The 123,333-nt window shown below is 41.5% G+C and overlaps 8 protein-coding genes across 16 annotated transcripts; 6 read left to right on the top strand and 2 right to left on the bottom strand.

Moving 5' to 3' along the window:
• Window positions 1-2,862: 2,862 nt before the first annotated feature.
• On the bottom strand, window positions 2,863-31,569 carry trip12 (thyroid hormone receptor interactor 12). 6 transcript variants are annotated; one of them, XM_085479422.1, is made up of 42 exons: window positions 31,504-31,569; window positions 27,820-27,966; window positions 27,281-27,406; window positions 26,308-27,092; window positions 21,132-21,237; window positions 18,989-19,125; window positions 18,156-18,239; window positions 17,977-18,072; window positions 17,735-17,886; window positions 17,486-17,521; window positions 17,281-17,376; window positions 17,094-17,186; window positions 16,836-16,997; window positions 16,626-16,694; window positions 16,336-16,501; window positions 15,684-15,801; window positions 15,196-15,352; window positions 14,799-14,952; window positions 13,849-14,077; window positions 13,568-13,686; window positions 12,913-13,120; window positions 12,452-12,552; window positions 10,577-10,751; window positions 10,314-10,455; window positions 9,924-10,115; window positions 9,587-9,738; window positions 9,328-9,485; window positions 9,097-9,170; window positions 8,789-8,988; window positions 8,036-8,163; window positions 7,622-7,773; window positions 7,287-7,429; window positions 7,020-7,176; window positions 6,802-6,900; window positions 6,601-6,715; window positions 6,146-6,300; window positions 5,869-6,033; window positions 5,488-5,652; window positions 5,292-5,405; window positions 4,958-5,052; window positions 4,579-4,682; window positions 2,863-4,449 (listed from the first exon to the last, which is right to left on the bottom strand). In XM_085479422.1, the coding sequence occupies exons 2-42, from the start codon at window positions 27,915-27,917 to the stop codon at window positions 4,253-4,255; spliced, it is 6,174 nt and encodes a 2,057-aa protein (XP_085335548.1). In that variant the 5' UTR covers window positions 27,918-27,966; window positions 31,504-31,569; the 3' UTR covers window positions 2,863-4,252. The 6 variants fall into 6 exon arrangements, with proteins under 6 accessions (XP_085335548.1, XP_085335549.1, XP_085335547.1 ...); XM_085479423.1 differs by lacking the exon at window positions 31,504-31,569 and adding an exon at window positions 31,052-31,475; XM_085479421.1 differs by lacking the exon at window positions 31,504-31,569 and adding an exon at window positions 31,073-31,475.
• Window positions 31,570-31,578: 9 nt separating this feature from the next.
• On the top strand, window positions 31,579-32,985 carry fbxo36a (F-box protein 36a). Of its 2 annotated transcripts, none has more exons than XM_085479432.1 (4): window positions 31,579-31,700; window positions 31,996-32,104; window positions 32,244-32,416; window positions 32,553-32,985. In XM_085479432.1, the coding sequence occupies exons 1-4, from the start codon at window positions 31,581-31,583 to the stop codon at window positions 32,697-32,699; spliced, it is 549 nt and encodes a 182-aa protein (XP_085335558.1). In that variant the 5' UTR covers window positions 31,579-31,580; the 3' UTR covers window positions 32,700-32,985. The 2 variants fall into 2 exon arrangements, with proteins under 2 accessions (XP_085335558.1, XP_085335557.1); XM_085479431.1 differs by having other exon boundaries at window positions 32,244-32,428.
• Window positions 32,986-33,065: 80 nt separating this feature from the next.
• Window positions 33,066-44,886, top strand: zbtb38 (zinc finger and BTB domain containing 38). Of its 2 annotated transcripts, XM_085479429.1 has the most exons (3): window positions 33,066-33,462; window positions 34,010-34,275; window positions 40,528-44,886. In XM_085479429.1, exon 3 carries the CDS (start codon window positions 40,528-40,530, stop codon window positions 44,182-44,184), a length of 3,657 nt encoding a protein of 1,218 aa, XP_085335555.1. In that variant the 5' UTR covers window positions 33,066-33,462; window positions 34,010-34,275; the 3' UTR covers window positions 44,185-44,886. The 2 variants fall into 2 exon arrangements, with proteins under 2 accessions (XP_085335555.1, XP_085335553.1); XM_085479427.1 differs by lacking the exons at window positions 33,066-33,462; window positions 34,010-34,275 and adding an exon at window positions 36,309-37,863.
• Window positions 44,887-46,823: 1,937 nt separating this feature from the next.
• rasa2 (RAS p21 protein activator 2) lies at window positions 46,824-78,801 on the top strand. Its single transcript, XM_085479430.1, has 24 exons — window positions 46,824-47,133; window positions 49,968-50,091; window positions 57,359-57,462; window positions 57,566-57,660; window positions 59,499-59,575; window positions 61,373-61,456; window positions 63,060-63,132; window positions 63,232-63,302; window positions 63,885-63,986; window positions 67,797-67,950; window positions 68,070-68,218; window positions 68,522-68,636; window positions 69,236-69,310; window positions 69,476-69,599; window positions 70,046-70,152; window positions 70,259-70,342; window positions 70,482-70,559; window positions 70,644-70,717; window positions 70,973-71,079; window positions 71,771-71,853; window positions 72,136-72,344; window positions 72,995-73,098; window positions 74,466-74,643; window positions 75,323-78,801. Exons 1-24 carry the CDS (start codon window positions 47,076-47,078, stop codon window positions 75,351-75,353), a joined length of 2,460 nt encoding a protein of 819 aa, XP_085335556.1. The 5' UTR covers window positions 46,824-47,075; the 3' UTR covers window positions 75,354-78,801.
• A 1,303-nt stretch (window positions 78,802-80,104) lies between these two features.
• On the bottom strand, window positions 80,105-104,453 carry LOC146693701 (transmembrane protein 255B). 2 transcript variants are annotated; one of them, XM_085479417.1, is made up of 11 exons: window positions 104,064-104,453; window positions 92,079-92,181; window positions 91,124-91,263; window positions 90,761-90,823; window positions 88,938-89,027; window positions 88,617-88,697; window positions 88,386-88,471; window positions 87,549-87,708; window positions 83,064-83,144; window positions 82,792-82,902; window positions 80,105-80,540 (listed from the first exon to the last, which is right to left on the bottom strand). In XM_085479417.1, exons 1-11 carry the CDS (start codon window positions 104,133-104,135, stop codon window positions 80,439-80,441), a joined length of 1,089 nt encoding a protein of 362 aa, XP_085335543.1. In that variant the 5' UTR covers window positions 104,136-104,453; the 3' UTR covers window positions 80,105-80,438. The 2 variants fall into 2 exon arrangements, with proteins under 2 accessions (XP_085335543.1, XP_085335545.1); XM_085479419.1 differs by lacking the exon at window positions 83,064-83,144.
• On the top strand, window positions 95,535-102,394 carry LOC146693702 (uncharacterized). Its single transcript, XM_085429633.1, has 3 exons — window positions 95,535-97,016; window positions 100,985-101,364; window positions 102,376-102,394. Exons 1-3 carry the CDS (start codon window positions 95,988-95,990, stop codon window positions 102,392-102,394), a joined length of 1,428 nt encoding a protein of 475 aa, XP_085285759.1. The 5' UTR covers window positions 95,535-95,987.
• A 4,542-nt stretch (window positions 104,454-108,995) lies between the features above and the next one.
• Window positions 108,996-110,315, top strand: rnf7 (ring finger protein 7). Its single transcript, XM_085479420.1, has 3 exons — window positions 108,996-109,285; window positions 109,387-109,434; window positions 109,810-110,315. Exons 1-3 carry the CDS (start codon window positions 109,120-109,122, stop codon window positions 109,926-109,928), a joined length of 333 nt encoding a protein of 110 aa, XP_085335546.1. The 5' UTR covers window positions 108,996-109,119; the 3' UTR covers window positions 109,929-110,315.
• Window positions 110,316-111,478: 1,163 nt separating this feature from the next.
• On the top strand, window positions 111,479-119,193 carry LOC146693699 (rhodopsin kinase grk7-b-like). Its single transcript, XM_085479416.1, has 4 exons — window positions 111,479-112,078; window positions 112,554-112,991; window positions 115,595-115,866; window positions 117,383-119,193. The coding sequence occupies exons 1-4, from the start codon at window positions 111,479-111,481 to the stop codon at window positions 117,708-117,710; spliced, it is 1,638 nt and encodes a 545-aa protein (XP_085335542.1). The 3' UTR covers window positions 117,711-119,193.
• The last annotated feature ends 4,140 nt before the right edge of the window (window positions 119,194-123,333 follow it).

Below are 123,333 nucleotides of genomic sequence, written 5' to 3'. Positions count from 1 at the left end.
AAGAGGAGCACTGCACCTTCCTCATTTAGAGTCTCATCATCCATATCCTCTTCTTGGAGTTTGGCCTCCAAGGAGGCAGGGAGGAGGGAAAGCAGAGAAGGAGGGGTTGGTGAGAAAACTCATCAGCTTTGCCAAAAGATTGGCTGCTTTCGAGTGATAACATTACCATAAGGGAGATAATGCACTCTGGGCTTGAATACTGCAAAATCATGCTGATCGAGTTTGGCTGGTATGCTCCGAAAACTTAATCCATAAAGTTCTATAACAAAAAAGTGTGCATAGATAAAACTGAAAGTAAGGGTTATTTAGGCCTCCCAAATCACAACAGCACAGACATGTTTAGAGCTGTTTTAAAATGAGTTCAAATCCCTTGCTTTTTAGCTTTAAGAGCATCAGTGAACTGTGCCAAGAAATGTGTTTAAAATGTTGCCATCAGTTCTCTTTTGGGGTAGATTTTTCTTTGAGCAGACATATGATGTAGTTCTTTGTTGTTCAAAATCCTGCAGTAGGTGATTACAGTTGATCATGTTCATGTAGCGGTCGATGTCAAAGCCAATATATTGATTACAGGAAGTATGACAACCTGACAGCTGTGGACATAACGAAAAGACAGACATAGACTGTAAATAAAAAACGGACAGCACCTCAATGACATCACAGTCCAGCTGTTTCCATCTCTTTGAAGACAGAGATCAGCAGGTCTCACCGAGACCATTCGTTTCACTTTAAATTAAATTATAAATCGCAGAATCTGAAGCACCTGCTTTAAAAATAAGACTTCAAACGTAAACTCGAAAAAAGGAAAAGTTTACTGAGGTCATAAATCACGTGGAAGCGAGGCGGTCTTCAATTCAGTGTCCCGAATACCTCTCAATTGGCTCAGGTCCAGTCAAGGTTTACAGGACATGGGGAGCTGCAGTTTCTTATGAGGCCAAAATAAGAGACTGCAGTCTTCAGAGACAATAGCTGACTGCGACCACAAGATGGCAATAATCTACAGGATGGACGCTGCGTGCTTAGAGTTAGTGTGCTGTTAGAAGATGAACGTTTGCCCCAGTCCAGAGGTCGAGAGTGCTCAAGGTTATCATCAAGGATGTCTCTGTATAATATTGCATTCATCTTTCCCTCGACCCAGTCTAGTCTCTCGGTTTCTCTGCCATCACCATGCCACACTGTAGGGATGGTAATGGTCAGGTGATGATTGGTGCCTGGTTTCCTCCAGACCTGACGCTTGGCATTCACGCTAAAGAGTTGTTGTTTCTAATGGTCTGAGAGTCCTTCAGGTACCTTTTGGTAAACTCCCTGCAGGCTGCCATGTGGCGGCTTCTGTTTGAAGAGTCCTGGTGGTTACAGAAACTTTAATTTATGGATGATGTTGCCACCGTGCTTATCGGCACCTTCAGTGGTGCAAAAACTTTTCTGTACTCTTCCCCAGATCTGTGCCTCGGCACAATCCTGTCTCTGAGGTTTACACACAATTCATTGGTGCTCTTGTGCTCTTATGGGGATGCTCCAGAGATCCATTTTGAGTGTCGTGACAAAGGCTGTGAATCCTTATGTACATGTTATATATTTTTATAAATTTGCAAGAATGTTAAGCAAACGTCTTTCTACTGTGTTATTACGGGCTCAAGTGTCAAAGTTTGAAGTGAAAAACAAGTTTCATCTATTTTGGAGTAACATGACAGAATATGGAACAAATGAAGCATTGATGCACTGTACATCCAAAACTTTAGTATGAGGAACAAGAGATCGATACCTGCCTTTATCATGTACTCAAACTCTAGACCTTACCAGTGGTGGGCAACTCCAGGCCTCGAGGGCCGGTGTCCCTGCAGGTTTTAGATGTGTCCTTGAACCAACACAGCTGATCTAAATGGCTAAATTAGCTCATCAACATGCCCTGAAGTTCTCCAGAGGCCTGGTAACGAACTAATCATGTGATTCAGGTGTGTTGACCCAAGGTGAGATCTAAAAACCTGAAGGACACCGGCCCTTGGGGCCTGGAATTGCCCACCCCTGCAACTATACTGGCAACTCAAGTAAGGCTTTGAAAGAGACAAATATCCTAAGTGTCAGGGTTACCTTTGAATTTGAGCAGATCTTTTATTTATTACAAATATAATTTTTTTTTAGTCATCAAAACTAATAACATGGAAAGTGTAATTCAGGAGAAATATTAAAGCACACATCCGTTTCCTATGCCGTGAAATCAAAAGTTGTAACAGTCCTTGACCTTGTCCATAATGTAAGATTGATGCCGTCAGTCATTTAAAACAGCTGCAGGTTGTTGCAGCATGCTCAATGTGATCAATACAAAACCTTTCTGCTGTCTATGTCATCCTGGCCTCAACCTTCCCCATTTCCATAATGAATGTCCACTGGTGCCACTTGGTGCATTGTGAGGTGAAAATGTTCACCTCACAATGCACCAAGTGGCTCTGAACACTGGCATTACTGCAGGCACAGCTCGTGAAGAGAGGTTGACGTTTAAACATCAGTCCACGGAGATGTTTGTCAGATGAAACCAACATGTTTTGTTTTTACATTTTTAATCAATGAAACCATTTTCTACAAACAGACGTCCAAAATGGAAAATGGCTTTGTGTTCCAAACACATCTTATGCGACGTTAAATCTAAAGCTAAGCTCTTTTGTTGTCAAACCATGCCCAATAAATGGTTACCGTCTCCACAGCAAATCATTTCCACCAGGAAACCGTGGAGTCCTGTGATCCAGAATGACAGGTGTTGAAAAACATTGAGCTTTGGGGGAACCTCTGAAAACTGTTCAAGAACTATGAAATAACCCAGCTGGTTCCAACATGCCAAAGCAATGGCAAAGAGCATTAGTCAAACAGTAATATGAGTCAAACAGTTACTTTATTTATGTTCAGGTAAAAACATGAACCTGATGCAGTAAATTATTGCAGATCTTAGAAACCAGCACATGAACGTTGGGGCCAGGAGAGCATACAGTGGCGCCCTCCCCTGGCAACAGACTGCAGGTGCACACCACAGTTTGTTCCAAGCCAGCAGTGCAAAGAAAAAAAAAAAAAAAACAAAAAAAAAAAAAAACACTACAGCAAGAAATAAAGACAATATAGAAAAAAAAAAAAAAAAGAAAAAAAAAAAAAAAAAAAAAAAAAAAGAGGTAAAGCAGACATTCCCACTTCAAACGGGGTGTGAAACTGCATATATATTTTATTCCAGAAAATGAACTTGAAATGCTAATCTGGCTATGAAACGATAAAAATGAGACCAGCCAAACTTTGTGCCCAGCTACATTATGTGTTGAGGGTTGCTCAGAGCTTGGTCTACCAAGATAACCCTACGCGTCCGGTAGGATCCAACAGAAAGACGCCAACTCTATTAAAATAAGAGCAAAAAAAATTTACCTGGTCAACACATTAGTTACAACTCTTCATTTGAGCTGAAGCTCTCGGAAATGAGGCCAGAACACAATCTCAGAAGGAGCAGAGGGAGAGAGAGCGAGGGGGAGGAAAAAAAAAAAAAAAAAAAAGATAATATGAGCTCATCACTACCCGCATTCAACCAACTGCAACTTTCATTTCCACAACTTGAAGCAAAGACACACTGGGGGGAGGGGGAAGCCGAACCAAATCAAAATAAAAAATTATAATAACAATGCAACACACGAACTGGGGGCGAATATAATACAGAACAGAACGCGAACAGTCGAACTGAGGGGGAGACGTGAAAACAAAGAGCTATTCTATCAAATGTGTAGAATGAGCAAAGTCTGCAAATTTGTCTGTACAAATGATCTTTGGAGCTAAAGTAAACCTAGCTTGCTCAATGGAACCCGCCCTCCCCGCTCCCCTTCCTCCCCCGTCACCCAGTGATGCTGTCCACCACTCTGGAGAGGAGACATCCCTTTTTTTTTTTGTCTTTTTTGTCTTGTTTAAATATCACATAGCAATTTAAAATGTCACCCAGATGTTTTCATCTTTTTTAACATTACTCAACTACTGATATAAGATTTTACTCTCTTTATATTTTAAGTTCTGCGTCATGGAACACCCTTCCATTTTTCTTTTTTTTCCCCTCCTTTTTTTGAGAGACGGGGGCAGCAAATATATATTTAGAGTCTTAATTTTTCTGCAAGCTGCTTTCTCTAACAAGAAGGCTGTACATGTAGCCTTAATGTGTGTGATTACAAAAAAACTAAGGAGGAAGTCATGATTTCATCGGCTGCTGTAGAAGGCATTTTAATGTTGAGATGTGGCGAGATCAGGAAAGGTGGAAAGACTGCTGGCCCTCGCGAGCCGCAATCAACAGTTTCTCTCGCATGATCTCTATGCTGGAGTAGTCAGGCAGCTTCAGGTAGTTGACGCAGGTCATGACTGAGGGGAGGAAGTCGTCTGGATTCTCCGTCGACTCAAACGTCTTCCTCACAATTGTCAGAGGTGGGTTCAGGCTCCGGAAACCTGCCGTGCAAGGGCAACAGCGGGTGAGCGCGGGGCAGACTTGCAGTACAAACACATCCGAGTTTATTTGATTAAGAGTCACATGTCAGGCTCATTAAATGGTGTGCGTGTGTGTATGATGCGCCTCACCTCCGACAGGCAGTCTTGGGCTTCCTGTGACAAACTGCAGAAAGAGTCTTTGCTGTTCGGCATCGAAGCTGCTCAACACCTCAAACAGGAATCGAACTGCACGGCTGCAAAAACGGGATGAAATGGTTGAGAAAAGTTACTGTGTTACTAAAATGATCAAAAATACTCCTCTGCTTTGCAATGATGGTAAAACTGGTGCAACTAGCTGACTGCACTGTGGGTTCTGTTTACTAGAAACGAGAGTCACGATATTTCCAGTAAGAGCCAGGAATGTGGAATTGATCATGCTTTGCCACCATCAGCCAAATTCTTCGCATAAATACTGAAGAACGCTGAGATTTACAACGATCTAAAACTTAAGAGCCACAGACTGTCTCACCTGTCATGTGTGTATCCGTGATCCGGTCGACAACACTCCATCAGCGTCTTGACATCCCACGTCTCCGATTTACTGCCACACAGCAACTGGTCAAGCTAAATGTTAAAGTGAGAACGGAATGAGAAAATCCAAACTATGAGCACAGGATTTACTTTACCAAAAGTGTAAACAACTCGTGTCTATATTTGACCCATTTTTGTCTACCCTGCATTCCTAAAAACACACCGAGTGCGGCTGTAAGCAATGCTGACACACTGTTGAAAACTGCTGAATTTCATCATTACAGATAGATTTAAAATGACTACCACGCAGTAAACAAAACAAAGTTTCTTACCTCCTCTGGGTAGAAATACTGCAGGTGATGTAACGGGAAGACCGACTCAAACCCTTCCCTAAAAGACTCAAATTGTCTGGACACTCCTTCATTTAGAGTCCAGTACACCACCAACTACAGGGACAAAGCAAAACATTAAGAACAGTGGGGACGGGGGGATTGATAAAAGCGTGGGTTGTTAGAAAAACTCAAATACCCTGAGGTACTCCTCCAGGTTGTAGATTGTGACTGGGACGTCTTTGCCGCCCTTTTTCAGCTCAATATTTGGGAATCCTGGAAGGGTGAAGTCCAAACCCAGGTCCTCCACTGAGCAGCCATTCATGTTCAGGCTCTCGAGAGCCTGCTGTAGCGTCTCCCTCGTCTGATGGAAACAAACGAGGACAAACAGGTTAGCAGAGAAAAGTGAGGGAGAACTGCTCTGGGTATAAAGTATGATCTAAAGGTAAGAGACACCAAAATATGTACAAAGAAGGGGGAGCACTACCAACAGCAGTATCTCTAAGTAAGTCTAGAGGCATCGTTCCACAGAACAATACTCTGGGCTAATTTCATTAAACACAAGCTCTCTGCGCTCTACCTGTGATCGGTCTTGCTCCAGCCTCTTCTTTTGGCGGATAATATCCTCCAAGTGTTGGATTGACTTGGCAACACCGGGATCAATGTTCACCAGGTCGTGGGAGCTTATAGACATCTCATGCCGTAGCATCCACTTATAAAATGGCAGCCCCAAGGGCAGATCCAGCTAAAGACGAGGAGGAGGACAGGATCAGGTCAGAAAGTTTGTTTTAACATGTAAATGTTTACAGCCTCCGCATGCTAAACGGTGTGCAAGAGATGAAAATGGAGGCCGTTACCAGTCTGAAGTCCATTATGGCTTTAGCCATTAGCTTTCCTAAGAAACGGAACTTCATTTTGATTTTGGCTATGTGCGCTGGTTTGGTCGTCCTGCCGAAGGGAACAGCAAACAGTCCTCTGGAGCTGAACATGTACTTGGTTCCCTCTTGGTTTCCTGCAAAACAAGAAGGCGGTCACTGAAAGTTAATACAAGATACTGTAACATTAAATATGAATAAAAATGCATTTCTCGCTTCCAGTCATATCTTCTTGGGAAAACTGATCAATTAAAATCAGTGGCCCCTAAATAACGACATCCTTCAAAAACCAAACTTAAGCACTTTCATTAACGCCTGACTAATGAGATGAAGACTACCTCGATAATGAGTTTTGTATTAACAGACTCGCGTCATTTAACAACACTTTTCATCATTTCCCGCACGTCTGTTCACAGTTGCAGGATATAAGCTGGTACCTTTTGGATTGGCCAGAGTAACCTCTTCGCCTCTCCAAAGACCAAGATCGGCGCGCTGAAGCTCCTGAGACACCAGAGCGTAGAACTCCTGAGTGGGACCGAGACCTGTGCCCACCTGAAAAGGAGAGGGAAAACAAAGTCCAAACTTTCCTCCTATTTTCTTTCAGAGTTTGAGTATTCAGATACGAGAAACTTAAATACCTCATTCTCATACTGAATCTCGAGCATTGCCCTGGAGCTGCCGAGATCCTGCATCACAGACTCTGCCTGTTTTAGGAGCTCGTCGCGGTTTATCGTCCTCTGAAAACACAGCATAACAGAGGGAATCACGTGATCACATTTAGCAGGTCACACGACACAAGATGTGGATTCTAAGGTAGAAAAAGTACAGCACAATGCTTCGAAGTAACACACTGCACCTTTTTCCTGTCCAGACGTGGTGCAACTCTGCTGTCCTGAGAATCTGACTGGTTGATCTCCGGGTTTGTGTCCAACAAGCGCTGCATTGCTCTGTCACGGTCAAAGGCGGTTACATAGAATAACATCTGCCGAGTGTCAAAGGGGAAGAAGAAGGGGCTGCAGAGGAAAAGAGAGAGAAAAGTGTGTTACTACAGCCAGGCAACAACCCCAACAAATGTAATCTTGGCGTTGCAAAACAGATCACAGACTATTCTTGTGAAACTTACCAGGACTTCCCAAGCTCAATGAGCCACGTGGGGATGTTCCCAGTCATGATGACCAGAGGGTCTTGCAGCTGACGATTGGCTTTGGCTGTCAGTTTACTGTTAATGAACTCATTGGTAGAGATAATTTCCTTACACGCAGCGTTCTGTACAACAAAATAAAATATTAAAGTCAATGTTACTGGAATATTTTATGTCCCAACACAATGAACAATCCTAATTGTGTAAAGGCATGTGAAAACATTTTCTTAAGGACGATATTTGGTGTTCAAAACTCTATCAGAAACAAACACACACTAAGTTCCTCACTGTCAGAATCCTGTCCAAAGGAGACTTACATCATACAGGTAGAACCAGTATCTACTGATGGAGTGCAGGACCCTCAGCAGCAGGATGACCTCTAAAGAAGGGTCATCAAAAGTTATGGTCTCTGGTGGCTCCGAAGTGAGGTATGTCTCTAAGGGATTGATGACGCTGGGACATACACCATCTGGGAGCAATGGGAATAGTTTTAATCAAAACATACACATTTAGATTCAGTAGAAACTGAACAATAAGACCACAGATCCGCTCACTTGCTTTTTGATTTCACAGTTAAACTTTGCAAAGGTGACATCAAATGTCAGATGTACAAGTCTGTGTGGCCTGCTTGACATTTCAATGTCAGTGACATCAAGTATTTCATAGCCAGCAGGTGAGGTTTTAATGTAAAACGAACAAAGCCTTACTCCTGAGATATCCAAAATTCTCACCATGCCACAGCTCATCCTGCTTCTTGGCGTTGCGGGGTGAGGTTTTGGTGGGAGCAGTCTGGGCTCGGCCTCTCTTGCCACCCACAGCATCTTTGCTTCCATCCTCGTCCTCCCTCACAGGCTTATACCTGTTTACAGGATAAAAGAGAAAATGGTCTCCATGCTTTAAGAAAAAAAAAAAAAAAAAAAAAACCATGTACAGTCCCAGTTTTACTTCTAAAAGGCCACAGAGAAGAATACGTCTTTGAAAAGCGGGGCATCCTGGTGTGTTGCAAGCCTCTGTAAAGGATCTTCACTGGTTTTAAGTGGCTGTTTCATGCCTTTTCCCTGTCACTCTGACCTAGAGCAACTAAAGCAGTAAACTCCAATATTTTAAACAACAAACAATGGATTGGATTTATATAGCGCTTTTTAAGGCACCCAAAGCGCTTTACAATGCCACTATTCATTCATTCTCACATTCACACACTGGTGGAGGAGAGCTACAGTTGCCCTGGGGCAGACTGACAGAAGCGAGGCTGCCATATCGCACCATCGGCCCATCTGGCCAACACCAGTAGGCGGTAGGGTAAAGTGTCTTGCCCAAGGACACAACGACCAGGACAGAGCCCGGGTATCGAACCGGTGACCTTCCGGTTACAGATGCACTTCCCAACCCCCTGAGCCACGGTCACCCCCCACAAACCCTTTAAGAGACTTTGAATCTTGATTGTCATGAGATATTTAGTTGGTATAAAAAGTGGTTATTTATACCATATTGTGTGTGTTTTGGTCCAGATGCCAGCTCGGCCAAGTGGGTTTGCCTCATCATCTGTTGACTCCCGTTCTTCTTCTGCCTGCAGACTGTACTGCCGCACAGCCTGGTACACCGTCATGTTGTACGGTAGCAGGTGGTCACCAATGTAGAACTGCAGTCTGTGACGTACGCTGCCTGAATTCAAAAACTGAGCCGCCTGAGTAATCAAGAAATCACATAGGAGGGATTAAAAAGATGCATATCTACAGAGGATTATATAGAAGCACACGCACAACCATTATTTGGCATGAATGGAATCGCATACCAGTGATTCGTCTATTTCATCATCTGAGCCATCATCATCACTGTCTTCGTCTTCTTCCCTGATTCGGCCGTATCCTGTGGAGACAAGATTTTAAATTTACAATGCAACGTAACAGCGAGTTCTGAAAAATGGCTAACAGCTGAAAAACGTTTGGTCTCTTGGACAATGCAAAGTGCCCTGCAGTGGGGTTGAAGCACAAGTTGACATAAACATTCTGCAAATGTCTCTCACCTCTGACAACAAGATACCGCTCAATGGCTTGCACCAGAGCCAGAGGGTCGATCTTTACAGGTCCCCCTTTCCACTGTTTAACATTAGTGCAATCTGGGTGTCTCTGCAGCTGACACTTAAGCTGATGTGTGTTGAAGAACTTGAGTGCCTGAGACCCCCTGAGGAGAGAGTGGGAGATTCATATCAATTAAAAAAAAAAAAAAAAAAAACCAAAATGTGCACAAACAGCTGGAAACAAAATGTACGTAAAGCCACAGACCTGCTGCCATTGCCGTTGCCACTGGGAAAATCGTGCACCTTGACAGGAAATTGCTCCATTTGGCTCAGACAGCTGTTCATCTTGTGCACCATGGCCAAGTAAGGTGCATTCTCAGCTAGATCCAGGCGACCTATGGGCTCCATTCCTGGAGGCTGAGACAAAATGAGGGAATTTAAAAATAAAAAGTTAGAAACAAACCCAGCAAACATGCTTCCACCATCTTCCTGTAAAACACATTTATTAGAGGAAACCGTTGATTCTAAAAACAGATCACTGCAGAACTTTCAGACTTGAGCAGAATAAGATAATTTAACAATAATATATGTTTTAGTCTCACCGGACAGCCACCGAACACATGGAGGAACCTTTTGAGCCGCACATCACGACTCAGCAATTCTCTGTCTGTGTTGGCGGTCAGGTAGACCAACAGCTGCTTCACCAGCCCACTGTGCTGGATCTCAAAAGACGACACATCAGATTCTGACACAATACTGGAGATCTCCACTAAGCACTCCATACCACCGTCCACCTGTGAAATGCATCAGATGATAAAATATTTCAGGTATGGGGTTTAACTATTGATAGTTACTTTGTACTCAACAAGTACAACTACCATCTTCTTCTTGGAATACATCTTATAACTTTAAAACCTCAAACAAACCAACCCTGTACAAGGTGTTGCTAGCTGTTCAATAACTTCTTTTTCGAGGTAGCGCTCATGTTTTACCTGGAGGTTGAGTTGCTCGGTGGCTGTGCAAAGTCTCTGGAGGACATTCAGTGCAGGGTTGCTGCCATCCACATTTTCAGAGTTGAAGTAGCGCTCCACAAACTTAGTCGCTTGGTCTTTGATCCAGGCCTTAATTTTGTCTCTACAAATGACAAAATAAATAATTCACTTGTTAAGGACGATGGTTTAGCCCACGACGGGAGATTTGGATAATATAGGAGTAAAGACAAAGCTAAGCTGTCTTCGTTAACTCACAACCGTACCGGTTATTTGAAATTGAGTCCTTGGGAGGGGCCCTTGCGAGGCCACTCACTCCTGCTGTGCGCGAGGGCTCAGAGTTGGCATTGTTGGTCTGAGCACCCAGCTTGCCCCATGTCTTGGGATTGAGACTGGCCAAGAAGGATGATTTGGGTGACTGAGTACTGGTAGGGCTCTTAGCTAAAAGGAAGAACAGGAGAATTATCAACTAATAACATAAAAAATATTTGATTATTATAGATTTAGCTCATTTGGGGTTGGTTTTGGGTTTTTTTTTTTAATAATACAAAAAAAAAAAAAAAAAAAAAAAAAAAAGGATTATGACTAAACAATTCAGTGTACCAAAAGTTACTGTACACCAACAGGTTCTGATCAACACTGTAAATATTAGCCGGCAGGTATTACTTTAACACAGGGATGTCAAATGTACAGCCCTACAATTATATCCGACCCGCTAGATAATTTCATGTGTCAGTTATTAATGGTACGTTTGTACATAGGAGCCGAAACTTCAGCCCTGCTGAGAATCCATGCAGGCAGGGGGTGGGACTTTATTTTGATGGGCAATCCAACCAATCAAATGCAAAGACAGACTGGGATCATCCCATTGTGTGAAAAGGAGGAAGGGAGGTAGATGTTCCCAAGACAGCATGTGTAGTGGTGCAGACCAGCTACACAGAGAGACAGTCAGGAAATGAAGAAACGAGCACAGGCTACATGACATTAGGAGCTGGATAAAGTGATACATGCTTTTATTTTCAGCCATTTTCCATTGTGGAGGACAAAAAGTATTACATTCACAGTTCAGTGTTAAGTATTACATAAAATAAATTATATAAAGCGTCTTTGAATGGAAGAGATGCAGAAATGTCTGCATGTGGCACAGAGCCATGGCTCAGTGTTTAAATGAGTCTCACAGCTAAGGAAGTCATTTATAAATCTTAACTTCTTTGATCTGCTGCTCACCACAAGCAAGCACAAGCAGAAGTTCTAGACTTGACTGTATTTTCAAAAGTTTTACAACTTTTCCTACTAATAAAAAACCTCCCTCATGGCTATTCATACTATACAAAGTAATTGAGCAATAAACAATTAACCTGTTGAACCCCAATGCCCCCAGAGGTGAAAGGGAGAACATCTGGTTTTACTCCCAGATCTGTAATTTAATACAGATCTCAGAATCTCAGATAAAAGCCCACAAAACGGATTCAAAACCACTAAACCGCTAAAAAAAACCAAATGACCAAAGAGCAGGTAAACAGATTCCGCAAAAAGATGCAAACACAAAGTGGGCTTGTTTACCCGACGGCGCGTACACAGATGTGCCCCCAGGAGCTGAAAACCGACATTTCAGAGATTCTGAAACCGCAAGTTTCGCACCCTCTGACAAAAATTCACTGAACCAGCAGCAAAAGAAGACGTTTGAAAAAACATTGTCATGAATTTTATCTTACCCTTGTATTAACAGGGAAAAAACAAAAACAACCAACCAAAACAAACAAAAGAAAAATCCACACCACACTTCCTGCACAGCTCTCTTGCTCTCAGTGTGCTTCCAGATCACTTTTCCATCAAAAATAGATGATGATATTTTTCTGCCTATTTTGCTTGCTTGTTACGCGCCATTCTGCATTGTGTACAGTGTTGACAGCACCTAAGATCAAAGTGAGCTGCATGTGGCCTGCAAATGTTTGACACCCCTGCTTTAACATATGCATCAAAACAGTAACAAATGTGCAAAAAACACGTTCAAATAATATTGTCAATCTGTATAATATAATTACTCTCATACTGATCTGAGTTCAAGAGTATGGTTCAGAACTTTTTCAACAAAATTATTGTAACATATTTGTGTCTCAAAGTGTGTCTGGGACACTCACCCTGATTGTCTACTTTATCATCATCTCTTGGTGGCGAGTACTTGGGCCTTCTAGGTCCTCTTTTAGGTAGTCGTTTCCTTTTTAAGACATCACTTAACCGCCTATGTGCAAGAGAAAGTTATTTATTTCATGCTCTTGTGGTTATTTATAAAGATATTTGCTCTTCCATTAACTACAGACATACATACATACATACCCTATAATGCTTTGATAAATAGTAACATGTATTAATTGCAGACAATATACATTATCTGTGCTCTGTTTACATTTTTAAGTAGTTGAGCAACTATTTGACAACAATATTTGCTCTTAATGACTTAATTACTTTGTGTTTATGAGCTTTTCTTCCAAATACACACTGGATGTTTGGCTTTGCTTAAAAAAAAAAAAAAAAAAAAAAAAAAAATCTATATCGTTTCCTTAGATAGCCAAACCAAAGCCACATATGGCCTCAAACTCACCCTTGAGGGCTGAGGTCCAGCGAGTCGTCCATGCTGTGCTGGAAGCTGGGTGAGCCCAGGTCAGGAGTTGTATTATTAGCAGATGTGGTGGATGCAGTGCTGATGGTGGTAGTGCAGAGACTGGCGGTGCCACTAGGGCAAGCCTTTGGAGGACTAGTGACCAAAAAGCTCTCAGACTCTGCCAAATTCTTCACTTGGTGCATGACACCTTGAAGACAAAAAGAAAGTATTGCAAAAAAAAAAAAAAAAAAAGCCTTAAAAGAAGCACAATACAGAGCTCCACGCCAGCATAGAGCTCTGGCTGAGGACTGGGACTCAATTCACATTTCAGGTAATTCAGGGAATAATGCATCAGGGGAAAAAATGCAAAGGAAACCATTAGCATCAATGCACCATTGCCACACTTGCAATATAGTAAGGTTTTAGGTAAAGTCAGCCTTAACTGTCACATTTTACTATCTTATTTAAAAAAAATCTTTGCATTTAAAGCTTTAACAATTTGCATCCACAAACATTAATTTAGCTATGACATCATACAAAAAACTAACACAAAGTGACAGCTTCAGAGCATACTTCTTTTACAAAACGCTTATACTGTCTTATTGGTGTGATGAACAGATAAGAAACCACAGTTCTCCATGGGATCATACACTACCTTCTCTTCTGAAATAAACACTGAAAACATCTGGGAGCTTCTGCATGAGGATCTCAGCCATCTGCAGTGAACCCACTACAATCTTCAAGTCCTGACTAGATAGCATGGAGGCAATGTGACTGTAGAAATAAACACAAGACAAAGGTCAATTTAATTTAAAATCCCAACACTGGCCCTGTTGTTTCTTTAAAATTCTTCCTTTCCAACATCTTTAGCCTACTGTAAGACCACAACCAGATTTAATATCAGTGCTAACAGGAGCCAGTAGCCTAGACTCTTACCTGGACACAGCATGGTTCCTCAGCACATCCTTCAGCAGCTCTGCATCAGCAAAGTAGATGATCCTGAGGATGGCTCTAAGGCACTTGTGTCTGACAGCTGGGCCAGCTGATGAGCTGTACACCTCATACAAGACCCCGAACAGAGTTTTGATAAAGCACTTTGCCAGCTCAGGGTCCTCCTTCATCAACTGGGCTCGTGCATCTTCACGACGGACCTCTTGGTGGCTGCCTAATGATAGACATGGAACGGGTCAGATTAATGCCATTAACCATATGCACTCAATAACTGCATAATGATAAAATGAAATATTTCAGGGGTCTGTAGTAGAGTATAGTAGTTGTTTAGTATATACCTCACTGTTTGGGTCATAGTTTAGTTCTCTTTTTGCTGTGGCCAATTAGGAAGCTGTAAAGCCCCCCCCACACACACACACACTATCCTTAAGCTATAATAACAGCAGTAGCTACAAAATTTAAGTTTAGCTAATGTGTCCGACCATACTAGCACTAGCTGAACTATTGTTATTGCCATTTTTCTGAGTAACTGTTAAGCTTACAGTGTGTACTGAAGCAAACAAATTCAATTTCAATGAAGCATACCAAACAATCTGGGGCAAATGCTCGTGCTGCTGCACCACTAAAACATTGCATTTAACAACGAAGGAATTGTTTCAGGGAATTTTTTTTGCTTTTATTTTTTGGGCCGTTAACCTGTCACTGTTAGAAATATAGCTGTGCGACTCCAAGCTGATTATAGCTACCACCCTCACAAGACAAAAAATAAATAAATCTTCATTCATTAGGCACTGAGAGCTTATTTAGATTTTCAAAGGACTTTTCCTTTTACGAGCCTAAAATAAGTCAACCCAAGGAGTTTGTTCCCATTCTATTCTCTGCTAAAATACACTCGTCTTCACGCATATCTTCGTCACATATCATTAGTAAAATACCTGTGTTGGGGTTAGCAAGAGGGTTAGGTTTCCTCTGGATACCACGTGCTGTTCCTGTGTCTTCATTGATCTGCTGCATAGAGTTGAAGTCAATTGTGTATACGCGGCCGAGGGTTGACAAGCTGATCTCATCTTCCCCGTTCTGGTGGGCTGTCTGCAGAGCAAGACAACCACACCCAATATCAGTGAGAGATATACAGATCTATACCCACACATGATCCTAACACATTAAATATTCTGACACAAGGTTTAAAAGTCGACCCATTATTCATTCTTTAGTTATCCTTTATTGTAGCATCCTACTAAATCATTATAATATATTACAAAATAAATAAAATTTCAACAATGACTAAACTGATATGACATAACATAATAATAACAACACAGTAATGTGTACCTCAATAATGCGGCTGTCAATGCGGTTGTAAGGATGCCACAGTCCCCGGTCATCCCTCCACTGCCAGATTGCTCCCTCTGTTGTCTGGACACTGCCCTTCTTAAGCATTACATCAACTGCAAAGATGCCTTCTCTGGGCAAGCAGGGCATCAGCTCACTGAAAGGGAAAATACAGAGGTTACCCAATGCAACAAAAATGTTATAGACAAAAATGCCACAAAGTAATAAGCTGTTGTTTTAAGGAAGATTCCTTAAATTACATGAGAAAGATATGCACACTTACACACACACACACACACACACACACACACACACACACACACACACACACACACACACACACACAGAGAGTGGTAAAACACACTGACGCCCATAGTTTTGATAAACTACCGTATGTGCAGCAAACAAAATAAAAACATTGCTCAGGTGTCTGTATGTCTGCTAGTCTTTAATTTTTGCCACACTGCCCAGTGTGACCTTAACAATACCATATGAGTGAGGTCAGCTCGTAGAGCTCCTGGGGGCTCCGGGGTACCAGTTCAATCTGTTCCTGGCAGCTGCCATTTGACGCTCCACACAAAAGGAAACGCAGAGTTTCTGCTATGTCTAATTAGAAGAGAAAAAAAGATAAAAACAAACATTTTCTCTGTTAAGTGTTATGTTTCAAGTTCATACACACCATAATAACACTACTGATAAAAATAAATCAATGGGTTGCGCAATGAATAAAATAAATTAATTTCAAGACATGGCAATTCTTTTTAAATCATTTACAAAGAGCCATAGGACTGCAAACGTTCACAAAAATAGCATTAAGTACATGTTTAGTGTCACATCTGTTTGGTTTGCTGGCAAATAAAGACTGCAAGTTCACAAGATGAGAAACAGAAAATGAAAAGCTTTATCATGTAGGTTGATGTAGCTGTTAGCAGGACCACTATTGACAGGCAGTCATAATTTGGATTTCAGTAATTTTGTGGGGGGAAACAAGTTACCAAACTGTATCTAGTAACTAGCACGTCTTAAATCTATTAAAAATATCCTATCCCGTAAAGTAAATACACTGTAAAACCAAAAAGGAAAAAGCCAATACTGTCAGGGGGCCTACTAATGTGTGGCCTATGTGCAAATGTTACTCACTCTGTTTCATAAGCTGGACTGCCAGGCATGGACAGTTGGAGCACATAAGTGAAAACATGCGCACAACCATGATGAACATCCCCGAGCTGAGCACAGGAGGAGTCACTACCAACAGCTGCTGGATGTTTGTCAACAGGTCCCTTGATGCCACCTCCTGCAACAGGTTCTGTTGATTTGAACGGAGATGCATAAATGTACATTAAGAGGGCATGTGGACTACAAATCTCTAAATGGCAAGAAACAACTGAAACAGCAAACATGGTCTACCAAAAACAAACTGAGGTACAGACCTCTTCATGCTGAAAGTTGTCCACCAGTCTGGCGAAACAGAGACAAGTACTTTCAACTGACTTCTTATCCTAAAAAAGGCAAGAGAATAAATGGTGGATAAGTAAAAGATTTACCACATTAAATAAATGACCTCACTGCTTGACCCAAATCAGACGTAATGTACCGTCGTTGCTAATGTCAGATCAGTATCCTTTATATGAAAACTGTACCTGATGAGTAAGTCTCTGAGTCAACAGTGGCAGAGAGTCAGCAACAAAGTGGAACTCATCTGGAGTAATGCTCTGGCAGCAGTTGGCTGCAATAGCCAAGGCATTCCTCTGAGCATTAATGCTAAAGAACTCCAGGTACAGGAGGCAGTCAGCAAGCCCACCCTATAAGGGATGACAGGTGAGGATCATTACGACTAAATGCGGCTAGCAGAGAAAAGACAAATTAATGGCACAACAAAAAGACAGCGTAACACTTACGGCCTGCAAAATGGCTTTGCTGTGTCGCCTTGACAACATCTCCAAGGCAGTCAGGGCCTGCTCTGCTACGTCAATGAACTGAATCACCTGAAGCTGCAGACAAGAAAGTCGAACAATCCATTAGCATATGAGAAGGTCACTGTTATGAATTAACAAGTGATTACTGACAGAAAGTGCCATGCTTTACCTTCTCCAGGAAGACAGGAATGGCATCGACCACCACAGCAGAAGATCGAGGGAGGGCCTCCATCATGTAAGTGAGTGCACGCGAGGCATGGTTCATCTGAATGCACAGAGCAATGATGTGAAGATAATCAGTTGCATGACCCCCCCCCAAACAAAAAGTAAATAAACCAACGACATTTACAATAACAGAAGCCAGTCATACTCACAATATCAAAGTTATGCTCCATTTGTAACAGTGTAATCTGCGAAAGAGCAAGCAGTTACATGGAATTAAATAGCATACATGTGAAAAAATAAAAAGTAACTGATTTTCTGTCAACCAATATTTACATTACACATAACTGTGGGAGGAATTTTTCCCTGTAAAACAATGAATAGGTGAGACACTGCTTCAAAACCAGGAAACAGGGCTGTGGAGTACAGGAAGCTAAACAGCCAAAGAAAATAGGACTTACCAAGGCAGGAACGACACTTTTCACAGGAAATCCACCAAGTGTTTCCTCATTGCCCATCACAAGCAACTGGCACATTTCTATTGCGGCTTGGAGTTGCTGAGACTCGTCACCTGTGGCCTGGAGGCCTTGCAGAAGCTGTTGAGCCTTGGAACCTGAAAACAAGGGAGCGATTTTTTTTTTTTTATTAAAATATTTTGAGTGCAACAAGAACGCTGATGTCAATGTTAGAAGACATTACTCACTGGCTCCACTGCCTATGGTCCTGTGAAAGAGTTGAGACATGCGGGGTCCCAGGGGCCCAAAAAGATGTGGAGGGAGACCTCTGGCCTCTAGTAGAGCTAAAGGACATACAAAGCTTTATGTATTAAAAGGTCAAATATTTTTTGTAATATGAGAAATCTCTAAGGTGGTTTTAACATACCTTGAAGCCTTCCCATTTCAGAATCATCAGACTCACTCTCACCAGAGGTGGTCATGCCCACTGCTCCAGCAACCGAGCTTGACGCTGGAAATAAACCGTAAAAATTCATATTTTAATTTTTTTTTATTGAAGTGAAAACAATGTATTAAATGGCCATAATTGTGTTAAGTTTTCATCTTCACATAAATGAATGGAAATCTGAATCATCTTAAGATAAGATAGAACTTTATTAATCCCTCGGGTGGGTTCCTCTGGGAAATTCGATTTCCAAAAAGCACAGCACCGACAGAAGTTACAGAATACAGAGACAAATATAAATAAAATATACGAAGGGGATAAATAGAATAAATAGGAATAAAAATACAAGTGAATTGCACATTTCAAGTATTTAGGTCTATTGCACCATTGACTATTTACAAAAAGTATTGCACAAGGTATTGTACAGTGAGGTGAAGAGGCACTACAGCTTAGTCGTTCCCCCCTCCTTTGTCCTCCTGTTTCTCCTCCCTCTCCCCTCCAGAGAGGAGTTAAACAGTTTGATGGCGTGTGGGACAAAGGAGTTTTTAAGTCTTAAGCTTAATTGAATAATGAAGTGAATAATTAACTGACATTTTCAAACTGCAATGTGAGTTATTATAAAAACATGGTGTTAGTTAGTCCGACTTTTCTAGTCTATAATTATGAGAAAGATCGGAGCAGAAATCTTAGTAGTTCACCTTTTACTTTAGAAAAACCTCTTAGTACATGTTCAGCTACACCCCAATCACACATCATTCCAACATTTGAGTTATTTCTGGTTGCAATAAGTAATCTTAATTTGTTAGCGAAAGTACCTGAAGCCCCTTGTGATGCATCATCAGTGCGAGCGGCTGATGAGTTGGCCCCATCTTGGTTGTTGTCGGAGTCGGCCATTTTCTCCTGTCGGCGAGCGTCGGCTGCCCCGCGCTTGCCCAGGCCTGAGCCCCGCCGACTGTTACATGCGTACAAAGAGACTCTGATTATTATACTTTTATAGTGTCAAACTCCAATGCATTCTGTATCATACGAATACATAGCAGTGGTTCCCTTGGCTAGTGATTCTACTATGGTAAATTTGGATCATGCAACTGAAACAGAGGCTTCCATGCATAGTTATTGCCCTTTTATCAAATGCACGTTAGAAGTTTTCATGTTAAACTCATGGGCATACTGCCAACCATGTACATTGTGCAGGATTGTTGTGCCACCTCATGTTGTAAAGGGTGGTAAAATAAATTGGGGTCAGTTGGTCTGATCTATAAACACAATGAAATACCAGTTTGTACCTTCTGTGATGGAGACATTTTTCCCCAAAATGCCAATTTGCAGACCTAAATATTGATTATTTAAGGCCACTCAGCTGATACAAGCTGCTAACCCGTTCAGCTTAAATGAACTCTAAACAAACACAATGACAGCATTTGCACAAAATCGTTTCAGCCTTGATGTTTGTTGTTTTTTTGTTTTTTTACTGAAATCGTAACAACAGACTTTGAGTAGTTTTTTTCTGTTTTGATGAGAAGTGGCTTCACATCCAGTTCAGTCTGGGTGGAGCTCTGCTACTGACAGACACTGGAGCTGATGAGGCGTGTGCTTTAAAATAAAATATCATTAGACCAAGCAGATTTTAAAATGGCAACATTGGTGTAACATCATGAAATAAAGCAAGGGATCTTTAAGTTTTCATCTTTTGTTATTCAAAAGTTTTAATATGCAAACTGATAAAAAGTTTAAACTCAACCCTTTGGCCACCCATCTGAATAAAGCAGTCACACTAGCAAAAAAGGCATCAGTTAGGTCCCAGTAGACTACAACCAAGAGTTTAATATATGTAAGCTAAGGTGTTTGGGTGAGTTGAGTCCAATGAATGAAAAAAAAAAGAAAAAAAAAAGTTTAGCAACTACTTACCATGATTAGTCATTACCGTAATATAGTAAACATTCCAACCTTAAAGAGGACATGAAACACTACATATATAAAGGCTAATTTACATCATGGAGCCCTGCTCTCAAAAACTGAAATAGATACAATGTAGACTTAGATATAACATAACATAGATACACTGTCTGTGAACTGATTGCATCATCTAGGGGCTGTACAAGTGATTTTTTTTTTTTAGTTTTAGTGTCCTTATTCTCACGAAGGTTTCTGTCTCTGGTTAGCTAACATAAACTAATAGAAGTCTATTAGCCGCAAACCAGCCGACCAACCACATGACCCAGCGTTCTGTCCTGACAGAACATGGCACTACACATGTTCTCAAATCTTTAAGCGCTTATTTCTTAAATTCAGCTTCACAGACAGCATCACATTTGTCAATTTTTGAGAGCAGGACTCCAGGATGTAAATTATCTTTTATATTTTTAAGAGTTTAATGTCCTATTGGGGAAATAGAAAAGAAACAGAGGCGGTAGAAGAAATGGCATAAACTAGCAGATGTGTGTTTTGTTTTTTTTAGTAAAGCCTATTCTGAAATGCCAACTACTGTTGGCGTTTGGCACCTTAGCCTCTGTGAGAGTTCTGCAGGTGCAGACAGAGGCACAAAGAGGTCCAAGCAGCACAATCCTTGGTCTGCTTTGGGCGATCTACAGGAAGAACTTTGTAGGACAAAAGGTACCAACCAACACTTGACCATAAGTGGACCAGGTGAGGGACCCTCAGAGACAAAGGCACAGAAAGGCCACCACTAATGATCTGTCTGCAGATAACCTTTATAGACCAACTTCTAGACAGATATTCCTGACCAAAAGGCTCTTTTCATCATTCTGGCTTAAGAGAAAAGACTGACAGCACAGCACTAGGTCTCATCATTAAAATTAGACTGCAATCATTTTAGATGCTGAATAAATCATGAATATGCATTTCTTAACTTTAGTATAGCTTCAATGATGTGCACATTCCTTAAAAATAAATATCCAGAAGTAACATGCATTTTTGTTTTTTGTCACTGTAGTGTACCTGGTGCTGGCACAGGAGCCCGTGGTCTTCTGGCGTGTGCTCCGCCGAAAGTTGGGGAGCTCTGCTGGAGGAGACTCGCTGCGCTTCTTAGTGGATTTTCTCAAACCTAAAATAGAAAACAGTGATTATAACTTTTGGACTGGGCCCCAACAGTGGCATCAAATTCTTTCATTTAAAAACATCTTCTACAGGAGGTGAATCAAATTTTTTAATTAACCCTTTAAGACCTACCATAGAACCAAGTCCACCAGAGCTGATATTATATTTTTACATGCTGTAGTGCCATTTTGGGAGCATTTCAAGTTGATATACATCAATACAACCATTATAGCCCAGATTTTAATAATATGTCTGCATTAAGTGCATAGTAATTATATAAATTGCAAAAAAGTGCAATAACCTACAAAAAAATTGAAAATCATTTGTTTTTTTAAACATATATTTCTAGTTAGAGAAATTTAAGAGGCCTATCTCTAAAAATTGTAAATACAAAAAAGTTGCACAAAATAGATTCCCACCACAGGAAATTTATTTTGTGTCTTCATAGTTTTATTTTTACTGCAGGAAAAACGAAAATAAATATTATAATGCAAATTTGCAAAAAAGCAGCATATGCATCAAAATAAACTATTTCCAGCAGTGCAATATGAGTCCTAAGCATCCCAGAAACTACACAGAAAGTTATAAAGTCAAACATAACTTTTAAAAACACCAGTAAAGGCTCACGAGGCCCCGATGGTAAAAAACTACATTTCCGTGAAAATGACGTCACTTCCGGTTTCGGGCAGGTAATGGCGGACGTGAAAGTTCGCTCTGACGTCTATTCCAACGTAGGAAGTGTTATGAACAGCTGATCGGATTGGCAAAGCGTGTTTGTGGAATATTATGTTTTTGTTGCTGCAAGCGCTTTTTATGCACTTTTTGCAAAGCTATATGTGGAAGGAAACCGTGACTTAGGACAAGCTGATGGCATAAGATGTAAGTACAACTCCTCCGGTTTCATATGCAAAAAAAATTATTGCGCTAGCTCACGTGGTTGCAGTGCTACCGGGATTTAAAAATAGTTACGCAAAACAGAGCGTGCCCGCTCCGACCGGTTTTAAAGGGTTAATTATTCAATAGTAAAACATGTAAGAAGTTTGGGCTGTGGAAGAAAACAGAAAACATGCCACTACATTAGGTTTATGGTTAAAAATCTGTGAAAACACAGTCAACACATAAAAGCAAAGACTGATGCTATAGTAAAGGCCCACTGGTGTTGCCTGTGTAGAGCCCTGCACCACAGACCAGTGAGTATTAATAGCAACACCTATGGCACTATGACAAGACAACCTTCATGCTAGGTCTGTGACTCATAATTCAGTAGCATAAAAATAAATATTAACAGAGTTAAAACCAAACGAATTAAACATTAAAAATTGACTTCTGGACTTCATTTGACCTCATCTTCATGTCCCACTTGCTACTGATTTACAATATGTCAAACAAAAAGGTCCATCAGACTTATTTCAGTAAGTCTTCCAGGGGGGTAATTCACTAAAAGCACATACTTGTCCTATGACACAGGCTGCTGTAACGTGACTAATTTAATATGATCAAAATGTTCTTTCGCACTGAAAAGCACACAAAAACATGCTGCAGCACTGTACATGCTTACTCACCATTACAGCATAAAGTAACAGAATCTGTGTATTAAAAGGCAGAGGCGGACAGATATGGATATGGCAGGAGAGATGAATTACTTTCCTTTTGACAGAACCAGCTCATGATTCCTTCCCTGCCCTCAAACATAACTCTGGTCAGCTGGTGGGCCAACACACCAAAGCCTACGAAGGAGGGGTCTCTATTTGGGCCATAGCCCATGGAACAGAGCTGACTTCAGTTACTATCCTTTCACCCATCTAGAACAGACTGACCCCACACTGACCCCTCTGAGTTCAAACTCACTTCACCAGACATACCAGATTTTCACTAATACATTTGTGCAAATGGTCTATATAGGCTATCAGACAAGCTGGATACTAGAGCCAATGTCTTCCTAGAAGCAACTCTTGCAACTCTGTGGCCATTTTGGCAACACCTTGAGGCAGTTAAATGAAGTCCTTATGTAAATGATTGGAGAGAAAGCCTGAGTATAAATTTTGATGGTCACCGGGACACAAAAACTCACCAAATATAATTATTAGCTAAACCTCATTTAAGTAGTACTTTTATTACATATACACAACATGGTTGTCACAATACTGGAATTTCAAACTTGTCAATACCCAGGAAGATACGCAAAGCCATTTTTGGTGCCATGGGGGCGGGGGCTGCTCCTGTATCTAAGTACTAGTAGCCATAGCTACTAGCTGCGTTCACTTTATCAAGGAAGTTAGATGCCTTTGTTTTGCTAACAAGGTAAAGCTATACCACACCAGCAGCAATAATATGCAAGGCCCATTTTTCTTTAGCTTCGAACCACTCCTGCAGCACTTACAGGTAGTTTTGTCAGTACTGTATGTGACTTATTAATCGAGTCACAAATACACAACAGTTCACAGGGCTCTAGAATGTGACCAAATTTTTCAATGGTGTGACTAAAAAAATAAAAAAATAAAAAATAAAATCTTAGGTCGCACTGGTGCGACCAACTGTTCAAGTAACCAAAAAAAAAAAACACCACACTTCATGCACAGCTCTCTCTCTTTTAAGAACAGTTTCCCGTCTCAAATCTCTGTTTTTGGCATTATTCATTCGCTTATTACCCACCAGTCTACCGTTGTTTACAGCGCTGTCGGCAGCTGTGGGTTTTTTTTTTGTTTTTACTTAAATGTCCTCGGACAGGAAAGCCTAATTTCTGCTGCCCAATACTGAAGAAATTTAAAGAAATTATGCAAAATTGGAGAATACTGCAGAATATTTTTAAGATTATATGCTATAAAAAGCCAGGCCAGGAAGTTTTATTCTCAGTTACTGAATAAAACACAAAGGCATCTGCTGTGATGCTCACAATTCTGATGAAGTCTCACAAGTATCAGTACTGACTGTCTGAGGCAAAATTGAATTGAATCGAAACCTTGTGAATCGGAATCTAATAGATTATAGAAATCAGTGACGATACCCAGCCCTAGTGAGTAGCCTAGGCCCGACAGAAGTGGATGTAGAGCTATGGGTAATAAGAAAAGATGAAAATAACTATTGATAACTTTTTTGTTAAGTTAAACCCTGATCCGTCTGAAATTCATAGCCAGTGCTCTGACACGGAGTCATCAATCTCTGAATGCTGAAAAATCACAGTGTATCCAGAAAATACATTATATGTCATGATAAATGCACTGCCTAAGTGTCCCCTCTCCCCACTGCGCCATCGGCCCCTCTGGCCAACACCAGTAGGCGGTAGGGTAAAGTGTCTTGCCCAAGGACACAACGACCAGGCCAGAGAGCCCAGGGATCGAACCGGCGACCTTCCGGTTACAGATGCGCTTCCATCAAGTTTAACATTGTCTACAATATTGCCAAGGAGTGCCAAAGCACTTCAAGCACAAGATTGTTATTTAATCATTTACAAATGAATATTGTCTGTATGGACAGCAATTTACCCCCCAAATAAGTGCACATGTAAAACTGCGCTGTTAAGTGATGCGGTTGAAAAATTTGGGTGCGCCTAACCTTTGTGCTGGTGCTCCTAAGAAAAAAAATTTAGGCGCACCAGTGCAACCATGGCAAAACGTTAGTCTAGAGCCCTGGTTCAGGACAGAGTACATGTTTTACAGTTTTACTACACTGCTGCCATGTTGAATTGTTAAGTCAAGATTAACAGGCCTGTTCCAAGTTTTAGAAATATAAATCCAAACTGAGGCAGTATTCCAGCTGATAATTCAAATTTGGAATACGGGATTTTTGACTTCCCACTTGAAATAAAACGCAGCAAGAAGGGCATCCGTTGTGCCCTTCTTTATCTGGCCTTGTGACCCTCGACTCTTTGTGTCTACCTAACGTTAATGTGTGCGCCAGCGTTAGCTCCAATATTCATGATAACCGTTTTTAATACTGTTGTTGAAACTACTGACCTCTTGAATTTCCTCTTAAAGTGCTGTTCTGTGTTGTGAATGTCAATTGAGGAGAAAAAACTTCATGCAAATTCATGTTATAGATATGATAAGCCACAAAAAGTAAAACAAAAAATAATAATACACTGACCTCTCTCTCTTCTATGATAACTAAAGACATGTTTGCCACAATATAGCTGAAACTGTTGTGAACTTCTGCAGCACACATGCAAAGGTGGAGCAATGTGTTTCCCATTTCAGATACTTGCTCTTTTGGGGGAGGGGCAAGAGAACCAGCTTTAGTGTACTGTGCTAAAACTCAAAACATCTGCATTCATAGTAATTTACAGAGCAGTAACTGACTATACTAAGTTTACAGGACTACCACGATATAGACCATGTTACAAAAAGTCTTGTTTACTGCTGATTGAGCCTGCCATACCTGTGAAATCACTGACAACTGAATGACCACCAGTATTTATACATCTCCGGTTTCAGGCTACTGGTACTTATGCCTGAAATATGAACCAGCTCTGTGCAGTCCACACTCAACATGTGTACATGAGACATCCTAGTCAAGACACAAACTTTTTTTATACACACTGTGTTACAGTGTCACCAACTGTACTTATAAATCATAAATATATGAATTACACTAATGTCTGCATATGGGCCTTTTTGAATGTTTTCTCTGCACAATTTTATCTGAAGTTAAAATCATGTGTATGCTTTACCAGTTATGCTGGAATATGTCTAATACAAAAACAAATACATTTATTCCCAGCAGTTCAGAATAAGGTTTTGTATCTCATGATGTAACACTTAATCCCTGGAAAATAACACCTCAATTCAAATATCAAAGACCAATGTGCCAAAAGATAAAAACAAACAAATAAGAAAAATAAACCCACAAGCCAAATCCTAACCCTCTTTATAGTATTAAGTTCAATGGAAAGAAAAATTAAAGGAGAGCTCTATTTAAAAAAACAACAACAACAACAAAAAAAACAACTTCCCTCCGTGATAGTCAACTATTCTGAACAATAGAAAAAATATAAAAACAAATATGAAAGAAAAATTTCTGAAGTACAAATGCTGTCCTCATAGAGCTAATAATGCAGACGTACACAGTAAATGTAACTTACTTGCTAGCTTAGCTTGTAATCCTGATGGCCCAGGTTTGGAGGTCTCAGTTTTGGATGATCCAGGCAAGGACAGTTTGGGTTTTGGCAGATTGACTTTGGGGTTGAAGCGAGCTGCCCACTCAAATTTTGAAGAGCTGGCAGCTTTGGCCTGCTCTTTGTCACGTGTACTACGGCGTGGAGAGGGGCTAGATGCTGAGCGGGAGCGACGTGCCTTGGACTGGTCTTTTCCTTGTTTGACTCGGGCGCCTTGGGTGGTGGTGCTGTTGGTGCCTGTGGTAGAGGAAGAGGTGGAGGCAGAGGAGGAGGAGGAGTCTGTCACGTTGCTACACCCAGCTTTGGCTGAGGCGGCCGATTTAGACGCCAGCTTGGTGGGTTTTGCAGTTCTGCCCTCGGTACGATTGGGGAGGGACCCAGCGGTGCTACTAAGACCGGGGAGAGAGTCTGCTTTTTTCCGTTTTTGGATTGGCGAGGCCCCAGCGGCCACACTCTTCTTGCTCTGGCCTCGACCTGACGATGCAGGCAATTCTGAAGTAAGTGATCTCTTCTTGGACTTAACTGGGCCTTTCTTGGTCTCTGAGGTATTGTCTCGGGGTGATGGGAGTGATTTCGGCTTCTTGGCAGGGGTTGGGCCAAAGGTACTGATTTGGTCAGGAGCTTCACTTCGCTTCAGCCCTCGGTTGCCTTCACTCTTAGATTGGTGGCCTGGTCGCTCTTGTTCAGATGTTCCTGCAGCCTCTGGGTCGTCTTGCAATACAAATGAAGCCACGGACAGAGTAAGACCGCTTCTGTTAGGGTGGAAAAGACACAGAAGTCCATCTTAGAAGATTTATGAATCCTAAAAAGCAGAGCATTGCAATGCCACATTCACTGCCCTTTTTTTTCAGATTTTGATCAAAGTCCAAAAGGACAAAAAAATGCATGACCCTATTTACACACACATACACACTAAGCACCAAGTAGAAAACACAGGTACCTTCTTGAGCTGTGCCCTCTGGACTGGCCAGTGGCTGAGCTGGCTGTGGCTTTGGGAGCCTTAGAATTAGGTCTTCTACTTTCAGGTGGGGAATTTGCTTTATGTTTTACCTGCTCTGACTGCAACCTGTAAGGTTGGAAATTAAAGAGCACGTAACAGTGTGGGTGTCTGTGATTAAGTTACTTATAAAGAGACTTGATCAATCTCCAAATCATTTTGCCTGTCTCCCTCTGCATATAATCTGGCCATTATCACGTCTGGAGATTAATGAAAAATAAAGCTAAAAGAGGGTTAATTACCAACTATGACAAAAGAACAAAGATAAGCTTTTCCTTTGATTACATAGGACAATTTTACCATTCAGCAAGTTTAAATACCAATTAACTACAAAGAGACACAACCCAAATACAAATTCCCCTCTACGAAACATTTCATCTATTGCTCTTTCAAGAAAGGTTCAACAACTGCTGCCCACAAACTACGGCTGCCTTTTAAATATTCTGATTTTAACTGGACAGTAAGGATGCAGATACACTCACCTTCCAGCAACTGTGTGGTCTTGTGGCTGGGCCGCAGCAGTGTTCCTCTGTGAACGGCGCAGTGACCCCCCTGGATTGGAATTAGGCCGGTTGGACATTGGCACCTCTCTCCTGAAGGGACATACCCTTTCTAGACACTACCATTCACTGTAATAAAGGAAAAAGAGACCACAAAAGAACATTAACAAAATACAAAGACCACCCTTAAACCTGCACCCTCTCACCATCACCACCAAGTTGTCTGTGGTTTAAAATAAGCTGCCGTCTATTGAGATTGCGTATCATTGAACCACAGGTTCACCACTCTGGCCCCTTTGAGATGATCAGTGGCAAAACTTTCTCAAGACTGTACATGAAGATACAACATCTGGGTGGGGGTTGGCAGCAACACCACATGCTAGTAACTACATCCCCTCACAGCTGAAAATCAAAAATGGGGAACTAAGAACTTTTAAAGACTTTATGCTAACTATATTACTGTGGCCCAATATGACCCGTTAAAAATAACTAAATCATAGCACAGAGCACAGTTCGTGTTCCTAATCTCTCAATAACAGTCATAACAAAATGTATACTTCTCTGAATAACATTCAGTAAAATACAGCAGTGCTGTTAATATTAAACCTTACTGCCAATATCAAATTTTACTGAAATGTTTTAGTTTTTCCCCCTCCCTGTGCTCCATGAATATCATCAAGTACCCTACTTACGCACAGTATAATACATTTTTACACATTGGTACCTTTAAATCTTTGTCAGAAAGCACTACTGGAACCTTTTCACATACTTAAAATCATCAAAAGGATCATTTTACAATTTCCTTACAACAGCAAAAGATTCCTTTGTGTATTATTAACCAAGGTCACAGCCTAATTAAAATAAACATACAATACGGTAGACTATAATTTAATTCTTTTCTGGTTTCAGTTTAAGTCCTAAACTAACTGCCAACAGCAATTATGCTTCAAAATGACTACAGCATTGTATAAAATTTATATATCTGATCCAGTGTGCTTAGTGTTAGGGGTGCAGTACAATCTTAACAGTTTAATTGATCAGAATAGTACAGAAGTTTTCTTTTTAACATTAGAAGTGAATGCATGTATCTAACTCACAGGAGTCAATAAAGTGACAGTACTGATAAGACAATTGATTAACTTGATCTAAACACATACAGGAAGATGATTTCATTATTTGCTAGACAAAAACCATTGAATCCCTAAATAAATATGTTTTTAATTTTCTTTTCAAAAGCATCTGACTATTTAAGTCACAAGTTAAACTATGATATCACGGATACTGATGATAAAAATACGACACACTTGCCAAGCTCACTGGGCCATGTTAGGCCTGCACTGACAGTGCATCCTAGTCTTTGTTATTCGTCCATTCTGACAACTGGTGTTCCCCACTAGAGTATAATGGTATTAGTTAAGCTCATCAAATGATTTACAGCCTCACATAGACCATCGACCCAGTTTATTTTACCACATAACTAAAACAAGAACTGAAGTGTCCGATTTTTTATACCCATGATTTACAGAGGCCTATATTTCTGACGTAGTTGTCCACCACCGACTAACGCTAGCATGTTTAGCCACTTAATATCCTAGCAAGCCCCATACATTTTAACAATACCTCCATCGTATCGGTTTATTTATACAGAAAAGCTTCACACATCCAAAAGCGAAGCTTGTGGCGTTTACATCTTGAATCTAAAAAAGAGAAAACGCTAGAAGACTTGCTAACTGCGGACCAGCAGTTAGTTAAAGTTACGCTGGCTAACGTAGCAACGGTTACACTGAAATGCGTAGTTGGCGTGCCGGTGTGTCAACCTATTCAGCTAGTACCCTAGCCAAACAAATTGTCACATTTGAGAAGCTAGCTTGTTTGGGTTACGAAACGACATAATGCTTACTAAATGGCAAATACGCCCCTCCAACTGGCGAATAACGATCGGGTTCATCCGAAATTAGCTTCACGTCGAAAAAAGGCAACATCGACAAGACCCGTCTTTCGACAGCGGTTTAATGTAATAAAGCTAGCAGGCTACAAGTAAACTAACGCAAGCTAAGTTGGCAGTCAGATTGCCAGGACACACAGCTCTGTGTACGTGTACGCGTGTGTGTGTGTGTGTGTGGTGGTGGTGGGGGCTGACAATCAAGTTTAGAGAAAAGAGAAATACGTTTGTGTTTCGTAAGCAAGCTCACCGTCTACGATTGATGGGGGTAAATAAATCCAAAATACACAACTGTCACCTAGACATGTAACGACGCTGATACAGTTCTACACTCTCCATGCAATTGTCAGCGCGAATTGTTATGTACAGACAGACTCCCAACTAATGTTGGTCAGCTATAAGGATGGCTAACAATATTTTCTGAGCTGACTTAAGGCCAGTGCCTCCCTCTCACTACTACAGCGCTGGCTAGCCTTTTAGCTACTGTTAGCCAGGAAGACAAGTTGACCACTAACAAACAGCGTGCCAACACAGCACATGGTTCTTGTTAAGACTTGGGTAAATGGGACACATAACGCCAAACAACTCATTCAACTACCGTTAAAGTACCTTGCTCAGAATTCAAAGCGTCACGGCTAGGTTATCATTAGCAAGCTAATACTAGCCTAGCCACAGCGAGGGTTTCTTCAATGACCGTTCTCTCGCAAACAGTAAGCTGACAAAAAAAATAAATAAACAGCCGGCTATTGGCTTTAAAATACCTCGCTGTTTTCAATTAAGCTGGGAGCCGAGGTAACACCACATTACTAACCCCGTCGAGACCGAATTAGCAGCTACAGGACTGTCGCGCAGCTTACGATGTTTAATCAAACAAGAGCGTTATAGCTGTTACCAGCTAACCTTGGCATGCCAGCTAATTAACGTTAGCGAGCCTTGTTGTCGATGGCTAACATTTTGCCAGCTCGACAGGATGGTTAAAATGATTTGTGTTGAAAACAGCGTTTTTGGCAACACCGCACCAATTCAGTGTTTATGATAAAGTTTTGATCAAAATTTCCCAAACATTAACAAGTTGTCTAGCTAGCAGTTAGCAAGTAAACGCTAACTAGCAAAAAGAAATGGCCCCTGATACCTTTAGACACAAAAAAAACAGGAAAGCAGGACCGGGATTCGAGTTATTTTCGCAACACCCATTCTTCCGATGTATTTCGAGGTTAAATACTGTCAAAATCCCAAAAGACTACAGGTTTAAATGTCAGTGAAAATGTCTACCTTTTGGTATAATGTTGTTACCTATTTGTTCCAGTGTTGTAGTTGTAACAGACAGTGCACCAGCTCCTCTTTTCTCTCTACCACTGCTAGTTTCACATCAGCTGAGGGGCCCACAACCGCAATATACCTCCGCGTGATTCATCCGCTCCGGGACTAGTTTTCTCCTTATTTTCTGTATCTGCTTGCTTTCAGTCAACAAAGCGAGCGCGAGCACTGGATCGGCTGCTCTTTCGAAACAAAGCGACGGGTTTCTAATGAAGACAATTCAACTATTTTTGTAGGCATCCAGAGACAGTCGCTGAATCACTGAAGTCATCGGTAACATTAGCTTGTCATAAATATTAAGTATCAATCCGCTGGGCCGTGACCCCCCTCCTCCCCCCTTCAACAGACATATATGAAACAAGCATATGTGTAAAATTAATATGCCCCGCATAACTTTTTGTTATTACCCAACATCAATGAAAAAGCAATCGGTCCGTTTCATGAGTCGTTGTGCAAAGACAGTTTTAGTTGCTTTTTAGTTGTCATGGCAACATTTTTTGCGTCCAAAATGGCGTCTTTGCTTGGGGATAGACTGTTTGAAATTAGTGGTCAGGGTCCGCCGCCTCAAAAGGATTTTTTTCAACTTGTCATTACCAAAAACGAGGTTATGTATTATTTATATAACAGACTTTCGAGGAGTAACTGTATAAAGCGTGCTTATAAAAACAATCCCTCTATTTGAGGCTAGCTTAATTTTCACGTTATTTAGCTTTAAATATGGCTTTGCTACTATTTTCTAATATTTATGCTTAACAAATAACAAGCTAATAGCAATATGTTTTAGTAAAATCATTTGCCCTGTTCCAGTAGCATATCGGCATCTCGTAGCCACTACTTCAAGAGAGTCTCCTGGATTAAAGTCTTGAAGTCCCATCTTTGTTTTTCCCCTCTAAATTTAGGTAATACTAACCTCATGGAGGATTTCTTTGCGACTTGAATGCAGAGGTCTTCCCCCAAATCAGCAGAAGACATCTCATCAGGACTTCCAAAATGATAAAACTCTACAGTGTAAGTTTTCTTCATCGAAATCATCACTCCCACTTCCATGAAGTTCTTGATAATATTCTTTTCTAACCTATTTCTGAATCTTGTTTGGGTTTATAATTTGACATAGAAAGGGCTGTGTTTGTCGACTTATCATCTGCAGATGAAGTCGGTGCTGTTTTTGGGCAAAGGATCCTGGATTACACAGCAGCACTGTGCCAAGGAAAGTTTGATTACCTGGAGCGTTTACCTGATGACATCATGCTCCGAATCATGTACTGCCTCGAGCTGAAAGACACGGCACTGCTGGCACAGACGTCACGCAGATTCAAAACGGTGAGGACAACGGTAAAGTACTGGATTTGTTCGATGATACAGAAATAATGCTTTAGTGTCTATTGTTTTTTTCTTGTGTTCAAATTCATTTGTGTTCACGTGTATGTTGTGCTGTGCTCTAACCGGATTGTACCAGCTCTTCAGCTCTGAGAAGTTTTGGGAGCAGACTGTGAGGAACTGCGCTGGGTTTAACAGGGACATTGAGGACATAGCCAGTGCCATGGGCTGGAAGAGCACCTTTCTAACTTTTTTCCACAACAGTGATGATAAAAAACAGCAGTAAAATATATATTCAAAAACAAACCCTTTTATTATTGTTGCAAAACAAGTAAAATCACACTGGCTCATTAGCAAACTAAAAAAGACTTCAGTAATGAATGAGGGCTTTTGTGTGTGTGTGTGTGTGTGTGTGTGTGTGTGTGTAAAAATGTTGTGAATATTCTCCAAAGGAAGTCACTACTTTTGCATTACAAAGGAAACTCTTGCTTGCAAGTTTTGTTTTGTTTCAAAGAGTGTGCGTTGTGTAAGATTCCTTGTAAATGACATTAAATTGGCACTTCATGTCTGGATGACAACCTGGTGAAATTAAAATGTAAACAAACTTACAGAAAAATACATAAGCAACTGAAGTCCTGCTGACATCATGTCATACTTCCTGTTTACATCTGCTGGTGAACTGCTGGCTGCGCCCTCTGCTGAAAGCCCTCAACCGGCCTCCGCTGTCTTTGCATACACAAGGCAGCCTGGCTTTCTGTGGGATCACTGAAGCAGCCAGCAGAGGGAGCAATGTCACAATAAAAACGTCAAAATGAGTCAGATGACAGGAGGAGGAGGAGGAGGAGGAGGAGGGAAATCAAGTATGTAAAGGTAACGTGTGCAAAACAAGTGCTGTAGTTCTGGTTACCATATCAAGGCCTAAAAGACTCCAACTTACTTATTCTGGATTAAAAGCTTGTACATATACGTGTGTAAGGACATCTGACACAGCAGTCCTACCTACCTCTCCTGAAACCTGTACCAGCAAGCTACAGTAACATAAGACAAAGGTATGCACTGTTTTTCTCTGTTTACAGGTACTTTAGAATCAGAGCTGGCATGTTATAGTAAATTTTAAAAGAATAACATAATACAGTCCTACTGTCATGTAAGAATGCCAAAAAAAGAAACAAAACCTAAGTAAGCCCTTGTGTTATAACAAAAAGTAGAACACGTGTTAAACTGCAGGTAGTTTAACATAAATGACCGCGCCTTCCTGCAATATCAAATATTTCTGTGGCCAAATGATAGCTGTGTGCTGGAGTGATCTGACATGACAGCATACAGCCCTGAATGGTGGGTACCATGACCTATTATTAGCCCCTGACACCGCCTTCTCAGCTGAGTCTGGTCTAGGAAAAATATTCATTACGTAACAATAAAGAATCTGTCTCCCAGACCCACTTCCCAAATACCACAGCAACAGCTAGGCCTCACTCTGAGGCACAGAGACATCAGCCACATCCATTTGATTACTGACTTGGTGTAGGGCTGTGTGGGGATTTTCATGCTTATCCATTTACTGCACACATTCACAACACCACCCCTCCTTCTCAGTTCCTCTTTGTGGGTCAGTGATGCAGCGGGAGTGACGCAGCAGTAGCAGCAGCCTCCAGAAGGCAACTTCGCACAGCAGGAACCGGGAACCTCTGCCAGAGCCATAGTCCACAGACGGCAGTGACGAAGGGAAAGTGGTAATGACCTGATCCGGGCTAGAGGAAGAATGGGAGCTGGGTAGTCGCTCTCCTCCTTCTAAACAAACACCAGAGAGGCTTCCACAGCGAAGGGACAGGCCCGGCAAGACCTTCCACACAAACGTTTTGGTAGGCATCTCAAAGTACGAGTGCTTGTTGCAGCAGCAACATAAGTTGTCCAAGGGATGAATGTCTTTGTATGCTAAAGAGTGTGAATGCTTTGAGAATGAGAATGAGGCCTACTCAGCCTTCTGCTGCAGTCTTTTCCTCTCAGCCTTTTCCCCGAAGAGCGTCCCTGCAGGCCGCAGCTGAGCTCACTGAGCATCAGAGGCGAAGAGGCCTGTTAACTTTGTCCTATGGTTTTAAACACATCCTAGCTGTAATGTCAGGGTTATGTTTACAAAATACCAATATGAGCACAGAACTTCCAGTTAGGACAGTTATTTTCTTTCTTATAATTTGCAGGCCTCTTTAAGCTTTAGCTTGAGACCTAACCTCGTAAATCCCAAAGCAATTGTGCCAAGCAATAAATTAAAAAAAAAACCCTAATAAGGGTATCTAGGCTGTTCATACAGATGAGTTATTATTTAGGTTAAAACAATAAGAAGACCACAAAATGGGCTTTTTCTCATAAATAAGAAATGATTCGTTTTTCCAGCATCAGAATCTGCTGTCAGGTTTTACGGAGGAGAAAACCTGAAATTAGACACAAACTACTAATATATACTGAAACCAGGGTTTTAATTTGACGTCTAATATCTCTTTGCTGTGAATTCGAGAACCACACAGGCGCTAACTAAAACAACAGGTGGCTGCTATGATTGGACAGAGATGTCATACCAGGAAGGAAAATATAAATACATATATGTATATATGTCTTGACAGTTCAAGGCAATCGTGATCAAAAATTATCTGTTTGATGTACCGCCCACTTTGTGACATGCAAATCTCGATAAGCTTATTTTAAAAAGCTTATAAACTTGTCTGACCAGTAAGAAATTGATGCTGTTCTTCCTCTTTTCAATATCTTGCAGTCTATAAATATTAATTAAATGCAGCTTACTGAAAAAGAGCTCTTAATGGTTTCTGCACACAGTGGAATCACACGTGTCTATTGAAAAAGATGGTGGCAAACAATAACCTAAATGGTCTACATGGATTAGGTTTAATTTGTTATAAAGCAATAAATGTCTAGCCATTCTAATCTCCATCTTTTTATCATCAAGTTATTTCTTACTCTCAGTATGGGGACTTACTGATACACTACAGTGATGCAAAAAATGCCTTCATGGTAGCGATGATTACTCCAGTTTTAGCACGTTATGGGCCGGATTAAACGCTCCTAGCTTTCTTAGTCCAGAAGAAGGCTTAAGTAGTGGTGAGAGTCTAAAAACAAATGTATTAAACCACCTTCCCTCCCAGAAATGATGCCAAATGAAAGTGAAATCATTTTTACCGCTTTTTCATTACACTCTGGTGCTTTCCAAGAGCAGCCTCCGCAAACCGTTAACTTTATTTCATTTTCATTTTTTGTACACGTGTTTTTGTGACCACCTTATTCTGTTTAAAGGTTACTTTGACATGTAGTAGTTTTACTGTACGGTGTAAGGCACAGACAATCAAAGCAAAACAAGGTTACTGTGTAGACTTATTTAAATGCAGATTTAAATGCATCCATGCACACAAATTAACTTCTTCCCACCAAAGCAGGGTTCTCTCATTCACATGCGTGAGAGCGAGTAGATAAGAACTTCTCACAGAATGGGCGGATAGTTTGACGCTGCATGATGAAGGTCAAACGAACCTGTAGGCTGACTCTGCTGAGAGTCAGACCAGAGAATACAAAGTAAACTTTACAGTAACACACGCTGTAATTATGGCGTTTTCACCACAAAGCATTGTTCAAAAGCCTTAAAGGATCAGTCTGATCCAAGCATGAACTAAAGTGTCCAACCAATACCACTATCATTTAGAGTTTTTTTTTTTCCTTTTGGTGTCAGGCAGTTTGTGTCTTCATATACATAAACTTTACTTTCTTTGCTTTACAAAGGTTAAAAGAAAACATCATCATTCCGCTGTCACTCTCAAACTGACTGCTTTTCTAATTTTTACTCTGAATCAAACAACTAATCCACGTTTTAATGTTTGCTGCTACAGTAAAAATATGTTTAATCTGTCTTTTTGTTGCTTTACACTGTAAGTTCACACAAGCAGATATGTAGATGATGATATTTGAAAAGAAAACTGAACAGCGATGAGCGGAGGGCTGCGTGCCACGCCACCCAGAAATGGTGGCTATTGTGTGCATTCATCAAACCAAATTAATGTCATACAGCAAACACAAAAAAGGGGGCAGCAGTCACGGCTGTTAAGATTTTAAAGTTCGGTCTTTTAAGTGTGGAAAGCACAAACACTTAATGAAGAAAACATTCCCCCCTTCAGGGCGATGAGTAAGTGCATGCATGGTGATACAGCACCTGCCTCATTTCTGTCTTTTGAACTAAATAGTGCCATAAAAATGAAAGCTTTGATGCTTGCTGTTTGTTAAAGTGGATCTCAGTCAGGATGAGGAGGGCACAGTCATATGACTCCACTCTCAGCCACGTAAATAAAACAGTGCTTCCGTCCTTAGAGGCTAGTGAGAAGCTCACAGAGCCATGTCGTGTTTAGCTTCCTCCCCTCCCCCTCCTCGTCTGCATTGCTGACGCATCTGCTGCCGGTGCATCAATCAGCAGCTTCTATGTAGGTATAAGCAGAGTCTCTGCTGAAAGCGGGACTCTCTCTTAGCTTTGCATCCGGTTTGCATGCTCGATGCAACTGTGAGAAAAAGCATTGATGAACATCTGTCCGCTGACTAACAAAGCTACACAAATAGGACAGTGCCATCTTCTCTTAGCTTGTGCATTACCTAACCACAGTGACTGCGTAAGCACAGACGAAAACCTTTGGTGTAATGTATTGCTGCACTGGCAAAGACAGACATAGTGTAGCGTCATGCATTTAAGGTGCATGCTCTTTCTAAGTGGGCTGGAGATGATTTTATGTCATGCATTTTTGGTCAACATCGAGCTGCATCGAGATCCCGCTGGTGCGGTGCTGGGGAGATTTAATAGATCGTCTGCTGTACAGCAGAGGAACCCTTCACTCTATGCTGCTAATAGCAATGCAGCTCAGCGTTTTCTCTGGCGGTGCATTCGAGTACAGAGCTGGTGTGTGATGTAGCACCCTGCATCTCTCCGCTCTCCCTACAACCCTCTGCCATGCTTAATAAAAGTTGCCGCTTCCTGCTCAGTGGCTCCAGAACGAAAGCTTCAGTTGCCCAGCCAGCACAAAAGCAGACCAATAGTCCGATTTAGCTACACGCTGCTTAAACCGTGAGTTATTCCTATAGCTTGTAGCAGGACAGAAGAGGGACAGCCAGAGGAGGGCAGGGCAGATCTAGCCCAGGACTTGGGCTGCATGGATAGAGGCGAAGGACGTTGGAGCCGGAGTCATCTTCATACAGAGAGGGAGGGAGAGGAAGAAAGACGTCAGAAAAAGCTCTGCTTCTGACAACACCACTGTTCAGCGACCATCATAGAAAAAGAAAACTACTTTCGCCTTGGTCTCACGAAACTGTTTTTCATGTATAGTTTGGTATACACGGGGCTGTAGAAAAGGGATACTGCATGACACTGCTTCCTGTTCGCCCTGCATCACTTTCTCTGATTTACTAAGGTATGTTTTGCATGATTTTTTAACCGTTTTTCTTTCTCTTTTTTTGTTTGGGGTTTTTAATTTTTATTTGCGGAAGTTCGCTTCGCACAGATGAGTGAAGTGTCTTTTGCTTTGATATTTCGCTCTTTGATTGACAATGCTGTCTGTATGCTGTACTGTCATTTCTTGGTTTGTGGTTTAGTGTGTGGGGACTTTTTCATTACAGATGTAACAAAAATAATTTCACTTTGTCTTTGAAGGTAAACTAAAGTTGGGGTGTGGCAAATTCATAAGCCCTGATGAGAAATTCTAATTTCCGCTCAGCATGTGGTGGGAATAAATCCGAGAAAACTCATACAAAATGTGGAAAAAATGAATGCGGTGAAGTAGAATAACGATGCAGAGGAAAGGATGAAACGCTTCTGATGAAGCACAAAGTACGAAATTAAAACAAATGCGTGGCACATCACTTGCGCTAGGTGAGAAAGTCCATTTTTTTTTGCTGCAGACAAAGACACACAGACCAATACACAGACACAAAGTACATTCAAGCCGAGACAAAGGCAAACCTCGATTGCTCTGCAGATTGCTGCGCGGTGCAGGTTCTCAGAGAGGGCAGCTTGTTTGTGGGAGAGAGAGGGGACCGAATACTCGGACGGCTAATACAGTCACTTGCCATCCAGCTGAATCCCAATAAGAGCTGCGCCATAGCATGTTGCCATGACAACAGAGGCCTGTCTGAGAAAGACGGCAGCAGGGTGGCTGTGTTTCATCAGTCTGGGATGCTTTAAAGACTGGCGGCCATATTTGTTGCACGAGAATTCAAAAACAAAACAAAACGTAAACAAAAAATACCTTCGGTGATAAATCACCTGCAGTCCCGGGAGTAAAGAATACCGGTCGTTCACAACAGCAGGCTGCCAAATGGTGCGCACCACTGGCAGACATTAACAAAACGTGACACAATATCAGATATCAAACTGAACTGTGAATTTAAAACAGAGCTAACCGATAAAGATGGCTGGCGTGTAGATAAAAACATATTAAACTCCTAAAAAAAAGGATCTAATGCTAATTTGTACAATCATCACTGCGCGACTTTCAATGCAGCCACAAAGATGAAAATAGCATCAATGTAAAGTGGTGACCTCTGAGCTTGACTTGCAAAAGGCGTGATGATTCAGCACTTGCAAGTGTAAGCTGAGTGTGCTTTAGCAGATACAGTCAGCGCACTGTGTAACACATGCTAAATGCCTCAGTAACGACTCATCCCTGACTCTATATGAGTAGGCCACAGTTAACCCGTCATCCTCTTTCAAAGTCAGAATTAACTTCATCTAGGGTTTGCAGATTGCAGATCGCGTTAAGTCATTATCAGACTCAAATTAATCCATAAACGCTGGATTGGCAGCGTTCAAAAATACCAGTCTGTACAATCAAGGCCGCCATTAGCTCCAGTATGCGGAAACTGAAAGGCATTTCCTCAAGAGTAACTACTGCATTACTGTTATCAATGCATTATCAATTTTATATACTAACACATGCAATAAATAAGCTTTTCATAGCATTGTTTATGTTAGTTGCCCTTAAACGAGGTATTGATGAATAGTTGGGAATTAAAAGCAACCTTTGGTGCCTGCACAACAAACTGAAAAACAAAATGGGAGCATATGACTCATAACTCTATGGGTAACATTCATATATTAACTTTAAAACCAAAGCAAAACAAACCAAAAACAACAGGCAGTCATGATGACTGTACAACTGGTCTTTGTGTTGTGCACCGCTGTGGCATCACACTGACTGGATTACCATTCAATTTATTCATCATTAATTACAACTAAAAACAAAAAGGGCCGACTGTTTGAGAATGCCAGGTGCACCAGCTGTCAACCATTAGGTTATTATAGATTCAGGATTTTTTTTAACTGCAGCCATTCCGCCAAATTTTTAAGCCGGTCTCTTTGGTTTTAGCTCATATTTAAACGCAGCCTTTGAATAAAAATGCTCGCTCGCAGTACTTCTATGCGGTTGCGTGACACACTCCCACCAGAGCACTTTCTAGTACAAACTATAAGCCACAAAGCAGCTCCTCTGCAGCCTTTGCTGTAGTAGCTTACAGTTGTCACTTAAAGCTCAAATTTCCATTCCTTGAGTAATTACTCACACCCTCCCTATTGCTGCACCGTCTAATGATTTACAGCCTGAAATAACAAAGTGCATTAACAGTTACGTGTGCCCGACATAAAAAGGGAGATTAACTTTTAAAAATGTGAGATTAAAGAGCTCTTCTACAGACGAGAAGCACATCTGGGATTAAGCAGAAGTGATTTCAGAGAGCAACACAGTCTTAAGACAATTCAGCCACAGTTTATAGGTCTGATATTTCAATGAGCCTACAGTTTGCATTAAAGTCATTGTGTAAGCCATTTTTGAATTGTTAGAAAATTACATTTTATGCAAAATGCAAGTGAAAATATAGTTTCTTGAGTCAGAAGTGTTCACCAGCTTGTTGACATTAGAGCTCATGTGCCAGGACATTACTGCCATCTAGTGTTAAATCACACAAAGAGCTTGATAGCTTCAAATAATACATGTACACACTTCACTCCTGAGTCTTCTTTTGGAATTCAGATTCTCTGTTTCGCAAAACTCTAATGTGATTATTTCTCGTCCTATGTTTAGATGACTGTGGTGTCTCCATGCCCTCACAACCTGATGGATAACGCTCACCCTCAAACTGTGCTTAGCAAGCTTAATGAACAGCGTTTACAGGGCCTCTTCTGTGATGTTACCATTGTGGTGGAGGATGTAAAGTTTCGGGCCCACAAGAACATACTGGCAGCCTGCAGTGGGTACTTCAGGAACGCTCTGACGACTTCTGAGCCATGGAACTCCAGCCAAGTGCTGGAGCTGATGGACCTTAAGTCTGAAGTGTTTGCCTGTATCCTCAACTTCATATACTGCTCGAAGGTGACATCATCTGATGCAGAGGACACCAAGGGTGTCGTAGCAGCTGGAAAAAGACTCGGAATTGCTTTTTTGGAGAAGCTCGCAGAACAAGAGAGACAGGATGAATGTGTTAAACCAGCAGATTCTTGCACTGCCCCGGTGTCTGAAAAAATAAAGAAAGCACCTCTTGGGCTTGAGGAGGTAGACAGCAGCAGAGGACCACGCATCACCAATGCCTTCTCAATCACTGAAGTGTGTCCTGGAAACAATCCTTTCACCCCTCTGGATCAAGCAAACAGAGAGAGGCAGTCACCCGACTTGGGTCAGCTCCCATCAAGTTGTTCTACAACATCCTGCTTCAGCGGGAACAATGAGACTACCCACGCCCTCTCCGAGCACTCATATGCAGTATGCAAATCCACTGAAGGCAAAGATAGCAGTCAGTGTGACAGCAAGAAGGTCTGTAAGCCAGCTGTACCACAGCCAAAGCAACTCATTTACAGGAATATAGGACCGCTTAAAAAGCGGCACAAGCTGAGAAGCATTTTGGGTAAAAGCATGCTTCCGACACCAGCCGAACCAGAAACCGACAAACCAAATACAGTGACCCCCACATTTACTGACGGTGCTACTGCAACACCTGCCACAGTTATGACCCCGCCTCCGCTTTTTTCTGAGGCAGAAAAAAGCATAGACACAGGGCCACCTATGGCCACAGATACAGCTCCAATGGAGCTGGGTCCGCCAACACTTTCCCCTCAGACAGAGGACAGTATATCAATCTATGGCTGTGAGCACTGTCCGGAGATATTCACAAATAAAGCTCTTCTCACCATTCACTCAGAGGTACATAAAAAGCGTTTTGTTAGTCATTTGTTTTGCAAGTTTTGCCACAGGAAGTTTATACACCTCAAACGTCTGCGCAACCATGAGCAGGTCTGTCCTAAGGCTTTGAGAGGCCCACCTAAACTAGATGCCAGGGATAGCTCAACCAAAGAGGTGGATCACCATTCCGATGACGGATCAGAAATGGAAACCAACATATCCCAGCCTCCTCCCACCGACCTACCAAGCCCTCACACCCCAGAGCCCCTTCAAGTGGACCAATCAGAGCCTCCACACGATGAGAAGCCAATGAAGATATATGGTGGTCAGAGGAGATATAGCTGTAGTGTATGTAAACGGGTTTACGTCACCCTATCCAGTCTAAAGCGGCATGAGAATGTACATTCCTGGCAGAGGGCCTACCCCTGTCATTACTGTAACAAAGTATTTGCCCTGGCAGAGTATCGCACTAAGCATGAAATCTGGCACACAGGTGAACGCCGCTACCAGTGCATTTTCTGCCTGGAGACATTCATGACATACTATATCCTGAAGAACCATCAGAAGTCCTTTCATGGCATTGATCCCAGTCTGTCTGTTAAGAAAAAGTCTGCAAACGGTGGGCTAAAATCCAACATTTATCCTCTCAAACTCTACAGGCTTCTACCCATGAAGTTTAGAAAAAGACAATACAAGACGTACAGTCACACGTATTCAGAGAGAGCTGAAGGAGGTGATCAGTCTGCAACAGACAGTAACTCTGTTATCCCTCAAATTGAAGAAAATGGTCTCAACAGCCACTCTGACACTGCTTCATTCCCTCTGACGTTCATGGCAACGACAAAGATGATTTCACCTGTCATGCCTCGCATCAGCTTTGACAAGCCATGTGACCAGGATGGCGACCAAAATCTAAACAGTGAGGTGGAAATTCGAGGGGCCACAAGAAAAGAGGCAGAAAACAGAGGTCCACCCTTCTTTAGCTATGACGGTTCCTTTTCTGTGCAACCCCATGCAGAATCTCCTGCAGGTTACAAAGATAATCCATCTCCGTTAATTAACTCAGAGCACATGAGTCATAATATGCCCTTCTTAAAGTCCTTGAACACTGTTAAAAAGCTAGGTGAGCTGTCAGCTTCTGCCAAAAGAGTCGAGGACATGACCAAGGAGATCCTTCAATCGCACACAGAGAATTTGTTGTGTGATAAAACATTGGGGGCAAAAACAGAAACATACATCGCTAAACCAGCATGCCCAGGTCCATCTTTTGACAGCGATGCCATGCCGCTGTGTCAGATAACAGTCAAAATTGGCAACGAAGCCATTATCCGACGCCAAATCAAAGGATCGAAACTATTTCCCAGGAAAAAAAGGAGAATTCGAGAACTGAGTGTGGAGCAGAGCCCAAGCCAGTGCCCTCTAACAAGGGAAGACTCAGAGAGTCCCAGGCTCCGCTTCAGACCAGAAGTTGCTGCCACCAGAGAGCCAGAGGCATGCGATGACCCGTCTGATTGCGAGGGAGCAGATAAGCTCTGGCGCCCCTACTATTCCTATAAAGCTAAAAAGAAAAGGAAGAAGCTCAGATATAAGCACAGAAAAGCCATGTTTCACCATTTTTCTGAAACATCAGTAGATAGAACTGCTGCTAGCGAGGCCCACCTGGAAAGAAGCAGTTGGCTGAGAGAAGAGAGCGTGTCGGTGAGCAGCACGAGGGTGAAGCACAGCGTTGGCAAGAACTGCAGCCCAAGGGCCACGTACAACTGTGAGATCTGTGACAGCTCTTTTATCACGGAGACCGGTCTGAGGGCTCATGTCATTGGCTCTCACCCCTGTTTCTGTCGAACCTGCGGTAAACAAGGCCCCCCCAGTGAGGCGCCCGCCGGCCGCGATTACATCTGCAGCAGCTGTATGGAAAATGGCTCCTGCTTCGATAACACACCCCAGAGCCCCAACCGAGAGAAAAGGTACCGCTGCTCCTTCTGTCCCCAGCGCTTTCTCTACCTCGCCACGAAGAGAAGCCACGAGAAAAAACACAAGGAAGCGAACGAGGAGGGCTACACTTTTGACGACTTCGCACCGTGTTCGAAATACTCTGCACACCAGAGCGAAGCCAACAGACAGGCAACCGTCAAAACAGAGGACAGTGACAATCACGGGGCGACGAACATAAAACATGAAAGAGTGGAAGGGGAACATTTTTCCGTTGATGAGAATCAGCCTAAAACTGAGGAGAAAACTGACTTAACGACTCTCCATCAAGATGTGTCATATTCCAGCATTAAAAGCCCGTTATCACCTTGCACTGACCCACTGTTTTCCCTTGCAGCCTCAAAGCTGAAACACAAAATACCAAAAAAGAGGTTAAACACACAGCATTCAAGTCACCTGGTTTCAAAAAGGCAAGCGTGCGACAGAGACAGTGACAGCAACACGGACGCTGTGACGGGACCAAGAACGAACAGTCACAGTGAACTCCTTAGAAGAAATGACTCTGATTCTAGAGGTGCCCACATTTCCATGCACAAGCCAGAGAAATGGGTGTGCAAAGAGGAGCCGTTTTTTTAAAGGTCCATGAGGACTGCAACCAGCTACAGGGAAGATTAAGGAGAAAAGAAAAAAAAAAGCAATTTGGTTAGGGAACATAGGATTTGCAATGTTGTATTTGCAGCTTAGAGTGTTTGAAGGGACAGCAAACAGTAAACATGATGATCTAATTATCCATGTAATCTCTTCCCTCCTAAACCAGACTCAGTAAGCTTTTGTTCAAGTTTTTTTTTTGTTTCTTGCATAATATAGGACCTCTTGACACAGACTGTATTTTGTCCATTGTCTATGCATGTAAGGTAGACTCAGTGACATGACAGAAAGCTCATGGAAACAAAATAAATAAATACAACTACTGGTGATATTTCTTCAAAACGATGTGCAATATCAAAGCAGAGAGACAAAGTGTTGGAAAATATGTAAAATCCGTCTAGTCTTCACTTTTCTAAGCCTGGAGAAAACCATATGAATTTTCTGACTGTCACCTTTCTGAATCTCCCTGTCAGCTAGCTGGACATGGCGAGTTGCACTTTATAGGTAGACTATGCTAATTTGTTCATTTAATACTTTGGATAAGTCGATTTCAATTTGAAGCACCACTGATGTAATTTCAATTTTTGAATTAACTCATTGCACCACTGAGATTAAACTTAATACTTTTGTGTGTTTAATATGTATAAAACATGTAAAATTATTTAAATAAATACTGTTGGATATTCTAAACTGTTACATCCTGTCCTGCTTTGGCCAAAACTATAATAAAGGCTTCACCATTGTTTCATAGCATAATCTACGCCTAAATGCTAAAACTTGGTGAAACTAATTATAACTGAGGAGCTAGAAAAACATAGTGTTTAAGTGTGGTGGATGTTTTTAGGCAGAAGGATTTAAGCAGGCTTATTGGTGCAAAGCCTTCTTCCATCAAGCCACGAGATGGTTGTGCACTCCTCATGGGTCCTCGGGGACCTGCACACCATCTGAAAAGTTAATTCCCTGTTTTCTTCCACACAAACTGCATCTGTTTTTAAGAGTTTAGGCTCAAGACACAATTTCCAGATGTGTAAAAGAAATTCCTTTCTTCATTTTCAGGTATAAGGCACTGTTGAACACACCAATAGTAACATTGAGGCAGCCTGTCCTGCCGTAAACTTTAATGAGGGAAAAGCAGCAAATCGTGATGGCAGCGATGTGACTCCAGATCAGATTTTTCTTTTCATTTTTAAATATGTAAGTATTGCTGCATACGGCTTTGGAAATAGACCGGATTTTACTCATGCAGGGTCAAATTATAACATCATATTATATAAGAGCATAACTAAATATTGTGGAGTTATGTGTCCTGAATAGGGATTACAAACGTAAGTTAGAAGTATTTACATTTATAAATGAAGATGGAAGAAAGACAAAGTATGTGAGCTACCTTCAGCTGCTCCCTTGTTCACAAGGGGTCGCTACAGCTGGTAGCTCAGCATGTTTGATTTGGCAATTTGTTTTATTTTTTTCTTACACCGGATGCCCTTCCTGGCAGAACCCCACAGGGACTTGTGTCTCCCCTCGGGACAGAACCAGGGATCTGCCTAGCAAATGTGTAAACCACTATACTATGAAAGGAAAGAAAGAAAGATTATATCTAGGAATAGCTCCAGTGTTCAGGTGAAGAGGGCTCACTATATTGCCCAAAAGCTACACTGAGTACTGTGGTCATTAAAATAAATATGAGCTAAATCTAGTATATCTAAATATGATCATTAGTAATCTTATATATTTTCTGTTTGAGTATCATACATCACAAAGGCATTTTTTATGTTATTTGGAGACAGAAAATTTACATACATGGCCACTCCTGAATTATTATATTAAAAAATACACAAAGTATTTTACTTTGAATCTTAATCTCCTGTGCAGCTGGGAAACTACTGCCACACCCCTCTGAGGTGAACTCCATGTGCAAAATTAACAAAGGAAAACACTTGGGTTCCGATGTTATAATAACTGTATATGTGTAGTGAGCATATGCAGCATGTGCTGTTTAGAAACCGCATACCTGACAGCTTTTCAGGCTCCATGCTACTACCATCTGACGATGACACCCAACCAAAAAAGCTACACCACCTTGAAAGGGGAAGAGAATAAAACGACAAAAAAAAAACAAACAGCTGTGAAATGCACACTGAACTGTGTATCTTACAGTATCTTGTAATCCACACAGAAGATAATAAAACCAGAGTGTATAATATTACATTTTTTTCATCTACCTGTTTTGCTGAAAATAAATAAATGCAAACCAGGTATGACACACCCACAAACTCGAATAAATATTTGCTCAGTAACACACTCATAAAGCAGCTGTGACGTTCGCGGACATTTTTATGTTTTGGTGCAATCATTTAGTGTGCAGCTTTCCTCTGGTTAATGCTTTCAAAATAAAGTGTTTTAGTCAGTGTGTGGCCCCGAGAAATGAGTTTTTATCCGGGGCAGAGGTAGCTAACTCATTCATACCCGGTGACACCTTTATCTGTCTGAAATCTAAAAGCGTGCATAAAGCGTACAGGGTTAACTTAAAGCGCTGGCGTCCGAGATTAGCCAAGCTAAGCTAAGCTAGTGCCACAAGTCAAACTATTATCGTGTTATCCGAAAGCGTTATGGTTGCATAATGAATGACACCAAACACTCACAGAGAGAGAGGGGGACCTTAAATTCCTTTTAAAACTCCTACTAATCACACTGCTGCGCCAGCCAAAGGAAGCTCGACTTTAGAGGAAGCTCCAAACATTTCAAGGCTGGAGCGTGTGCGGGACTTGACGTGACGCTATAGTGGGACTGGCTTTTTCTCCACTCTGCCTGCATTCATAAACGGATATGATAAACCAGCTCTGAATGCACCGGAGCAGCGACAAAAGTCAGCTCTGACCATGGCGGAAGACGACGACGCTAAGATACGGATTTTACAGAGCCTGCGGGGTAAAATATGTAAGTGAACCGACGTTTTGAGAGTCTCGCACAGTGTGAGGGGGGGAAGGAGGTCGAGAGCTGTGAGACGGAGACCGGGAGGGGTGCGGTGTGCTATCAACAGTCGACTGAGTGAAGGCAGAGACAGGCGAGCTGGTTCGTCTGCTGGCTGGTGCCTAACGTCAAGCTAGCCTAGCATGCTAGTAGAGGCTACTAGCTTGTTGTGAATGCATTCATTCATCGCGCAGAGCCTCGCCGCCACCATTTAATACCCCCGAGCCTATTTTGAAACTGTGACTCTTATTTTTATTCGTATTATTTTTTTTGGCAGCTTGAAGCCAAGTTAAATCAGCGTCGGGCTAGCTACTACCACCAGCCTCTTCAGTCAGTCGTCACCAAGCTAGGAGCCCATTCAGCTATTCTCACTGCGGGCATCTACCAGTCAGGCAACTCTAATGCTAAATATTAGACGGCAATAACGTTATTTCCAGCTACAGCACAGACTTTAAACGCACATCGGATTGAAAGGCAGCAAAGCAGTGGCTGCTCAACCCTTTAAAGTTTCACGTTAGTTGCTCATTTTTAGCCGGACACCAACCTTAACTTAACTGGGAACCACTAACTTATTTTTGCTAATAAATCCAGTATTGTTTATTGGCGTTAAAATAAAAAATAAACCGGTTTCTTGAAGCCATTTCTGCGGTTTGAAATGCATGTGGAGGCTATCGTCATAAAAAAGATTATCGTGTCATCAAGTGCCACTAAATTACTGATTGAAAAACAGATGCTTGTTCCTTAAAAAATAAATAAAAATAACATCGTAGTTACTTAAATGCCACAATCATCCCGTTTTTGTCAAACGTCCAAACTGGAAATCCCGACTTTAAAGTAAAATACCTCAGCAGAGCCTCGGTGTCCTCTCCTCGCGGGTCAGCTCCTGTGTGGGGGTATCTGCCTGATGGATTTATCGTTTTGTTTTCTACGGCTTCTCTCTACGAGCGTTTTAACCACCTTTTTTTAATGTTTTAAACGTTACACGAGTAGATTCCTTCATTGCAAGTTTTTGGTTTTAGATAACAGGGTACTGCATATGGCGCAGTAGATTTGCTTATTTTCAGTGTTAATACCCATTCATTAGCCTTCATCCGCTTCCCCACCATCCTGTCTCCGTCTTCAGGTTTCGGTTTGTGTGTGGCACTGCTTCTATTAATCACATGAAATTTAACCGACTGGTTAAATGAATGCATTTGTATTTAATGAGAGCAATATTTATTACTGCTGTATTACTGAAATTATATCGTGTGTTCATTCTTTTTAATAGCCACTCGTGATACGTTTTCAGTTTCCAAATTGATAGTAGGCACTCATGAGTAATGGGTGAAATGGTGTGTATTTACTGTAAGACGAGTATAGGCCAGCTACCATGTAATGCTTGTATTGCTAGGAACACAATAGGAAGACAAATGTCAGTTTCACTACTATGAATTAATGAAAAAACAGTAAGCAGAACAAAATAGAGGAACTATCATGGCATGTAACTCACTTTGCAGTCTTGCGAAACTCCATTCTTCCTCGTTCACACTTTGTCCTTTTTCCTTTAGCCTACTTCAGTGGAGGTGGCATTGTGTGAAGATGTGTTTATTGTGACAAAAAAATTTCCAGTGTACTTTCATCTGCGTCCTTGTTTGATTCTCATATTAAAGGTCCTAGGGCTTACGCACCCTTTAGGTCGTGGTTTCTTTCCACAGGGAGACGCACTTCTGTTGTAGTGAAAATGCTATGAAAGGGCAAAGATGGATCAAGTGATGCCTTATGTGTTTGTCTTTTTTTTTTCTTCTTTTGCATATGTGCTTCTGTGCCCTACTCCCACCACGACATCCTGGTCCAAGTTTAGTGACAGCTTGACCCTTTTCACTGGCCATTCCTAAGATTAGACACAAACCGCTATTAATAACTTGTTAAAAAGCTGATCTCACTGGCAGCTTTTCTTAATTAGGTCCCTACCTGGGCTTAGGGTACCGGTCAGCAGCTAGAGGGCTAATTTAGACCATCATGACCCCTCTAATCCAGTAAATGGCCTAAATATGTTACATTGTGAAGTTATTTATAGTGCTGTATTTTTGGTAACAATTAGCTGTACTGGAAATCAGCTTTACCCTATGTGGCGCAGCTTTTGTGAATTGTTTAGATATGTTGTACTAAAACTCCATGATATGTAATCTGAGCCTGGCTGCAATGATATGGAAGTAGTGTGTTACAAAGGTGTTTGTCATTTGTGAATCAGCGCTGTGCTGTCACCATTGGTTCTGCTGAGGAAGTCGATGTTTCATGTTTTTAACCACATTTGAGCATCAAGTCTACTTCAGCTACATCCGCTCTGCAGCCTACCCTGGCAACTGGCAGGAGTCTGTGTCCCCCGAATGAACAGGGGATGATGAACATCAAAGCAGAATTTTAAAAGTGTGCTGAAAACGACTGCAATCATAAATCTTCTATTAATTTAGGATTCCTGTGTGCTAAGTCGAGCAAATCAAATCACTTTAATGTAAACATAACGATTTTTTTGCTTGTTAGTAGAAGTAGCTGCAAAATTAAAAGCTTATTATTAATTATCAGACTGAAGATGTATTATTTAGAGGTCCAAACCTTAAGCTTAATTATATTAGCACATACATGGACTTATCACTAAAATTCTGATATACAATTGTAAACCAAAAGAGCTACAGAGGTGAAGAAATATTACTGATATTGCTACTTGTGTTGAAGACAGCTTTTTTTTTAAAAAATTTATTTATTTTTAAAAAAAATATTTTTGCTATAATGCTAGGATGCTAATGATGTTCTGTTTGCTGCAGGTGAAGCTAAAAACCTGGGTTCTGTCTCGGGTCCAAATCGACAAAGGGATCTCTGTACTTTTTGCACCATAAGTCTGGATCAAGAGGAGGTGTTCCGCACTAAGGTGTTTGACAAGAGCGTCTGGTAAGCAGGATAATCTTGTACTAATATGCTGATTACAGCTGCAAATCCCAATGCCTTTTTGTCTTCTCTGTTTCAGTTAGGGTTGCAGTTTGCACCTGTTACTGTGCTATCATATTGTGATTAGGTTAAACATTACTTGTATTAGTTTCATAAATATTAGTTACACATGTAGGCTTCAGTTAAATGCAACTACATAATCATTATGGCTGCGTGAACGCCGAGGTGGGAGACGGCTAAACATTAAGTTGACTAGATGCAGCTAAAGGAACTTAGGAGACTTTTTCTGATAGACTGTGCAGATTTTTTGTCTTTGCACTGATGTAGCGTACAGATTAGCTTTTTTTTTTTTTTCTAGTCCACGGTGTCATTAAATCATTATAGATATTTATTAAACCTTTATTAATATAAACGTAGAATTGAAAGAGATCACAGTAGCTGCATCACAGATTTTGTGGAAGGCCAATAAAAATATGTGAAATGGTAGATGTGAAAGGTGTGAAAAATCTATTCTTACTCACACACATTGATAGACTTGTCACCTATAAAAGAAAGTTATGTTTCCTGATCATTGCAACACTTCAAAATGTCAACTTTTTCTTGAGAAAACAATGCCTTTCTTTTACAAGTAATGCTGGCTATTCAAGCAATCCAAACATTATCTGTTTCGGGTTTAGTATTTTAGTTTTGGTGTTTCCGCCTCACTGTAAACATTTTAACGTAGAAAAAAAATCTTTCTTTGGTTCATTATGTGCAGTATAAAATTCCTTTCCATCAAATAAAAAAAGCTCTTCTCCAGCTGCTGTGTATCATTAGATATTGAATACGTCCTGGTTGACTTTTCATCTTTTTCAGTCTGGTAAATGTCTTTGTTTTAAGTCAGTGTTTTACACCAGGATATTTGTCCTTAAAATGATTATTAAGATAATATTTAGACTTATGTTTTGGAGCCAATTTTAATTATTCAGCTATGCTGTCTTGAATTTATTGGTGAGTACGAGCCACGTGTACAAATACTAGGCATTTATTTGTGGGGTAAAAGTTTAGACTGCTTACTTTGCATGTCTAGAGTCATTAAGAACATTGCATTTGGCTGCTGTTACTTGTGTTTTCATATTTTAAGTTTTTCTTTTTTTTGTTTGTTTTAAAAAATTATTTCATAAAATAAAAAATCTCCTTTTGATCAGATTTTATATGGACAGAGTCATACTGTCTTTCATGGATGAAATGCAGTCTTTCGAATACTTAGAAGCTGTTGAAACATGACTCAGAGCTGTGTGTGTGTGTTCGGTTCCCTTTGAGCTGGGAAATGTTGTGTGATTCTGAGTGAAATGAGACATTATGCCATAGTTACATGTTCACAGCCAGTTCAGAGAAAGGTGTGGATATTATGAAACCTTTAAGGGTTTTTTTCTATATTGCTGCACATTTAACTTTAAACATAGTCCTGCCCTCTTTAGGCATTTCATAACTGTTCTTTTTTTTTTTTCCTCTTTGTCCTGGTTTTTTTTAGTGCAGTTCAACAACAGTTTTAGAGGCTTTTTCCTCTGTCACTCTCAGCTGCACAAGTCCACTATTTATCGCATCTTAATCTATATGGGTATGCGCTCTGTTTGACTCATGCCTGGTGTGTATGTGCTCCAGCCTTCGGGTTTTAATAACTATGATTGCTCCCTTTTGTGGTCAATTGGCTTTCTCACTTTACTTGGAAACTAGGATGACAGCAGAGACAAGTGGGTGTATGGGTGGGTTACGGTAAATAGTTCTCTGATGTTAAAGAAGATATGTGGGTGTAAATTGGATTGGCTGGCCAAGCCCAAGGTGGAAGTGTTGAGAAAGATTACATCATTCAAGATGCATTAATGGTCTGTGTGGCATTTGCATGTTCTCCCTGTGTGTGCCTGGCTTTTCTTGGTACTCCGGCTTCCTCCCACAGTCCAATTTTGAAAGTGGCTAAAGTGACTGAGAATGTAAGCCCATGCTAGCCCTATGAAAGACTGGCAACGTGTCCATTGTGTATCCTGCGTCTAAGTCCTATGACAGCTGGTATGGGTAGGTGAAAAGATTCCTACTTTATAGAGGCGGACAGATTAAAGAGCTACACATTAATAAATATTGATACATATGTGATTGTTTACAAGTCTTATTTTCAGTTTCTTTTTTTAATGAGGAAATATCATTGTAAATTTAATTTATTAAGTCATAAATACACCAACAAGCTCTACACACACTTTCGAGAGCTACTTATTTACAATGTGTTTATAATTGGCCTATCTATACCTAAAGCAAGTGTATATCTACTGAATACACTAAATACACTTTGACCTGCTCCCCTCAGGCAGGAGGCTCCGGTCCATTCGCACCAGAACCTCTCGCCATAAGAACAGTTTCTTCCCCTCTGCTGTTGAACACATGAACAATAACCGTATGACTGTTCCCACCACTAACACATGACCCTACGCTGTGTTCACTGCATCATTCCATGTTTGGCACTGATCACCACCTGCACCCATGTATATATCTATCTACTTAGCACTTTTAATTCTTATTCTCATTTTTATTTTCATGTCTATTTAAGCTTAATTTATAACAGTATTTATAACAGTATGTTTGCACTGAAGCACCGCAGCAATTTCCTAATGTTGTAAACCCGCTCAAGATTTGGCAATAAAACCCTTTCTGATTCTGATTCTGATTCTGAAATGCCGGCTGTCAATTAGTGCGCTATTACGTTTTTTTTGTTTTTTTTCTCAAGCATTGTCGGCTTCAATCTCAGTAAATCTAAAAGAGAAGGACTGCATTTTTTTACTTGAACATGTGGACAGTTTATCTAGCCAAGTACTGTTCAGTCTGTTTAGGGACAGGTGGGCAGGCAGCACATATTAAGGTAGCGTTTAACCTACAGTCTGCTAGCTGTTTGGCTCAAAGTCTTGGTCACGAGGCAGCTGAGTGGCAGAGATATTCTGACCTTCTCTCCATCCCCCAGTTTCTAAGGGGCAGTCAATCCTGTGGTGAATAAGGCATTTGACTGTAAGAGTGAATATGTTGTCTGTGTGATATCCCAGCAGTGTGCTACAAAGCTCTACAGGGTGTACTTGGCATTTTGTAATTGGATGACTATTGCAGAACACAGTATTGTGCAGAGGTCCGGAGCCACCCTTCATTTCTTTATATTTTGCTAGGAAAATAGGAAATGGGTGCAGCGTTTTACTGAAATGTGCAAACATGCATTGAAATACAATAAGGCAAAAAAATTGTTTGACTTTCAAGCTTGTTAGAATTGTACAATCTTTGGTATGACCACCTTTATTTTTCAACTCTCTTAGGCAGCTTTCTTATAATTTAAGTAGTCTTCAGGAATAGTTTTCCAGGCTTCCTGAAGGACATTCAAAGCTCTTCTTTGGATATTGGCTGACTTGCTCTGTTCTGTCAAGATGATCCCACTTTGCTCTTTGGAGACAATCCATGACTGATAGTGTCCCACTGTGTGTTTTTTCTGTCTATTACTGCATTGCCAGGGCGTTTGGGATCATTGTCACGATGAAAAATAAAACTGGTGCCAATGAGATGCTTTCTATATGATATTGAATGGTGGTTTACATTTGATGGAACTTTTCTAAGTTAATAATTCCATCAATTTTGACATGGTCCCTTCCTAATTCTTAAAGACATGGATTTCAGATACTGGTCGTCTGTTCTAGATGTTGTTTTTTTGTTTTTGTTTTGTTTAAGGCGTGCCACTTCTTCTTTTGTCTTCCACTTGTTGAGATTCCTCAAATTTTTTTCAACATCATAACAAGATGTGCTAAATTTTCAGCTAATAGCTCTGTGGGAATCACCTTTTTGATTCAAAAATACTTTTTAAGTTAAACTGTGTTGTCTTTTGGTATTTTTCTGTAGACGCAACTAAAGAAATGAGAACAAATTATTTGTTTTGTAATGGACTGCCAGTAACAGAGTGCCTAAAGATACAATTTAAAACTGGTTTGTTCAAGTTGTCTGTTATGTGTAGACACAACACTGGTTCATTCCTTGAGTTAGGTGCCTTTTTATATAAGTCATGAGTAGGTTATGATTCATAGGTCAGTGTTAAGTAGGTTTATAAACATAAAAACATTCCTCTGAAAGTCATCAGGAAGGAGGACTAGACTGAAAATTTGTGAAAAAGCAGCTAATGTCCAAAGAAAAGCTCTGAAACATCGTCAGAGAACCTGGAAAATTAATTCTCAAGACCATTAAAAAAAATAAAAATATTTGAGAAAGTCTGGCAGCTTGGAAACAGAAATTTAAAAGAAATGAGGGCTGGCTCAAGACTTTTGCACAGTACTGCATTTCTCTGGTTGCAGCATTGGGCATACATGCAGAATTGTATCTAAATGTAACATTGTAACAATGTAACATGACAATGTAACACATTGTTCTGTGATCTCAGCTATTCACATTTTTGCATTTTAGCTCTTTGCATTTTACTCTTATAGCTTACTTGTCACAGTTTTTGCATTTAATTTTTAAAATGTAATTTATGGAAGACACAGGAATATAATGCAAGAGGGAAAAAATACATAGATTTTGATTTTTCTTAATAAAGTTACACTGTATGTTCAGGAAATCAGAAGAAAACTGGTAAAAGTGACAGATTTAAACCTACAAGATATCAAGAACATTCCCCTCAGTCACGATGAGTCATAAGGGCACCCTGTGTCGTCCACCTTCTGCTCAACCAGTTCATTTCCCAGTATTTTAACAAATTCTGGCGGTGTTTATGACAGTCATGTGATATTATTATTACGCTTATGTCCTGTTACAATGTTACATGTACTCAATAATTGCCCATTATTAAAATTACTACTTAACATGGAAAAATAACCCCAACCATGTTTCCACGGCACACACATGCACACTTGCTAGATAAAGAGATTTATTCTGTAGAGGAATAAACGTAATAATCACCACATCTACATTGTTGGTGAGTAAAATACAATATTAATAACTAGGAATGCACCAATTTGCCGTTTTTATTTTATTTTTCACTCCATGATTGTATGAAGTATGAATCAAATACAGTATAAAAATCAATAAAGCTGCAATTTTTAGACTGTACGTGACAAATGGATGCAAGTAAAAACTGTTTTTTACATTATTAACCAACCTATTGGTGCCCATTTAATAAAAGCTCAGCATAAAAGTCTCTACTGCTTTTTTTTCTTCTTCTGTCATTCATGGTGACAGTATTTTTTTTTTTTTTCTTTATCTCATCCTCTGTTCTATTTTAGCGTCCCCCTCCCCACAACCACCGAGCAGATGAGCGATATATAAAATGATGCTGATGCAATGATAATGTGCAATAAAAGCTTTAAAACCAACTTAACAAACAGGAAATGGAAGAAAGGGAAAGTCGTCAACTGTAGTTGACTGCTGTTTGTCAATAAATCATAAGTAAAACATAAGCTACTACAGCAGTTAGCAGATTTGAAATTGTTCCAAAGTGCTGACTCGTTATTTTTATGTCCATTCATGCCGCTAACTCTTTGTCGATCAAAGTATACCCTCTGGGTTTACTAATGCATTGCCACTGATGTGTGACGTAGTAAACATTAACAATACCCAGAAGTCAATAGATCAGCCTGTTGTCACATTTACCAGTGCAGCTGTGCAAGTCAGCTTTGGTCCTATAGCAACTATCAGGTTTTGAATGTTTGGTCTTGTTTTAATGTGGAACATTTCTGCGTTCACAGTGATATCAAAGTTGTCTTTAGTTATTTTGAGTTGACACCCATAATGGCAAGAATTGCATAAGTGAGTGATTTTTAGACTGAAAAGTGAAACACAAACAGTTTCAGCCATAGAAAAAAGAAAATGCATCCCCTTTAAATTCTTAGATTTTGCATATCAGGGCATAATAAAAAATAATCTGGTGCTTGGCAGGTCTTCAAATTGGGTAAATGCAACCTAAAGTCAACTAGAAAACATGACCTGTTACACAAACGGATACCTAACAAAACCTAAGCTAAAATGCAGAAACGGTGTGAGTGGGAAAAACACTAAGTACACTCTATGATTCAGTAGCTTCTAGAACCACTTTTAGCAGTACGTTGAAGTCATCATTTTCTGTATGACTTTATCTGTCTTACAGAAAACGATTGCACCCTCTCTTTACGCTGTTGCTTCAGTTCATTGAGGTTTGTGGGCATTCGTTTATGCACAGCTCTGTTTCATCCGGGTTGAGGTCTGGACTCTGCCTGGGCCATTGCAACACCTCGATTCTTTTCTTTTTCAGCATTTCTACTGCGCATCTGCTGCTGTGCTTGGATCATTGTCCTGTTGCACAACCCAGTTTCACGACATTATTTCATCTGGGATTAATCAAGAAGTTTGAATCAGAATCAACCAAGCTCTCGCTGTCTGATGGTCTCACATTTGACTCTGGAATACTTTAGTATACAGAGGAGTTCATGGTTGACCCAGTGACCTGTAGCTGTAAAACAAGCTGCAATCATTAGCCCTCCTCCACCATGCTTGACAGTTGCTGTGAGGTGTTAACGCTGATATGCTGTGTTTTCACCATGCGTGCCAATGTAGTTTTGCAAACCTTGCCACCATCTTCTCGTCTTTCCAATGAAAATCTTTCCAAATAAGCTATACTTGTTCATTCTTTTTCCAAATTGTACTGTCACAAACTGTAGCATTTGTCCTGTTGCCTAAGAACTGTAGAGTCTGACATGTAGCTCTTTGGTTTTTTGCAGTCTGTGAGCATCGCACAGTCTGTTCTTAAGGCGAATTTGCCCAAATGTCCACTCCTAGGAAGACTGGCAACTGCCTTTTATGGTTTCCACAGTGAGAAATGATCTTTTAAATGGCAGAATGATGGTCTTGTAACCCTTCCCAGATTGTGGAAGAGAAGTAACAGTTGCTTTGAGACAGTTGCTGATGTCTCTCATTCTTGGCATTGTGTATACACACACCTGAATGTTCAAGTACGTCTGCTTACATAGAGGTGCTCACACTTGCTGATGATCATTTAATCAAGTGCATTTGATTAACTGATCATCAGGCTGCTACTTGCATAGAAACAGTACTTAATTTTATTTATTTGTTACAAAATACTTCTGCGTTTTGTAATTCCTGTCAAATAAATATTGAAATGGTGCATTGCAGGTCAGTTTACCTCACAGTAGAACCTTTGACCACTGACTATACTCATTCTCGCTTGTTCCCTTTTCTACCAAAAGAGATAACCTTGTTAGCTAATTTAGACCTCTCCCTTTTACAGCCCTTTCTACGGAGAGGACTTCTACTTTGAGATCCCACGCCCATTTCAGTGTTTATCCTTCTATGTTTATGCCAAGAGTGTTTTCCAAAGGGACCTACCTGTTGGTGAGTAACATTTAAGAGGACAAGCAAGTATATTTTCTCATCTCGATGAATGTGTTGATTTTTAACGTGTGTGTGTGTGGGTTTGTGTTGCTTTCTCTTTTAGGCAAGGTGTCCATCCGGAAGGATGACCTATGTAAATACAGTGGGAAGGAGAACTGGTTTAGCCTTCAAACAGTAGATCCTAATTCAGAAGTCCAGGTAATTTCTAGGAAAGCTGATGACTCACAAATGTAAAAATTTGACCCTGCTGTATTTGACCCTTGCCCCTTTTTTTTTTTTACTGCAAGGTTACTCGTACTGCATAAAGTTCCACTCGCTTGGTCATCAGCACAGCACAGTTAATGATGATAGTCTTTTACAGCTCACAGTACCCCAACATAGCGAGCAGGAAATCTGCTCGCACGTAGTCAGAAATTTGCATGCAGATAAGATCATTTCCATGTCAAAATAAGGCTTAATAACCTTACAAACTCAACTCTTCTCACTAACATCCGGACTGTCACCATCCAAAGAACACACTGTCCGAGTCTTTTTGCATGGAAATAGAAAAGCAATACGCAAGTGTCCAGTTTATTAGTGGCAGACTCTTAATGTCATCGCACGATGGCAGCTGAAAAAAGGCAATGTTTGTGGCACAGAAGTAAAGACATTTGTCTAACTGCACATTTAACCTGTTTAATAGACAGCAAGAAGCTTTTTAACCAACACCACCAGAAAAATATAATTGCTTCCATAACTCATACTATTTCCCCCCCACTTGTTTTGTTCTAGCCATCTTCATGATTTAGACTAAAAGTCTTAAAATTTGTATTTGAAATGTAAGCACACTTTGAAAAGAGTAATTTCAAGTCTTCTCCTGCACATTTATATGATGTATAATTAAGAATGCATGCACACGAGGAGAAAGCTGTTGCTAAAAATGATCCTGGGCTAAAATACTTGATCGACTTATCAGGTGTTTTCGGTCCATCGTCTTACATTTTTTGTTTTCCAGCATTTTATTTTTATCATTTTTTTTTTCATGAGTGCAGTTCTAGTTTCTGTCACATATAGGGCATATATGTGGGCTGCTCTGTTTCAACTGTACATCACTATCTTTGATCAGATAGTTTTTGTGGCGTGCTTGTATTGGGTGAAACTATAGCACACTACCACTTCTGTGCTGCTGCAGCTAACATGTTGACTCTAGCTGCCATTAGCCCACGCCAAGACTATTCTGGGTATGTGCCGCTACACTGATTCACTCACAAGTAGACACTTTCAACAGCAAAGTTACATCAGTGAGCGATGGAGGTGTTGTTTTAGTACCTCTCTGGTTTGATTTGCAGCCAAACAGGGGGGCTGTGTGAACACCCTGCGAGCAGTATTAATTTTAGGTAACCTGCTCAGTTAATAGGGGTCACGGCTGGAACGTGAGCGTTAATTTGGTGAGGATGCTGGTTCATTTGGACGTATATTGGCTTAAAGGCCGGTGCTGCATGAGAAAGGAGTACTTGCCATCTCAGCCAAGTGCTGAATTGCAGAGACGGAGTGCAAGTGTGGGGGCGTTTTGTTTAGCTCACCCTCTGTTGCTCACTCTCTCACTCTGTATCTCTCTCTCTCGTTCTCTCTGACACTTCCGAAGGCAAGACCGGCAGCCTTCACCACATCCGACTCCCCTAAAGATCTTTATGAGTGATTTTGAACATTTTTTTTTTTCCTTTACATTTTTAAAATTCACAGCTGTTGTGGCTCTTGTCACTCTCCTGGTTCTCCCATTAACCTAAATCAAGATGGAGTATGAGGTGGAGCAGGACTGCAGGTCTTGGAGAATAAGCAGAACCCATTTTGAAATATGACAGCGAGAGAAATGTGCAACTTAGTAACAAATAAACATGGTGTGCAAAAGTATCGCATATCATCAGTACTGCAAGCCAGATTTTTATCTTGTTTACGGCCTACATAACTTTTGACTTGTGCCTTCACTAAAGACTGTAGACTCATGGCCTTAGTAATGTGTAACTTCTTAGAACGTCTCCTCTCCTCATGGTCAACAGGGCAAGGTTCACCTGGAGATGCGATTGAGTGAAGTGATCACAGAGAACGGATCAACAGGCCAACACATATCAGTCCGGTGAGTTCTACGAGTCACTTGTTTCCTGTCAAGTGTGCTGTGAGTACAGTTAGTTTGAAACTTTGCAGGGAAATCATGACAGAACTCCAAAGCTTGAGTCAAGTGAGTATTTTCACTGGCTAAAGATCAAACCTTCACATTAAGCCCAGCAAAACAAGTCTCCAACATAAAAGGTGTTAGGTAAAAGTTTGAGTAATAGCGCATAGCATACAATCCTAAACTGACTGTCCACACTTCTCATTCTGAGCAACAACTTGTTTGAGAAAGAAATATGTTTAAAGTTGTTTAAAAAAGGGGAAAAAAAAAAAAAAAAGAAGTCATCATTGATAAAAGTTTCAGTATTGCTTGCTAATCTTGGGTCTCGGTAGCTTATTTTTTGTGTGGTTTTCAGTGTGTCACAATATTCCTTTATCATTCACCTTTACTTCCGAGCTGTACATTTCACATCACACAGTTTTCACAAGCACAAACCGATATAAGGGCAGATAATGACGTGGGAGGATGTTGAGAGAGAGAGAGAGGGGGGGAAAAAAAAGAAAGCGCCCATTGACAGATTAGGCTGAGCATGTAAATTTACACACACGTATGTGCATGTGTATGTCAGACCTCTTGCTGTTTACGTATGTTGTTTTGCACCCCCACCATTCATGCTTGGAGAGCAGGGTAATGAGAAGGAAGTGATGGCATCTGAGCAGGAAGCGTGCGCTTCTCACTCTGCAACCGCTGTGGTTTTCTGCTGCTGTCATTCAGTGTTTGAATCGGATTGTTTGCTTAAACCGTCGGCCTGCTCACTGTCACCTGTGCGTAATTGCTCTTGTTTTTCTCCATCGGGTCGACCAGACAAGTCCACGAAGGGCGTGAGGCTCATCGTCCCGTTGCAGGAAGCTAATCGGAGCAAAGTTGCATCGCGTCGAGTTAAAAATGATGTAAGAGTGAGGCTTTAGGGAATATTGTTATGACAACCTTGAAGATGATACCCAAACATCTTTACATTCAGCTGCTTGGCTTCTCCCTCCGGCCCCGCTTAGCATAGCAGGCTGAATTCATTCTTATTCTCTGCTGACTTGTGCTTAGCAGCCACATCCTGTTTAGACTGCTCACAGTGCCTGTTGTCACCTGAAACACCTGTTTTGTTTTGTTTTAAAAAGATCCTTGTGTGACGCCAGTCAAACGTGAGGTCAGAGTTTCTAATGATATACTGTAATCTAGTTTAATAATCCAGTGCTACATTTAAATATAGTTCACGCTTCATGTTGTTTTTGTTTTTTCCAATACAATACTATATAAACTTGGTTTGTAGTATATGCTTGTCAGTTGAGCCTGATTCCTCTTTTGGTGCAGAGTCATTGACATCTAACATAACTAAGCAGGTTTGTGAACAATAAATAGGGTGATGCAGTGACATTTTTAATGATTATGTCTTTAAGCTTAATGTGCAAAAGCATTTACGGTTTCTGTTTTGAAGACGGGGTGTTTTTCTTATTGTTCCGGTAGTGCAAACCATACAAGGTTTAACACTAAAAGCATTTCCACTGAGGCGTCTGTTGAACCAACAAGAAATTATTTACCATTCACGCACCCGCGGCACAGCATTAAAAGCTAATCTCTCCCAAGGTCTGGGTCACTTTAGGGCCTGTCAAAGTGTTACTGTGTGAAATATTGACGGTTTTGGTCCAAGGTGAGCAGCTCCTCAGTGTTTAGAAAGGTGGAATCATAAGATGTAACAAGAATGCTATAACGGTGTAATATAGTTGCCTTTATTTTATGTTCTTTCTCTTTTCTTGTGTTTTTATTCAGGATAATTGAGTGCAAGGAACTGCCTTTGATCAGTGGGCAGAACTGTGACCCCTATGCTACCGTGTCACTTGTCGGACCTGCCAGGTAACTCTGAATTTCGCGCAGATAACAAAATAAGTTCTTAGTGTGTTACAGAATATAGAAGTAGCTTGTTTGTTCCTTTTTTTTAGCTTTGTGTAATCACATAAGTAATGACCAATTTCCTGAAATAAACAGTGCACAGGTTTTCCACACTGCCTTTAAAACTACTGAGGAATATGTGCAGAAATATTGTGCAGTGTGACTTGAAGCGTAAGGTCCCTACATATATTCTCATCTTTAGAGCACGCCCGGTCTAAACCAAGGTTGTTATGGTTAAAGCTAATTGTGGAAAAAGTTTGAAGTAGTTTTCTTTTTTTAACTAACTGTAAGAACATCGTGAACTTGCACAGCTGACTTAAAATAAAGTACAAACAGACAACAAATGTCGTTAGTTTTAGTCTTTCTCAGCCTGCCTGAAGAGGCTTTGTCACACATATTTGAGATGTGGGAGTTATTATGGGTTTGTTTGGTTTTTTTAGTTTCAGTTCATTTCCAGAGTGGATTTCTTTTCAGTTTAGTTTTTATTGTTTGAAAGTTTTTATTGGTTTCACTGTATTAGTCAGTTTTTTGTTTGTTTTTAAACTATCATTGTATGGAGGAAATATGTAGGAAGATTTAGGAAAATCGGTGCAGGTATTAGAACAAAAAAAAATCCATCAAAGCCTCCTTGAGAAATTGTAATTTTTTAAATTTATTTTTTTGAGCCAAACTAAAAACATACTAAGACTAAGGATCTTTCCTCTAAATATTTTGTTATTGAAAGTTTACAAAATTGTTTCCTTTAATTTTAGGTAATTCTAACAACCTTCTGTGGGGCATTTTCAGCTTTTACAAGTTGTTGTGCTTGCATTGTAATATCTGTTTGGACTTTCTTAAATCTTGCTCCCAGCAAGTACCCTCCATATTATTTTTGGAGGCGTTTTTAGCTAGATGCTTTCAAGGCTGTTATTAGGCATCTATAATTCGACTTTTGTGAATATAAAGTTGTTTTATTGAGTTGTTTTTGTCATGAATTAAAGTAACAGGGTGCATGTTATAGATGCTAAAAGCAGGTCTTTTTAGTTGCTAGGCATGATGACAGGATTTCTGATATAGTTGGGAACCTCGAGCAGCGTGAGCTGTACCTGCGTGCCAGGTTTAGTTGCTCAACACCTGATCGTGCAGGAGGAGCTCGCAGACAAAGAGCAAACACGCAGACAGATTTTGTGCTATTGTAAGATTAGAAAGACTGAAACTAATTAAAACTATCTGAAACAAACCACACCTCTTGAAACAAATACAATATCAAAATCAAAGACTCAGAACTAGCCTCTGGTTTAAACAAATTTTTATTTTATTTTTTTTAATGAATGTCATGAGTGAGCTGACTAAACTTTCCAAGAATACAAAGACTATGAGCTCAACTATGAGCATCCACTTACAGCTTGCCACCATCGTGAACCTTGTTACAGATGGCAAGATTACATTTTAGTCATCTTAAGTCACTCCCTGACAGTGCGATAGGAGTCACATGCTTCTCTTCCCCTTTTCTTCTCAACGTATCCATAGCTGAATCCTTAAATTATCAGAGAAAATGGCATTCAGTTTCTGTAATGTCTCCCCTAAGGTCTGATCAGAAGAAAACAAAGGTAAAGAAGAAAACCAGCAACCCTCATTTTGAAGAGACCTTCTTCTTTGAGGTAAATCTTGTAACACATGTTACCACATCATAGGTTTCAAATGGTCTGTTGGTTACAGCAGATAATTGTATATATTAACCATGACATGTTCATCTGCAGGTCACACGGTCCTACTCCAGGAGGACTCAATTCAACGTGGAGGAGGAGGACATCGAAAAACTTGAGATCAAGTGCGTTTTGAAGGTTTTTTCCCCCCTTTTGTGTGCGCTTAACGCTCTCTCTCGCTGTCTAACAGACCCACACACATACATGTACACGCTTCCCCTTTATAGTCTTGACAAAAGAAGAAGAATTTCTTAACGACTTCAGGTTTAAAAAAAAAAAAAACAAAAAAACCCAAACAAAAAAACTTTTTATTTGGTGTATTCTGACTACTGATGGAGAGCCTTTGATTTCTGGTTAAGGATATGTGGGGCTTCCATCACAGTGGATTCATAGCTCACTGGGTAAGACTAGTCAGAGCTGAAGGTAAACACTCGTGCATGGTGTTGAGGTTTGGATTTGAGGTGGTGTCATTGCACACATTGTATTGGTTTTTATGCACCAAGCAGGTAAGCACTGCTTAGTAGCGATTTTTCTTTTAAGCCCTTTCTGCCATATTTGAAGTGGGTGGTTGTTTTGTGCTGAACACACAGACAGAAAGAGCAACATTTATTTTGCCTTGCTACTTGTACATGTAGTTTGTAGTAACAGTTGTATATTTGCAGATGAAAAACATTCTTTCAGTCCACATCCTTTCCCCTTTTTTGCAGAGTTGATTTGTGGAACAATGAGAATCTGGCTCAGGATGTTTTTCTGGGGGAAACACGGGTTCCTGTCAAGATCCTACAAAGCGACCACATTCACAAAGCCTGGTAAGGAGCAGACGGAAGTATCTCGCTATCTTTAAACGTATTTATGCATACTTATTGAGCACTAGGCTGACAAATTTAGATTTTCTGTCCCCTTGTTTTGAAAATGGGTTTAAAGTGGAATCCTCCCCCCTTCAGGCACATGCCTGTAATAAAGACAGAGCATTTTCTTCCCATTTTAAATGGCAATACTGAGATAAAACTGAAATGTTCATGAGCTTTGGTTTACACCCCTATTACCTCCTGTTTACATAACTCCTAAAAGATTTTCCAAAATAGATTCAGAAGGGTCAGTTTTACCTATATGTGCTCGACTAAATCCAGCACAGTCTGATGCGTCTGTGCCTTTAAAAATTTACTACGGGGGGGAAAAAAACAAAAAACATGATCATTAATCTGTCATGGCCTGATTACCTTCCTCTTTACCAAACAGGGTTTTTTTTAATTTTTTATTTATTTAAACACTGGAAGGTGGAGCCGCTGCCTTTGGTATTTCACTGTTCAGGAACCCAGTCTTGCATGTCTGTTTGCACTGTTGCATTTTCTTGCTTTTACAAGGTGATCTTAAAACTCTTCCTAGATTTCTCAGAGTTCAGCAGTTTTTCCACTGTGTGGGTGTTTTCCTTGCTTTGCGTCAGAGTAGGAGATGTGGGATTACGCCAGATAGCAGTTTGTTAGTAGATGAGGGCTTTGAGTCGAGTGCGTGGGTGGCTTATGCATGGTGGCAGTACCTCATGTCCTGTGTTTATGCTGGAAGTCGTCCATGTTGCATTCATAAAAAGTGTTGGGTACAGGTGATCTGTTAAAGTGTCTCTGTCTGTGTGCAGTGATTACAGATCAAGGGGATTACGGGCAAACCTGCAGTGACTGCAGGCCAACTCGACATGTATAATGTTGTTTTACCCCACCTGTTGGCTTATGGAGAGATGTGCAGGCACTATGGGAGGAAGATTTATTGATCACTAGGCTGACTAATATGTTCTGAATCAAGGGTGGGGGAACTCCAAGCCTTAAGGGCCGTGTCCTGCAGGTTTTAGATCTCGCCCTGGGTCAACACACCTGAATCAAATGAATGAACCTGAATTAGTTCATTACCAGGCCTCTGGAGAACTTCAAGACATGTTGAGGAAGTAATTTAAAACCTGTTTTGGATCAAGGACTCCTCTGAAACCTGCAGGACACCAGCCTTTGAGGCCTGGAGTTCCCCCACCCCTCGTCTAAATGGATATTATAAAAAGACTTTTCCTCCCATGTCCAGATTTTTGGTCATTTTGATCTTTTCTTTCTTAATTTAAATGTCAAAAAAACGCCGATTAGCGGTTGAACAGCCTCACAAATTTAGATTTTCTTTCCCCTTGTTTTGAAAAAGGGGTTCAAAGTTAAATCATCCCTCGTTTAGGCATATACCTGTAATAAAGACAGAAGCATTTTCTGAACATTTTAAATGCCTATGTCGAGATAAAGCTGAAATATTTGTGTGCTTTGGTTTACACCCCTATATGCTGTTAAACAAGCCTAATGATTGAATTCCTCTTATTTTAAGTGAAAGCTGTTAGAGCAGCAGGAAAGAATTGGCAGCGTAGCAAAGACGGCTGTTTAGTTGATATACTGTGATAAACAGGTGGGTATATCTGTACTGAGCAGCATTTAGAAACCTTTTTTTGGTTTTTCTCAGTTGTTGCTGTAAAATATCCTCTAGTTTATCGTCTTGCTTTGCAATCTATTTATCATGGTTTTATGATTTGCAAGATTTTATGCTCATTGCTTAAAACCTTTGTAAAGTGGACTTAAATCCTTTGTGATGCTGCATATTTACTGCACTATTCCTGATACTTACTCTATTTCATGTTTATAGTATACATATTTTCTAAAGATGCATCCATTGAACTTTTTTGGCTTATTTCAAATTTCCCTTTTTCCGATACCAGCATTTTCCACTTTCGATATTCTTTCTAAAACCAGCACATACAAGCTAATCAGCTTTTATTCACGGATTTGTTTTTTTCTTAAATAGTAAAAGAAACTATCAAACCTTTACAGTTTCTGCAGTAAGTTACAGGATCTTCTTTTGCTGAAACAACTGAGTATAAAGTTTTCTGCTACTGCAAAGAGGTGAAAATAAGTTTCTGTACCTGACATGTATAATCTTTCTAGACAAAAGCAGGGTCTAGTAGATTTATAGAACAAAATAAATGTCAGGTACTTCCATAATTTTCCAATATATTTATAACTTCACTAGATAACCGGAGATCAACTCTCGTCTCTTTTTCTCCCGTCTCCATAATTTTTCTCCTAACTGCTTTAATCGTTCTGCTCATACCGAAGCTGCCGACTCTTGGCTGGCTCTGACCTCTGGATAGGTTCAACCACTTTTCTTTTGTTACCTTCTTAAACTTGTCCTTGTTCACTTAAGTTAGGTCGATTTAAGTGTCTGGTTAGGTTTGTTGTTAGGATCGTTTTCGTGGTGGTCCCCCCGCAGTTTACTTTGGAGAACTTTGTCGCCGAACTCAGAGCTGAGACCATCTGTGCTAACACCGTGTAAGCTTGTGGCTGTGAATATACCACTGTGCACATGTTATGTATTTATGAGATATAGTGTCTTGTAATCAGACGTGAGGCTGTCAGAGGGTCACTGGTGCGAGCTGAGTACACTGGGAATCGGCTGATTGCAGTTCCTGGTTGATTCAATGTTGCGTTTTTTTTGTTTGTCTTTTTAATATTTTCCCACTTTGAGGATCTCATGCATCTCTGTTGTTACTTCATCTGCTGTTTCAACTGGCTGTTACTGATTTATGAAAATGGGAGAGTGTGTTAGTTGTTAATTATTAATTATTAGTGGTCATAAGCTGCTTCTTTGCCTGGACCACCCCCACTATAAACAAGCACTCCCACCTCCACCACACCGCACCCTATCCCTGCCACCCACACACCCACCAATATCAGTCATGGCCTATGTAACCCTCGTCACTTTCTCAACCCTGTCCTCTAATGTGTGACTTTGTATTGTGCCCCTTCCTCCTGTTTTGTGTATATACTCCTCATGTCTGTTATTTATTCCTGCTGTCCTGCTAGTTATGTTTTCATACCATGCTCAGATGGTGTGGCGCTCCCACAATTTTGTAGTACATGTACAACAATCTGGCATCTCTACTAGAAGTTTGTGCATTAAAACAAAGAGCTAAGAAGTCTTAAGTTAACTGGATGGATGCACACCAGATGTAAACCGCTGCGTGCTCAAATAAGCAGCTCTCGATCTTTATCTGCATCGAAGATAATAACATGTCAGCTGTTTTGTTCAAAATTTGTTTCCACTTTCCTCAATTGGCTGTGGAGGGGTGAAAAAAAATATTGCAGGTTTAAACTCTGTGTTTGACTCAGACAACTGTATTCTGCGTGAGTATATGTGCACAACTCATCATATATTTAGGTAAGACATTGGATAAAAGCACATTTTGACAAATGAAGATGCTTTCTTCTGTCCTGCAAAGTGTTTTTGGAAGCTTCAGTGTTCGTTTTGCTGCTTTTTTCTGGTACAGTTGTTCTGTGATGTGTTAAACAGTTGGTATCAAACAAGCAGGATCAGCTTTTTTTTTTTTTTTTTTTTTTTTTTAAATTATGTGTAATCTTAGGTGGGTTGTGTTGTAGAGTTAATACTTTATGAAAGTGTCCAGGCTGTCTGTGACTGACACACATGTTCTCAGTTATCTGGTTTCTGTCTTGGTTATGTGATAAGTCGCAGGTTCCATGTGTTCAGAGGATGACTCATTAGTCACAGCACAGTAATGTGTTGTTTCTCTTATTGTCACCCATAAGGTATCTCCTTCAGCCAAAAGGGAACGGCAACAAATCCAAGTCTGATGATTTAGGATCCTTGCGTTTGAAGCTGACCTACATAGAAGACACAGTGCTGCCATCTGCCTGCTACACGCCACTCTGCACCCTGCTGCTCAAATCCCCAGATGTGAAGGTGAGACAGACGCTTTAAGTCGAAGCAAATCCTGATGAGAAAATTCCACACTGAGACGATGCAGAGATCGATATTGTTGTCTTTTCTCTTTTCACTTTTTTTTTCTCACCCTTCTTCAGCCCATCTCAGCATCAGCAGCACACATCCTGGGGGACATTTGCAGAGAGCGATACGAGGTCGTTCTGCCGATGGTCCGACTGCTGCTCCACAACAATCGCTTCGTGCCTTTTGTCTCTGCTGTGGCAGCACTGGAGCTGGACAACACTCAGTGAGTACTCCTCTGGCACATACCTTTTTACACCAAGCCAAGTAGATACACCGGATAGAAACATGCAAACAGATGTTACTGCACTGCAGTCACGCTGTGTTTTCCCTAACAAACAGTTCAACTTTCTGGCTATGACTAATGCAATAAAACAGGAAGCAGCTCTAAAATACAATAGAGCTTCAAGAGTGAATGTGGTTTTAATTACTCGTCTTGACTCAGACGGTCTGATTCTGAAACTTCATAAAAATTCTAGTCACAAAATAAAGTCTAATTGGTGTCTGTGGAATATCTGTGTCCATACAGGGAGGCTAACACTATATTCCGTGGCAACTCGCTGGCAACGCGCTGCATCGATGACATGATGAAGATTGTGGGAAAGAATTACCTATCTGTCACCTTGAAGCCTGTAATAGATGAGGTATGAGTAAAAAGGAGACACACACACACACACACACATCCTGTGTCGATGCCAGAATAGTCATGAATCACTGGGGTTAGAATGGAAAAATCCACTTAAACATCTGCCCTTCAGCCTCAGTCTGCAGATGTGCAGATGTAATTGGAGGGTTTGGATAGGCGCAGGGTATTTTCCTTTAAACGGTTTTAAAACTGTAATTTTTTTTTTAATCCTGTCTGGCTTGTTGACACTGGTCTAGATGTACAGGTTGAAGGCCACTGTAATTACCACAGTTTCTTGCAACTGTATCTACAGAGTGTGCATTATTGTGTATTTGGTCTTTTCTTTTATCTGTAACTTACAATTGCTAGTTAATTTGAGTTCTTCGACATAAAGCAAAAAGACACAGCTGGTGTTGAAAATGCCTTCAGTCCCTCCTCTCACTCACCGTGTCCAGCTGGTGTCCCTCCAATTTCAAGAAAATCTGAATAAACGTGCAGCTCCACACAGCAGCAAATCTCAGTTCTTGTTCACTTGAAATTTAAAGATTTGGTTTGTACTAATTGTTCTTTGTTTGCTTGCTTGATTTTTTTTTTTTTTCCCCCTCGTATCTTTAACAGATTTGTGAATCCAACAAAACCTGTGAGATAGACCCTATTAAACTAAAGGAAGGTGACAATGTAGAGGTCAACAAGGTAAGTGCACCCATCTCACTAGATTTATCAGTCTTGTAACAGGATTAATTGAAGCTTTGCTTGTCGTAAAACTGCGAAAAAAGTGTTTATCCACTTTTTAGCTTCTGTTTAAAACATTTTAAAGTGATGCTAAGTTGTTGTGCGTTTTTTACTTTACCTGTGCAGGAAAACCTGCAGGGTTACGTCCAGAAAGTCTTCTCCTCCATCACCCAGTCAAGTTCTAACTGCCCACCACTAATGTGTGACGTCTTCAGGTCTCTGAGGCATTTGGCCTGCAAACGCTTTCCAGGTAAAACGTAGAGCCAGTGTTAAAAAGAAAAACTGCTGTGACAAAAGGTTATATGCACACCCACAGCAGGTGTGTAAATTGTGACGTAAATGTCATTATGCCGGGCTTTTAGCAGATTGCGATGTTGCTGCTGGCTAAATGCCTTAGTAGTCCACAGCAGTATATTAAACCAAATGATATTTGGTATATTTATATATACACTCACCAGTCTTTTCTTTGCATACACCTTGATTTTACTGGGTTGGACCTTTGCTTTGCCTTATGAGCTAACTTAATTCTTCATGGCATAGATTCAGCAAGGTGCTCGATACATTCCTGAGGTTTTGGTCTATTTTGACAGTTTTGAGCTTTTCTCGTATAAAATATCTCTATTTTATACGCCATTTTTTTTTGCCGATTGAATTGAATTTGCTGGTTTCTCAGGTGTTTCTTTCTCCTCTCCACAGGCGACCCACATGTTCAGTACTCAGCCGTCAGCAGCTTTGTGTTTCTGCGCTTTTTTGCTGTCGCTGTTCTCTCTCCTCACTCCTTTCAACTGCGTTCCCATCATCCTGTAAGTACACGTCACCCACTCTCAGCGCTAATGACCAGTGAGCGTTTGCAGTTTACGTTCTCAGTCGGTTAACCTCGGTGCCGTTGTACATTTTCTGTAACTGCAGGATCCCGAGATTTCCCGGACGCTCACACTCATCTCAAAAACCATTCAGACTCTCGGCAGCTGGGGTAGCTTGTCAAAAAAGCTGGTAAGATTTATATTGCTGAAATTCTAGTGTGAACTACGTGTTGTCCACTTTATAGTAATTGACAAACAGAGGCACTTTCCAAATGCATTTTTTTTTCCTGTTATGCTAATTAAACCCACTTTGTTTTTTCTCTTTCTAGTCCAGTTTTAAAGAAACCTATATGTATGACTTCTTCAAATCATTCCAGGAAGAGAAGTGTATCGAAAAAGTTAAAAAGGTATTTTTTCCCCCCTCACATACTCACATAAAGGTCTATAAAAGGATTCATCATTTCTAATCCCTGTTATCATTTTGTTTCCAGTTTCTGGATGAAATCTCCTCCAACGTCAGTAAGGAGTCCAGTGGGCTGGAAGACGCTGTCGTTCTCAAGGAGGGGTGAGTGTTCAGTTCAAGTCTGGGCAGAACTGAGAACTCTCACTTGGTAATAAAGAAGCCTTGAGAGTAGGCATAAAACAACAAGTGAATTTTATGACACGATAACCGTTTGAGGGCGTTCACTATGTCCTGTTAGAAGACTCTAATTACATCATTTGAGCATAAAGATTACTCTGAAGTAATAAATTGTACTTATGTTTTTTTTGCCTTAAGTAAATCAGCTCAGATTTGAACCCTTAGCCTGTCCTTTTATAGGGAAGTACAGAAACGTGCTCAGGGGAGAAAACCCCCTGGAATGAAAACGTTTAAGAAGAGGTGGCTCAGACTGACCAACAGGGAGCTCTCCTACCACAAACATAAAGGTGAGACCAGTTTACTGTAATCTCATACTCGAATGTGATGAAAACTAATGAGACAAACACGTATGCACGGGTTACACGCAATGCTAAGTTCCCGATACTAGCACTAGATGGAGCTAAAGTAATTACTTGTATATTACTTATAAAATTAAGAGATTAAATGGACTGGTTCTTTTATATAGTGCATTTCTACTGAGTATTCAAAGCACTTTATACTTGCCTCATTCACCCATTCATACAAGCACTTTTTTTCTGTTTATGCCTTTTAAAGTACTGGACAATAAGCATATACAATGACCTGATTTGTTTTTGTAGTTTCCTGTGTTGATTACTTGCGTGTTGACTTTGCATCAGCTGATTAATGAAATGCATGTTTTGAGGGCTTTGCAGAGTAAATACTGCCTTTCTGTGATACTTAAGGAAAGTTTCGAGTGCTCAGTAAATTGTCAGAGAGAGAGGGTGTGATAATAAACAAGATTGATCATCAATCATTGGAGCCAGTTGATAGGAATATAAAACTTCAAGTCTTCAAGGAATTTCCCAAAAAATCTGTTCAAAAACTGCAGCTTTTACTTTCATAGGAGAAGTTAAAATGTTTTATTTTCTTCTGCTCATTATTTAAGCTAAACGGTAATGTTGTTGAGACTGGAGGCTGTTTGTGCGTAAACCTAACAGAATGACTTGTTCTCCCCAGGGAAAGATGCCGACCGCACCATTAATGTCAAAAATATCCGGGCGGTGGAGAAAGTGGATGAAAGTGCCTTTAACCGCAAAAATGTAAGCCAGTTCCCCCTCTCACATGGCCCCGTCATCACTTCTCATGTATTACCCGTTTAAAATGGAAACGTCAGTGCCAGTGTCACTTCCTCCTGTTGTTATTAACAGTGAAAACGGCGCATTGTTGGTCTCATGGGCACGTTCACTTTCAAATGAAGTACAGAAATGACAATGTTGTTGTTGCTGGTGTAGAGGGGCGCTTTGTTTCTTGCGCTCAGAATGACCTTTATGGGAACGAAACGGTCACATCATAGTTTAACTACTTTGTTTCTCTTGCGTCAGATGTTTCAGGTGGTCCACTCTGAGAAGCCTCTTTACGTCCAGGCTGGAAACTGTGTGGAAGCCAGCGAGTGGCTGGAGGTCCTGAGCCAGGTCAGTCGTTGCAACGAGGGACGCCTGGCCACTTTCCACCCGTCAAACTACACCAGCGGGGCCTGGCAGTGCTGCCAAAGCCTGAGTAGCAACGCTCCAGGCTGCAAGCCCTGCACAACGTGAGTTTTTCCTCCACATCAACACCACCGCGAGGGGCGGGGCGGGGGGGAATGGTTCAGTACCCTCGCTGCCATACGTGGGGCGTGTGTTGCAGATCACAATAAACGCTTAATAAAACTGCCTGCTGGTCTTAAGTTTGACTGACTGTGTAGGTGCTCACGAGCAAACCTTAACCTTTTAATCATTATCTCTTGTTATGAGGACATTTCAAATGGAAAATAGAAAACTTCTAAAGCAGGATTTTTCAGGTGTGCTGATTTTTATATGATGTTAAAAAAGAAAAGTCTTTTCAGCGTGGCATCAAAGCAGGTTAAGTTTGAAGTTTTCAATAAGGAAGAGGCTTTGTAGGGACTAAACTGAGCTTTAATTGAGAAGTGTTTGATTTCATTTATCAGCTACTGACTTTGAGGACTGTCATTTAGCTGCTCTGATGTTGTCGATCTTCTTCACCGCCTCTGTAGATGTTTAGCAAGTTTACAAAGATGAGTCAGATGGTGCACTTTCATGCTAACGTCTGTAGTGTAAGTGATGTGTGCGAGTGTGGAGAGATGCATGTATTTACGTTGTTTTTCTTAGTTTGTGAGTTTCCTTTTTTTTGCTGCTTTTTCCTGCAAAGATTTCTCTACACTTGTGTTCTCTCCTGTTTCAGCACCATGCTGGCCAACCTGCAGCTGGATATAGACTGTGACCGAGAAGCAGAGAGAATTTTCTCACTCCTCTCAGCAAACGACACAAAGCTTCAGAGCATGGAGGGTCAGTATCAGCATCGTTTTCAGAAATGCTTCATTAGAGAGAGCAGGGTATGGTTCATATAAATGCAGCTGACTCATGATATGACGTTCAGTTTAGGGTATTTAATCGTATAAAACTACAAGCCTTATGTATACATTAGGCCCAGTGTTGTGCAGAGTGAGGTCAGATCAGCTGGTGTTTGTCTCTCAGACATTTGCGAGCTTTTTTTTTTTTTTTTTTTTTTTAAAACACCAGCAGCTGTCCTTTGTGGGATCAGCCATCAAAGCAATCAACGTATGAAGATGTCAGGTTTTAAATTCATTCATTCTCCACACTATGGTGTGTTTCACACGAACCACTGAGGGCAAAACTTTTAATTTCCAGTGTGGCGGGACAACTCATTTTCAGCCTTCATCTGGTGATTTAGAGGTGAAGTTGGTCTAATTCAGGACCACTAGAGCACCAACATCTTAAATCAAAACCACAGACAGTATAAATGGTCACGTAGCTACTGTGACATCATCTGTTGCTGAGCATTTGGTAACCATCCCACAGATAATCCTCCTCAAACACAGTATCGCCAAACTTTACAACATAGATTTAATTTATTATTCAGTGTGACCCAAAACGAGTGACTAAGCCCATAAAGTCATCGGGAATCTGTTTGGTTATCTCAATAAACATTTTCCCACAGACTTGTCTAGTAACAGAAGTCCTTTAACAGACACAGCTATCGCCATCTGGTGGCCAACTTAGGGCACTTTTACACAGGCTTCATTCATCTGACCTTAAAGCTAAATCTACGGTGGCTCTGAGAGGACAAATGGATTGCAAGATAAGAAAGTAGCAGGAAAATCTCACAAAACACAACAAAGTGTTTCTAGGGAGACAATAACAGGACAGACGAGCTGTGGAAGTGACAGAAACCAAAACATGCACCGGACTGCACTGGGACGCGCTTACAGGAGGAAAACACTTCCGTTTTGTTTTGTAATTTTATTATTATTATTTTTCTTGTGTTTTATGTGCTTTTGCAGGAGTTTTTCTATGTACTGGTGTTTTCTTGCAGTGCATTTGACCTCTCAGGGCCACTGTTTGCATCCACGTTTCATACAAACTATTAAACACGCCTCCTTTTTTTGTATCACATGGTTTTCCCCATTGGGCTGAACACCTCGGACACCCAGTCTGCCATCTCAGTTTTTCTACTTTCACTCTGGTGTCTGTGTAAAAGAGCGAGGGTAAACTGTTTTGCACATACTGCTAATGAAGCTGTTACTTCACTATATCGTCGCGTAGATAAAAACTTGTTTCCTGCCGTCTTCGTGTTCACCATCTCACTTCCGAGCACTTGAAGTTGCACTTTGTAATGTTTGTCCTCTCCACAGATGCCTGTGCCAGTTTGGCAGTGTATCAGGGCCCCCAGCGAGAGCCGGAGGAATACTCAAAGTTCACCATTCAGGAACCCAAAGAGACCTTTCACACACTGAAACAGCTCCGAAACATCATGGAGGAGCTGCAGCGGCAGCACAATAGCAGGAATGACGTACGGCAGTACGGCAGCCTGTAAGTCTCCATGTTACATTATTACAATACACCAGTTTTACGCAGTATGAGTATATAATGCAGTGACGGTAAATGATGTGGAAATCGTATTAATAATACTAAAACACATTCTGCAGTGTGGATGCTGAAAGTAGGACTATGTGATCTAAATTGGTAGAGGAAGTGCAGAACACGATGGCAAAGAAAAATGGGAAATTTTCAAAATAAGACGCTAAAGTTGTGATCTAAAGCCCTGCAAAGGACATCACAGGTGCACAGGGCAGCATCTGATATCCCCATGTTGTTGTTGTCCCTGGATCATCATCATCATCGATGTTGGTCCAGGTTTTAATACTGCAAGGGACCATTAATACTGTTGTGATGTCATAGTTTTTCGACATGGAAACACAATCACGTCACACAGCAAAGCCAAACCTTAATCCTAGCTCTGACTATGGCCCCTCTATCCCTGCCCTATAATGATAATGATGATCCAGGACGAACACCTGGATCTCCGCTACACCTGAGGATCAGTTCAAAAGTTTTGGACACTAAAAGTAAAGCTGGGAAGCTTGCAGAAATAAAAGAAAGTTTGACCTTAAGGGACTAACGCCCTAACTTTAATGTTTTATTACAGCTGTGGCCCAGGACTCTCAGAAAGATCACTTACTCATTATCTTTGTCTTCCTTCCCGTTTCAGTGACAACCCCATAGTGGGAAAAACCTCTTAACCTGGCTGGGGCGATCTGGTCCAAAAGCAGCCACGCCTGCATCACAACAAAGCGCCTACGTTGTCCATTAGAAGCCCCAGGAGCTGTGCCAGTGAGAAAAGGTGCGACCAGGTGAATGATACGCCACCTGACCTCCACATGTCATGAGTCCACTACAGCAGTGACAGCCCGAGAAGGGGAGCCAGAACAAGCTTGTGAGCTTGACCAGGATCGCACCTTCATCCTCGAAAGGAATGAACCCTTAGGTGTTTTTTCTTTTTTTTCTTTTTTTTTTGAAGTATGTTGCCTCATCTCCTCCCCGTCCTCTGCAGTGAAGGTCACAGATTCTATCCGTGTCTTAACTTATGTCCCCCTTTTTACGTACAGCTGTGTGAAATGGGCATCATTAGATGGTGTGTGAATAGGCTGCTAATTTTTTCTTTTATTCACAGAGTTTTATACGAACAGCTGTAATGATGCTCTCCTCTCATCTGTGAACATCTGTCTTTACAGTTGATTCCTAATCACCAATCTGGAGGCCCCTCCCCCCCGTAAACTTCAGTCTTTTCTCCTCCTCCTGAACAAATGTAAATGTATATTTTCAAAGAACATTTAAACCGGTCTGCCTTACTTTGACGGATGTTTCTTTCACATCAAATGCTGAGGGAATAATGCAAAAGCACTTTAAATATTTGGAGCACTCCAAATAGAAAATGATTGGATACTTGGTATCAGCTTTCCCCATTTTGATCAGTTACATGATCCTTTGTTTCATTCCTGTACAATAACATTTATAGCCTGTAGATTTTAAGATATTTTTCTTGACCAAAGACGATTTCATAGGTTTGAACATGAACTTGAAGAAATTAATGTATTTTGAATACAAATGGTTTAAAAATGGAGATAAATAAGATGAATATATATAAATATATATATGTTTGGTTTATGTGTACGTTTTTGCTAACATATCCTTTACTTTTTAGTGACTTAAGGCAAGCAGTTTGCATGCGTTCAGTTTTGAATCCTGATAGCACGACTGTAGTGAAGAGTTGTATTTCCCTGTGATTGTGAATCGTATCGGTACGGTGTGCGTCAGATCTGTGCTGTCGTGTTGAGAGCCTTGAAACCTTACTAACAGTGGCTTATGTAAGAAATGATGTTCAACCTGCAGAGAGGAACCAATTGGAATAACAAAATCGCCCCTGTCTTTCACGCTTTAGTCCAGACAATCTCCGCCAGTGCGCACGTTATGTCCTCCTTCTTTACTATCGCGGCTCCAGCTGTTTTGTTTCATCGTCTTTAGGGAATTTTCTTGAAATGTGGCACAGCTGTTTGCCACAGCACTCTGCTGCAATGACCAGTAGAGAAACGTCTGTGTAGTAAAGGGAAAAATATGATGTTATTACAAACTGTCAGACTCTTAAAGTTACTCATATTCTAGCATGCATGTCCTGCAGGAGTAGGGTTGCATCAGATGAACAAAGCAATAGCAAATAATCAAGATTGATTGCGTAAAATAGAGATTATCAAATTTACTTTGTGGGTCTTACTCCATTTTAATTGAATTCAGTTTGTTTGTAACTGACACAAACCAGCTCCTCAATTTTATTTTTTAAGTGGTAACCAGCAAAATTTCCCCCCAGTTAGGCTGATTTTGATTATCAGTCGGTGGATTGTTTTGTTTTTTTTGGGGGGGGGATTTTTGTTCATTTTTTCCCTCTGAAAGAACCAGTGAACAATCACTTTGATTCAGTCTTGATTTTTGAGTTCTTTTTTTGTTCCTTCCTGTGGTTTTGAGTCTGCTTCCCATTTGAACGATGAAGTGTTGAATAGAGACAAAATTAAAGTGGACCTGTTATGCTTCTAAATTCTCTCATATACTTACAGGTTTAATTGTGGGTGCTCATATAAACAAGTGTATGCAGAGTTAAAAGTTCACACTGCTCTACATTCACTGTTTCAGAGGTTGTTTTGTTGTGTTTTTTCTACTCATGGATGGTGATGATGTCAGAGAGTGGATATCCCCTTATATGGTCATCTCAGCTCCATATAGGGGGATATCTAGGGCATCCAATCAGAAGGAAGGATTTCACAAAGCCTTAAAGAGACAAACGCTCAAACAGGTTATTTTAGGTAGACGATCAAATGAGAAGAAATACAAACATGGAGCAGTGAAAGAGCATAACGGGTCTCCTTTGAACATCTAAAGTTTAAACATTGAATGCTGATATTACAGGGTTAACTGTGTCTTTTCTTTTATTTGTCTGTGATTGTTTTCATGAGTTGTGTCTTTGGTCCATTATCTATTTCTAACTTGCATGTCTTGTACATTTAACAATATATTTTTCTAGGAAAATGTTTTGTACCTTTTTTTTTTTCTCTCTTTTAAACACTGATTTTAATGTATTACTCAGCTGGTACTTTTGTTCTCAGTCTGTCGACTTCGTCAAGGCTGGATGCTTTCTGTTTTTTTGTTTTTTTTTGTTGTTGTTGTTTTGTGTGTGTTTTCTATGCCCGTGCGCACTCCTTATTGGCTCCTCGTGGCCATAACTCCCTCAAAACTCCCTCTCGTTGAAGCTGATTAACACAGTGTTACTGCGGTGAATGTCGCGTGTTCACGTGCACGTCAGTAGTGAACAACGTGCCTGATCGGAGCCAAAATAAAACTGTAAAGTGATTTCACGCCGATTCGGTTAATGGACTTTGCTTATGATTTGAGTGACGCTGAATAAAAACAAATCTCTGATGTCAAACTTCGACATCTGAATCGGAAAGCTAGCGTAGAATCAATTGTTGTTGTATCGCATAAGCTTGCATGCTAACTCCATTGCTAGTTTTAATAAGGCCAGTAAACTAGAGGGTGGTGTATGTGTGCTTATTTTCATAAAACGTGAACGGGGTGGGGTTGTTTTAATCTGTCTGATTTTAATAGGGGAAGTTTCTTCATTTGTTTGTTGTTATAAACGATCTCTATGTGGAAACATGTGACTTTCCTGTTGGACTACAGCCAGCTTCATTTCATAAGATTACCAAACAGGAAGGGAAATGTCCATATGTGCTTTGATCTATCAGGTGAACACAGGGGAAATTAAGGTATTAGCCAACATGCAGATCTGATATGGCTCTTAAGAAGGACCAAAATCTGATATCACTGCAGTTTGTTTTTGCAGGTGTATCTGAAACAATCTTTTTTTTTTTTTTTCTCCTGCCAATCAGATTGTTCTGTGTCAAAGCAAAGTGTGAGTGCAGATGACCGTCTGAAGGCTTTGTAGAATTTTTCTTTCTTTCTTTTTTTTTTTTTAAAGCTAAAGTCTCTTCTTGTCCAGTAAACGGTGAGCAGTTCGATGTTATCGTCACATCTCCAGCTCGTTTCTTCTGAATGTCTGTTATTTTTATACACATTAAACATTTTATTTTTCCATAAATGGTCTATTCTGTGTCTCTTCATAATAAAAACACTTTGCCAGTGCCTCTTCTGTTTGTTAGGTGTCTGTTTTCCTACTGCGCTGATGTGACCTGCGTACAGTGTCCTCCACGATTCAGACAAAGAAACAAGTTGTCTAATTTTGCGTATAACTTGCTAAAGGTTTGCAATTGGATTCAGGTCTATAGCAGATTGAGGGCCAGCCAATGGCACCAATGTTTTCAACGTGAAGGAACCACCAACGGACTGGGCTCATTAGGCCGTGCACCAGGAGCGACCCAGGGCTCATTGTGCCAACTTAAAGTCTGACAGTCTAGATTATTATCTCCATAATAACAGCAGTCAGGATACTGTTGGCTAGCAAGGAGGGATTGCATAGATGGGCTGCACCAATAAGACAAACTAAATTCTGCTGAATTAATTTCTCATCCCGACTCAAAAATATGTTGGACCCTCTCGCCACCCTGTGTCTAACAGCGTGCTCATGCTGTTTTTCCTCGCACAAAGGAGCGTTTACCTGTCCTGCTGCTGGGTTGATACCCGTCTAAAGCCCTATGCCACAGCTTGCGCCCTGGTATCTCCTCCACACTCTTGAGACTTTGAGGAAGATGCAGCAAAAACCTTCTTCTTGGACTACCTGTGCAACCTGAATAGGCTGCAGGTATCATCTCATGCCCTCTAACTGTAGAAAGTTAGTTTTCAGAGCGAGGCTAAGCTGGCTTTGTGGCAAACTGTGATGAGCGAGCTTGACGTTTGTACAGTTGGAAATGTAGATCTTAGCATAAAATATGGAAACTAGCTTGGCTGCCTAGAAACACTTTAAAAGTGTTGGTAGCAGGACTTTTATTACTTTGGTCTGAGTCCAGATATCAGTTTAACCTGTTTACCATACAAGTAAGGCATGCTTTAACTGCCTGTGCTCAGCGCACATCTGCGAGATCTTGATAAGCTGGTGTGATTTTTGCCAAGGTCGCTAAGGGTAAGAGCTAATAACCAGTAAAAGATAATAAACATCAAACATGAAAGACATGTTTTTGCTCCTCTGGTGGGGAGGGGGCAAGTTTTGAATGTCTCTGGGTGGAAAAATATTTGGGTTTAGAGGATTGAATTTATACCACAGCGTGAGACGTCCTCACCTTACAAAGAGCTCCATCTGGGAAGGTAGACACACACTCAGACAGGAGTTTAAGGTTAAATACACAGATCATACAGGATGCTGCTTTGTGGTCCCTGAAGTGCGTGTGCAGTCTTTCTATGTGTTGCGCTTCTTACGTGTGCATCTCCTGCTCCAGCTACACCACAGAGAGGGTGAAAAACTGTCTGTTGTAATTTAAATAAACCACACTGATCTGTTTCAATCTGTTTATTCATCATCGAGTAATATCAGCGATATATCTTCTATGAGACATTTAGGTCATGCAAAGTTTTAACTCTGCCTGGTGTCAGGGGAAAAAAGAAGCCTTTTACGCACAAAGTCCACAATGAAAAGATTTATAGGACAAAGCACTGCATTTGCAAACATTTTACACTCAAAGGCTTTAGGTAAGCTGTTTTCTTCTTTGCATATAATGTAAAGTAGCTGCAGACGCTTTCCATTAAACTTCTGCATGTCCGCTTTAAGCTGCATCTGCTGTTTAAAATGCACCCAACAATAACGAGGCATCGTCCCGTGAATCTGCTGCTCACACAGACATGCCGTGGGCTCTGCAAGGCGGCACGCCGGCCAGTGGGGCGAAGGGAGGCGGGTTGGCCTTCTCTGCTGAAGAGCAAAACGACGATCCTCCCTGGGAGAGCAGGACAAGGGAAAAGAGACATTAACCACAGACTTCACAGCTTCTGAGTGAAAACTCACACTTTTCAAATAAATTATTAGTTTTATAACCCGTTATGTTATAAAAAAGAAAACAGCTGAAGCACTGTAGAGCCTACCCGGTCCCTTTTGATGCATTTGAGTTTAAAACCCCGACTCGAGGCCCCCTTTTTCACGGGCCTTCACAGACAGCTCGTTGTTTCAGTCGAACTGTTGTTTAAGATCAAACCTGCAGAAGCCTTGTTAATTGTTCTGATGGAACATTCAGCATTATTGGTTGTAAACACGTGGGTTTATTTTATTAAGATGCAGCCAATAAATTGCTCCGATGTGGGTGGTCAACAGAGCTGCGGTTCGTGGAAAACACTAGGTTTCTGGATTAGAAAGGGCCCGTGAAGATTTAAAACAGAGCTTTGGCTTCCCCTGATTGTTTTCCACCTAAACACTTGTGTGTGGCCTTCTCAAAAAAAAAAAAAAAAAGAATTTCCTCATTTATTTTAAACATAATCTCCTTCATACTAGCTAACTAACACTTCTCCAAGCATAATTAACAGACCGAAACCCCACGGGGTACTAAAAAAACTGAACGCAGTGCTGTGTTTTAAATGTGAACAAACAAGATTTGCATCTGGATTTGGATCGATCAGAACCACAACTCATGCAAATCAAAGCACACTTCTTTTTGAAATGTGCTGCTGGAAACGATGTGACATTACAGGTTCACCTCTGAGTGTGTTCCTGTCAGAACCAGAACTAGATGCTATTATTACATCATCTTAGCCATGATCTTTGAGCTCTTTTGGGGTACACTACATTCAAAACAAACTTGTATCTGTAGTGAAAATCACAGCATGACCTTTAAAAAACATTCATACTGAACAGGAATTTATTGCTGTAGCCACAATGAACGAATGCCAACATGCAAAGAAACAAGAAACACTACTGCCTGCACTGGGCCTCAGTGAAGGATGCAGATCTGTGAATGACTGTAAGAATAGTTTTTCAGGTAAAAGTTTAAAAGCGGTCTTTGATATCTCAGCAGCCGATCCTGTAAAATCTTCAACTTGTTTTTGTGACACATCTGTCAGATGTTTGGTTGGATTGAGATGTAAAGAATTTCCTCTGACTTTTTTCTTTTTCCTCAAAGCAAGCAACACTACCACTGGACTCCAGAGCAGTGGAGATGTGTTCTCTGGAGTGACGATTCGTGCTTCTCTGCCTGGCAATCTGATGGATGAGCCTGGCTTTGGCAGTTGCCATGAGAATGGTCCAAGACATTTTGGAGAATTTCATTTTCCCAAGTTTGTGAGAAAAGTTTGGGGATGGTCCCTTCCTGTTCCAATATGACTGCACACCAGTGCGCAAAGCAAGGTCCATAAAGACGTGGATGAGCGAGTTTGGTGAGTCCTGACCTCAACCCAGTAGAGCACCTTCGGGATGAATTAGAGCTTAGACTGTGATCCAGGCCTCCGACATCAGTGTCTGACCTTAAATGGTCAAAAACTCCCACAAACACACTCTGAAACCTTGTGGAAAGTCTTCCCAGAAGAGTTGAAGCTGTTATAGACGTCACTCGAGTTCATATGCGTTTGAAGGCAGATAAGCAAATACTTTTGGAATATAGTGTAACATCCACATGAAGGCCAGGACAAGCATGGTTTCCTGGCAGAATCTGTTTGCCCAGATCATCACACTTCCTCTGATGCCCTCGTTGGTTCACCGGCTGTCCTTCTGGATCCACTTTTGCTCATCATATCCACAATACTCCACAAGGCCTGCCATTTTTGACGTCCTCTGACTCCCCCTGGAAAAGTCTCTTAGATCCTTACATTTTCCCAATTTTCCAGCTTCTACCGCCTCACCTTCTAAATTTATTCCTTTGCTGACTGATGTATATCTCACCCCCTAACAGGTACTATCATGACAAGAAAATCACTTCACCTATGAGTGTTTTAGTATTGTGGCTGATAAGTTACACCATGGTCTCCAAAGTCCATCATAAAGAAACACTGAAAAATTCTGCATGAAATCATTTTGTGTGACACTTTGAAACCACAATTAGCTTTAAAGGAATTTTTAATATAGGGAGGAAACAGAGAGGTTTGCTGGCCAGTCGAGAAGTTTACACGAGAAACAGTTTAGACTTCACACAGCCACTATATATTTGTAATTGTATCTCTGTGTGTTGGCGTGTGTGTGTGTGAGAGAGACGGTGTTGACCTCACATTGACTGGGTGGAGCTGGTGTGCTGTGTGTATATTGGCGTCCATCAGCAGAGGAGCTGTTGGGGAAGATGCTGTTTTCTCAGAGGGATCAGCCACAGGGCTGCTGCTCCACTGAGGCAAAGAAAGGGAAACACACACACATGATATTAGGTAAGTGCAAAGAAGGGGAAAAAATCAGTTGATATTGGGACACCAAATATTGATATTTTATTAAATAAATTAAAATATACTGGGAATAGTACGAACACGTACACCATCCTGAGATAACTTACAGTAAATCCACTAAACTGATAAACCATCCAACACTGGGCACACTTATCTTGACTGTGGCGGAGGTGTGGTCCCTGGGTCAGCTGCAGGGGAGGGGTGGTACAGTGAGCTCAAGGAGCAGTGCCAGGGAGGTTGGAGCGACAGGTGGACATGATCTAACTAATCAGGTTTCCCCCTTTTTATAGTGAGGTTGGAGATCAGAGACGGGATAGCGCGAGACAGCTGGAACGCTAGCGGACGCTTGTGCCGAACCAGGGAAACAGTGTTCGTGTGCAAAATCAATAAAAACGATTAAGCAACACGGGAACAGTGTGTCGGGTCTCTACAAAATCTCTCTCTCTGGCTGTCAAGGTTGCTTGACTCAGCGGCCGTATTCTGGTTTCAGGGTAGCAGGACAGCAGATATGTGATTTTTGATGATTTATCTCAGGGAACTGTTCTATTATTGGAAACAGATTGCATATAATTGCCAACTTGACCCCATTCATTAGCAAACTGACATCAGACTGACTGCATCTTATCTTATGCATCAACAATGTCTTCTGTGGAAACTGTCACTGAACATGATATATTGAAGGAAGTGAAAAACATTTGTCTTTGATTTGTTCTTGTTCTTATCTCTCAAAGTGAAAACAACACCGATGTGATGAAGCTGCAACATAACGCTTCTGAAAATTGTTTTTTTTCTAAGCTTTGATTTTAGTTTGGTGGGAAAAGTCTTTTGAACTGATAAACGTTACCGATGGACTGAGGTTTAGCGGATCAGAGACAGCTCTGTTAGCCTCTGCTGATAGAACCGCCTGCCAAGCAGTCTCAGGAACATTGTTATTGCATCACTCTCCTTGTATTTAACTTTTATGAGAGACCATTCAAGACATGCATGAGAGGTAAGGGAGAGTTTATTATGCAGACAAATCAATGCTCTTGTACACCACAGTGTCAATGCAACACGTGGTCTGACTACAATTTTCTGGCTGCACAGCAATCAGGTGTCCGCTTCATGCGGGACTCAGTCGTCAGGTCCTGCGCGGACCAACTGTGTGGGGTGATGGAGCACCTCTTCAACCTGAGCCTGAGGTTGGGAAGAGTCCCACAGCTCTGGAAAACCTCCTGTGTTGTACCAGTGCCAAAGACTTCACGCCCCAAGGACCTCAACAGCTACAGGCCGGTGGCTCTGACATCCCACCTGATGAAGACCCTGGAGCGGTTGGTCCTGGCTCAGCTTCGGCGCCTAACAAGCTCATCACTGGACCCACTTCAGTTTGCCTACCAGCCTGGCATTGGAGCGGATGATGCCGTCATTCACCTCCTACATCGTTCCCTCGCTCACCTGGAGACCGCTGGAAGCACTGTGAGAATCATGTTCTTTGATTTCTCCAGTGCCTTCAACACTATTCTTCCCTCGGTTCTGAAGGACAAGCTGGAGAACTCTGGAGTGGACCATCACCTCACTACCTGGATTTTGGACTACCTCACCGACCGACCACAGTATGTGAGGACTCAGGGCTGTGTGTCGGACAGGGTCGTCTGCAGTACGGGGGCCCCACAGGGAACGGTTCTGGCTCCGTTCCTCTTCACCATCTACACTGCAGACTTCTCCCACAATTCCACCCAGTGCTTCCTGCAGAAGTTCTCTGATGACTCTGCAATAGTCGGCCTCATCACTGATGGGGACGACAAGGAGTACAGAGGACTGACTCAAGACTTTGTGGACTGGTGCCAGCTGAACTACCTCCAGATCAATGCCAGTAAAACCAAGGAACTGGTGGTAGACTTCCGCAGGCACAAGCATTCTCCACTGCAACCACTGAACATCCAGGGTATGGACATTGAGGCTGTGGACAGCTACAGGTACCTTGGTGTTCATCTGAACAATAGACTGGACTGGACTCATAACTCAGACGCCCTCTACAGGAAAGGGCAGAGCAGGCTGTACCTGCTGCGGAGACTCAGGTCGTTTGGAGTGGAGGGCCCACTCCTGAAGACCTTCTATGACTCTGTTGTGGCTTCTGCTATCTTTTATGGTGTGGTCTGCTGGGGCGGCAGCATCTCTGCTGGGGACAGGAAGAGACTGAACAGGGTGATCCGAAGGGCCAGCTCTGTTCTAGGATGCCCTCTGGACCCAGTGGAGGTGGTGAGTGACAGGAGAATGGCGGCTAAGCTGTCATCCCTGTTGGACAACGTCTCCCACCCCATGCAGCAGACTGTGACAGCACTGAGCAGCTCCTTCAGTGGGAGACTGCGGCACCCACGGTGTGGGACGGAGAGATTTCGCAGGTCTTTCCTCCCCACTGCTGTCAGACTCCACAACAAAGACTTTAACTGAACAAACACACACATCCACACATGTGCAATAACACTAAGTGCAATAATCTTTTCTGGCATCGTTGTATTTTTACTCAGTTGTATATAGCATTCGTATTCTATTTTTATCTTATTGTATATTTTTATTCTATTTTATTCTACTGTATATAGTATATTATTTTATTCTATTCTGTACAGCTGTGTACTGTATTTATTCTTATTGTATTCTAATTTTTGCGTCATAACTTTTGCACTGTCCACTTCCTGCTGTGACAAAACAAATTTCCCACGTGTGGGACTAATAAAGGTTATCTTATCTTATCTTATCTAGCACTTTTATTTCTTGCCTCTCATCCCGCACGTCCCAAATTTTGATTGGTTCTAGTTTTCAACAGTTAGCGCTGCAATTCAGACACATTTCCTAAAGTTTTTCTTTAATGCAGAGGTTGTTACAACAATAAATAAGGCTGTCATCTGGGGTCAGCCTGATCTCACTGCCCACACAACAGGGAAGAGCATGAGTCACCACAAAGCTGGCACGCTCCAGTGGAAACTTCAACAAAGAAAAAGAAATGCAGCTACAATAAGATGACGAAACTACTTATGAATGAGTAAAGCCAGTGCGAGAGTTTTTCTCTTTTAAACAGGAGAGAATGATCTTGAAGCGAGGAGCACATGTGAGTATTACAATGTGCTGCCCGTGATTCAAAATGTGATGGAGTCTGCATGATTTGTGTGATTTTCTTTTTTTAATATTAGAAAAACCATAATATCAAACCACCTTTCATCATTAATAACATACTTTTTGACACTTATTTATTTTATTGGGATCTTTTTATCCGTGTACAGAAAGTGAGGTAGGGAGGTCAGGAGTGGGAAGGCTGTATTCTGTGGTTGGATGTAATCACTTCTTACAGTCAAGGCACGCAAAGAGATGAGAGACAGACTTTATGGCTGTTTGGCTTGGCTTTAAGATGCTGCACTTCATGCAGTCAGAATTATTTTTCCATTTTCACAGTGTTGAGTTTAGTCTGACTCAGTGTTGAATGACCAGTATCTAGGGAATTTGTAAAAGTGAGACGGTTTTATTTTATATTTGGGAGGGAATCATTTTTGGCCTTTTGAACAACTGCACTAGGCTACTGCATACTGTGCAGCAGGAACGTGAGAGCAGATGGTGCCATGATCCACGCTCACTTTCCAGTGTTTTCCTTCTCCTGTTATCCTTTTTCCTTTCTGTTTTGCTCTCTCTGCACTGGTGAGGGGTAAAGACGAAACATTAATCTCTCCCCTACAGTATACATGCCTGCTATCGTGCTATTTACGCTAAAGTCTTGCAACTGTTGCTGGCTGTTTTATGTTTCCAAATGGAAAATTTAAAAATTAAACATTTTTAAAAATCTGAGCAGAGCAACTGAAGCGACAGGACAACATTGGCTGAGATATGACAGAGTAATAAATACATTAGAGGGTTACCTTAGCCTGAAATATCTGCTAGCAATCAACCGCCATCTTCGAAGGAGGACATAATGGGCAAATTTCTCCCTTAACTTTATTTAGACACCCCTCCCCACACCTTGCAGGCAACACTTTTTTTTAGACGTTTTATTTGAATCAAGGTCTCCTCAATGAATGTAGGTGTCATTATGTGTCCACCTGTAGTTGAAACAACAATCTGTGAGAAAGTCACACGGGTGTGAAATTTTGACGGTTGTTATTTTTTAAAATCGTTTTTATCATTAACTTGGTTTCCCTGGGTCTTTTCCCGTGTGTGATGAATAAATCGTAATTTTTTGGGTACCGGTACTGGCTTTATTTTGTTGTATTTATCCGTGACACCTTAAAGGCCGGTCATGTCGGACATAAACCGGTCCGTGGTGCAAAAAGGTGAGTTTGACGTCTGATGTCAGTTTGCTACCTGCTCTACAGGTCATAAATCAACTAGTGCAGCTTTAAAATCCACCACATTTTGTGTTGTTGCACTTTTTTGTTCAAGGTAGTTTGTGTAAATACATGCACACAGATCACAATCTACTACAATTAATTGTGGTGTGCCACAGGGTTCAGTCCCGGGACCTCTGCTCTTTATTTTCTTTCTCCTTCCTCTCTGCAGTATTTTCAGGAAATATAACATTTAGGTTCACTGTTATGTAGATGACACACAGGTTGCTGTGAATGTCTTACCAACTCTCTAATGCTGCCCAGCACTGCTGTGGTGAGTATTCCTGTGAAGAAGGCCACGAGGTTGAGGCCGGCGAGGGTCCAAATTAAAATGTACACTGTAAAGACTTCCTCACAGCTTTCTACTCCAACAAATTCATAGTAGTTGCTGAGGTAGCCTCCACTGCATAACAAAGCCACAGAGCAGGTTAGTTCCAATGATTTGTAAGACAAAACACATAAAAGTCGGATGATCAGGATATTTGTGACTGAAGTTCAGACTTTCAGCTTTAACTGAAGGGGTTAAAGCCTTATGGTGTCGCTGAGCTGCTCAATCCAATCCAATTCATTTTAACAATGATTTGGTCACTCCCATCTCTCTGTCTTGTAGGTTTATTTAGTTTTTTAATGATGACCTAACTTATCTCTGCTGACAACTCATTGGATGTCGAGCTCTCCACTGAACAGCAACCAAATGCAATTTCAAGAATTTGAATCAACTTCAGATGTTTGCTGATTTTGTCATGAATTAATAAGGAAACAGGCTTCACCTGACCATAAACCTGCTCGTCACACAACTATGTGATTACTTTTGGGCATTTCACAATGGGGACTGTACAAAAACGACTATAATGCATAAAGAGTTAATGCAGTACTTTGGTTAAACCCCTTGAATTAAAGCTGCAAATTTACACTTTAATAGTTTGATTTAAAGTCCACTGTGATGGTGAACAGAGAAAATGCAAAAAAAGGTGTTTTTGCCCCAAAACGTATGGATGTATATGAACGTGTCTATCATTTTGTTCAATCTGTGATCACATATGACATAGATTACTGAATACTAATGATTAAATGTCTCACTTGGCGCAGTCATACAGGTCGCAGCAGTAACAGGTTCCACTTCTTACCGTCATGGTACAAGACTCCTTTAGACTCCAACACGACACCTGGGCAGCGAACCACAAGCTCACAAACATACAGACAACACAACTGGAGGTTTATCCTGCACATTCGAATCTATCCAGACTGGTTGTGACTATGTATCTGAATTAGTCACAGGATAATGTTTTCCTTCAGCGTGTCTCTACTCACAGAAGTGTAGAAATTCTCATAGATGTAGCAGTTGCCGCTGCTGTAATACTGACATCTCCCTGCTTTCAGTGGCCGCATGTCCTGGCAAAAGTTAACATGAGAAACAATCCACAACATTTCACCCAGAACCATTCAAATCAATCTTTATTCGGTGCAAACAGTGGTAAGTTTGAAGTCGAATAAAACGGTCTCTTCCAAAATTCACTCAGTCCGATTTGAAACTGTAACACGAGGTCAGCATGGTCCTTTATTATTGCTTCACAGTCTTCAGTTAACTGTGCAGCCATCTGCTGAGGTTACAAGCAAGTGTAGGTATCTCACCATATTTAAGGCAATGCAGACGCCGTCGATCACCAAGCACACAGAAGAGACGACGATCCCGAAACTGAGAAAGACAATGGCAGCGGTCAGCTGGAGGAGAAGCAAAGGTGAAAACACAAATGAGAGCGCTATAATGTAAGATTTGTGCCAGATGAAAGGCTGGAGGGAAGCCTGACAGGAATGCAGAGAAAAGCTGAGGAAAAGTTTTTTTCTTTCTCTCCAACACATAAGCGTTTTTTCATGTGGATCATGTATCGTAGGTGTGAAGCTATTAGGTTTCCTCACAAAGCACTTAAAACCGTGTTTTTTGAAAAACCGAACTTTGAGAGGCGTAAAATATTATGAAAGACATTTTTTTAAAGGTGGAACCTGTTAATTATATAAACAGTACTGTGCAAAAGTCTTGAGCCAAACTTAATTTCTTTATATTTTGCCAGGAAAATGGGAAATAGCTGCATCGATTTACTGAAACATTTGGAAACAGACGTGGAAATACAGCATATGAGGCAAAAACAGCATGTGGATAATTCCAATGAGCTTTTGAAGTCAGTCTTTGGTATGACCACCTTTATTCTTAACACAGGCTGAACTCTCTCAGGCAGCTTTCTTGTCATTTCTTTAAGCAGTCTTCAGGAACAGTTCTCCAGGCTTGTTGAAGGACATTCAAAGCTCTTCTTTGGATGTTGGCAGCCTTTTGTTCTGTTCTCTGTCAAGATGATCCCACTCTGCTTCAGTGATGTTGAACTGTGGGTTCTGTGGAGGCCAGTCCATGACTGATGGTGTTCCACTGTGTGCTTTTTCTATCCAAGTATGATTTTACTATTTTCTCCACCATGTTTAACAGATGGCTGTAGACACTCACTTTTGTACCTCTTCTGACTTTTTCTTGAAGATGATTTGGACCAGAAATTTCAAACTTCCACTGAGATCATTACTGCCAAGGCTTCAGTGAACAGTGGACGGATCAGCTTAAGGTCTCTCAGGTCATGTGTCAGCTCTTTGCTGGATTTTCTTTTCCCTATTTCTTAAAAACACGATTTTCAGATAGTTGTTTTTAGACCTGCCACTTCTTCTTTTGTCCTCCACTTGTCTGTTTAAGGCTGTCAAACTGTGTTTATCTTTGGCATTTTTCACCGATTCAACGCAAAATAGGATCAAATGATGTTTCTGTTTCTGTGGCGGCTCACCAGCTAAGATGATATGATCAAAATCCAAACTGGACCAAATCCAAGCAGAGTGAAAGTCGTCAACGCCTTTTTTCTCTTTGTTGACAGGATAAGCTGCTGGTTTTCACATAACCTAGAAGTGTTTTGAAAGCTTCCTTTGATATATCGTAAAGTGTGGGTGATGAATACTTAAACTGAAAGAAACCAGAAAAACATCTATTGTCTGTTTCACATTATTTCTCCTCATTTGAGTAGTAAAGTCTAGGTCATGTGACGATATTCACATTATTTTGCCTTTTTTTAAACCAACTTTTGTGCTACACTCAGTTTTTTAATGGTGTTTTTCACAGTTTAGGATTTTTTATATTAGAATTTCTATCAGAGAAACACACACAAGTTCAAATAACTGCAGACAAAACCAGGATTAGCTCACTCTACACCCATTGGATAAAGGCAGATCAGTGCCGCTTTCCTAAAAAAATACATTTTTTTTCTTTTTACTTACTGAAAACAGCCCAATGACAGTGTCTTATAATTGGTTACATTGTTACTGTAAAATAATGTGCTGTCACTAGTGAGACGTCTTCAGAGCTTTTTGTTTTAATGTACGTGTTGCATTTATTCCTATTAAAGAGACGCAGGGAGGGCTGAACATACCAGCTGCCTGCGGTTTTCTTCCAGCCAGAGTCCCAGAAGTCCCAGGAAGGATCCAAGGGTGAGCTGAAGAAATCATCCAAAGGACCAAATTTAAAAGCATACGGTTTGTTACAAACCAAACAGATGCAAAGAGTTTAAAATGATCAATCAATATATATAAATCAATACAGCCGTCCATAATTAATTTCACACTCAGATGAAGGTTACCAAATCTGCACCGAGTGAGGCAAAACCTTTGGCTACTGCAGCTTGAGATGCTTTCCTGTTCCTCCTGACAACTTTTTACATTTCTTTAGTCGTATCAACCAGATGTCTCACTAAATAAAATCAAATATGATTTTTTTTTTTTTAAAAACAGCTTACAATAACTCCAGATGCATAGCCAGTCACATTCAGGCTCTCTGTTCGGGTCGTTGTGTAGACCCCCAGCACCACTAGCAGCAGGGACAGACTGAGCATGCCCAGCACCAGCCGTAGAGCTCGCCTGACCTTCACCATGATGTCTGCCAGCCAGCAAACAAAGAAATAAACATAGTTTCAGTCATATTAAAACGTTACAGTGCCGGTTCAAATCTCGACAGCTGCCCAACTTAGTTTATTTTGTTTATCTGGATTTCATTTATTTGACTTTTATTGCGAAAACTATTACCCAACCACAGACACCCATCTTGTTTAGTTCACATGCCATGAAATATTTACAGCTCAATAAAATGAGGCATGGAAATGGACTTGAATCCACGGTTTCTGAACACTGGACAAAGAAACCATGAAAGCGCGCACAATATCAGTGGCAGCCAACAAAGGAAACATCTGTGCACTTTAAAACACAATTTAGGGAACAATATCAGGGTTACACTGGAGCACAACATTAGAACGTGTAACAATGCAAAGTTCAGCATCTTTTAGCTCTTATAAGGAAGCAGGAAAGATAAACTTTAGTGAAGTTTACTGACAAAAGTTAAAGCTCACACAAACACAGCAGAAAGGGTTCATGTAGCTTCCTGTCTCTTTCCTTGTTTATGTGACATTAAAAGCACAGGAGCAGTGAGATTCATCTCCTCCCGTGACCTTCACACTTTATGGACATGATTACAACACCACCATCAGTTTTACTGACAGCCTTTATCACTGAGCTTCTGTGAAAACCCCAAACTGTGCTGCAACAAATAACACTTCACCTGCCTTATCAAAAACGTGATTGGATTAAAAGCAACAAAACAATTAAGTAAACTGGATCCAAGGGGATTTGAATTATTATGATCAGTCAAGTTTAATACTCCTGTCCCATCCAGCTGTGATGCCACCACCGCTCTCTTACCTGTTGCTCGGCTCTGTGGGCTCCGTTTGTCCCGACCCGGTGCTGTTCCCTGAATCCAGACCATAAATCCTCCTTTGAAACACAGATTTCCCTCCGACAGCTTCTGATGAATGCAAACAGCCGTTCACTTGAACAGTCGTTTGAGCTGCACAAGCATCAGCTGCATGAGTGTAGCAGCTCAACTTCAGTGAGAGAGGAGAGCTCCAGCGTCCGATGCGTTCAAGTACGGTCGGAACCGTGAACTTCAGCTGGAAAGTCACTTGACAGTTAAATTAGGTAATAACACTGGGACCCTTTACAATCCCGAGTTGTAAATCAAATAAAAGCACGTGGCTGCCCGAGAGCTGGTGCATGTCTTATGTATTAATGTCACATATTTTCTTTGCACGCGTAGGCGTGGTTTTATTAACTATGTGTACATTTTGCGCTCATACAAAACTTACTGCGGTAAAGTGAGCCGTCATTTGTCAAGCCAGCCGCCTCCTATCCGCCGCATAAATTTCCTTGCGCTTTTACACCAGTCTTTACGGTAGCGCCTTTTCGCTTTATATCCTGATTGAAAGCCTAGACTCGCGCACACATGCACGCGCGTGAACAGTAACACGCACGCGCGCACACAAATTACAATGGAACAGCCCAATACAGCCATCGTGACAGTCTGGTTGCATATTCAAAAATTCATTAAAAATCATTCTTAAAAGTTGATGCCAAGCTTTCAACACAATCCTCTTCTCGGACACCTACTTTACCTCTGGGCCAGTTTTTACCCAGATTTACTGTAATATTACTCAGAAATCACAGTAAACTCATATTCAGTGCAATACAGTCAATGCACTACAATTATGTTTATTTCAAAAATTCATTAAAAGTCATCCTGAATAGTTGAGGTCCAACTTTCAACACATCCCCCCTCTGGGACACCTACTGTACCCGTGTGCCAATTTTCATCCAGATTTACTGTAGAATTCCTCAGAAATTAAAGGAAACTTATATTCAATTCAATACAGTCAATACAATAGAATTATGTCAATTTTCAAAAATTCATTAAAAATCATCCTGAGTAGTTGATGTCCAACTTTCAACACATCCCCCCTCTGGGACACCTACTGTACCTGTGTGCCAGGTTTCATCCAGATTTACTGTAGAATTCCTCAGAAATTAATGGAAACATTTATTCAATCTAATACAGCCAATGCACTACAATTGCGTCAATTTTCAGAAATTCATTAAAAATCATCCTGAGTAGTTGATGTACAACTTTCAACACATCCCTCCTCTAGGACACCTACTGTACCTGTGTGCCAAGTTTCAGCCAGATTTACTGTAGAATTCCTCAGAAATTAATGGGTACTTGTATCCAATGCAGTCGGCCAATACAGTAGAATTATGTCAATTTTCAAAAATTCATTAAAAATCATCCTGAGTAGTTGATGTACAACTTTCAACACATCCCCCCTCTGGGACACCTACTGTACCTGTGTGCCAAGTTTCATCCAGATTTACTGTAGAATTCCTCAGAAATTAAAGGGTACTTTATTCAATTCAATACAGTCAATACAATAGAATTATGTCAATTTTCAAAAATTCATGAAAAATCATCCTGAGTAGTTGATGTACAACTTTCAACACATCCCCCCTCTGGGACACCTACTGTACCTGTGTGCCAATTTTCATCCAGATTTACTGTAGAATTCCTCAGAAATTAAAGGAAACTTATATTCAATTCAATACAGTCAATACAATAGAATTATGTCAATTTTCAAAAATTCATTAAAAATCATCCTGAGTAGTTGATGTCCAACTTTCAACACATCCCCCCTCTGGGACACCTACTGTACCTGTGTGCCAGGTTTCATCCAGATTTACTGTAGAATTCCTCAGAAATTAATGGAAACATTTATTCAATCTAATACAGCCAATGCACTACAATTGCGTCAATTTTCAGAAATTCATTAAAAATCATCCTGAGTAGTTGATGTACAACTTTCAACACATCCCCCCTCTGGGACACCTACTGTACCTGTGTGCCAGGTTTCAGCCAGATTTACTGTAGAATTCCTCAGAAATTAATGGGTACTTGTATCCAATGCAGTCGGCCAATACAGTAGAATTATGTCAATTTTCAAAAATTCATTAAAAATCATCCTGAGTAGTTGATGTACAACTTTCAACACATCCCTCCTCTGGGACACCTACTGTACCTGTGTGCCAAGTTTCATCCAAATTTACTGTAGAATTCCTCAGAAATTAATGGAAACATTTATTCAATCTAATACAGCCAATACACTACAATTGTGTCAATTTTCAAAAATTCATGAAAAATCATCCTGAGTAGTTGATGTCCAACTTTCAACACATCCCCCCTCTGGGACACCTACTGTACCTGTGTGCCAAGTTTCATCCAGATTTACTGTAGAATTCCTCAGAAATTAAAGGGTACTTGTATCCAATGCAGTCAACCAATACAATTTAATTATGTCAATTTTCAAAAATTCATGAAAAATCATCCTGAGTAGTTGATGTACAACTTTCAACACATCCCCCCTCTGGGACACCTACTGTACCTGTGTGACAGGTTTCAGCCAGATTTACTGTAGAATTCCTCAGAAATTAATGGGTACTTGTATCCAATGCAGTCGGCCAATACACTACAATTATGGAAATTTCAGAAATTCATTAAAAATCATCCTGAGTAGTTGAGGTCCAACTTTCAACACATCCCTCCTCCGGGAAACCTGCTGTACGTCTGGGCCAAGTTTCAGCCAGATTTACTGTAATATTCTTCAGAAATTGCAGGGAACTTATGTTCAGTGCAAGAAAGGCTGAAAGACGACCACCACTGAACAAGACACACAAGCTGAAACGTCAAGCCTGGGCCAAGAAATATCTCAAGACTGATTTTTCTAAGGTTTTATGGACTGATGAAATGAGAGTGAGTCTTGATGGGCCAGATGGATGGGCCCGTGGCTGGATTGGTAAAGGGCAGAGAGCTCCAGTCCGACTCAGACGCCAGCAAGGTGGAGGTGGAGTACTGGTTTGGGCTGGTATCATTAAAGATGAGCTTGTGGGGCCTTTTCGGGTTGAGGATGGAGTCAAGCTCAACTCCCAGTCCTACTGCCAGTTTCTCGAAGACACCTTCTTCAAGCAGTGGTACAGGAAGAAGTCTGCATCCTTCAAGAAAAACATGATTTTCATGCAGGACAATGCTCCATCACACGCGTCCAAGTACTCCACAGCGTGGCTGGCAAGAAAGGGTATAAAAGAAGAAAAACTAATGACATGGCCTCCTTGTTCACCTGATCTGAACCCCATTGAGAACCTGTGGTCCATCATCAAATGTGAGATTTACAAGGAGGGAAAACAGTACACCTCTCTGAACAGTGTCTGGGAGGCTGTGGTTGCTGCTGCACGCAATGTTGATGGTGAACAGATCAAAACACTGACAGGATCCATGGATGGCAGGCTTTTGAGTGTCCTTGCAAAGAAAGGTGGCTATATTGGTCGCTGATTTGTTGTTGTTTTGTTTTTGAATGTCGGCGAGGATTCCGCACGGCACTCCCCTCCATTCACCTCGCGAATCTCCGCTCTCTTCCAAACAAAGTCGACGAATTACTGCTCTTAAACCGGACTAACAAGGACTTTGCACGCTCTGCTGCCCTCTGCTTCACTGAAACCTGGCTCAGTGAGCGAGTCCCAGACGCTGTCTTAAATCTGCCGGGCTTCCAACTTCACCGGGCGGACCGCGAAACAGAGCTCTCAGGGAAAACAAAGGGTGGTGGAGTCTGCTTCTACATTAATGAAGGTTGGTGTACTGATGTCACAGTGTTACAGAAACACTGCAGCCCACACTTGGAAAGTTTTCTCATCAACTGTAAACCTTTTTATTCACCGCGGGAGTTTTCTTCCTTCATGCTGGTCGGAGTTTACATCCCTCCACAGGCCAACGCGAACAACGCACTGTGCGAGCTGGCTGACCAGATTACTACCCTGGAGAGGAAATTCCCGGATTCCTTTACAATTATTCTTGGGGATTTTAACAGAGCAAACCTAAACTACGAACTCCCTAAATACAGACAGCATATAGACTGCCCCACCAGGGACAACATCATACTGGATCACTGCTACACCACTCTAAAAGATGCCTATCGCTCTGTGCCCCGGGCAGCTTTGGGACATTCTGATCACTGCATGGTCCATCTTATTCCAGTTTATAGGCAAAAACTCAAACGTGCCAAGCCTGTAGTCAAAACTGTGAAGAAGTGGACTAACGCAGCAAAGCAGGAACTGCAGGACTGTTTTGACTCCACTGATTGGACTGTTTTTGAAGCTGCATCTGAGAACCTAGATGAGCTCACGGACACTGTGACATCATACATCAGTTTCTGTGAAGACGTGTGTGTGCCAACAAAGACCTTTTGCACATACAACAACAATAAACCATGGTTCACTCCTAAACTCCAACATCTTCGCAAGGCCAAGGAGGACGCTTACAGAAGTGGTGACAGGGTCCTGTACAAGCAAGCCAGGAACACACTGACCAAGGAGATCAAAGCAGCTAAAAGGATCTACTCCCAGAAGCTGGAAGAACGGCTCTCAGCCAACGACCCTGCGTCAGTGTGGAGGGGCCTGCAGGAAATCACCAGCTACAGACGCCCCCCACCCACTATTGAAGCAAACAAAGACCTGGCCAACGAGTTAAACACTTTCTATTGCAGGTTTGAGACGGACAGACTCCCACGCCCCACCCTCCCCTCCCCAGGGACATTGCTTCAGACATTGACCCCCAACACACCTTCCACCTCTCCCCCCTTCACCCTGCCCCTCCCCAATCAAGACTCAACGACCACCCCCACCCTCTCCAACCCAGACTCAACGACCTCCACCACACCTCTCACCCCCCTTTCCTCCTCCCTGAAACTAAGAATACACACTCAGGATGTGAGCCGACTATTCCAGAAACAGAAGCCCAGGAAAGCCCCCGGACCAGATGGCGTCTCACCCTCCTGCCTCAAAACCTGTGCTGAACAGCTGGCTCCCATCTTTACTCGCATCTTCAACAGATCCCTGGAGCTGTGTGAAGTTCCCTCCTGCTTCAAACGCTCCACCATCATCCCTGTTCCCAAGAAACCCACCATCACAGGACTGGATGACTACAGACCTGTCGCCTTGACGTCTGTGGTCATGAAATCCTTCGAACGACTGGTGTTAGCCCATCTGAAAGACATTACAGGCCACCAGCTGGACCCTCTGCAGTTTGCCTACCAGGCAAACAGGTCAGTGGATGATGCAGTGAACACGGGGCTGCATTACATCCTGCAACACCTTGACTGCCCGGGAACTTATGCCAGGGTCCTGTTTGTGGACTTTAGTTCGGCTTTTAACACCATTGTGCCTGAACTTCTTTCCTCCAAACTCTCCCAGCTCAGCGTGTCACCAGCTACCTGTCAGTGGATCACCAGCTTCCTGACAGACAGAAAGCAACAAGTGAGGCTGGGGGAGATCACCTCTGAAACCCGGTCCCTCAGTATTGGTGCCCTCAAGGATGTGTCCTCTCACCACTACTGTTCTCCCTCTACACTAACGACTGCACCTCCAATAACTCTGCTGTCAAACTCCTAAAGTTTGCAGATGACACCACTGTCATTGGCCTCATTCAAGATGGTGATGAGTCTGCATACCGGCAGGAAGTTGAGCGGCTGGTACTCTGGTGTAGTCAGCACAATCTGGAGCTGAACACTCTTAAGACTGTAGAGATGACAGTGGACTTCAGGAGACATCCCTCAACTCTGCTCCCCCTCACCATATCAGACAGCCCTGTGTCGACTGTGAAGATCTTCAAGTTCCTGGGTACAACCATCTCCCAGGACCTGAAGTGGGAGACCAACATCAACTCCATCCTCAAAAAGACCCAGCAGAGGATGTACTTCCTGAGACAACTGGGGAAGTACAGTCTTCCACAGGAGCTGGTGATCCAGTTCTACACTGCGGTCATTGAGTCTGTCCTGTGCTCCTCCATCACAGTCTGGTATGGAGCAGCCACTAAACAGGACAGGAGCAGACTGCAGCGGACTGTACGGGCAGCAGAAAGGATCATCAGCGCCCCCCCCTGCCCTCCATCCAGGATCTGTACCTCTCAAGAACCAGGAAACGGGCAGGGAAAATCATCGCAGACCCCTCACACCCTGCACACAGACTTTTTGATCTGCTGCCCTCTGGCAGACGGTACAGAAGCCTGCAGACCAGGACCACCCGACACAGGAACAGTTTCTTTCCCCTCGCCATCTCCCTTCTTAACAGTTGACCTGTCACACTGCTCCCACTGCCAGACTGCAAATGCACCTTATGTACATGTTGTAGTATTCATTCCACCTCATTCATTTCTGTATTTTATGTATATAAGGTTAGATTCGTTATTTATAGTTGGTTTACATAGCTTTGTGTATGTATGTGTAATGTGTATATATAGACACTTGTGTGTGTGTGTGTGTGTGTGTGTGTGTGTGTGTGTGTGTGTGTGTGTGAGATTTACATTGCTGTGCTTGAGAGCCACCATCTACCGGAACCAAATTCCCTGTATGTGTCTGCACATATACAGTGGGGCAAAAAAGTATTTAGTCAGCCACCGATTGTGCAAGTTCCCCCACCTAAAATGATGACAGAGGTCAGTAATTTGCACCAGAGGTACACTTCAACTGTGAGAGACAGAATGTGAAAAAAAAATCCATGAATTCACATGGTAGGATTTGTAAAGAATTTATTCTTAAATCAGGGTGGAAAATAAGTATTTGGTCACCTCAAACAAGGAAAATCTCTGGCCCTCACAGACCTGTAACGTCTTCTGTAAGAAGCTTTTCTGTCCCCCACTCGTTACCTGTATGAATGGCACCTGTTTGAACTCATCATCTGTATAAAAGACACCTGTCCACAGCCTCAAACAGTCAGACTCCAAACTCTGCCATGGCCAAGACCAAAGAGCTTTCGAAGGACACCAGGAAAAGTATTGTAGACCTGCACCAGACTGGGAAGAGTGAATCTACAATAGGCAAGCAGCTTGGTGTGAAAAAATCAACTGTGGGAGCAATCATCAGAAAATGGAAGACATACAAGACCACTGATAATCTCCCTGGATCTGGGGCTCCACGCAAGATCTCATCCCGTGGGGTCAAAATGATCATGAGAACGGTGAGCAAAGATCCCAGAACCACACGGGGGGACCTGGTGAATGACCTGCAGAGAGCTGGGACCAAAGTAACAAAGGTCACCATCAGTAACACACTACAACGGCAGGGAATCAAATCCCGCAGTGCCAGACGTGTTCCGCTGCTGAAGCCAGTGCATGTCCAGGCCCGTCTGAAGTTTGCCAGAGAGCACATGGATGATACAGCAGAGGATTGGGAGAATGTCATGTGGTCAGATGAAACCAAAGTAGAACTTTTTGGTATAAACTCAACTCGTCGTGTTTGGAGGAAGAAGAATACTGAGTTGCATCCCAAGAACACCATACCTACTGTGAAGCATGGGGGTGGAAACATCATGCTATGGGGCTGTTTTTCTGCCAAGGGGACAGGACGACTGATCCGTGTTAAGGACAGAATGAATGGGGCCATGTATCGTGAGATTTTGAGCCAAAACCTCCTTCCATCAGTGAGAACTTTGAAGATGAAACGAGGCTGGGTCTTCCAACATGACAATGATCCAAAACACACTGCCCGGGCAACAAAGGAGTGGCTCCGTAAGAAGCATTTGAAAGTCCTGGAGTGGCCTAGCCAGTCTCCAGACCTCAACCCCATAGAAAATCTGTGGCGGGAGTTGAAAGTCCGTGTTGCTCGGCGACAGCCCCAAAACATCACTGCTCTCGAGAAGATCTGCATGGAGGAATGGGCCAAAATACCAGCTACTGTGTGTGCAAACCTGGTAAAGACCTATAGTAAACGTTTGACCTCTGTTATTGCCAACAAAGGTTATGTTACAAAGTATTGAGTTGTATTTTTGTTATTGACCAAATACTTATTTTCCACCCTGATTTACGAATAAATTCTTTACAAATCCTACCATGTGGATTCATGGATTTGTTTTTTCACATTCTGTCTCTCACAGTTGAAGTGTACCTCTGGTGCAAATTACTGACCTCTGTCATCATTTTAGGTGGGGGAACTTGCACAATCGGTGGCTGACTAAATACTTTTTTGCCCCACTGTACTTGGCCAATAAACACGATTCTGATTCTGATTCTGAGATGTATATTTGTGAATGTGGAGATGTTATATTGGTTTCACTGGTAAAAATAAATAATTGAAATGGGTATATATTTGTTTTTTGTGAAGTTGCCTAATAATTATGCACAGTAATAGTCACCTGCACACACAGATATCCCCCTAAAATAACTAAAAAAAAAAAATTAAAAAAAAAAAAAACTACTTCCAAAAACATTCAGCTTTGATATTAATGAGTCTTTTGGGTTCATTGAGAACATGGTTGTTGTTCAATAATAAAATTATTCCTCAAAAATACAACTTGCCTAATAATTCTGCACTCCCTGTAGGTCTGTTGACAGAGCTCTGTACAGGTCTGCTCGAGCTGACCTGAAAAGGGGTCCCACCTGTCCAGCAACAACACATGGCATGGAATAATAGACATCATAAACCACAGAGGCAGAACTGTGAAAACAGAAAACCTGAGTGTGCAGCTAGCAGAGGACATAAACAGCTTCTTTGCCCGCTTTGAAACACCACAACAGCAGCATTCATCTGCCTCAGCCCTGCTCCCATCCTCATCCTCACCTGGTTCCTGCACCGCTCCATTCACTGTAACGGAGCACGATGTCAGATGAGTGTTCCTAGCAGTGAACCCCAGGAAGGCGTCCAGACGGAATACGTGGTAAAGTGCTAAGACCATGTGCCCACCAGCTCACCCTCATCTCCACCAGAATCTTCAACCTCTCACTGGATGAAGCAGCCATCCCATCCTGTCTAAAATCAGCCACAATCATCCCAGTACCAAAGAAGTCTCCCATCACCAGCCTGAACTATTATTGCCCTGTGGCCCTCACACCGGTAATCATGAAACTAGTCCTTCAGCACACCAAGGATTACCTCCCCCCAGAATTCGACCCCCACCAGTTTGCATACCGTGCAAACAGATTCACAGAAGATGCCATCACCCTCCACTCGGTGCTGAGTCACCTAGAACAGCGGCAGAGCTACGCCAGAATGCTCTTTGTGGACTACAGCTCACCCTTCCACCACTCGCCCATTGAGAGCCTACTAACTTACTGCATCACAGTATGGTACAGCAGCTGCACTAAGGCGGATAGAGCCACCCTCCCAGCATGTTTGCAATGAGTAGGAGATGCTCTGTATCTCACTGTACAACTGTATAGTGACAAAGGTATTGGGTTCTTTTCTAAAAATTGCTATAAACAGAGGAACCCAAACTGATGAAAAGTGGCGAATATTTTTTTTCAAATGACTTTTTTTAGTGGATTTTTGATATAGAAGCAGAATGACAGAATGTTAAAAGAAGTTACTTTTAGTCATTCTAAGCTGGGCATTGCGTTCTCTGGCTGTTCAAAGCCATGGAACTTTAGACTTTCCAAGCAAATAATGATGGCCATACTGATGTTCTTTTCAGTACATTTTACTTTATGTTCATTTTCATTTTTATGATGTTTCTATTTTTACATAATTCCTCCCACATAGCAAAATTGGTATGGCCTGGATCTGTCCCACACAATGTGCTTACACATGGCCTGCGTACCGCAAAGAATGACGGCCCTATGGTGGCCCAGATCTGGTTTACCAGAGGTGGCCCACACATGAGCCAGCACAAGGCCAGTTGCAGACACACTGCTGGCCCTGTGCTGGCCCAGAACAGTTTCAGCTCTGGCCCCAGATGTCAGCCTAATGTGTACCTTAGCCATGTAAGCCATGTAATAACAACATGTGCTGGAACATAATAGTGCAAAAGTAACATGACGAAACTCTGTTCAGACAGTGAATGGACTGATTCTTATACAGCGCTTTTTTACTCACCCATATTACTCAAAGTGCTCTATACAACATGTCACATTCACCCAATCAGGCCAAATGTGGCATGCCATCACATAAACAGTGCCATCTTACCATGCCAGAAGTCAGCCAGCAGTGCCGGCTTGACACCAGATCCAGGCAAGACCCGTCTGCTATGTGGGATGACTTGTTCTTTTGGCATTTTAGTTGTGGATTGTGTTTGGACTGTGTCTCTTGCCCTTTCAGTATTGTTTCCTTGTGCTTCTAAGTGTCCCTTTGTTTCTTTTTAGGTTATGTAGTATGGGTTAGAGATATTTTGTATGTTGTTTTTGTTTAATAAATCCGCCTTTTGGATTATTCCCTGATGTGCCTGAGTTCTGTTATTTAGTGTCACTTTGAAAGGACACACATCCAGCATTGACATATAATTGTTCTTTCAATTTTTGATAAAGATTACAGTGAATTGAGATGTAACTTGGCCCAGAGGTACGGTAGGACGCCCAGAGTAAGAAAGTGTTGAAAGTTGGACCTCAACTATTATGGGTGATTTTTAATGAATTTTTGAAATTTCCATAATTGTAGTGTATTGACTGTATTGAATTGAATAAATGTTTCCATTCATTTCTGAGGAGTTCTACAGTAAATCTGGATGAAACTTGGCACACAGGTACAGTAGGTGTCCCAGAGGGGAGATGTGTTGAAAGTTGGACATCAACTACTCAGGATGATTTTTAATGAATTTCTGAAAATTGACATAATTCTATTGTATTGACTGTATTGAATTGAATATAAGTACCCTTTAATTTCTGAGGAATTCTACAGTAAATCTGGATGAAAATTGGCACACAGGTACAGTAGGTGTCCCAGAGGGGGGATGTGTTGAAAGTTGTACATCAACTACTCAGGATGATTTTTAATGAATTTCTGACATTTCCATAATTGTATTGACTGTATCGGGCCGTTACATTGTAATTTGTGCGCGCGCATGCGCGCGCGACTGTTCGCGCGCGTGCACGTGTGCGCGGGTATAGGCTTTCAATCGGCACATAAAGCGAAAAGGCGCTACCGTAAAGACTGGTGTAAAAGCGCAAGGAAATTTATGCGGCGGATAGGAGGCGGCTGGCTTGACCGCGGCTCACAAATGACGGCTCACTTTACCGCGGTCAAAAACTTTGAGGTGAGGAGGTATTTTGTCATTTTTATAGATCAGAGCAATTATATGTGTTGTTGTATTAAAAAGTCACACATTATTAGTCCTTTAAAATCTATCATCTGCTTTTAAATAGCAAGCTAAAGCCATGCGCTGGCTAGCTTGGTGCTGAATGGATGATCGAGCATGCATCAGGATTTAAAATGAAGAGCAGTTCAGAGTGAGTTTGATATCGATGTGGTTCAGTTTTGTTCTCACGTTTACAGTGGCGTGCTCACTATTGCGCAGGGTACCTGTTGGAAAATCTTGCACAGAAAGACTGCGGGTCTTTTAAAAGATGTGGGGGGCTTATGGTCTTTTTTAATCATATCAATCATACAGCCATTTAAATACAACCACAGAGTGTGGAATCAGTGTTTAAAATCCATGGTTTAAATACAAGGTAATTAATTCGTATTTCTAAATTTATTGATCTCTGTATCTTAAAATATATATATATAAAAAGTTCTACTTAAAATCAGAAGTTACCCGTTTTGAGTCATAGCCCTGGAGGAAAGATTACTTCAATGAACAACAGTTTGTCTTTTAATTAGGCCAATAAGCTTTTAATACTAGATTTTAACTGGGGATTCCTCTTCAAGACAGGACAGTAGATTTGCTGCTGAACCAATAAAGAGCCTGACCTGTCTGCTGATGTGGTCCTTTCAGGTTCATAATCCTAAACTAACTTTCAAAAAAAATGATCACAAACAAGGTGACATCTGACTGACAAATCAAGGAATCTCTGTATGTATATGCACTAATTGTGATTGCAGAGTTTTTACTCACTCTGATGAGCAGCAGTCTCATACTTGGGGTCCTATTGAACCTCACAGATAGCACACTCTCCCTTGACCTCATTATGATGTCTTCAGTTCAGATACTTCTGTGTGGAGTTTGCATACTTCCCTCTGTGTCTGCACAGGTTCTCCCCGAGTACCCCGACTTCCTGCCACAGTCTAAAGACATGCATGTTAGGTTAATTGCTGATTATAAGTTGGTCATACTTGTAAGTGTGAGCATGACTGATTGCCTCTCCTTGTTAGCGCATAATAGACTGCTGAGTTGTCCAGAATGTACCCCGCCTCTCACCTAGTAACGCCTGGGATAGGCTCCAGTCCCCCACCGACCTGAGTTTGATTAGCGGTGGTTAAAGAAATCCCAGCAGTTAGCTGGATATAGGAAACAAACGTATTTTATGGAGATGTCACATGAGGTGACATAAGGAGGTAAAAGCAGTATCTTAAGTGATTTAAAGACCTTCTAGTGTTGACATCAGACAAAGCTCCAGCTTCACCTCAAATTCTTTAAACATGTAATCCTTCAGGAGCATTTGTCTGCTTGCTTTTAAATTTTGAGTTGAGAAGAGGATGGGAAAGGAACTATATGATTTCACTGCTTCTCTTCATTTGCGTGTTTGCACTGGTGTATTGGAGGTTGTATAGTCATATGTTAAACATAGTCCATCTTTGTTTGGTAAATGTTATCTGTGTTTAGTTGTTGGAGGCTTGTGAAAGGCGTTTGCAGCTGTAAAACATGCATTCAGAACACAGAAAAATCTTTCTGACAGAGGTATATACACCAATCATTTATAGCATTATAAGCGCCTGCCTAATATTGTGGCAGCCCCCATTTTGCTGCCAAAACAGCACTGAGCCATTGAGGCATGGACTCCACTGAAGGCGTGCTGTGGTATCTGGCACCAAGATGTTAACAACAGAACCTTTAAGTTCTGTAAGTCATGAGGTGAGGCCTCCACAGATCAGACTTGTTTTTCCAGCACATCCCACAGTTCCTCGATTGCATTGAGGAACTGTGGAATTTGGAGGCCAAGTCAACACCTCAAACTCATTGTTGTGCTTCTAGAGGCCACAGCTATCAGGGAGTACCGTTTCCATGAATCAGTGTACGCAGTCTGCAACAATATTGGTGGTGTGTGTCAAGTTATCATCCACATGGATGGCAGGTCCTGAGGTTTCCTAGCAAAACTGTGCTTGAAGCATCACACTGGCTCTTGCTTTTTTCCCCATAGCGCATCCTGGTGCCAGGTGATCTCCAGGTGAGCAACACATGCACCAGCCATCCACGTAAAGTAAAGGAAAACGTGATTCATTAGACCAGACCACCTTCTTCCACTCCTCCTTGGTCCAGTTCTGATTCTCACAGGCTCATTGTTCATGCTTTTGGCAGTAGAAAGGAGTCAGTATGGGCATCCTGACCGGTCTGAAGCTACACAGCCCACTACACAACAAAATGTGTATTCTGACTGTGTTCCATCAAAACCAGCATTAACTTTTTCAGCAGTTTAGCAGTAGGTTATCTGTTGGTTCGGGCGACCCTGTCGATGGTTCACCACTATCCTTTCCTTGGACCACTTTTGAAGGATACTTAGCACTGCAGACCGGGAACACCCCACAAGAGCTGCAGTTATGGGGATGCTCTCACGTAGTTGTCTAGCTCCCACAATTTGGCCCTTGTCAAACTCGCTCAAATCCTTACACTCGCCCATTTTTCCTTCTTCCAACACATCAACTTTGAAGACAAAGTGTTTACTCACTGATCTATCCCAACCACCGTCAGGTGCCGTGTTGAAGAGATGATTAGTGTAATTCATGACAGTGGTCATAATGACCTGATTGGTGTGTATTTAATCTCTTGGTGAAAAACTGACAGTTTCTGCACACCTTGCTGCACAAAATGATCCTTGAAATTGTTGCTCTGTGACCTAAGTATACACTTTACTGATCAGTATATGGGTCTAAATGGAAGGTTCAAAGCTCCCGGAATATGTAGGCTACAGATTTTTATAGTTTCTTCTTGGTTATTGCAGAGATCTATAAAAAAAAACAATCACAAACACAGTTTAGCAAAAATATCAAACAGCTTCTTGCTTATCCCTTATTTATTTATTTATTTATTTTTTATTTAATTATTTATAGTCCAATCCTGGTACCTGAACATTTTTAAACACGTCTTTAGTTAAATGTATAAACAATGAAATTCAACCAAGACCTGACAACTGGCCCTTCAGCTGATCCTACTGTTGGGTAGTGGGGTGAGCTACAGTGGGGTGGCTGTAGCTCAGGTGGCAGAAGGTCGGTGGTTCGATCCCAGGCTGCCTCCTGGCTGCATGCCAAATATCCTTGGGCAAGATACTAACCCCATGTTTGCCTACCGGTGGTGGTCAGAGGGCCCGGTGGCGCCAGTGTCCGGCAGCCTTGCCTCTGTCAGTGCGCCCCAGGGCAGCTGTGGCTACAATGTAGCTTGCCAATGTGTGTGTGCCTTAACAATGGCTGTCAGGAAGCCATTGTTAAGGAAGTGAAACAGGGAGGTCAGGAGAGAGGCATAACAGTGAGTGTTTACGACTGTTGAACTGGGGTTGCATTTCAGCCAGTAGTGTTGGTAATCTCACCAAAATAGGTGTAATTATGAACTCAGAAAATACCATCATGTTTTGATCCACTATTCAGTACCACATGGAAAACATCTAGTTGACAAAAAACATATTGGACTCACTCATTGTAAGACCATCAGTCATGGATGGGCCTCCCCAGAGCCCGAACCTCAACATTATTGAGGCAATGTGGGATCATTTTAACCGAGAACACTACACACAGGCAGCCAACATCCAAAGAAGAGATTTGAATGTCCTTCAAGAAGCCTGCAGAACTATTCCTGAAGACTGCTTAAAGAAATTAAAAGAAAGTTTGCCTAAGAGAGTTCAGAATGTGTTGAGAAATAAAGGTTGACTTTTAAACTCGCTAGAACTGTACTAATTCTGTTTTTGTCTTATATGCTGTTTTTTCAAATGTATTTTCTTGAGAAATATAAAAAATGGGAGCGCCTCAAGACTTTTACACAGTATTTTAAATATACTTCTTAAGATTTAATTATTTTATGTTACCATAAAGTATTGAGGACATTCAGTATTTCAAAGATTAAACTTTTTCCTGCAAAATGAGAAAGTGAAGCAGAGACTAGTCAGTGTGCGGTTCCTTTGGGACGTGGATAATTCCTGGTAAACAGCAGAGGTGGGACCAAGTCATTGTTTTGCAAGTCTCAAGTAAGTCTCAAGTCTTTATCCTCAAGTCTCAAGTCAAGTCTCAAGTAATGTCAGGCAAGTCAGAGTCGAGTCTCAAGTCACTGGTGTAAAAGTCCGAGTCAAGTCACAAGTCTGAAACTTTGAATTTCAAGTCCTTTCGAGTCTTTAAAAAAAAAAAAACGAAAAAATAATGTTGTAGTTATATGCTAAATGTAAATATTAGACCATGTAATTTTAAAATCTGTGTTTTTCTCAACACATGACAAAATAGTGAACTTAGAAAATATACACAAATTGTGAAATTGCACCTCTTTAAAATGCAGCTCAATTAAACCTAGCTCCAAGAATAATTTTCACCGACAGTTCTGAGATAAGCTGCATGTTATTCTTGGATGCGGTTGTAGGACCAGCTTTAAAATCGCATGACAAAAATATCATACACATTAAAAAAAACTGTATCACCAACATAGCCTGGACAACATTTGCTAGTTAGATGAAGTCAGCTATCTCATCGTAGCATATTTATATGCATATTTATAATCATACGGTTCTTGGAGTGAGTGCACACACTCATGAAGTTTAGTAACTTCTGGTCACTGCAACAAGCCCAGGTACAGTTTACCGACGGATGGGTACAGGACCTTGAAATACACCGTGTAGAACGAAAGACCATCGTAGGTATCATAAGTTTACCAGTCTCACAAATCGTCGTCATAAATACACATTCCTTAACCGTTTATTAATAGGACCTTTGAGCTCAACGGTAGTTAATTAGTAGTGGAAATAATTTCTGGTAGCATCACAGAAATGTAGCAGTGACAATAATACTGTATGCTGTAATCGTACTGGGCAATTAGTGATACAAAAAACCTGTTTTATCCTGTGAATAAAAGCATATGTTTTTGTCAATGTACCATAATAACAGAGGCGAAACGCAATATTGTGTCAGGACAATTCACTATTTATGCACAATAAATAAAGGAGCATAGCGCGACAATTTCTGTTCAGCGCCAGACTTGCTTGTAACCTATATCACCAATTATGTTATGAAAATGACGTATTAACTACTAAAAAACACTGACCTTCGTGTAAATGCTTGGAGCAGACTAACCTGTGAGCTGGAGTGTTCTGGGACGTTATATTTGATCTTTGAATGGCTGCAATCCAGGCCATCCATCGCATCTTTGTTACTTCGGAAACATGGCTTGAACAATTTCTCTTCAACGACGTAATCCGATAACAACCGATCTCTTTACCCGTCGGCTTCCCGTGGCTGTCATGCGACCGGCTATTGCAGTTAATAATACAACGGCTTCTTGACATTTTTGTGTTTCTTTTTATCGCTGTATAACTGATTTTAATTGAAAGCCTGCGTGCGCTAGTACCGCTTGCCACGAGTTCCCAGAATCCTTTGCGGTTCTACCCGTAATGACGTCACATTTTCAATCTCTATATAATATGCATGTTAAATTTTATATTTGGGGTAAAATATCAAGTCTTTTCAAGTAAACCGGTTCAAGTCCAATTCAAGTCCCAAGTCATTGGTGTAAAAGTCCAAGTCAAGTCACAAGTCTTAGAACATTTTTTCAAGTCAAGTCTAAAGTCATAAAATTAATGACTCGAGTCTGACTCGAGTCCAAGTCATGTGACTCGAGTCCACACCTCTGGTAAACAGTGCCCTCTTCTGTCTCTATGGAGACAAGACACATGCTAAACCTGCTAGCATTGGCGCTAGCATCACCCAGCTGTTTCATCCATTTTGTTTAGCCTAGCTAAGCTGCGTGTATTTACAGTGCGGCAGAGATGGATGACGGCGACGAGCCAGGTTTAGTCCTCTCTCACAATACTTCGTCGGGCTCCAAGTCGGGTGGGGACAAGATGTTTTCCCTGAAGAAGTGGAATGCTGTAGCTATGTGGAGCTGGGACGTTGAGTGTGACACTTGTGCCATTTGCCGAGTACAAGTAATGGGTGAGTCCAAGGAGCTAACGGAGCTAACTTGGCTACTTGTACCTTTAAAACCCGAACGGCCCGGCGTGTGGAGGTACTCTAACATTGTTCTTCATTTTCAGATGCGTGTCTACGATGCCAGGCGGAAAATAAACAGGAGGACTGTGTTGGTAAGACCCTGCCAGCACTGACATATTTATTAGCAGCACAGACACTCGGCAGGTTAATCTATAGAAAAAAGGGGGAAGAAAGAAGAAGCTAACAGTAGCTAGTTGGAGCTGTTAGACAAACTCGTTGAGCCAGGCAAAATACAAGATAATAACCTTTTACTTCTTTCTTTTAAAATATAAAGCAGAGATTTTATATGACAATTTATTAGCATTTTGATATAAATATAAGGTATCAAAGGGCACCTAATCTAATCCTTGGGGTGCTATTTTTGCATGGTAAATGCCTTTAATGAATAGGACTGTCGTGTTTTGTTTTTAGCTTATTGTAAATGGTTTTTCAATATGTGCCACTTATGCTCTGCCTTTGTGTTTCAGTTGTGTGGGGAGAATGCAACCACTCCTTCCATAACTGCTGCATGTCCCTGTGGGTGAAGCAGAACAACCGCTGCCCCCTCTGCCAGCAGGACTGGGTGGTTCAGAGAATCGGCAAATAAGCTGCACATCCAGGTGGATTACACCTGCGTGCACCCCAAAGCGGTGACAGACTTGGCAGTGATCACTGCAGAGCCTTGTGCGGAGCCGCTGACACCGCAGTTGTCCTCCTGCTTATTGATTGCATGTTTTCAGTAGTCCCGGTACCAGAGGAAGGACAAAATGAAAGCTGCACAGACTGGTTACTCATGGAGCCCTGAAGAAGATGGATGAAATATGTTGAATTGTTTGGTCACTTGTTAGCTTTACATTGGTGTCTGTGGTGGTGTTTGGCACACCTTGAATATGTGACCCTTTTCTCTTCTTTTAAAAAAAAAAAAAAAGACTGAAGATCTGTAATATGTGGGGGGTTTTCAGTAAGAAGTTTGAATAAACTCTGTATGATATGATATGACTCACTGAACACTTTATTAGGTTTAGATGCTTGTTATCATCATCATCATATCTAGGCATGTAGGTGTAGTCTGTGATCTACAGAAATTCAAACAGCATCAGAATGAGGAAGAAAGGTGAAGTGATTTTGAATGTCTCATGATTATTGGTGGCAAACAAGGTAATCTGAGTATTTCACAAAATGCTAATATTCTGGGAAGATTTCTTGATGTCAGAGGAGTTTGGTCAGACTGCAGAGTATGCAGAAGAGCATCTCTGAATGCAGGTGCTGAACCTTAAAGCAGATGGGCTACAGCGGCAGAAGACCACCACCACCTTCTGTCAGCTAAGAACAGGAAGCTGAGGCTCCAGTTCAAACTGGGTGATGACAAAATGTTGGGGGAAAAAAAGTCCCCTGTTCAGATGAGTCTCAATTTCTGCTGCGAACATTCAGATGGTAGGGTTAGAATTTGGTATAAATTATAAACTGTATTCATCCAGTTTTTCATGCTATTCTGTCCATAAAGTAAAAGAGGAAACAGAAAATCCAGTCATGTATAATCTGAGGTTTTAAAAAAATTATATTCAGAATTAGTACACATGTTGGTTGTTTTAAAACAAGCAAAGATATTAAAGTGAGTCAAGGTGGCATTTAAGTCTTCAGACGCTTTGTTAGCTGTTGGGAAAAATCAATTCCTGAGCTGCTACTGAGCCAATTATGACTCATTTAGTGAAGACTATAATAAAGTTATAATAAACCAAGTGTGCATACCAAATTGCATGCACATATAGCCTTGTCAGTGGCATTATACTCTCATGAAGAGTTCATTAACTCTACAATAACTTGTTAGGGTCCTTATCAGCCACCTCATCGTGTTATACTGGCAGCCCAATTACTGCACACAGTCACTTTGTAACTCCTATGAATAGACCAGGATAAAGCCTCTTAAGTTCAAACCACATAAGTTGCTTTCCCCGTGTGCCACATACGAATAAACCCTTAGCCACCAACAAATCCCTAAGGACGGTGGTGCTTTTAAGGACTCAAACATGCATGGCCCAAGAAGTGAGGGATGCTCAGGATGCAGGTGCTCAGTTGAGCGTAGAACTTGCAGATGGGTTAACGTCAGCGTTTTAAGTTCATCCACTGCCCGCTGGTGTGCCACAGGATCCATCCAGCATGGGTGACCTGCTAGGATTGGACAACTTGGTGGCCAACACCACCTACCTGAAGGCCCAGCAGATCGATCGCAACGAGCTAAGGAAACGGAGACTCTCCCTGACGCTGCCCAAGCTGAAGAAGACCTCTGCTCTCCAGGCAGCAGAGGGAGAGATGTACGAGTCACTCTGCGAGCAACAGCCTATCGGGAGCAAGCTGTTCCAGCAGTTTCTCCTGACCTCTAACGACCAGTACGCGGCTGCTGCTGAGTTTCTGGATGAGCTGAGCAAGTGGAGCTTTGCCGAAGATGAAAAAAGAGAAAAAGCCAAACAGACGATCCTCGCCAAGTTCTGCCAGTCTCAGTCTACGGGATTCCTGTCCTACTTCACCGAAGAGGATGCTGAAACATGCAAGGACTTATCAGACAGTAACTTTGATGAGGTGATTTTGGACCAGCTGAGAGAAGCCACTAGAGAGTTCCTGAAGGGAAGACCTTTCTCAGAGTACCTGAAAAGCCAGTTCTTCTACAGGTTTCTGCAGTGGAAGGAGTACGAGAGGCAGAAGATCACTGACAAATACTTTTATGAGTTCAGGACTCTTGGAAAAGGTGGCTTTGGTGAGGTGAGTGCCAAAAACATTAATGTCAGAATAAAAGTGTTTGGACAGTCAACGGATTTTCCTGCTACAGCCCAATAGCACGAAAGTGCGACTCACATTAGTGAGGCAGGCTACTAACTTAAATAATCCCCCTAAATCACCTCTACAGAATAATGTTATGTCGTACAATTTATTATTGTGTATTATATTGTATCCTTTGTCTTGTCTTCCTCACTTTAATCCTAAATGGTGGCTGCCGCTCCCCGAGGCTTGTTCTGGAGGTTTCTTCCTGTTAAGAGGGAGTTTTTCCTTCCCACTGTCTCCAAGTGCTTGCTCATAGGGAATCATCTGATTGTTGGTTTTCTCTATGATATTGTCTTTATCTTGCAACATAAAGCACCTTTAGGCTGTTGTGATAGCAACATGGCTAGTTTGTCCTTTAGAGCAGAAAGTAGCTCAAACATGTTTCATATTGATTTGTCATAAATTTGTCCGTCAGGTGTGCGCGGTGCAGGTGAAGCACACGGGCCAGATGTACGCCTGCAAGAAGCTGGATAAGAGGCGTTTGAAGAAGAAAGGCGGTGAGAGAATGGCTCTCGTGGAGAAGCAGATTCTGGAAAAGGTCAACAGCCTTTTTATCGTAAACCTGGCTTACGCTTACAACAGCAGACACCACCTGTGCCTGGTAATGGACCTGATGACTGGAGGAGACCTCAGGTTCCACATATACGACTTAGGGAAGAGAGGCATACGGATGGAGCGTGTGGTTTACTACACAGCCCAGATAACCAGTGGCCTCCTGCACTTGCACAACATGGGCATCGTGTACCGTGATATGAAGCCTGAAAATGTGCTGCTGGATGGTAAAGGACAATGTCGCCTGTCAGACCTCGGATTGGCTGTGGAGCTGTCCAAGGGCAAAATGATCTGCCAGAAGGTGAGTGTCTCTAGATTAGCCTTGACTTTCAGTGTCAGATATGTGCAGGATCAGAGGCTCTCTGTGGTTTGTGCAAGAGTAAGAAATTCTACTCTCCATACCAGAGAATCTCTTGTTTTATTGTCCTGCATGGCCACCCAATGCTTTGTATTATTTTTCTGCTTCTCTAAGGAAATCCTCACTGACATTAACACTGAATTCTCTCACAGTGTGTTCACCTGCCATTCCAAGGAGCTTACCAGGAATAGATTTATTGACTCCCAGTCCTGCTCAGGCCAACAACGAATAAGTGCACAGCCCTGTGTAACCCAAATGAATCTCATTAAAAGGTGCCTGACCTCATCCACGGTTGGACGCTGCGTAGCCTGAGAAATGTAAGGTAGAGGTAGAGCAGGCCTCCACTCACTGGATGAGTCTCACAAGTGCCTATTAAAGCAGGCATGGTCACATACAGCCCACTTTGATCTGAGGTGTACAACTTGTGTTGTACAAAATGTAAAATGAAAAAAAAAGGGAAAGTAATAAGCAAGAAATATATGTTGGCAGGTGCAGGTACAGGAGGACTCAAATGCCAGTGTGTAAAAGGAGGTTTTAGGTCTAGTTTTAAAGGACTGAGTGGAGGGAGCAGATTTGACTGTGAGGGGAACGCTGTTCCACAGTTTGGGAGCAACCAAAGAGAACACCCGGTCTCGTCTGAGTGGGGTCGTCTGATCAGAAGCATTCGATCTGCTGACCAGAGAGTTTAACTACTCGTTTATTTATTTAGTTTCAATATAAGTAGAGAAGTTCAACTTCAATCACATGTCTTGGTTTTTCTACCTGAAAAAGAAACGCTGCTGTAGGAAATGAAATCTCTCTTTGGGCTTAAATTTGTAAGAAATGTGTAAGATTACAGAAAACTGTGTGGTTGTTTAATTTTTCAGACAGTCTTGTAATTTTAAAATTCAAAGCTTTAGTTCATTTACAAAAAAAAATCTCATTTTCTTTCTTTATTTACTGTGGACTGAATTAAAAAAAACTACAATCTATAGAGCAGATATTGAAAAAACAGCTGTCATTTAATAATTTAGATTAGATGAAACTTTATTAATCCCTCGGGTGGGTTCCTCCGGGAAATTCAGAAATTCAGTTATTTATCGATTATTTAATCACATTTCTGCAGTAAAGATTGCAAATTTATACCCTTTTTCCAAATTTTCCAAAGCCATCCAGTGGGCCAGATTGTAGTGTTTACCAGGCCGATTCTGGTCCTTGGGCCTTACATTTGACACCCCCGCTTTAAAGGATCATCATTTTCTCTTTATCTTGTTTTGGTGCATTCTAGCATCTTCATTTTTATCTTGATGTTTTATTGTTTTTTGTTACATTCAATTAAACAGAAGCTGTATATCTTATCCAGCTTCTTCTTGTTGCAGATAACTGAAATAATTATTCAAACTATAAATGATTTGTTGGAGTAGATTATCATGTTGATGTTCATTCCCTGCTTTATAATGGTTTCAGAAAAAGGTCTTTTTTTTAACAGTTGTGTCTTTTGGATCTCGGACTTTAGTATTTCTGGCTATCAGAGACTGCTGTCTGTCAGCTCCACAACCAGCTCTTGAGCAAAATAATAAATACTTAAGTGCCCTAAACCTGCATTCTGTTCAATGGCCAGCAGGGGGCAACTCCTCTGTATGCAAAGGAAGTCAGACCCACAGAAGCCTTTGACAAAATTGTAACACCTGACAAGACCGTCAGTGATGCAAATATCTCATTAGCCGATCATTAATGCATTTAGACACAGAGAGAGAGTCAATGTGACCTAGTGAAGTTCAAACTGAGCACCAGAATGAACAAGAGAGGTGATGTAAATAAATTTGAATGTGGTGTGGTTGTTGGTGCCAAACAGGCTGGTCTGAGTGTTTCAAAGGCTGTTGGATCTGCTGGGATTTTCCCCACTCAAACATCTGCAGGGTTTGCAGAGCATGGTCTGAAAAGAGAAAACATCCTGTTCTCAGTTCTCTGGGTGAAAATACTTTGATGATGTCAGAGTGCCCCTCCTGTCAGCTGAGACCAGGAAACTGGGGCTACAATTTGCATCAGACGAGAAAAACATTTCCTGGTCTGATGAGTGTGGAGTTCTGCTGCGACAGACTTTGGTGTGAAGGACATGAAGCCTGGATCCATCCTGGCTTGTATCAACCCAGATAGCAAGGAGACGTGGTTTCAATGTTTAGTCAATATCAGGTGATTCCATTGAATCAACGATGAAATCTGATGTTGACCGAACGTCACTCTTGCACCCTTTTTTAATATTGAAACAACGTCATGTTTTGATATTGAATCACTCTTGAACAGCTTGTACACTTTGGGCCTTTAGGTGCCTATCAGAATCATAAATTGCTAAGGAAGCAGCAATGTTTTGTCGCCTTTTGTTAATTTCCTACCGTGATTATCCATTTCCCCCCATTTCTCCCACCCCATACTACATTCACACACCTCAGCAAATGACTGACAATTCTTTGGAGCTTAATTTAGTTGAATGCCACAACAAAATAACCCAAAAACCTGTAAACAATGAAAACCTAAATTCTCTTCTTGTGCCCTCTGTGTGTGGTCAGGCTGGTACGACTGGCTACATGGCCCCTGAGGTTCTGAAGCAGGAGTACTACCGCTACTCTGTGGACTGGTGGTCCCTGGGATGCAGCATTTATGAGATGGTGGCCGCCCGCTTGCCTTTCAGAGACTTCAGGGAGAAGGTGCAGAACGATGAGGTGACTCGCCGCACCCTGGAGGACGAGTGCAAGTTTGAACACAAATCCTTCGATGCTCCCACCAAAGATATTATCAGCCGCTTCCTCAAGAAGAGGGTGGCGCGTCGCTTTGGGTGCCAGTAAGAAAAACACTGAAAGTTTGAATGGTCTAGATGTAATGGAGCGAAGTCGCCCGGCAGCAGAAAAAGTCTCACTTCCTTTTTTTTTTACTTATGAAAACATGCCATGGCTCTTGGTGTGGTTTTTACAAGAAATGGGACCAGGAAGTCTTTAATAAACAGAAATAAATATTTCAGCATTCTGAGGAGAAACAGTGTAGTGTGGGTTCTCAGCTCATGTTTGTCTTAAGCGCTTGAAACGAATGCAGCTGGATTTCTTTTTGCTTTTTGCTTTGTCCCCTCTCATCAAACAGGCTTCCTCAGTTCTAAGAACTGTCCGACATATTTAACCCCTGCTTGTAGATTTTCCTGCGCTCACTTATCCAACACCAAATCCAGTCAGTTTACAGAACTGAGGAAGTCTCTTGAATGAGAGGTGAAACATCTCCACGAACCAAAGGGGCCTTCATAAGAAGCACTTAAGACAATCCTGAGTAGCGATTGCTCGATTTCGACCACAAATGATAGAAAAAAGCATCAACGTGAACACTGATGAAGTACTACAACCACACCAACACAAGGGGGCGCTAAATTTGTTCAAAAAGGAAATTATTACCTGAGCGAAAACGAAGGCACCGACTTGAATGTGCTTTGATTTTTATTTTGTGACTTTCAAACTTCTCTGCTTCAGTTTATTTTTATATTTTTAACTTGTCGTCTTAAGTTCTCTCCAAGCATCACAACAAAGGGAGGGTGTGTCCTCGAAGCCTTTCAGAGGAACTTTGTGACCATCAGCTCTGCTTTTGGTCCTCTCCAGCAGCTCCATGTGACAAAAATGTACTTTGTGTGATTCTTTACATTCTCCAATTATAAAAATTTGTAGCCTATGAAACAAATTTCATATGTTTATATTTATATATTGGATGCATAAACGTTCATGGTCAGTCCTGAGTTTCCCAAGGAGCCAATGAGAAAAGTTAACAACAGAGCACGAACAGATTTTTTTGCTTTTCCTGCCAACACAGCTGGCTGATCTGCAGCTGGACCCATTTATTTTTCTACTTTTACTATTTTTAAAGCCATTCAGCTGCTCTGAGTTTTATTTGTTAGCAAAGAAGGCTATTTTTAATTCGCTTCATTTGCACAAACTTACAGAGCCGCTTATAGGTATAGCTTCATAGCGGCTCTGTAATTACATAAATGCAAGAAGAACATGTGTTTATTGTATTGACAGTGAAACTTTAGGTCACTGGAGTTACGTGTTTTCAATAATTTCAATTATTTAAACTCCTCAGTAATGTGTCACCTTCATTATAACCTCTGAGTCAAGATAAGTGCAGAAAGGTTGAAGCTGGATGGAGTGGTGTAGAATATGGGTGTAAAAATAAAAAATCAACAGAAGGGGAAGCGAGGCAGATGATTCTGAATGCGTGGCAATAACTTCTCGTCACATATTTCTGACATGTTTTGTGTTAATGGACAAGGCATTTCTCTGAATGCCTCAAAGTAACACTTCCTCTTAATCCATCACCTTTAGAGGCGATGACCCACGAAGCCACGAGTTCTTCAACAGCATCAACTTCCACCGACTGGAGGCGGGCCTGCTGGAGTCCCCCTGGGTGCCAAAGCCCAACGTGGTCTACGCCAAAGACGCGGACGAGTTCAAGGACAACTCTGACATCAAGGACGTCACGTTTGACACCAAGGATGAGAAGTTCTTCAGGGAGTTCAGCACGGGCGCAGTGTCCATGCAGTGGCAGAAGGAGATGATTGACAGCGGCGTGTTTGACGAGCTGAACAGCACCGCGGTCATCCAACGCGACCGAGAGACTGCGTGGAAAACCAGGCTGTGCGTCCTTTTCTAAGCACACTCACAGGAGGAATTTTAGACACTTGAATATGCACAGATGTCCTTAAATCGAAGTGCCTTCAATTATGTGCCTTGGAAACCTTTTTACGCGTGCCCTTTTTCCTTAACCTCAGTACATTTCCCCACATAAATAATTTCATTATGCAGCCACAGCCAAACATAATAGGACATTAGTAGCTGCAGTAAAATAAACTTGCAGTATTAATGCCCAGATGGAAAACATGCTGACATTGTACTGCAGCTGCGGCTTTATACTTTGCCCTCTGTTCCCGGTGAGACAGCAGATCCCAGCACCTTCATAGTTTCCATTACATCACTTGGCAATTTTTGGCAGGCAGCTGTTTACGTGTGTTTGTAAACAAGCTCCATAATGGCTGTGTGTCATCACACTAATGCGCCACCTTTCTATTAGTGGCCCACGTTTCACACGGGACCTCTGAAGAGCCCTTCTTCTTTCCCCCTCTGATGAGCTCCTGCTCAGGGTCGCGCTGATGAAGTCTCTCAGCGCACCACTGAGCGCCGCCAGACGCTCACGGAGTTCGCTCAACCTCCCGCGGCACTCATCATCATCATCCCCATTATCCCGCGCTGCTTTGGTATTTACAAGCACTGGATGACTCGTTCACTAATTTTAACGACCGAGGGAGACAAATTGTCGTACATGCACAAAGTTTTTTCCACTTGAAAACATGTTAACATAGATTTTCTGGCACCATCGAGCCAACGCCAAACCCCTTTACAGCCCCCTCAAATCACCCTTTGTTTATGCACAAACCCCTTGTTACTGTGCTCAGTGCACAGCAACAACAACAACAAAAAGTAGGCTGTTTGAGAAAACCTTTCACACACAAGTTGCCTTTAAGGATCCATAGTTTCTTCTGATTCATGACTGAAGACTCAGGTTGAAGTAAATCAACGGACTGTTACTGCTAATCAGTCGTTACAGAGTCTACTGTAGCTTCTGCTTGGAAAACAGCAGATTTCAGGGGGGCAGGTTTGGCCTTTAGGCTACCAGAATCCCCTAGGTGTCTTATTTTTGACTTATTTTTACTTATAAACTTTTAAACAACTGCAACTTAAGAAAAGTGGTGGGCAGATCGATCCAGATATCGATATTCTAGATACCAATGCTGGTATTGGTATCCAACCGATACTGGCACTATAGAATCGATACTTTAGTTTTTGAAAATGAAAAAATAAATTCCAAAAATGTCTGTGAATGTAATAACCAACAGAAGTTGACCCAAACTGCTTTAAAGACAGGCACAAGACAGTCTCCAAAAACATTCAGATTTAAAATACATAAAAAGCTAAAAGTTGTGTTTTGTTGTGTAAAATAATTATTGTGGAAAGTAAAAATCACAGTGATTTAGTGGTCATTAAAATGTGCTCAGAATTTCCAAATTGATGCTGATTGTTCTCATTAATAATGGCACGCTGCTCCCCTACAGAAGCTGGCTTTATAGGTTAAAAGTATTGGTACTTGGTATTAGTATATACTTAGTATTGGATCAGTACATACTACTACTGCAGTATCGCACACCAGCAAATAGAAAAAACATCACAATAACTAAACAAAAACAAAACAAAAAGTTTCACAAAGCACAACGGAACAGTTTTTGGGGAGACAATAAGGTGATGGACCAGACGCGGATGTGACAAGCTAACAGTAAATAGCTAATACCAAACATGTTTCTACAGTATTACATGAATCATGTGACTAAAATTGACACGCATCACAGCTCATCTGTCACGTTATTCTGTCCCCGAAAACATTTCCGTTGTGTTTTTCTATCTGCTTCTGTTTTCTTAAGTTGCAGTGCATTTGACCTCTCAGGGCCACCGTACCTTAGTGCCAAACAATGCCAATCATGTTTTGTAATGCATTTCTGAACACAGAAATGTGCTTTTCTTGCAGTTTAGATGATATGCTCTTGTACTTTCAACAACATATTTTGGTTTGCAAGGATTTTATGGATCATCTTTTTTGCTACTGATGCTGGCAAACCTTTTTTTTAACAAGCTGTGATGAAAGAAAATAAAAGCAAATTTCCAAAAAGCTTGAGTGAAATAAAGTTATTTCCCTGTCCTCCTGCCGCTGATGATTTCTGCAAACAAGTGAGTCACAAGAGCGATGACATGTGAAGTTACAGGTCGAAAGCTACGCAGTCATTGTGATTATCCTCTTGTTGCTCATCTCACGGTTGCAGATCTCATCTGTCATCATTTATCCAAGCAGCCCGGTGTCGATCTGAAAAACAGAGCTTGTGTCTTCAGTTACATCATGTTGCTTCAATATTTGATTCGGATTGCTTCATCTGTCACTGTCAGCGTAACCCTCCAAAACAAAAAACAAACCCCTCAGCACGTTTAGGTAATGAGGGACACATAAACATGTGTTGCGCTAATTCCTGCACGGGCAGGGGAGAGGCAACCTTACAGGGCGGAGGAGTGGCCCCCCCTTCACGCTCCACTGTCACAAGATTAGAGGGTGCTTCAAGATGGAAATCCAAGACGCAACCTGATCATCGTGGCTGTGAAGGCAGAGTGGGGAGTCCACTGTGGACGACGTGACGACAAGGCAAACTCGGCAGAAGGTCGCCAGGAACATGTTTTTACCAGGCGCGTACAAGCTGCTGCCAGGGTTTAGTTCCCCACGGCCCAGCGCTGTAATGCTGCCCTCCAATTCACAAACAGCACAAACAACTCTGCAACACACACACAACATGTACTATAAAACATTTGCACTCAGGCATGCAAATACACACTGGTGCACGCACCTTTCTGCATCTGTAGCACCGATTGTGCAGAAGAAGATGTGCACAGATCCCACAGAAGACTTTCACGCACTCTCTCTCTGATCCACACACACATACACACACACACACAATCTTATTACCTCTGTAGAAGCAGGTGTGGGGGTTTTAGAGATCAAAGCAGGACAGGGTGTAATTTGGTATCTGCGTTTGTTACACGCCCATGCTCTGGATTCACATCAAAGGCATGTGCCACACTTCAGTTCTGCCCTGGCATCCTCGGGATGGTATCACACCACTGATATCGCTGCTTTTTCCCCTTTTTTGGCTCTGCGTGCGTATGTGTGCGTGTTCTTCAAAAGGCGTAAACATGAAAATTACACCGAGCGATGTTTATATACGCACCTCTATGTGTGTGTGCGTGTGAGTGTTTGGGATAGGTGAGAAAATGGTTAAATAGTAGAGACAGAGAGGCCATTGTCTGCTGAAGGAAAGCGAGAGCCAGCCATGAGGGAGAGAATGAAGAAGGAAGAGAGCTGTCTCGTACTCAAAGCTGGTGTGAGGTCTATATTTTTAGGATTAAAGTCTGTTTTTAAATGGTTGAAATCTTTTCTTTTTCTTCCTTCTAGGCATATTTCACGCCATTCAGCGTAACAAAAATATAGAAAAATTTGAACCGAGAATCGAGCACCAGATCAGGACTGAGATCCTCATCCCGCTGAGCTGCCAGTGTGAGCCTCACTGCTACAGCCCAGAAAGTCTTTTGCTCTTTTGGTTCACGTTCAATTTTCTAAGCTTCATTGCTTGAATTCTTAACATTTCCACAAATAAGTGAATTCGTGCTTGGCGGTCCAACAGAAACAGAGCGTGTGTGTGCATGATGTTCTTCCCCACTGAGGCCCAGTGGGTAGTTTCCATGGTGCCCAGACCTCAGACCCCTTCCAGTGCCAGGGGGTGGACAACGTCATGGACAAGGCACACACACACACACACACACACACACACACACACACATTTATAAACAGTCTTAGCCTTCATCCTATCTCTGCACCATGTTTGGTCCCTTTACTGCAAGAATCATCTGTTTATGTGATTTAATCTCATGTTCCAACAACAAACAAAAAAAGCTGCCAGTGAGACCAAATGATGGCACCGGTTTCCAAACTCACGTCTTGGGAAAGTGTCTTGAACCATGACTGCACAGCTATATCGAAAGCAGCGAAAATTACCCCAAGACATCAACCCTGTCAAGCCCATGTGATTACTCCAAAATCTTGTCAACTAGAGGACAAAACAAATAATTATTCTGACTCATCAAACGCTATTTAAATATTGTCTGCAAAAGTTCTTTTTGCTTTTCCCCAACACATAGAGCTAGGGTTAAGGTTCTGACCTCAAAGGGTTAACATATCAGTGTCAGGTGATTGGAAAAAAGGCCACTTAAGGTTTAGAAGTGGATAAAAATTACTTACAGGAGCACATATGTAGAAGACTTTACTCACTCATTGATGTGTCTGGATCCTAAGCTTTGGTATAGTATGTAAGTCTTACCTAATGTTATATCGGCAGATAAATGGATGGAAAGATGGACGGATTGAGTCTTTGTGTTATTGCTACAGCACAGAAATCCTCCAGCAATCATCCTTACCTTCTGTCATATCGGCGATACGTAGACATTAGAGCAAGCAGTGTTTGTGGTTCAGACCCAGGACACACAGAGGGGATCATCTCTTGAATGGCTTGATGTGTCCCCTCCAGAAGAACTAGAGGATCAAGAGGATATTGGTCCAGAGATTCTCTGCACTACTACCTCTGCAAGCCCATCCAGGTGGATTGATGGATTGATGGATGGATGGACGGACGGACGGAGGAACAGATGGATGTACTGAGTCTTCGTGTCATTGCAACAGCACAGAAATTATCCAACAACCATCATTTTGCCATGACAGTGGTGGTGGCATAAAGGCAGGAGGAGTTCCAAAGGTGGTTTTAATGGTTTTCTTTAATGGCTGTAGCTCAGGAGGTAGAGCAGGTCATCTATTAATTGTAAGGTTGATGGTTTGATCTCAGACTGCTCCAGTAAAGTATAGTAAAAAAACCAAAAACCTGCTTGTGTGAATGTAAAGAGTGCTCAGGTAGAGTAGTCCATTTACCATTGGCTGCCTATTTGTCAACAAAGGTTTTTGTTTTTAAATAAATGCCAACAATTAATTTCATTTTATTCATATAATGCAAATTGACAATAACAGCTGCCTCAAGGCACTTTATAATGTAAAGAATCTACAATAACACAGAACAAAGCTCAACAATCAGACAGTTCCCTACACTCATAAAAAGGAAATTGGGCGGTTGTTGCATTTTCAAAAGTATAACTTGTAATTTGAACAAATTATTTCATGTTTCTATGGTGAACGTAATTAAATCATGTAGGATCTGCATAATAGTCAACAACTTAATTTGTTCTTGTTAAGATGACACGATAGGATCTAGTAAGAGTGGTTATATACGCCCGACTGTGGCTCAGGGGGTTGGGAATCGCATCTGTAACCGGAAGGTCGCCGGTTCGATCCCTGGGTTCTCTGTCCTTGTCGTTGTGTCCTTGGGCAAGACACTTTACCCTACCGCCTACTGGTGTTGGCCAGAGGGGCCGATGGCGCGATACGGCAGCCTCGCTTCTGTCAGTCTGCCCCAGGGCATGAATAGTGACATTGTAAAGCGCTTTGGGTGCCTTGAAAAGTGCTATATAAATCCAATCCATTATTATTCTTAGTTGCTGGACTGAAATTCACAAGGGGAAAAGGAAAGTCACTGGGTTTATAAGAGGCAGACAACTACACACCACATTTACGCTATCGCTATTTA

The sequence above is a fragment of the Copadichromis virginalis genome, linkage group LG14 (assembly GCF_057382275.1).
Source record: "Copadichromis virginalis isolate Kocher_CV1m ecotype Utaka linkage group LG14, C_Virginalis_male_GT1.1, whole genome shotgun sequence".
NCBI classification, from domain to species: Eukaryota; Metazoa; Chordata; class Actinopteri; order Cichliformes; family Cichlidae; genus Copadichromis; species Copadichromis virginalis.
Note: the sequence above shows the minus strand (reverse complement) of the source record. Positions and strands in the feature narration are given on the sequence as shown.

Coding starts and splice junctions, on each gene's coding strand:
- trip12 (XM_085479422.1), bottom strand. CDS start 27,917: ATGTCCAACCGGCCTAATTCCAATCCAGGGGGGTCACTGCGCCGTTCA. Junction 16,502..16,625: donor ACAACTTTCAGCATGAAGAG/GTCTGTACCTCA, acceptor TCAAATCAACAG/AACCTGTTGCAGGAGGTGGC. Junction 6,034..6,145: donor CCATAATGGACTTCAGACTG/GTAACGGCCTCC, acceptor CCTCGTCTTTAG/CTGGATCTGCCCTTGGGGCT.
- fbxo36a (XM_085479431.1), top strand. CDS start 31,581: ATGGCAACATTTTTTGCGTCCAAAATGGCGTCTTTGCTTGGGGATAGA. Junction 31,701..31,995: donor TTGTCATTACCAAAAACGAG/GTTATGTATTAT, acceptor CTCTAAATTTAG/GTAATACTAACCTCATGGAG. Junction 32,105..32,243: donor AAATGATAAAACTCTACAGT/GTAAGTTTTCTT, acceptor TATCATCTGCAG/ATGAAGTCGGTGCTGTTTTT.
- zbtb38 (XM_085479429.1), top strand. CDS start 40,528: ATGACTGTGGTGTCTCCATGCCCTCACAACCTGATGGATAACGCTCAC.
- rasa2 (XM_085479430.1), top strand. CDS start 47,076: ATGGCGGAAGACGACGACGCTAAGATACGGATTTTACAGAGCCTGCGG. Junction 68,637..69,235: donor TGAAGCCTGTAATAGATGAG/GTATGAGTAAAA, acceptor TATCTTTAACAG/ATTTGTGAATCCAACAAAAC. Junction 70,560..70,643: donor GTATCGAAAAAGTTAAAAAG/GTATTTTTTCCC, acceptor TTTTGTTTCCAG/TTTCTGGATGAAATCTCCTC.
- LOC146693702 (XM_085429633.1), top strand. CDS start 95,988: ATGCTGGTCGGAGTTTACATCCCTCCACAGGCCAACGCGAACAACGCA. Junction 97,017..100,984: donor TAAGAATACACACTCAGGAT/GTGAGCCGACTA, acceptor TGTGCCCACCAG/CTCACCCTCATCTCCACCAG.
- LOC146693701 (XM_085479417.1), bottom strand. CDS start 104,135: ATGAGGTCAAGGGAGAGTGTGCTATCTGTGAGGTTCAATAGGACCCCA. Junction 88,698..88,937: donor TCTGCATTGCCTTAAATATG/GTGAGATACCTA, acceptor AACTTTTGCCAG/GACATGCGGCCACTGAAAGC. Junction 83,145..87,548: donor TGGGCAGCATTAGAGAGTTG/GTAAGACATTCA, acceptor CCTCCCCTGCAG/CTGACCCAGGGACCACACCT.
- rnf7 (XM_085479420.1), top strand. CDS start 109,120: ATGGATGACGGCGACGAGCCAGGTTTAGTCCTCTCTCACAATACTTCG. Junction 109,286..109,386: donor TTGCCGAGTACAAGTAATGG/GTGAGTCCAAGG, acceptor CTTCATTTTCAG/ATGCGTGTCTACGATGCCAG. Junction 109,435..109,809: donor TAAACAGGAGGACTGTGTTG/GTAAGACCCTGC, acceptor TTTGTGTTTCAG/TTGTGTGGGGAGAATGCAAC.
- LOC146693699 (XM_085479416.1), top strand. CDS start 111,479: ATGGGTGACCTGCTAGGATTGGACAACTTGGTGGCCAACACCACCTAC. Junction 112,079..112,553: donor GAAAAGGTGGCTTTGGTGAG/GTGAGTGCCAAA, acceptor TTTGTCCGTCAG/GTGTGCGCGGTGCAGGTGAA. Junction 112,992..115,594: donor GCAAAATGATCTGCCAGAAG/GTGAGTGTCTCT, acceptor GTGTGTGGTCAG/GCTGGTACGACTGGCTACAT.